At 59.1% G+C, this 138,154-nt stretch overlaps 3 protein-coding genes across 4 annotated transcripts; 2 read left to right on the top strand and 1 right to left on the bottom strand.

Annotated features, from left to right (window-relative positions):
* The first annotated feature begins 8,781 nt into the window (after nucleotides 1–8,781).
* Nucleotides 8,782–43,080, top strand: PTP4A3 (protein tyrosine phosphatase 4A3). Of its 2 annotated transcripts, none has more exons than XM_033419719.2 (6): nucleotides 8,782–8,912; nucleotides 36,020–36,953; nucleotides 38,971–39,063; nucleotides 40,279–40,409; nucleotides 41,031–41,105; nucleotides 42,821–43,080. In XM_033419719.2, exons 2-6 carry the CDS (start codon nucleotides 36,849–36,851, stop codon nucleotides 42,936–42,938), a joined length of 522 nt encoding a protein of 173 aa, XP_033275610.1. In that variant the 5' UTR covers nucleotides 8,782–8,912; nucleotides 36,020–36,848; the 3' UTR covers nucleotides 42,939–43,080. The 2 variants fall into 2 exon arrangements, with proteins under 2 accessions (XP_033275610.1, XP_004265338.1); XM_004265290.4 differs by lacking the exon at nucleotides 8,782–8,912 and adding an exon at nucleotides 33,203–33,389.
* A 2,513-nt stretch (nucleotides 43,081–45,593) lies between these two features.
* LOC101274978 (maestro heat-like repeat family member 5) lies at nucleotides 45,594–85,453 on the bottom strand. The gene is given in 21 exon segments (XM_033419936.2): nucleotides 45,594–46,137; nucleotides 46,290–46,364; nucleotides 46,563–46,674; nucleotides 46,803–46,884; nucleotides 46,886–46,908; nucleotides 47,477–47,632; nucleotides 48,193–48,330; nucleotides 48,332–48,370; nucleotides 51,973–52,116; nucleotides 52,785–52,905; nucleotides 53,375–53,426; nucleotides 53,429–53,511; nucleotides 68,636–68,715; nucleotides 69,489–69,611; nucleotides 70,234–70,337; nucleotides 70,340–70,376; nucleotides 74,664–74,716; nucleotides 76,233–76,500; nucleotides 77,631–77,728; nucleotides 78,844–79,025; nucleotides 85,413–85,453. Coding segments are annotated over 21 exon segments (2,109 nt in total). The 3' UTR covers nucleotides 45,594–46,039.
* Nucleotides 85,454–93,640: 8,187 nt separating this feature from the next.
* C17H8orf90 (chromosome 17 C8orf90 homolog) lies at nucleotides 93,641–98,561 on the top strand. The gene is made up of 2 exons (XM_049700435.1): nucleotides 93,641–93,782; nucleotides 98,010–98,561. Exons 1-2 carry the CDS (start codon nucleotides 93,686–93,688, stop codon nucleotides 98,489–98,491), a joined length of 579 nt encoding a protein of 192 aa, XP_049556392.1. The 5' UTR covers nucleotides 93,641–93,685; the 3' UTR covers nucleotides 98,492–98,561.
* Nucleotides 98,562–138,154: the final 39,593 nt, after the last annotated feature.

A 138,154-nucleotide genomic window follows, 5' to 3' on the forward strand; every position in this document is an offset into this window, starting at 1 on the left:
AGTCCTAGAGGAACGTGTGAGTCTCCCCAGCCCAGCATCCTGTTATGAACCCATTCTGTTCCTCACTGCCTTGGGCCATTGCCCTAGCTCTCTCCCCCATCTCTCACAGGGTGCCCCCCCCCCAGTTTGTCTTCAACACCCAAGTGTGTCTTCAGCAGGTGGGTGGCTGAGAGCATCGGCAGTGGGGGTCTGGGTTGCCTTGCCTCCTCCACTGCTGCACGCACTCCTGCTGTTCTCTGAGGCTTGGTTTTCTCCTCTGTTAAATGGGGAGAAGCAGATGCAGCAGGCAACGTGCTTGGCCAGGGCCTGGCACATGAAGAGTACTCGCTAGATGCCAGCTGCAGCCCTAACCATGCCTAATGAGCCCTGGCCGAGCCCAGGAAGGACGTCCTGCACCGCAGAGCAAAGCCCAGGCATGTCGCGTGGCATCTGAGACCCTCTGCCGTCTGGGCGCACCTGACCGTGTGCCCCAGTCCTGGTGCTGCCAGCTGCCTTCGTGCTGCCAACCTGCCACGTGCTTCTGCACCTCTGCGCCTTTGCGTGTGCCATTCCTCTGCCTGTGCTGCCCCGCCCACCCCGGGGGCCTGCAGCATCCTCCTAAAGTCACCCAGACCGTGAACGTCTGTCTGCTGCCCCTGGAGGGCAGGGCCTATGGCATCACCCGCAGAACCTGCAGATGGTGGGGCGGGGGTACAGACTGGGGCCCCAGCCGAGGGCGGCCACTCCTTCAGCCCAGGGACCCATAGCCAGTACCCTGGTAAGTGATGGTACCGGGTGCAAACTCTTTTTCTTTTTTAAATTAATTAGTTAATTAATTTTTGGCTGCGTTGGGTCTTCATTGCTGCGCGTGGGCTTTCTCAAGTTGCGTCGAGCGGGGGCTACTCTTCATTGCGATGCGTGGGCTTCTCATTGCGGTGGCTTCTCTTGTTGTGGAGCACGGGGTCTAGGTGCGCGGGCTCGGCAGTTGTGGCACACGGGCTTAGCTGCTCCGCAGAATGTGGGGTCTTCCTGGACCAGGGCTCAAACCCGTGTCTCCTGCATTGGCAGGCGGATTCTTAACCACTGTGCCACCAGGGAAAGTCCCTTTTTAAAAATTTTTTTATTGGAGTATCGTTGCTTTACAATGTTGTTAGTTTCAGGTGTACAGCAAAGTACATCAGTTACATATACATAAACCACCCTTTTCTAGATTCTTTTTGCATAGAGTCCATTACAGAGTATTGCGTAGAGTTCCCTGGGCTATACGGTAGGTTCTTATTAGTTATCTATTTTATATATAGTAGTGTGTATATGTCAATCCCAATCTCCTAATTTATCCCTCCCCCTTTCCCTCCTGGTAACTATAAATCTGTTTTCTACATCTGTGACTCTGCTTGTGTTTTGTAAATAAGTTCATTTGTACGCTTTTTTTAAGATTCCACATTTAAGAGATATCGTATGACATTTGTCTTTCTGTGGGGTGCAAACCCCTGAGGCATGGGCAGCTCCAATGTGCTGTGCAGTTTGCACCCTCTAGCTCAGAGCATTGTAGAGGTTCAGCACGTGGTCTATATTCGGACACTCCTGTGATAGGGAGCTCACTACATTGTTAGGTCATATTTTCAGCACTGGCAGCTTCCTGGGAACGAGGGCTCAGTCTCCCCACAAAGTCTCCCGTGCGGCGGTCAGCAGCCCGAGATGGTGTGTGTGATGAGTCGTGGGGTCTCTCTCCCACCACCTCCTGGGGCTCTCCAGCAGGGAGCTCAGGCTACAGAGTTGTGCTGCCCCCTGGTGGCTGCGGTTCACAGGGGCCGAAGCTCTCCGGTCCACAGGGCTCCTGTCCTTGAGTGCCCGCCACTAAGGAGGCAGGGGACAAGGCAGCAAGTGGATCACAGACCCCTGGAGAAGACAGACACATACATAAATGTGGAGGACGTGGCATCTTCAGGCTCGGGGGGGCCTGACGGTAGCCTCGCACGGTCCCTGGATCCATGTGGGCCTTGTCCTGCGGATGGGAGGGTTAGGGACGCTCAGACCCATCAGGTTTGCTTGGCCTGGACCCGCTATCTCCTGGGAAGTGTCACTGTTGGGGGCCCCATGACCTTGGCATGGGGTCACCTGTTCCGAGGCTGCCCTCTGTCCCCTACAGGCTCCCCAAGAGGGGACTCACTATGCAGGGTCAGAACATGCCAGACTTGGGGAGACCTGGCTGGACAGCCCCCACTGCCCTGGGGCCACCACACAGCTCTTACCCATCCAGATGCCTGGATGGCCAGCCAGCTGCCCCTGCCGTCTGCTGGGTCTACTGGGGTCTCCTTGGACCCTCTCTGTACCATCCCACCCTCCCCAGCAGTCAGCCCTGCTGTTCCGCAGACCGTCAGCAGCTCCCACCTTTGAGCCCCGTGCTGAGGGCAGGGGACTGGGGGGGACCTACACTGGGGGTGAGCTTGCTGAGACACGGCTGGTGGTCCTGCTGCAGGACCCTCACCTGTCACTCCCGTCTTGCTGGTGTCCTGCTGTCCCTCCTTCCCCTGGGCCTTTGAATCCCCCATCCCGATCGGGACAAACCCTAACCCCGCTCCCACTGCAGGGCCCAGTGGCGGTGTTTCCTCCCCCAGGAAGCCTCCTGGCCTAGTCCCAGGAGAGACTGCCCTCCGGCCTTCCGCAAGTACCGTACCCCCGTCTCCTGGGTGCAAACTTCGCTGAGGGGTGCAATGACCCTTTCGGTGCCCGCCGAGGCCCCCTGACCGTGGACTGCACCCGGGAGGGCTCCCAGCTTTATCTGCTCTGGGCCTCGGTTGCTGAGGGGGGCAATGCACTGAAACAAGCTCTCCTCGTGGTGTTGGGGTGAAAGGACAGACCCTCTTCTGGGGCTTTGTGGGGCAGGGGTTCTGACACTCAGAGGCCTCGTGCAGGACCACAGTCTCGGTGGGTGGAAGTACCAGGGTGGCTGCGGGTGGTTCCGTGAGAACCTGAGCCTCCTGCTGCCCCTTTTGGGCAACCCCGGCCCTGGAGCAACAAGACCCTGCTCCTGGGGCACAGTTTTGGCCCCTGTCCCCAGTGCCTATACCGAGGAGACCGAGCAGGAGGGACCCCGTCCTCCATGGGCCCAGGAGGTGGGGACAGACTCAGATATACTGGGGACCCCAGAGGGCTGAGATAAGAGACCTACGCCAGGGCTGTGCAGAAGCGCAGCAGGGCTGCCAGCGGGCTCTGGCGGCGGTGGCACGCCCTGCTCTTCCCGTCGCAGTCCCTTCCTTTCTCCCTTCCCCGGGGGGTCCCTGGAGGGGTTACGGGCCATCCCCTGGATGTGTGGCTCGCCCCCCTGCGCCTTATTCTGAACTGAGTGTTGGGGCTCCAACTCCCACACTTCCCTGTTGCCATCTCCCTGGCAACCCAGGTCACTGGGGCTGGGTGGAGGGCCAGGCAGGACCGGCTACGTAATTCCTGGGCCCAGTGTGAAGCCAAACTGTGGGCCGCTTGTTTCATAAGCGCTGCCCGATGGGGACACTAGAGCATCGCGCCCGTGGCTGACTTCAGGCCTGTGACCGCCCAGGTCTCACTCCCGAGCAGCTGGCCCTTCTCACAGTCACCACGAGGGGGCGCTCGCGAAGCGTGCCCGATGCCTGTTCCGGGCTGGTGCCTGGAGGTGTCCACCTCAAGCCTTCTGGTCCTAACCATCCCAGGAGGTGTCGGGAATGCAGGCTGCGTCGGTGTCCAGGCCTCCTCACTGGTGGGTCCTCTGGCTGCTAGTTCTCTGTTGCAGCATTCCGGGTGGACGGCACCGCTTGTGCAAAGGCCAGGAGGTGGGCTTGATCTGACGCCCTGGGGGCTCCAGGGATGGAGCTGGAGCTCGCCAAGAGCAGCACTGGGTGTAGATGGACCCAGGGGTCAGCAGGGCTGGGTGGGAGACACAGCCGGCCATGGCTGTCCTCAGGGAGGCCTTGGCACACACTGGAGCACTCTTCCTGAGCTGCTTGTCTAATGGCTGCCTGGCCTGCAGGCCCGCCGCATGTGCTGTTGCCTGGAACGCACCCTCTCAATTCCCAGGCCCAGCAGCCTCCCCACGTGCTCCTGACCACTGTAACTAGGGAGCTGCCTGGGTGGTCTCTCCCACGCCAGTCTGCAGCATCCCCAGGACAGCCTGGCACAGCACTCAACACGTGGTTGTCAGAGCCAGCAATCGGTGAAAGGGCTGGAACTTCCAGGCTTAGCTGGGGACCCTCGGCTCCACTGGTTCTCCAGCTCCAATGGCCCCCAGGGCTCCCACACCCACCCCATTGGCAGTCTCAGAAGTCTGGGCTTAAGAACTGCCCCTCCGGACTTCCCTGGCGGTGCAGTGGTTAAGAATCTGCCTGCCGATGCAGAGGACACGGGTTCAAGCCCTGGTCCAGAAAGATCCCACATGCCACGGAGCAACTAAGCCCGTGTGCCGCAACTACTGAAGCCTGAGAGAAGCCAATGCAATGAGAAGCCTGCTCACCGCAACGAAGAGTAGCCCCTGCTCGCCACAACTAGAGAAAGCCTGCGCGCAGCAATGAAGACCCAATGCAGCCAAATATATAAATAAAATAAGTAAATAAATAAAAAGAACTGCCCCTCCTCCATGCTGGCACTGGGAGGGAGGACCCCCGCCTCCCCTGCGGGGACCAGAGCTCATTCTGTTGCTGCCTTTGCCTCCTGAACAGATTGCAGGCCCATGAACGGGCCCTGTCCTTCCCACACTGACTGCAGGGCTGGCCTGTGACGGATGGACAACGGTGGGGAGGGGCATGAGCGACTCCTGAGGCTGGGTTACAAATGCATGGCAGCTTCTCTCTGCGGTCGCTGACTTGGGGGACGCCAGTCGCTGTCTGGTGAGGACATCCCCCTGGGACACCTGCTCTCAAGAGGAGGGATGGGCCTCAGCCAACAGCCTGCACAACTGACCAGCTGGGGCGGTGAGCCAGCTTGGAGCGGGTCCTCCCGCCCCAGGTGGGCCTTCAGATGATGCAGCCAGGCCACCACTGCAGCTGCCACGAGAGCCTGAGCCAGAGCTGCCCAGCTAAGCCTCGGAACTCCTGCCCAACAGGTGCCCGGAGAGGACAGATGGTCATTGCTGTTTCAAGGTACTAAGTTTGAGGTGACTGTTTCGCAGCATAGCGAGCGAACATAAAATCATCATTTAAGCAACTTGACTGTGTTATTGGAAATTTGGGAATGAGAGTGATGAACCCCCAAGGCCTTGTTCTCCAAGTCCAGTTTCCTCTTCATATCTGGAACACAGTTGTGTGTTCGGCTCCCCTGATAGCAGAGCCTGAGATCGGGACTTGGGTGCAGGGGGTTTACTCAGGTGATCCCAGGTGAGGGTGGGAAAGCCAACACACGGGGGCATTGTGGAGATCTCTCGATGGTTCCAGGGCCTCTGGAGGTGTTCCAGACACCCTCTGTCTGCAGGAGGGAGGCTGGGTGAGTACACAGGTGAGGGCTGTCCTGGTTCACACATTCGGGGCCCGGTGCACCCTGGGGGTGGGGCACTGTCGGGGAGAGGAGGGTCCCACTGGGCTCAGGACGGGCCTTTGCTTCTGCAGCTGAGATGGGTGTGACGTGGCCGCCAGGAGTCAGTCCCCGAGGTTCCTCTTCTCGTCCTATACCTCGCACCCAGCTTTTGCGTTTACCTGACTTAACGTTCAACCAGAAGCTCTTTGGGAATTCACTGGTGGTCCAGTGGTTGGGACTCTGAACTTCCACTGCAGGGGGCATGGGTTTGACCCCTGGTCAGGGAACTAAGATCCCACATGCCGCGCGACACAGCCAAAAAAACCCCAAAAGACAACCAGAAGTTCTTTTTCCCTTTGCTCATGTATGACGCTGGGACCTGAGGATGATTCTGGAAGGAAAGTCCTAAGAACGTCTACTAGGCACCTGTTCAGCGACAGGTGGAACCAAGCCGGTGTCAAGTCTCATCCCCCAAGGCTGGAGCTGTCACCCTGACCCCGTTATGGATGACGAGACTGAGGCAGGGAGAGGTGAAGGCGTGCAGCTGCCCGCTGGCCGCGGCCGGCTCCGGGCCCCACCTGTGGTCCTGCCGCTGCTGGGCCCAGGCCGCTTTCTGGAAATCCACTTAGCACTGACCTCGCCTTTGTCCTCCTTGGAGCTAATCTGCTAATCCTGTCACCCCGGCGGGCGCTCCCCAGTCCGGCCCTCCTAACCCACCTCCCCCTGCAGGCCCTCTTCCCCAGCTGGGGGCCTCCTCTCAGCCATGCTGGGGGGTGGTGGGCAGGTCCAGTGACTGGGGGTAGATGGGGTGGGGCCCTCAATCCCAGGGAGGATCTGGGCATCTGGAATTCAGGTCTGGATCCTGACTGTCCTTCCCTCACTCAGCCATCAGCTCTGTGGCCCCGTTTCCCGGGTAAAGGAGATAAGTTCTGAGCCAACCCTTCCTGCTATGAGATCACCACTCAGCTCACCCCTTCTTGCCCCGCCCATTCCACTCACAGCAGGGGTGCCAGCTCTGGCCTCCCCAGACCTCGGTTCGAATCCCAGCTCTGCCTTAACTGAGCCTCAGCTTCCTTATCTGCAAAATGGGGGTGGTGGCCCCTCCTCTGCAGGGCACAGTGCAGACTTGGTGGGACAGTGGGTGTAAGTGTCTGGTACGAGGCTGGAGTTCAGTGAATGTTTAGGGAGTGGAACTCTTGGACCCCCCTCCTCGGGTCCCCATACTGATGCCAAGAATGTGGAGGTGAAAGGGACCGCAGCCCATGAGGAAGGCCACATCCATGGGGGAAACCTCTCCAAGATTTGGGGCAGGCGAGGAGGAAGAGTATGAAAAGTTAGGGAGGCAGGTGCTGTTCTTCGAGGTCAAGCTCAACATTGAAAAAATAAAGATCGGTAATTAAAACGGACCCGGGACTTCCCTGGTGGTACGGTGGTTAAGAATCCACCTGCCAATGCAGGGGACACTGGTTCGAGCCCTGGTCCGGGAAGACTGCACATGCTGCAGAGCAACTAAGCCTGTGCGCCACAACTACCGAGCCTGCGCTCTAGAGCCCACGAGTCACAACTACTGAAGCCCGCGCGCCTACAGCCCATGCTGCACAACAAGAGAAGCCACCGCAACGAGAAGCCCGCGCGCCGCAACCAGAGAGAGCCTGCGCGCGGCAACGAAGACCCAGCATGGCGAAAAATAAAAAAAGTTAAAAAAAAAATGGACCTGGAAATGGGCTGCCTCAGTGGGTGCCCAGCTCCCGTTTCAGTGGAGGCGTCCTAGGCCCTCAAAGCTGGAATGCATGCCAGATGTTGCCTCTTCCAACAGCACAGCCTTCCCACTCTTCTCTGCTTGAAGGCACGGAGGACAGGGAAGCCCAGCTTTGTGGTTCAGCGAGGGAAGCCTGGACCAGCTCTACTCCCGACTTGATGTGTGATCTTTGGAAGTTGCTTAACTTCTCTGTGTCTTCATCTACAAGATAGAGAGAACAATTGTCCTTACCTCATGGGGCTGTGCAGGCATTAAATGAGCTGGCGAACTGAGATTTGAACCCAGATCGGCAAGGCTCTGCCCTCTGAGCCCCTGATGCCTCTTAGGGAGGAATCGGGGGTCTCTGGGGACCATCTGACCCCCCCCCCCCCCATCCATGACTGAGTGTACTTTTGGTGTGCCAGATGTAGGTCTGTGCGCTGGAGACACAGATGGGGATACGGGTGAGGTCCTCACCCAGACCACGATCAGTGTTATGTGTAACTGCCTGTGACTTTCTGGCAGAACTTGGTGCACAGCTGTGGGGCTGAGGGGATGGTTAGCGGAGACTGAGTTCTCAGAGGAGACAACAACTGAGAGGGACCACACGTGAAGGACGGCACCACAGGGATAGTCTGGGGCAAGACTTTCTAGGCAGAAGGAACAGTAAGTGCGAAGGCCCTTAGGTGGGATGGACCCTGACTATTGGAGGAACTGCATGCAGGTGCATGAGACAGTGGCAGTGAGGTGGCAGGTGGAGGGCACCTGGAGGAGTGAGCCTGGGCCTGCTCAGGTGGCCTGGGGACAGTGAGGTGGGGCCCTGCAGGATTCCGCACAGAGGAGGATGGGCTCACTCTTGCCTTCCAGGGGTCCAGGTGGGTGGGTGGTCGGAGGGCATCCTCTCTGAGAAACGGAGGCAGGACAGAGTCTGGAAGGAGAGGCTGGGCACTTGGCTGGGCTGGAGGTCCATGGACTGGTGTGGGGGACAGGGTAGGGTGAGTGAGGTGCCCGGGAGACCCTGGCCAGGCTCCATGCGCCCTCTGTCCTGGGTTTCCTCCATATGTCACCACTGGCCGAGCCATGAGCTCCCTAGGATGGGCTGATCCATAAGGGGCCCTCCTCACCAGTCCCCAAGGGGGCACCTTAAGATCTCCCAGGGCCCCAGCACCCGCTCCCCGAAAGCCACCTTCCGCCCCATGTATTATGGGCGGCCTGGGGGCCTCGAGGCCCGGTCTGACCCCAAGCACCGGGACAGGTGTCTGCTTTCCGTAACCCATCCTCACGGCAACGCGCCGTGCGCGTGGGGCTCAGCCCCAGTCGACACAAGAGGAAGTCCAGGACTCCAAAAGTTTCCTGAAATCCCTGGACCCCGGACACCATCCCTCAGCCTCGGCGCACCCTGCCCTCTTCACCCGCATTCGGGGTCAAGCCGCCCCCCAACCGCCCCGGCGTCCCGCAGCAGCCGCCTTGCGAGGGATACTGGACCACAGTCAGAGCCCACGGACACGCCCCTTCCCACCTGGGCGGGGCTCCGGTGCGCGCGCGCGCGCCCGCGTCTCCCCGGTGTGGGGAGCGCTCCCATTGGGCCGCGCCGTCCACGTGATGCGGCGGGCCCTGCCCGCGCGCCCGGAGCGGGGCCGCGCACGCGCCCCGGACCCGCGTGCACGCGCATGCGCCCCGAGCCCTCCGCCTGTGGAGCCGGCGTCCGGACCGCCAGGTCAGTTTCCTCGTGCCCGCTCGGGCGGGGGCGCGCGCGTGGTGCGGGCGCGTGGCGGGGCGCGCGCGGGCCGAGGGCGGGCCGACTACCCAAGTCCAGGGACCCTGCTCCCGGCGGCCGCTGCGGCGCGAGCGCGGGCCTGGAGGCTGCCACGTGCAACTCTCAGCCCGGGGGCCGGCTCGGGACTCCGCCCGCCGCTTCCCCCTGCGGCGACGGGACGCCCGGGCTGGGAGGCGTGACCCCCTCCCCCCGCCCCCGAATACCTCTTCCCCAAGGGCCGGTAGGGTGTCGGGTGCTGCCTCCCATCCCCTGGCTCAGTTTCCTCCTCCGCACAGTTTGGGGGGAGTTGGTCCCTAGCGCTCCTGCCCGCTACAACCCCACCGGATTCCCTGCGTCGTGATGGCGGGGGTGCCGGCGAACGTCAACGAGGTTGAGCTCCAAGTCCCGGTACAGGTCCGCGCCCCGGCTTTCAGACCACACTGGGGCTGGTAGCCCGGCGGTGCCTCATTTGTCCAAGCAGTCCCCCAGCTTAGAGCAGGTCCCAGCCTTGTCCCAGGCGGCTCGTGATGCGCTCCTGTGTTCTCCCGGGCAGCTAGCTGGTGGCCGGTTGAGTTGGGGTGGGTGGCGTGTCAGCTCCAGGCCAGCAGAGCAGCTGTCGCCCTGGTCTGGCCTTCCTGGGTGGAGCATGGTGACCCCACAGGCCGGACCCTGACAGCGGGTCTGAGGATGGGTAGAGTCCAGGCCAGCTGGTCACAGTGTGCCGGGCACTCCGGCCCTGGCAGGTGGGCATGCGCTGTGCCTCCTCTCCTGGCTGGCCGGCTCTGTGGCCAGCCCTGCATGTGATGGTGGGTGCCTGGGCGCTGGGCACCAGAGGTGTGTGGACTCCAGGGGGGCCTGCTCCTAGGCTGGAGCAGTGTGGGGCTGTGGACCAGAGAGGGTCAGCGGACACAGGGTGCCTGTGGGCTTGTCCAAATGGAGACCCCTTTGCAGCTCTGTGCAGGCGCCTTGCTTCACTGACCTCAAATCCTCCCATGAAGTTCCTAACCCCACTTCTCAGATGAGGAGACTGAGGCCCAGAGAGGTGGAGTCATGTCTAGCCCCTCAGCCTGCAGACCTCACCAGAGCCTTGGTTTTCCCACCTGTGAAGTGGGTGCTGGTTGACCTTCCTGGCAGGCTGCTGTGAGGAGTAAATGGGCCCTGAGGCAGGCGTGGGGGGGGGGGTCTCCCCACGGCCACCCAGGCCTCCCTTGCTGCAGGTATTCAGGAGAAGAGGCTGCCCCCCAGATGTCCCCCTGGGGAGCTGGCCACCCCACAACACCCCCATAGTGCTTGCCACGCCCCGTGTGCCAGGCCCGGTGCTGGACTGAGGGGTGGATGATGGCAGGTCCCGCCTCAGGCCGTGGCGCCATGCCTCCTTGAGTCCTTGTTGTCCTGGTGGCGGTCCTCCCTGAGCAGTCTGGCTCTGAGCAGCCCGTCAGGCATTCCTTTCTCACTGAGTCACCAAAACTTGAGCACCTACTGTGTGCCAGGCCCTGATAAGCTGTTATCGAGGCTGACCTGGGCCCTCGCCCCGGGAGATGGCAGTCAGGTGGAGGCGCCCACACACACAGGTGGCTGTGCCGTCTTGGGCGTGTCCCCGCCGAACCTCACAATACCTTTCTCTCACTTGGGACGGTGACGCCGCGTGATGGGTGGGGCTGTGTGTGCCCACTGATGCATGTGGCCAGGGTCCACTCTGCCAGGTGGGGCTCCGGGCACTGAGGACCAGGGAACAGAACAGGTGTGACCCTGCTCTCCTGGACCCTGCCTTCAGTGCTGGGGGTTCTGGCGGGTGGGGAGGTGGGCTGCCGGGCTGGCCGGAGGGCCCAGGGCTTGGCCAATGCACCCTGCCGTTTTCCTGGCCAGGAAGCCGGGCCTGGAGGGACTCTGCAGGCTGGAGGGAACGAGGGCAGGTCCGTTCGTGTGGCGCAGGGCTCTGTCCACGTCCCCAGGGTCACAGCGTCTCCTGCCGCCGGGGCTCTGGGAGAGGGGTGGTGGCTCCCCTTCCAGGTGGGGAAGCCGAGGCTCAGAGAAGGTAGCCACCAGGTGTGCTGGGTGCCTGCTGGGTGCCGGGCCCCTCCCCCATCCTGGTCTGTCCCCCAGCAACTGGGGTCATTGTCTACCTGTCCTGCTGCGAGAGGCCAAAGTTCAGTGAGGCTCCTCACTTCCCGAGGTCACGGGGGCTCTGGGCAGTGACGGCTCAGGGAGGAGGCCCCTCTGTCCCACCCCGCCTCTGGCCCAGTGCCCCGAGTCCCCCGGGCGGGCTGGGAATTGTTCCTGTTGGGACTCTGGAAGGCCGCCCAGGTCAGGGGTGTGTGGAAGCCCCAGCCAGGCCCAGTTCCCGCCACAGTGACCGTTCTGCTGCCTGGGGTCTGTCCCCTCCTCCGCCCAGGCCTCAGTTGGGAGTGTGTGTCCTCTGCGAGCCCTTGCAAGGCAGGTGGTTTTTTGTTTTTTGTTTTTTTTTAATATTTGTTTATTTATTTGGCTGTGCTGGGTCTTAGCTGTGGCATGCAGGATCTTCGTTGCTGCGTCCAGGATCTTTTAGTTGCGGCATGCAGGCTCTTAGTTGCGGCATGCAGGATCTAGTTCCCCCACCAGCGATTGAACCCGGGCCCCCTGCATTGGGAGCGTGGAGTCTTAACTGCTGGACCACCAGTGAAGTCCCTGGTGTGTACATTTGGATGTGAGGACCTAAGCCTCAGTGCCCGAGGGTCTCAGCGGGCAAGGTGGTGGCTTGAGCCTTGTGGAGACCAGTGTTCTCATCTCTAGAAGGTGACGATCCCCCAGGATGGCTGGAGTGGGGTTCCGCTGTCCTCGGCCATCACTGCCAGAAGGGAGTTGAGGAGAAACTGGTCCGGCAATCAGACCTGAGCCCCGCGTGGCTCCTCCCGCTGCCCCAGCTTCTCAGGCCTCTGTGCCACGAATGCCCTTTCTATCCTGGATATTCCCGGCCGCCACCTTTATTGTGCACCTACTGTGTGCCTGGCCAGAGCTTGGCTGGGTCCTGGATGGGTCCAGGGGTGGGTGTCACCACCCTGGGTCTCCACTCTGCACCAGCAAATGAGGGGCTGGATCAGACCCAAGGTTGTCAATGGAGGAGGTGCTCCCAGATGCTTGGTGCTTTCTGAGGTGCGCCCACACGTCCCCCAGGAGATTCTGATGCCCCGGGAAGGAAGCACCCATGGCTGATGTGGGCAGATGGAAGGTTGGGAGCCGCAGACTGTCGTGCCGCGGTTCTGTTTCCTGACTCAGATTCTGAGGGAAGGGGCGGCAGGAGCCATGGAGTGTTCTAGAGCAGGGTGGAGGGGTGGTCTCTGGTGCGTGGCTGGGGGCTGATGTGCTGGAAGAGGACTCAGCCAGGACGTCCATGGGTGCCGCTGTGGGTCTCCCCAGATCCCGGCCTGGCTGCCCAGAGCCCCCTTAGGCAATGAAAGGCCATGAGCCGTCTGCCTTTGGGCCAGCTTTTCTCCTCTGGGGTCTCAGTTTCCCCTTCTGCAGAAGGGGGGCTCTGACCTGCTGTCACCAGCTCCTCCTTCCCCCCCGTCCCTCCTGGGAGCTGCAGGAGCCTGTTCCCATGGCCTCACTCGCCACAAAGACCCCGAAGCAAGGGCTGGCCCAGCTGGAGGAGGCGGGCGGGCAGGCAGCCCTGCCCTGTCCCCTTCCCATGGGAGTGGTGCTCCCGGCCCCTCTCCTGGCCCCGGGGCCCCCCTTGTGACTCAGGCTTCCTGGAAGAGGCGCGGGAGAGCGACGAGGATTCCCCGCCACCCCACCCAGAGTTCCCGCAGCGACCGCCTGTGTGTCCCGTCACCGCCCCACCGCTACCTACGGTGGGCTCCACGTGCTGTCTGCTCTGTGCCTGCCCCCAGCGGGCACCCCTTCCTGCTACTTCCGCTGGCACCCTCCGGGCATCGTCTGTTGGTGATGGGACAGGCCCCTCCTCCTCCCTTGCCTGGACCAGGCCCTGCCAAGCCAAACATTTCCTCCCCTTTCATCTCCCCATGGGCTCAGCGCTGGGCCCTCTCCTGGCCTTCACTCCTCTCTGGCTGGCTGCCCAGCGGCCCATCTGCTGGGAATTGCCATGCGGAGCTCAGGGGGTGCCCGGGGGTGCCCGGGGCTCCCCATGGTGACCTCGCAGTCCCCTCCGCATAGCCCTAGGGAGCCCAGAGCCGTGGCCCCAGGTCTGCCAGGCCTCTCTGGGTGACCCTGGGCTGGACCCTGCTCTTACTGGGCCTCAGTTTTCTTGTCTAGAGAATGGAGAGCTTGGAGCAGACCTTGGGCCCCACAGCAGACTGGGTGGGGGGTCAGGACAAAGCTGGGAGTCTTGGTGGTTAAGCCCAAGCCACCTGGGCCAGGCGACCTGCTGGCAGCCCTGCGTCTGCCCATTGTGACCGGCCTGGCAGACTTGCCGTTTACAGTCTCTGAAGCCTGCAACCTCAGGAAGGGCCGTCCGTGGGTGTCTCAGTTCCCCTGTCTGTCAAGTTGTGCTCTTGGGCCAGACCCTGTGCAGGGAGTGGGCAGAGAGGGCCTGGGGCCCTGCTGTGACGGTACCTCCTGGGCGCAGGAACTCACGTTGGGGCCGGGGACCATCCAAACAGTGCTCCGTGTTGCTCAGTACAGATTCAGTGATGACAGTCAGACAGCCCCGGAAATTCACAGCTGCTCTGGGCTCTGGGCTGCGGGGCACATGCTGGATCTCACGGGGACAGGCTGCCCACGTGCAGCGTGATGTATCTCACTTGAAATTTCCCTCACCACCGACGGTGGGCCTCTCTCCTAATGGCGCTTGGGGGCCCGGGGCCCGGGTCTGGATGGACCCTGTTTATGAATCAGTACCCTCGTGACAGCCGCTCCTAAACAGGGCCCTGCCTCCCTCTCGCCCCCATCACCACCAGCCTGGCCGCTGTGTAGCGGGGCTGGGGAGGCAGCCTACTGGCTTGGCCTGGCTCCTGCCTTCCTGTGCCTCTTGAGGGGCCGCCAGGCCTGCACTGGCCCCTGTGGGGGATGGGGGAGGGCGGAGAAAGGTGGTCCTGACCCCGGGAGGGACCGTGGGTGAACAGGACCTGCAGGAGACGACTGTCACCTTCCTGGAGCGTGTGTCCCCAAGATTTTGCGGTCGTGTTGGAGCAGGAAGTCAAGGTAGCCTTCTGAGAGGAGGTGGTGTCTGGCTGGGGCTTCAAGGATGTGGGCATCACAGGAGCTGGCGGGAGGGGCTCCAGGAAGGGAGAGCTGGGCGGAGGCAGCTCCCGGGAGCTCGGGGCCTGAGTTAAGAGCACCCCTCAGGGGCGCTGTCGTGGTCTCACTCTAGGCCGGAGTGGAGCTGGTCCAGGGCACGGCATTCATCCTCACGGCCAGATGTGCGGCAGTGGCTGTCACTGCCCCGTCTCCCAGGCCACGTACCCTGCCCAGGGTGGCAGGCGTGTCTGGCTGGTGCCCCTTGAGTCGGGGCTGTGCGGTCCTTGTAGAACGGCCTGGAGCCAGACTGTCGTCCCCTCGTTTACAGATGAGGGGCCTTCAGGTGTGTGTGGGACCGGGGTGGAGTGGATCTCACCCCAGTACAGCCACCGGCTCATCTGGCCCGGGAGACCCTCCCCTCTCTGGCCTCAGCTTTCCCTGTTTCTCACACGGGGCTGGGAGGACCTGCCTGCACGGTGGGTGGCAGTCTGATAAGGAGGGGGCACCTGGTGAGCAGGAGGCCCTGCTTCTGGCCTGGCGTTAACGCGCCGGTCCGTGCCTCAGTTTCCCCCTCTGTAAATGGAGGTGTGCACCCCTTTCGTGGGCACGTTGGGAGGTGTAAAAGGGGGCACCGCGCGGTGAGCAGAAGGTGCTCTGCTGAGGGTGCAGCCCTTCCCTGCTCCTGTTCCATCCTCCGTGGCCTCGAGGGCTGGGCCGTTCCCACGGTCGCCGGGCAGCCGCAGGAAGCCATCTGGAGGCCTTGTTTACCCCTCCTCCCAGCTTCCCTGGCAGGAAGTCACCGGAAGGGCCGTCCCGAGGGGCCCCCAGGCCTGTGAGGACAGCCAGAGGCTGGGGGTCCCAGGGTGGAGCGTAGGGGGCAGGGAACGTGGAGGACAGGGCCAGGCAGAGCCCGCTGGGCGTGTGGGCTGGAGTGTAGATTGAACCGTTCATCAAGGGTGTCCGTCTGTCCGTCCACCTCTTCAGCTGCCCCTGCCCCCCAAAGGCCCCCGATGAGGCCCAGCATGGCCACAGCCCATGAAGTCACGGTCTGCAGACAGCAGTGAGGCCACCGCAGCCTCGGCCCTGGGTGGACTGTGTGACATCAGGGGAGGTGTGGGGTCCAGGGAGCCGGGGGAGGAGCCCCAGCCCCCGGGGAGGGGTCAGAGGAAGGGACTTCTGCGCCAGCTGAGGGTCAAGGAGGAGGTGTCTAGGGGAAGGGCTGGGGGGAGAGCACTGCAGGTGGAAGGGGGCAGCCTCTGGGGCGTTGGAGGTGGGCGGGGTCTGGGGGCGTGGATGGTGACGGTAGGGGTGATCATGCCCCGCAGATCTCTTTCTCTCCTCCCCTCCCCCAGCCCTCCCGCCCCTCCCCCAGGACCCCCACGAGACCCCCAGATCAGCCTGCAGGTCTCGACGTGGTTGGAGCAGGGTTGGGGCCTGGGCTTCCGCCCCTCGGGACGTGCCCAGTTGCCCCGGCATTTGCTGCAGCCCCGATGCCCACTGACTGGCCTGAGTGTGGCCGGCCAGGCCTGGGGACCGTTCCCACAGACACTGCCAGCTGGGCCTGCCCGGCGCTAGGAGGGATGCTGACCCCTCAGGGCCTCGTGTCCTGTCTACTTGGCTGCCTGGTGCCTGCCTGGGCCTCCTGTCTTCAGAAGGAGCCTGGTGGGCTCAGGGGTCAGACAGCCCTGCCCAGCCAGCCCTGGGGAGGCCAAGGAGCGCCCCACCTTGGTTTCCTCCCCTCCGTCCCCCTCCCCCTTCTCCCCTCCCCTCCCCTCCTCTTCCCCTCCCTCCTCCTCCTCCCCTCCCTCCTCCTCCTCCCCTCCCTCCTCCTCCTCCCCTCCCTCCTCCTCCTCCCCTCCCTCCTCCTCCTCCCCTCCCTCCCCCTCCCTCCCCTCTCCTCCCCTCTCCTCCCCTCCTCCTCCTCCCTTCCCTCCCCCTCCCTCCCCTCCCCTTCCCCCTCCTCCTCCTCCCCTCCCCTCCCCTCCCCCTCCTCCCCTCCCCTCCCCCTCCTCCCCTCCCCTCCCCTCCCCCTCCCCTCCCCTCCCTCCCCCTCCTCCCTCCCCCTCCCTCCCCCCTCCCCCCTCCTCCCCCCCTCCCTTTGGAAGGCTCTGGCGCAGGTTCTTATGGGCAAAGCCTCCCAGAGAGTGTGCTGGGGTTTCGGGGCCAGGGTGAGTTTACGGTACCCCACCCCGGGGAAGTGAGTGTGAGAACCAGGGCTTCGGGCGGATCCGGGATTCAGGAGCATGCTGCCGGGAGGCGTGTCCACCGGCCAGTCCTGGGTGAGACTGGATGGTCCAGGGGCATCCATGGGCATCTATGGGCCGAGGACAGACACCCGTGAGCCTGTCCCGGGAGGGTCAGTGACCCTTCCCAAGCCTGCTGCTTGTGCTGCTTGCACTGACCCAGCCTCACGGCCGCCGTGGGTTGTGGGTACCCCACTTGTGGAGGATCGGCTACCTCCTGGTGGTAGAGGGCAGCTGACCCCAGGTCTGAGAAGTGTCGGCCTCGCTCTGCTGCCTTGTAATGAAATGCTAAGTCCAGCGAAACGTGGAAGCAGAGGGAAGGGTGCTCTCTTAGGAGACGCTGGCTGTGTGCGTGAGCGGGAGTGGGGGAGGCAGCAGGAGGCTGAGGCTGGGCTCCCTGGCGCTTGCTGGGATGCTGCTGAAATGGGAGAAGCCTTGAGGGGTGTTAGGGGAGCCCTGTGCCGAGAGCCCAGAATCTGGGGAGGCTGGGGAGGAGGCTGGCTGAGGGACGGTGGCTAGCCTCAGCCCCCAGACCATTTCTTCCTGGGCGCCGCGTGCTCCGTTGATGGTATGTGACAAGACAGTGCTCTCCACGCCCCTCCCCTTCTGCCAGGGCGTCTGGGTGGAAAGTCGGTTGAGATGGGAGCTTCTCAGTGCGTCGGGAGTCCAGCTGGGGCAGGGGCTCCTCGGCAGCCCAGGGCCTCTCTTCTTCTCTTGCTGCTGCTGGGGCCGTGGTCTGGGGGCACCTGGCCCTCAGGGTCACCACCTGGCTGCCATGGCCAGGTTGGCCGTCTTGCTAGGACCTGAGCTTTTCTTCCGGAGAGCTCCTTTGGACCCAGAGCATAGCCAGGGCATTCAGGAGGTGCTCAGTAAGTGTTTGTGGGCTGGTGAGCCGGCCTTCAAGGAGGTGGGGTCTGGACAGACACAGGAGAGCCAGGAGGGAGTCCTGGGTAGGTGGCGCCCATAGGCAAAGGCCTGGTGGCTGTGTGGGATGGTGCAGGGCAGAGAGCTGGCGGAGGGCACAGTACGTGCAAAGGGCCGGAGGCAGGATCCCAGAGGCAAGTTTCAGGAACAGCAGGAGGGCAGGTGAGGCTGGAGCCGAGGAGGGGAGTGGGGGGAGGAGGTCAGGGGGGCGGGGCCTTCTTTCAGGCCTAAGGACGAGCACAGGCTTTCCTTCTTCGCCATGTGGGTGCCATGGGAGGGTTTCAGCCGAGGAGGACAGGATGGACTCAGCTGTCACCACGTAGGGAGTGGGGGGCAGGGTTGGGGGGACCTGCTATGCCAGCGGGGGCCTGGTTCTGGGCCGATGCTCCTCAGGTTCCTGGTCACCCCAGGTGGCTCCAGGCTCCTGGGCCCAGGTGTTGCCGTCTCACCACCCATGGCAGCCGTCTTGCCCCCCGCTGGGGCTTGTGGGAAGTTCCCACTTCCCTACCTTGAGCTTGGTTCTGTGACACGCCTGGATTTGGGACTCTGAGGACCGGTGCCCCGCAAGCCCGCCTGCCCTGGGGACCAGCTCCCTGTGGTTCCCCTGAAGGCTGGGTCACCTTTCTGCTCCCTGCCCTTTCCTGCCTTGTGGCCTTTGCTCAGGCCGTGCCCTCCACCCAGACACCTACCCCATTCACCCAGTTGGATCTTTTAAGGCAAAAGGGGGGGGGCGTGTCCTTCTGTGACTACTGGGTGCCGTCCAGCAGGCCGCCTGGGGCAGTGCAGCTCTCGAGGGGATGTCCGTACCTGCTTCTGATTGAGTGGGGCCTGGATTCGGCGGGGTCGCATGAATGTGCGGTTTTGTCTGGTGGAGGAGGTTGCCTCCCTGGGGCCCCATCGAACACCGCTGGTCTCTTCTCCCCTCTCGCATTTTAGTGCTCAGAATCCGCGGGCTGAAAGCACTCAGTGCCGTGAATTCTCTGAGCCAGCGTTGCCCCCCGCCAGCTCCATCACAGGTGATTGACTAGATCTCAGACTCGTGCTCACTTTACGTGTGATAGTTGTGTTTTTAACTTCTAAAAAGGCTTTGACAAACCTTTCCCATCCTTGAAGGCCAGCAGTGTCCCGCCTGGAACCCTGGAGGGCCCCTCCCCCTCCATCCGGCTGCTGGGGCCTCTGTCCCTTCCAGACATGCCCAGTGCCCTCAGCAGCCTGGTGCAGCCCTGACGGGCTGGGAAGGGGCTGACCAGGTGCCCCCAGGTGTGGACCTGGATCCTCTCTGCCCACCCCACCCTGTGTCACCTGGATCCCCCTGTCCAGCATCGCTCCCCTGGTACGTGCTGCAGCTCAGTCCTTGTGGGTGAAATAAAAACAGACCTGGAAACGACCCAAATGTCCGTCCGCTGAAGAGCAGGTAACGCAAGTGCGGTCTCTCCACACAGCGGACTAGTGGTCAGCGTCCTGATCTACCCTACAGCACGGGTGATGCTTGGAAAGATTATCCTGCATGAAGGGCGCCGGACGCGAAGACCACACAGTGGTGACTCCATTTGTGGAAAGTGTCCAGGACAGGCAAATCCACAGAGACAGCAGGTTCCCGGTGGCCAGGGGCTGGGCTGGGGGTTGGGGAGTGACTGCTAACAGTTGTGGGTTTCTTTAGGGGCGATGGAAGTGTTCTGGAATTGGTGGTGGTGATGATTACACGACACTGTGAATGTACTAAAAAAACACCGAAGTGCACACTTGGAAATAGTAAAATGGCGAACGTCACGTTAGGTGAATTTTATCTCCATTAAAAACAAATGTCAACGGCTCCCCTGCCCCACACAGCCTGGCTTGAGCAGGCTCACAGTTAGTCTGCAAAATAGGGTGTAACCCAGCTCTGTCCCAGGGTTCGAGCAGGCAGGGGCTTGGTTTGCTTGCAAGAGAAAGTGAAGCAGCCCCTGTTCGCTGCTTGGGACGTGGGGTGCTCCGCGGGTGTGGGAGAACGGGTGGGCCATCCTTCCTCCCTGGCCTGAGTTTTGCTGAGTGAATGGAGGAGTGAGGCTTAGGGGCAGGTAGACGTCTGTGTGCAAAGTCCCCGCCCTCCCCTGCCCCGTGGCCCTCATCACGCTGATGCGTGGGGCCTGTGTTCTTCTCTGTCTGGGATCTGTCTCCGGTCTCTCCCCTGCTTCAATCCCCTGAGCCTGGGCAGCAGGGTGCACCTGGGGGTGTGGGCACAGAGCAGCCCCTGCCCTGCTCTGCACCCCAGGTCCGTGCCCCGTGCGGAGCTCACAGAATCGCCGAGGGGTCAGATGAAGCCAAGAGGGCGCCCGCTTGGTCGCCTCTGAAGTGTGCCCCGCAACCCGTTCTGTCCCTGCATACGTTTCTTTTTATGTTGGCCTTGCTGGGCCTGGCGAGTAGGGCTGCCGGGCCTGTGCACCCACCTGGCTATGGGCATTTTTTTTTTTTTCAATTGAAGTATAATTGATTTACGGTGTTAATTTCTGCTGTGCAGCAAAGTGATTCATGTATGTGTATGTGCGTGTGTATATACACGCAGACATTGCTTTTCATGTTCTTTTCCATTACGGCTTATCACAGGATGTTGACAGCAGTTCCCTGTGCTCTGCAGCAGGACCTTGTTGTTCGGCTCTGGGCGTTTCTGCCCAGTCTGAAGGTGCAGCCAGGGGCCTCCTGGTCCCCGAGGGGCTGACCCGCGCCTGCCCCCCGGAGTCCTGGCCCAGCTCTGCTGGAGGAGGCCTGCGAGCCGCTGTGTCCTTCTGACCGTGGGAATGGCCCGCGTGATGCTGCCAGGTGGAGCCTTTCCTGTGCCCTGGGGGCCACCCTCAGGCCAGCTCATCCAGCCCTCAGCCCGCAGCCCCTCCCGGGAGGCTGTCGTGCTGTGCTGTGCAGCCCAGGGAAAGGGGCTGAAGTTGGCCCCTGGGCAGGGAGGGGTGGAGGGGCTGGCGCAGGTCTGCCCTCTGGCCCGCAGCAATGCCCAGAGCCTCCCAGGGAGCCAGGGCCAGTGCAGACCCCAGGCTGGAAGGCGCCTCAGCCCCTCACAAAGCTCAGGCCCGGGAGAGGAGGGGTTTCCCTCGGCTCATCCAGTCTGATGGTTCCCTGCTTCCTCCCCTGGGAGCTGGGCAGGTGCTTAAGGCGGGTGGTGTAGGCAGCCCGGGTCCTGATGCCCAGCTCCCCAGGACGCGCTGTGCCCGGCCCTCTGCTGCCTTCTGTCTGGGAAGGCAGCTCTGCTGGCATTGGCGGGGCTGCTGAGGGGGCGGCAGGGGCCGTGGGGAGGGTGGCATGGCTGGGCGCTTGGCGGGCACTGGGCTCCCTGTGGCTGGGCCCTTCCCACTGCCCGCTTGGGCTGGGCATCCAGCCTCGGCCGTTCTCAGGGCAGGGGATGCCTGCATCCAGGAGCTAATCCTGCCACCCTCAGGTCATTGTCGCCACAGCATGGCCAAGGTGGGGACACAGGGGAAGCAGGGAGGGGTGTGTGGTCTGCCCCCACCCCTGCTGTGACGTTCACACAGTGACCACCAGCATGGCCCACCTGCAACACTCCTCACAGCCGGGAGCCTTCATGGTCCCTCTTCACAGATGGCACCCAGGCTCAGAGAGATGGTCCCAGACACACAGGCGAGCAGGAGTCGGGGGGCCAGGCCAGGAGGCTCTCCGACCCTCACAGCTGGGAGGCTGGGGCCCAGGGTGCCCTAGCCTGGCGTTGCCCAAGTCGGGTTCTGTGAGGTGCCTCATTGCTAGGGCCTGGCTTCAAAACATTCTGGAGGGACTTCCCTGGCGGTCCAGTGGTGAGGGCTCCGCGCTTCCACTGCAGAGGGCACGGGTTCGATCCCTGGTCAGGGAACTAAGATCCCACATGCTATGTGGCGCAGCCAAAAAAAGCCCCGCATTCTGGAAACGTGCCGCCGGCTGCCCTTCAGATCTTCAGGTCCCCGTGTCTGTAGGGACAGCCTGCGGGCAAGAGGTCCCCTTGAGTGTCCCAAGGAACCCACTGGGACAACCATGAACCTGAACGTGGACCCTCCTGGGGGTCCCAGAGTCCTGTCAGAGCCCCCGGGGGTGTCCGGCACGGTGGGAACATTCGGGGGACGCAGGCAAGGCTGCTTGGGAGGGGAGCGTCCTTCTAGACCCGGGAGAAGAGCCAACGGCAGCTCCGTGAAGGATGAGCTTCCAGCGAACCTGTTTTACCGATGAGCAAACTGAGGCACAGGGAAGTTGAGGGGTGTGCCCGGCGTCACATGGCTGGCAGGGGGGAGCCAGGATGGGAGCCAGGCCAGGCTCCCAAGCTCGTGCTCTGCTGGGAAGGGCAGACTCTGTGGGCAGGGACAGCTTGAACAAGGCTGTGGGGCAGAAGCCTGGGCCTGGGGTGACAAGAGGGGACTGTCCCCTCCCCCTCGGCCCCCAGAGAACCTGCCTGGCCCGGCGGCTTGAGTGGGGCTGCACCTCAGGGTCTTCTGCCCTCTCTGGGCCTCATTGGCCCAGAGGCCAGAGGTTCCCATGGGCCACGTGGTCATTGGTGCCCACAAAGTTGTGGGGGTGGTGGTGACCCACATGGGGCAGGAGGAGCCCCAGGCTGGAGGCTGTGCGTGGTAGGGTGCAGTGCTGGCATCTCCAGGGGTGTGGCCCGGCAGGGCAGGGGGTGCCCGTGTGGGCACGGGGGGGTCCCTGCCACGGTCAAAGCCTCCTGCGGCCCTGTGCGCTTAGGGTCGGAGCCACTGGAGAGCGGAGAGCAGAGCCCCTGCTTGTTTCAGGGGTCGGATGTGGTTCTCTGTCCGGCCAAGGGCCCAGCACAGAGCTTGGTGGCCGAGAAGGCCCTTAACTGCCAGTGGGACCAACGTGACCCTGACACACTAATGGTGCCGATGGGCTTTTTTTTTTTTTTTGCGGTACGCGGGCCTCTCACTGCTGTGGCCTCTCCCGTCGTGGAGCACAGGCTCTGGACGCGCAGGCTCAGCAGCCATGACTCACGGGCCCAGCCACTCCGCGGCATGTGGGATCTTCCCGGACCGGGGCACGAACCCGCGTCCCCTGCATCGGCAGGCGGACTCTCAACCACTGCACCACTAGGGAAGCCCCCGATGGGCTTTTTGGAAGGGAGCCAGCTCAGAACAGGCAGCAGCGTGGGGTCCCCCAGCAGACCCTCGGCCACAGGTAGAGACCCCGTGTCCTGGGGCTGGGGCCTGCCTCGACCGCCCCTCTTGTGCCGGCTCTTTGGGGGTGCTGGGGGGCTGCGTCTTGCTGCCAGGCTGGCCCAGAAATAGCTGTGACCTTCCGCGCCCAGCTTGGCAGCGTCTGGGGCCGAGAGGCCTACGTGCGCCCGGCTGAGTCCTTGCAGGGCGGTGGGGCTGGTTATTTTGGACGTGGCCTGCCGAGGCCAGGTCAGAGCTCTTTCCCGCGGCTCCTGCAGGCCCCTCTGACGTGCATCCACCAGGGCCTTGGCCAGCGGCCCTGGCCACCTCTGTGATCTCGTGCCCCCTTCCTGCCCGCCTGACCATCAGTGGCCCTGTGCTCCGGGCGCAGCTGGGGAGGGGGGCCCCGGGGACTGGGGCAGGCGCCGGGTGATAGGGCCACCTCCTGGGGCCCTGACATCTGTGGGAGGCTGGGCCTCAGTTTCCCTCCAGGGGCTGTTTGAAGGAGAATGTACACAGAAAGTGCCCGCCCTGGGCTGGCTGGGAATCCTGGCTTGGGGCCTCAGGCAAGTCACTGATTGCGTGGTCTGAGCCTTGGTTTCCTCATCCGTAAAATGGGGCGGTGGGTGTCTTCCAGTGCGGCTTTGGGGATGGATGTGGGGAGCAGCCTGTGACGAGGGCACGGCGCGGAGCCGTTGCAAGGAGGGGTCCTTGGGCCTTCTCCCACTTCATGGGGCTGGACGCTGGGCCCAGGGACGGGACCTACATGGGAGGTAAGAGGAGGGCTGAGCTGGGCGGTGGCTGCGTGTGTCCTGAGGCTGCTGGGTGGCCCGTGGACCTGGCTTCGGCTGGGCTGCAGCCTCCTCTCTTGTGACCTGGGCAGACTGTGCTCTCCTGCTCTGGCCAGGCTCCTGGGTGTGGTGGTGAGCAGAACTGGCCACCGCATCCTGATGCTGCAAGGTCCACTCGCCCTTGGGGCCCACAAGCTCCCCGGGCACCGTGCTAACAGGGTCCAGCCGTGGAGGACAGGCCAGTTCTGCTTCCCACCTCCCTGGTGGGTGCAGAGTGTTTGGGTGGGCACAGGGGACTGGCTGCCCTGTCTGGGGGCAGAACCTCCCCGCCGAGGGTGCTGGGGTGGGAGCCGACCCTGCTCCCCGTTGGGATGGGGGTGCCCAGGAGCGGCGGGCAGGGGCCGCATCACTTGCGGGGTGCTGGCTGCGGCTCACAGCCCTTCTCCTCCTCTGTCCCTCCCCGCCCTCGGGGAGCCGTCCCCGCACCAGCCAGGGGTCCCAAGGAGTTAGCCATAGCCACTCCTCCGCGAAGAGGGCTTTGGGGCCGTGGCCCAGTTTGATCAGGCTTCATTCTGCAAGGTGGGCTTCACTGGAACCTGCGTGTGCACCCCACCTGCTGCCCTGCAGGCCACGTGAAAACTCCGTGGGCCCCTACGGGGTACAGTTCTGTTTTCTTATCTTTCAACGGGCCTGTTACTCCTGCTTTGTGCTGGTGACTCAGAAGGCCCAGAGAGGTGAGGCGATGGGCCCAGGGCACACAGCAGCCGGGGAGGACTTTCTCAGCCGCCGTGGGCATCCCAGTGCTCCTTGCGGGCCTTGTCCCCTTGCCCGCTGAGCATCCTCTGGGGTCTCCAGCTGATCCTGGTGGGTGAGGATTTGGTGGGCAGCCTCCTCCCAGCCAGTGAGAAGGCCTGTTAGGCCACACGGACCCTCTGTGAGGGCCCCGGCACCCACCGCCCCCTGTTCTCTGAGGCCCCAGCCCGGGAGCCCAGTTTAAGCCCGGGGTTCCCTCTGCCTGTTGAGGGTCCCGTGTATGCGCTCATGGAACAAGAGGGGTTGGGGCTCTGCCTGGGGAGCACTTAGCTCTCGGGGAGGCCAGGATCGGGGGCCTCCTCTGGGCCTCCTGGGGGCCTTCACTTGAGCAGGGGGGCCTGGGGGGTGCGAGCGCCTCACAGGGGTCATTAGCTTCAAGTGGATCCGTGAAACTCCATGCCCTGCTGGGACGCCACGCCCGTTCTGGACACCGGCCTTTAGGGGCCCCGGAGACGGGGCGGCATGGGGCCAGGAGTTGGTACCAGCCCCACGGGGCCCAGGAGGAACGCGCCGGGGACTGTGGGCGCCGGTCCAAGTCCGAGGGCGGGGCAGGTCAGAGCTCTGCTCCCCCTGGCTAGAATCCCAACCCAGCGCCCCACACTGCAGAGTGATGGGCTCTGCCTCTCAGACAACCAGACCCCTGGGACTGGGGGCTCTACAAGCAGGGAGCCGGGGGCGCGGCAGGGCCTACAGAACACTGCTCCCAACTGCCCGGGTCAGCCCAGCTGCGCGTGTGAATACAGATGCCGGGGCCCCGAAGCGGGTGGTGAGGCCTGGGCCTCAGAAAGGTGGGCAACCCGTCTCTGTGTTGAGGTCCCTGGTATTGTGAGGCTGGAGGGCTGGGTGGCTGGGGAGGGCTTTGGGGACTGGCCGAGGCACCGGGTAGCCATGACGGGCTGAGCCTGGGTGATGGGCCCTTAGGAGGGGCCTCCGTCTGGGGGTGGCAGCCGGTGGGAACCAGTGGGGACCTGTGGATGTGGCAGGGCGTGGGGAGGTTATGGGGTAGCCGTCTGGGTGGCATGGGGTGGAGGCCCCTCCTACAGCTAGGAAATGCCCCCATTGCTCACCTGGCAGGGAGCAGGCATAGCGTGGACTTCTTGGTGGCCTCCCTCTGCCCCCTAGAAGCACAGCCCTGGGGGCTGGGTGGGCCTGAGATACACCCCCCCCGCCCCGCCCCATGGGCTCCACCCCCCCGATGTCACCGTGACTGGGGCAGCATCCTGGTGGGGGAGGGGCAAGTGACCCTGATCTGGGACGCAGGAACAGCCCCTCCCCCACGGCGGGGTCCCCACCCCCTCAGCGCTCTTGTGGGGCCGGGCCAGGCCTGGGCCGGGTGGGCTAACTCACTTCTTCGCTGGCTTCCGTGGGAGGAAACAGGAGGAATTGAGCGCCGGGCTCCGTGGGGCTCTGGGCAAACCTGGCTGCCCCCCTGAGCAGGCTGGGGAGGGCACCAGGGGGCTGCTTAGGTTGAGGGCGGGCTGCAGAGGGCTGGGCTGTTTCTCTGGGGGTGGATGGGGGTGCGGTGGGCTCCCCATCCCCGCGAGGGAAGGGCCCTGGGACCCCCTTTCCAGCCCACAGCAGGCAGTGCGGAGACGCGCCAGAGACCCGGGAAGCCTCCAGGCTGTCGCTCCGGTCCCCCACCCTCCCAGCTGCAGGGCCTGGGCTCTGGTGCCTCTGACCCCTCCCCGCTATCTCTGAGCTGGCCCCGCCTGCCCCTGCTGCCCCCGTCAGCTCTGGCTGCCAGCAGTTACAGGGCCCTGGGGACTGTCCTGCCCCCTGCGGGCCCCAGAGCCCGGCCCAGCAGGGGAGGGGGGCTCTCCTGCCCTCTTCCCGGGACCAGGGTGCCCGCCATGACCACAGACTTGTGCCCCAGCCCCCCTGCTCAGCTGCCGGGGCTGCCCTGGGAGACGGGATCCTTCCGGGGCTGCCCCTGCCTGAGCCCCCGCCTCCCGGGCAGGCGGGTGGTTCCAGGGCCTTTGACGTGGGGAGGGCGGGAGGCCCGGAGGCTGGGAGGGAGGCCAGGCCGGGGATAAAGCTGGGCTGGGGGCCGGCCTCTGCGGACTCCAGGACTGAGGACGGAGGGTGAGTGTCCATGGGCTCGTGGCAGGCTTGGGTGGGGTGGGGACCGGGAAGTGGGCAGACCCCAAGAGAGGGCGGGGCCCGGGGGTCCCCAGGCCTTCCTGTTCATGCTCGCAGCTCAGCTGGGAGCCTCAGTGGTTTCCTCCGTCAAATGGGGCGAGGGGTCCTTTTCCTTCCAGAGCCCAGACTGGCCCACGTGGGAATGTACACTCTCCTCCCAGGCTCTGTGACGTTGTGCAGCCCGGGCCTCCGGGTTCTGGTGCCCTGTGCCTCGGCGGTACAGGGGGAGGGTGACCAGCGGTCCTGGTCACACGGTCAGAGGTGGGACGGGGTCACAGTGCAGAGAAGGGACTCAGGTCCCGCCAGGGTCCAGCCTGGTTCTTCTGCCCCTTGGGTAGTGACCAAGCCTCCTCTGCACCCGTGTCCTTGTGTTAAATGAGGGTCACGATGCAGTGACCACACGGGTGATCACGTATCATCACGTTGGGGAGTGAAAGGAGGAGGTGCTGTGAATAACCACTCCTCGCCAGCTGGCGTGAAGGGAGCCGGGGCCACCTGGCCAGCAGGTGCCCTTGGAGGTGCTGCGGGGGCTGGAGAGGGCCCAGCCCCCAGGCAGTCTGTGGTTCGTGTGGCCATCAATGCAGATTCGGAGTTTGAGCCTCGCAGCAACCTGTCGTACAAAATGAATCCGTGGAGCTTCCAGGGACGCAGAAGCCCCGGCCGATGAACAGAGGACTCACCATCTCTTTGACCCTAACAGTCTTTAGGCTGTGTCAGAAAGCAGGTTCTCGACAGGTGGTAACTGCCGCCATTAATATTTATTGTTAATAAGTGGTAGCTTAGATTGTCATCCATTGTTGTCTTGGGTTTTAATAACCCCCTGAGGGGGTTGGAAGTATCCCGCTTTCTAGGTCGGTCATAACTGTGGCAAAGCAAGAGGCGCTGGGCTCTGAGCTGAGGGCCGGGAGCCTGGTGGCGGATGCTTGTGGCTGGGCCTCCTGGCATCCGTTCCCGCTGCTCTGAAGGCCTTGTCTGTATTAACACTCCCCCGGGCCCGGGCTCTGAATGGATGACGTTTGCATTGATTCATTGGGGGGAAGAGAAGGAACCCTGGGCTTCGAACCGGAAAACCGGGTTTCGGTGGCTCTGCTCCGCCTCTCTGTCTGGCTTCCGTGTGGAACGGGGCTCCTAAGTCTTTGGCCTCTGATGGGGGTGTGTGTAGCAGTGAGGGTGACGGGGACAGCGGGGGTGGAAGGGGTCCTGCGCTGGCGAGCAGTGCTAGACGGGGCATGCTGTTCTCGCGGAGCTCACGGGGAGTCTGATGTGTCCCCGCTCGGGGGTCCCTGCCGTGGGTGTGGGTCCTGAGTCTCTGCCCAGAAGCCCCCTCCTCAGAGAGGCCTCCATGTCTACCCCCTTACCCCCCAGTCAATGTCCTTTCTGTCGACCTCAATCCACCGCCTGGTTGTGTGTCCCCCCACCGACCCCCACCCTGCCCTGAGGGTAGGGTCGCGAGGGTTCACTTACCCCGACCCCCAGTGCCCACACGGATGCTGGGTAGGTACACATAGGAATGAAAACCCAGGCCTGGAGGGCACCGAGGGCTTCCTGGAGGAGGAGGGCACCTTCACCTGGTCTTGTGGGTGAGGAGTGTCTGGGGGCATTTTGGGTCCCAGAAAGAAAAGGGAGATTGGAGGCATGAATCCTATAGCCCCCTCCTTCCCTCCGCCTACTGAGGGTAGAGGGGCGGGGCTGAAAATTCAGAACTTAGTTTCCTAGGCTATAGGGAGCCGTGGATGCTGTGTGGGCAGCAGCAGGGTGGGCGCCACCATATCATCTCCAGCCCCAGGCCAGGCCTCGCTGTGGCGACCACTCACTGGGGGTGGGGGTGGGGGTGGGGGAATGACATGGGGCCTTGATCCCGGGTCTAGTCTGGGGCTGGAGAACTCATCAAACCTGTGTTGAGCCTCCCTCTGAGATAAGAACACACGTGTCTCTTGCTACCCACCCTGGTGGGGAGGGTGGGCCAGCTGGTTGGATGGAGGTGGAAGAGAGAGAAGGGAGGGGTGGGGGGCTGGAGGTCCTTGCGATTCCCCTCCCCTGATGGGGGGCAGGGTGGGCGGGCCTCTTTTGAGGACAGCTCTGTGTCCCGAGTTTGGGTCTCAGGTGGGGTCCTGAGCTGCCTGGGGGTGCTGGGGTGGAAGGGGCATAGCAGCACGGGGGAGGGACCCGGGGAGGCAAGGCCCTGACATGGGGGACGGGGTCAAGGGCTCTGCGTCCAGCCTTGGAGGAGGCGGAGGCGGGTGGCCATGCTGAGACTGGAGGAGGGGGCGGCGTCTGCGCTCCGGGGTGAGGGTACCACAGGCAGTGCTGACGGCCGGGCTGTGGTGGTGCTCCGTGCCAGCCCTTGTCAGGCAGTTGCGGTCGTTTCCCTCTTTGCAGATGAGGAAACTGAGGCACAGAGAGTAACCGCGGAGGTCACCTGGTCAGTAAAGATTCTTGGAGGAGATGGTGTTTGATCTGGAGCTGGGGGAGGGGTGCTGCAGGGGAACCCGGCGTGGTCCCAGGGAAAAAGGCTTGCGGTCAAGTGCCTGGAATTCCATGGGGGCGATGCTCCCCCTGCAGGAGCCAGGGGAGGGGAGGCTGGGCCGCTGGCAGGTGTGGCCCAGGTGGGACCTGGGTAGCCCAGCGACAGGTGGCGCTGCGAAAATGCTCCGTTCTAACCCTGTGAGTGACAGCGCGGGAAGCTGAGGCACAGGGTGGAGGGAGGTCTCTGTGAGGAACCCAGGGGGCTTGGCTCCAGGGGCGAGGTGACCCCTGGCTCAGTAATGCTGCCTGCATCGGGGGCACCTCCACCCCCTCCTGGGGCAGCCGCAGTGTTGTAATCAGCCAGCCCGCCCATGCCCGTGGGAGGTGGCTTCTCAGGGTGGGGGTGGGTGGAGGGCGGTCAGCAGTCCCGTTTGGGGGTGGGCCGGCTTTATGCCTGTTCCGGTGACTTCTTCCCCTGTGTCCCCCAAGCTTAGCCCAGCACCCGGCACTGGAAGATGCTCAATGAACATTCGTAAGTTGGATGAATGAATGAATGAACGAACGGATGCTGGCTCCTCTGTCCCCCTTGGAGGGAGTCCTGAGCTCTGGGCCGGGAGCAGGGGAGGCCGCAGGGAGGACCCCGGTGGCAGAATGGGCCCAGAGCCAGTGCTGAGGCCTGGGTAGGGGGGAGGTGTGGGCGTGGGGCGTCTTGGGCAGTGATGGGTGCACAGTGGAGCTTCAAGCAGAGGCAGCCCCAGGGGTGCAGTCCCCCATGTACCTGGACACCTGCGTGAGCTGCGGCCAGTGTGTCCCTGTGTGATGTCACAGGCGGCCTGGCCAGCAGTAGCCACACCTTCCAAGCCATCTGTGCCCCCAGCTGTAAGCCCCCGGCAGGAAGCTGGGTCTGGGAGGGAGGGGTGCTGTCTCTGACACCCAGGTGGGGGACCTCCCCCCAGCGGGGTGGAGGAAGGGGCACCTGCAGGGCACCTGGCAGTCCTGCTTTCCCTGTTGCACCTCAGTTTCCTCGTCTGAGCGGCTGCATGGTGGCCACAGAGGCCTCGTTTTCCAGCCGTCAGTGCCTGTCCCTTTGTCCCCTCGACACCCCAGCAAGGCAAGGCTTGTCATACCTTTTGGTGAGGAGCCGGGGCTCCGAGGGGCAGGTGGTCACAGACAGCTTTGGGTTCAACCCCAGACCCACGAGCCCAGAGCTCTGCAGGCAGATCGGCCCTTGTCCTCCTGTCACTCCTCTGCTCAGCCCCCCTCCTCTGGCCCTACTCCTTTCCTCTCGTGCCAGGTCCCTTCAGGGGAGTGTCCAGGCCCAGCAGGGTGTGGCCAGGCCAGCTGAGGCCAAGGCGGGGAGGCCCAAGCCCTCGCCAGGACTGGGGCAAGGGCAGCCTGCAGAGTGGTAGCAGGCAGCCTTCACCACGTGGGTGCCGGCCAGGTGGGTACCATCGAGGCCAGGGATGCTTAGCATGGGCCTGGCGGGCTTGGCATGCCCATGGGGTTCAGGAGACCCAGGGTGCCTGATGGCAGCCAGGGTGGAGCACAGCGGCCTTGGCCACACTCACGACTGACCACGGAGGGGCAGTTCTGGCTCCTGGGTCTGCACTGGAGCTGCGGCCGGCCCGGTCAGTGCTGGCGGCTGATGGCACGTGCGGGCGGGCCACTTGGGTTGGCAAGTGGGTACCACGCCCCACGAGGCACCATCAAAGCCACGGTGTGTTGAGGGCGGCCCATGCAGCGCCCAAGGGCAGTGGTGGAGCTCCAGGGAGTGTGTTCACAGCCCTCTTCCCCATCTCCAGATCCCGGAGGGTAGAGCAGGTGCCTTCCCCGGGTGGAAACTCAAGCCTGCTCCCAACAGCTCTGCTTCCAGGTCACAGCCTGGGCGCCCCATGACCGGCTTGGAGCGGGCCCCATCGGAAGGTGTCTTCCCTTCCTGGCAGTGTCACCATTTATACAGGAGGCCTCAAGCCCCAGAGAGAGCAAGCATTGGCCCCAGGTTACACAGGGAGTCAGGGCAGCTGGTCAAGCCCTGATGATGAGGTTCCAGACACGAGGAGCATGCCTGTTCCCCTCGCCGGCCAGCTCCTCCAGGAAGCCTTCCCTGACCACCTGATCCTCCAGTTCTGCCCTTCACAGTGCCTGCTGTGCTGGCTTGTTCGGCCCCAAAACTTTCCTGCCACTGGTCCCCATCCCAGCAGGGGGCACTGAGGAGGCCCTGGAGGGAGGGATTCATAACTCGGGGAGCTGCCCGAGGGTGGAAGGTGCTGCCCAGGAGCAGTGAGCACCCTGTCACCGGAGGTGTGCAGGCTGGCGACCAGATGGCGTAGTGACCTTTGAGTTTCCTCTGGACTTCAGGGGCTCGGATCCTGTGATGGGTTCTGGATGGCTCCCGGATCTGGACCTCTGCCCAGAACGTTGGGTCACTTGTTCCTTCCACAACAAGTGGGGAGCCCTCCTGGTGCCAGGCCCTGTGCTGGAGGTGGGTGGAGTGGACAGCCTCTGAACCCCTCCTCCTTCAGGACACACCTACCCTGGGGCCAGGACTCTCTGCTCCGAAGGGCGTGTGGCTGCAGGGAGGCGGGGTGGGTGGGAGAGGAGGCGGTGGAGCTTGGTCAGCGATAGGGCTGGACCCTCGGTGCCACGGGTCCAGAGGCAGGAGGGTTCTGGCAAGGTTTCTTGGGGGATCAGCATGGACTCGGCCTGTGGGGTCTCCCCTCCCGGCCCCCGAGCAGCCTGTGGACTTGGGCTCATCTGGGAGGGTTCCAGGAACGGCTCCTGCCTTGATAAAAATAGACTTCTCTGAAGGGCTTGGGACGGTGCCAGCTGCAGCAGGTGCCCCAGGCGAGGGTGGACAGGTTTGCAGCCTCGGCAGCACGGTGGGCTCTGGGTCCTGGGTGCAGTGTCACAGAGCTCGGTGGGACCTCTCACCTTGCACGGACGAGGATGCAGTGTGGGGCGGCAGAAGCAGCTTGCCCGGGGCTCCTCTCTCCCAGAGGGCCAGGGTCAGGATGAGCAGGGTCTCTGGGGCCCAGCAAAACAGTCCAGCTTTTGTTCTTCTGTTTCCTTGGGCAAAGCCCCTCGAACCCTCTGAGCTGCTGTTTTATTAATACAGTGTGGCCGACGTGTCTTGTTAATGGGATGCAGTGTCCAGCATGGTGTCTGAGGGGACAGACTCTCAGAAAGTGGTCCAGGTGGGAGAGTGCTGGGGCCCTGAGCTCCCACAGCTGGTCTTTAGGAAGAGGCTGCTGGAAGTGGGGACCTAAGAGCACTGGACTGGGAGTTCTGGCCCGAGCCCACCTTGGTTCCGGGTGGAGGAGCCCTTGCTGTGAGCCGGTGGGCAGGCCACCTGGCTAGGCTGGGAGGGGCTCCGGCGGGCCTTCCTGCCCCGTACACAGCTGTCCTATCCTCACCTCCTCTGCCTGCTTGCCCGGCTGAGGGTGGGAAGAGTGCGGGTCCCGGCATGGCTGACACTCTCTGGGTATGTGTGTGGGGAGAGCCTGGGAGGGGGCCGTGCTCTGGGCTGGGCCCCTGGCCAGTTCCTCCCACCCCGCCCCTGCGGTGCTGACCGATGATTGCAGGGGCCAGGCTGGCTGTCTGGGAGCTGGGCTCAGAGCCGGGTTCCCAGCGAGGCAAGGCCTCTGGGGACCCTGTGTGCTGGGGGCTCTCCCCACCCTGCTCCACCCCCTTCCGAGGGCCTCCGCCGGGGCCGGGGCAGGTACAGGGTTGACTGCGGCGCCAGGCTGCACTCTCGGGGCTCACAGGCTGGGGAGCATTCGTGTTCCTGACATGGTGCTTCCAGGAGGTGAAGCCAGGACCCTGCTGGGCGGGGCAGGCCCAGACCCAGGGAGGGCTTCCCATCACAGAGGGCCTCCTGGGGAGGGGGCGTCTGCACTGAGCATTGGAGGATGAGCCGGGATGTGGAGACCGCTCCCTGTGTGTCCGGGTGCTTCGGTTTCCTCACCTGCCTACGCGGGGGGGGGGGGGGGGGGGGGGCGGGGGGGCGGGGTGCCAGCGCCCGCCCAGGGGTGTGGTGAGGATTCAGTGAGGGACAGCAGCGTCTGGCAGGAGCTGCCAGGGCCACGAAGGGGGCACACAGTGGAGGGGCCCCCGGGTCTGAGGCTGGAGCAGGAGGGCTTCAGGGCCAGACCAGGTGGTGGGCCACCATCCTGTGGGTGTCACCCTCGGGAACCCACCTGGGCCACAGGCACCCTCCTTCCCATTTGCAACGTAGGGAGCTCGCCCTCTGGGCCTTGGCCTGTGCTGCGGTCCCGCCAGGAGCCTGGCTCCATGCTGAGCTCCTCACGACCTGGCGCCGCCCCCTCTCCGCAGAGCGAATCCTTCCTTGGAGAAGGAAGGCCATGGGGAGCCCCAGAGGGTTCAGGAGGGCGCCGAGCCCGGCGGGAGGAAGGCGGGGTGCGCGAGCAGCGCCCCCGCCCTTGCGTTTCCCTTTCCTCCGCGGCGTTTCCTCTCCCGGCTCGGCCCTCCGCCGCCCCTTTGTTTGCCCCTGCGCGGGGCCGGGTCGCGGTTATATTTAGGCGGCAGGTGTGGGAGCCACTACAAGCCGGGTCGCTCGCCGGTCACCGGCCACGCCGCCCACGTGATGCCTGGGCGCTATAAATAGCCCCCCGGCAGCCTGGCCGCGGAGCATCCGTGGGGAGGCCGGCGCGCCCCGCGCACTGGGTCTCACCCACCGCGTCCTGGCCCTGCCCGGCCTCGTGCGAATGGAGGCGGTGGAGGCGGGACGCCTGCGCGCCGGTGAGCCGGGAGGACCCCAGCCCCGCCCCGGGGAGGGGGCCGTATCCCTCGGAACCAGCCTCCCCCGCCCGTCTTCCCCCCCACCACCGCCCGTCTCCCCCCGCCCCCCCCCCCCGCCCCCTCGCCCTGCTGCTCGAACACCGCGGGACAGGATGCCTGCGCCCACGGCGCCAGCCCACTGGTCCCAGCCCCGCCCACGGTGCTCCCATAACCCCCCCTCTCCTTAGCTCTCCTGGGACCCCACTGAGCCGTGGTCCTCCAGCCTCCCCCCAATATCATACAGGGTCCGGGGTGCAGAGAGGCTGGCGCTCTCTGAAGCCCTCTGCAAACTCCAGCTTCTCAACCAGCTGTGCCACCGGGAATGAGCCTCCTGGACTTGAGATTGAGAACGCCCGCGGGGAGCACTTCCCGGGGCCTGGCTTGGTCAGGGCCCAGAGAAGGCCCTCCAGCTCTCCCTGGCTGGTTTATTCATCTGCAAACAGGGGCCAGGATGGGGCCTCCCCTAACGGGCCTGGAAATAGCAGAGGGCTCAGAGCCGGCCCGGGTGGAGGCCGCTGGGGTCCCAGCCCAGCAGTGACGTGGGGCCGGTGGTAGGAAGGCCAGAGGGAGGGGCCTTGGGCTCCCAGAAAGGCTCCCGCATCATGGGGGGTGGCGGCCAGGAGCAGTGGCTGGTGGACTTGGGTCAGCCCTGCCTGGGGGCCTGCTCAGTGACCTCACCGAGGGGGTGTGGTTAGGAGGGAGGGCCCCTCCCTGGGGGGAGGCCACAGGCCTGGTTGAGCCGCAGGCCTGGCTGCCTGGGGCAGGAAAGGGGGCTTTCACTGCTTTGCTCTCACCTGGGGGTGTGGGCCCTAGACATGGAGGAGACAAGTGGGGTGTGTGGCTAGAGCCCGACCCGGCCTGGGCAGTGATCTTGGTTCAACCTTGGCCCAGACCCTGACCCCATTCTAGCTAGGGCCGGGCCCCCTGACCCCTGCCGACGGGTGACCCTTGAGGCTCACGTGGGCAGCAGTGTGGTGTGGCTCTGGGCCCTCAGCTCTGAGGGCCGTCCAGGGACACTGGCAGAAGAGCCAGGCCATGTGCCCTTGCCCCCGGGGTCTCCCCAGGTGTCCAGCAGCTATGCGCGGTGAGGTGGCGGGTCAGGCCCTTGGAGAGGCCTGTAGTCCTGTGGCTTCCTGGTAAACACGCACGCACACAGGAACAGCCCGCAGCCCAGGAGGGGCAGGTGTTTGTGTGCTGCTCAGGGCGCCCGCGGCTGGCTCCTTCCTTGCCTGTACTGGGAGCGAAGCTCGCTCTGGGGGGGTGCGGGATCCCTTCTCCCTGTCTTTTGCCCCCTCCCCGGGGATGCCCGCATAACCCTCCTAGACAAGGCACGGAGCAGAGTGTGAGCCTGGGAGCGGCGCTGGAGGCCCTCCACCGCGTCTGGGTCCCAGCTGCGGGCCCTGTCTGCACCCAGGTTGAGGTTCCAGGGGCCCAGCCGGCCTGGTGGGCAGCTGGGGAACGGGGTGCTGGGCGGGGCAGAGGTAAGAGTTGTCTGCCGCGGGGGATGGAGGACCTGCCGGGTGAGCAGGTGGGATTGGGCCAAGCCCCGTGGCCAGGGGCGTCTGCTGACCACTGGGTTGTGCCGGAGGGACCTTGACAGCATCTCGTTTGGCCCCTCACTGTACAGATGGGGAAACTGAGGCCAGTGATGTGCCCAAGTCCTCCCAGCCCGTCTGTGCGGGTGGGAGTGAGGCTGGCTGGGTGCTCCTGCTGAGGCCCCTGGCCCTGGCCCTTTGGGGCCTAGAGAGTGAGAGACAGGCATGAGGTGCTTGATGGCCGTCTCTGTGGCCCAGCAGCATCCCTCCTTGAGGCCCTGTCACAGCGGGACCCCACTCCTGGCCACCTGCACTGTTACCATCTTGGCAAGCACGGTGGCCGATCCTGGCCATTTGGCCCCTGTGGTCTGTCCCTGCTTCTCCGAGCTGCTGGAGGGCAGAGCCGCTTGTTTACCTCTGGTGCGTGGCCAGCCCTGTGGGCGAGTGGTGGACGGTGGCCCAGGGCAGAGGCTGATCAGAGCCGGAGGTTTCCCTGGGGAGCCCTTGAGAGATGCGTAAGGTGGTGCATGGCTGTGAGTGAGGCTGCCACACCCTCAGCCCACTGTGCTCTGGCGCCTTGGCCTCTGCACCTGAGCCCCTTTCCCGGAGGACTGGCTGGCCCAGAGCAGTGTGGGCTTGGAAATGCCACAGAGGCCGGCGTTCTGCAGAGGAGGAGGTGACTGTCCTGGGGTGGGGGTGGACATCCTGGGGTGCCCGGGCTCAGGGGATGGGGGCTGGGCCTCTGTTACCACAGACTGCCCTGAAATCCGTGTGTCGGGGTTCAGCACGCTCCCGGGGGAGGGGTGTGTCCCTCCCTCCGTCCCTCTCTGCCCTGTCCTGGTGGCTGTCCTGTCACCTCAGGGCCCTGGGTCAGCCCTAGCAGGAGCCGTCCTTCCTTGTGCTCCCAGATGGGGAAACCAAGGCCCAGGGAGGGTGGCTCGCTCGGCGCGGCCTTGTAGCAGGGCCCGGGAGAAGCACTGGCCGGGACCCCTCCTGGGAGGTGGGGCGCCCGGGGACCCTTTCCCTTTTCATTTCTTCTTCTCCCCTCCTCCCCAGACGCTGCCTGCCGCTGACCAGCCCGGGATTTATGGAGAGAGCCTCAGAGGGCCACTCTGAGCGCCGCTGCGGCCAGCATTGCTGCCGCGCCTGCTGCTGAGACCCCACGCCTCCGGCCCTCACCATTGCCCTCGCCCGCCCATGGCCCCCGCCGCCCGGCCCGGGGCCGGCTCTGCCGCCTGAGCCCCCTGCCCCCTTCCAGGACTCGCCGTACCCCGATGGGGTAACGTGACGGAGGCCCCGTGTCACAGCCGCCTGCTCCCACCCCAAGGCCGCCCCGTTGGTTCAGTTCGAGTTCGTTCTTCCTTTGGTCCTTGGGGGTTTGGGGCCTTTGAGTGAAGGCGGCCGTCGACCTGTCCACGGATGCAGACGGGGCGTCCCCAGCGACAGGACAGCGCTGGCCACGGCCGCAGCGGCCGGACTCACTTTGGGCTTTTTAAAGATTTCTTTGCTGACTGTTTTTGGTTGTCGTTATTTTTGCTTTTGCCCCCTTGTAATTATCCAGCTCCGAGAGACAGGAGCTTGGACTGGTTCGTTTTACTTCCGGGGGGCTCTTTCGTTCCTTTCGTTTTTTAAAGATTTGGGTTTTCTTTTTTAATTATCCACCCGTTAATCCGGGCAGCATCCTCCCCCCTCCCAAGTATTTGCACAATATTTGTGCGCGGTGTTGGGGGGCAGGTTTTTAAAGAAGCATTTTCTCTCTCTTGGACAAGCACAGGGATCTCGTTCTCCTTGGGTTCTGGGGGGCTGCTGGGGCCTTCTCCCACCCGCGTCCCCGACCCTGCCTGCAGCCCCGTCCCGGGCGCTGCCCCGCCTTCGGGGTGCAGCCATGGCGCGGATGAACCGGCCGGCCCCCGTGGAGGTCAGCTACAAGAACATGCGCTTCCTCATCACGCACAACCCCACCAACGCCACCCTCAGCAGCTTCATCGCGGTGAGTGTCCAGCACGCCCGGCCGCGCGGCCGGGGGCCTCCCGAGGGCCGCAGGGTGAGACGCAAAGCTGTCGGCCCAGGGACTGCGCTTGGGAGCGGAGCTGCCAGCCTGGTTACAGGGTCCCCGGGGGGCACCCGAGGGTGTCCTTCCCGCACAGCTGGTGTGAGGACTGCGGGGGTATCCGCTGGGCCCAATGGGGCCTGCAGGGTGGGCAGCGGGAGTGCACGCTGCACGAACAGAGGCAGGTTCCGAGGCAGGAGGAGAAACGGGCCTCGCCTCCTCGGGACGTCACCTGTGGCCGGCGCAGTCCCGAGCCTTTGCTGGCTGTTTGGCCTCTGTGCGGAGGCTGAGCGAAGGAGGAGGGAAGGTCCCCCACGTGAGGACTGGCTGCTTCAACAGCCTGGACACAGGTGGTCGCAGGGCACGAAGGCCAGCTGCACGGCCAGCCCAGGCCACAGGAAGCCCACCTGTGGGGGAGTGGTGGGTGGGGAGTGGCGGTGGGGGAGTCCTTGGGTTGGAACAGGCCGGCTGCGGGCTTCAGGCCACAGATATCTGTGTGAGGAGGGGCTGGGCGGGAGTCTGAGGTGGCCCCGGGAGAGAGTGACCGCCGGACCCTGGGAGCCAGCAGGTTGAGGTGTGCGCTGCTCGTGGCCGCAGCAGATGGGGCCAGGTGTGTCTGCAGAGCCTGCGGCTCTCCACCTGGCCCCTGCGGGAGACTGGCCTCTGTAGTGCCCCTTCCTGTTTGCAGAGCCTGTGGCTGTGTGCAGGGCCTTTGTGGCCTCAGACCTCCAGCCATCCCCTCTGCAACATGAGATAAGCTCCCTTGAGCTCTTGTCATGGTTGAACAGGGGCCTGGGCACGAGGGGACTTCAGCAACTCCGTAGAGAGAGGCAGTGGGCACCCTGCCATTGGGGGACCTGGACCCTGGATGTTGAGGTGGGACCCTGTAGGGGAGAGCTGCCCCCCGTATAGCCTGTGATTAGGGTCAGGGCTGGGTGTGACCAGGATTAGGGCTCAGTGTGTGTTGGAGTGTCAGGACTCAGTGTGGGAGCAGGGTCAGAGCTCAGTCTGTCACTAGAGGCAGGGCTCAGTGTGTGACCGGGGGCAGCGCTCAGTCTGTGATGAGGGTCAGGGCCCAGCCCTGGGCTGGGTGGAAGCACCCTCGGCTGCAGGCACAGAGGGATCTGAGGTACCCCTTTGGCCTCAGAGCCCTGCACCACCGCCCCCTGCTCCCCGCATTCTCAGAATAGCTCTGTGCTGTCCTCACTGGGTCCAGTGTCCCCGTCGCATGATGAGCAAGGTCCAGCAGCTGGTTCCTCACTGCTCCTAAAATAGCTGCTGGGAGCAGGTCGGGGTGGGTGCAGCCCCGGCACGTGGACCCCGTGGAGTGGAGCCCTCCGCCCCAGCGTATAAATATCCCTACGCCTGGCTGTGACCTTCTCCCTGGCAGCCCAGGGCTTCCCCGCTGGTGTGCAGGGCCTGGCTCCCTCCTGGCTGCCATCTGGGCAGGCGCCTGCCCTCCCCGCCCCGAGGCTTGCCCCGCCGAGACTCTGAAAGCCCCGGTTCGGGGTCTGGCTGTGCCCCTTGACTGGACTTGTCCCTGCAACCCTGGCTGGGAGGGCTGCCCAGCGCAGGGACCGTGCAGGGGCTCATGTGTGGGCTGGTGGTGTCCTGTCCCTGCCTGGGGACCCAGGATCTTTGCCTGGAAATTGCTGATGTGATCTGGGGCCCTGAGCACCCGAGAGGAGGGAGGTAGTGCTAGGAAGCTGGCTCCTGGCTGGGTAGCCACGATGGCAAGGAGGGTCGGTGGGGACACCCTCCCTGCTGCTGGGTGGGCCCAGGGACAGTTGCCCCAGGAGCATCAGGAAAGACTGTCCCACCCTCGGCAAGTCACTGAGCCTGAAAGTCAGTGAGCCACTGGTGATTCACGCTGGGTGTCACCTTTCTGCCCAGTCAGGGGGTCCCCAGCCCTGAGCCCCGCAGTCCCGGCTCAGCCCTGCCTTCCTTCCCCTGCCAGGACCTGAAGAAGTACGGGGCCACCACCGTGGTGCGTGTGTGCGAAGTGACCTACGACAAGGCCCCACTGGAGAAGGACGGCATCACCGTCGTGGTGAGGCTGCCGCGCGGGGCGGGGCTGCAGGGGGCTGGGGCGCCGCACCGGGAAGCAGGCACGCGTGGCCTCTCCGCGTGCACCCTGCTGCGCCCCCCTCGCCGTGTTCGTGCCCGGGCCTCACCTCTAAGGGTCTGGGCTGCCTCAGGGGCGCACCTCTGTCTCCCTGCCTGGCGTTCGGGACCCTGTCGCCAGGCAGTGGGTGCCTCCGGGAGGGTGGGCTGGGGGCACCTGGCGGGCCCCTGGGGAGGCTCTACCGAGGCGGTGGGGAGGGACCCTGGGGGCTGTTTCCTTGGTCCCCGGTGCTGGGGACCTGCGTCTAGGCGGCAGGCCCTGTGGGATGGGCCACGGGTTTCCTGGTGCCTCGACCAGAGCCCTGGGGCCAGCCCTCTGGGGAGGACGCCGAGCCAGGCGACCGTGGTGAGAGTGGTGGAAGGGTCGGAGCCTCAGGGTCAGACGGGCCTGCCTGAGTCCCGCCTCTGCCCCTTCCCCGCTGAGTGACCCCAGTTTCCTCACCTGTAGAGCGTGGGTGCTTGAAAGGCACCAGGTGAACGTGGTAAAGCGACCCGTGGCACAGGGAGTCCGCAGCCTTTCGCACCCCTCTCACTGCAGCAGGAAGGATCTGAGTTAGACTTACAGCCGCCAGGCAGACCGGTTTCCTCCAGGGGTTGCTGAATCTGGAGTCCGGCAACAGGATTAGGTGACCCGGGGGCCTAGCCTTGGTGGGCACATGTGGCTGCACTCAACGGCACTAAGCTGCTCCACTGGGACTTAAGTGCTTCCATCCTCACTGGGCCCGGCCTGCTCTGTACAGCTGTGCTGGGGGCTGGGGACACAGACAGGCACATGTCACCATGTTTGTGGGCCAGACCCCTTGGGCCTCCTGACCCAGAACCTCTCAGGCTGGGTGAGGGTCAGGCTTTGACCCCAGAATCGCAGTGTGGGCTGATGGGGAGGGGGGTAGGGCTCCCGGGGCTCCTTGAAGAAAAGAGCAGGGTGTTCCGGGGAGGCTTCCTGGAGGAGAGGGCAGCTGAGGGAGCGGAGAGGATGAAGAGGAGCCTCGCAGTGGGGAGCTCCCTGGCCCTGTGCCCTGGCCCTCACCTCGTGGGCTCCCGACATCCTCTGTGCTTCCCGAGAGCCCGTGGGCAGGCCAGCCTGTGCCTCTCAGCCCACCTTCAGGTGTGGAGGGCCCTCACGGGCTGCTTCCTTCCGCAGGACTGGCCGTTTGACGACGGGGCGCCTCCGCCCGGCAGAGTGGTGGAGGACTGGCTGAGCCTGCTGAAGACCAAGTTCTGTGACGACCCCGGCAGCTGCGTGGCTGTGCACTGCGTGGCCGGCCTGGGACGGTGAGCTGGCGGGGCGGGGCAGCCGGCTTGAACCTGAGGACCCTGTGGCCTGGCTCCCTCTCGGATGTGGGTGCTGACCTCCTTTCTTGGAAGTTCCCAGACCTGGGCGGGGAGGAAGTCCTTCCCAGAGTCTGACCCTGCTCCCTCCTGCTGTGGTTGGCACTGTGCACTTGCGCAGGAAGGAGCTGTCATCCCCGCCCCTCTCCAGGCACAAAGGCCCGGCACCCAGCAGATAGCCTGGGTTTCACTGACGGACCCAGGCGGTGGAATCCCCGTTTGCAGAGGGACTGGCTGAGTGGGGTTGATAGCCAAGAGTCAATCTCTTATCCACAGCCAGACCTAAGCCCAGCGCTTTACTCTCCCTCCTTCAACCTTCCCGCCAACATATTTACACACAAGGAGTCTGAGGCACAGAGAGGTTGCCTGGCTCACCCGAGGTCACACAGCAGGGTCGGGAGGAGCCTGTGCCCTCCACAGGGCAGGGCAGGGCACTGGGGGAGTCTGAGCAGCCCTCAGGCCCCAAGGGGGAAGGCATTGCTCTGTGTCTTCAGTAGGCGGCCTGTCAGGGGAGGGCTTGGGAGTAGAGGCTCGGATGTGATTTCGTTCTGCCGTCCGCTCTAGGGCTCCGGTCCTCGTGGCTCTGGCCCTCATCGAGAGTGGGATGAAGTACGAGGACGCCATCCAGTTCATCCGACAGTGAGTGGCCGGTGGGGGAGGGCGGTGGTGAGCGCTCAGGGGTCCGGGTTGAGGGGGCCCTTATCCTGTGCTCCCCGCCCCGCAGGGCCCAGTGCCCTGCCAGTGGGCACTCCTGACCCCTGGCCCCGGGGTGTCCTCTGAGGTATCCCCCGGTCCAGTGCAGCCTCCTTTTGTGGTACCAACGTACCGCTCAGGCCGCCTGGCCCTGACTGAGGACTGGTGTCTGAGTGTGGCCTTCTCCCCTGGCTGGGAGGTATGAGTGAGGAGAGGCTCCAGTGAGGGCCTGGCTGGTCCCACCTCCGTGGCCTGCGGCTCCCTCAGCCTGGGGCGCGGGGCAGTCCAGACAGGCTGGGCTGCGCTGAGTAACGAGCAGGCCCGCGTAGGGAGTTGCGGCAAACAGCTCTTTAAGCCTCCAGCACTCCTGATGAGGGGTGTCATTCTCCTTACCTGGGAGAGGAAGGACCCCCAGAAGCCATCCAGCCCAGCCCCTCTGTGAAAGGAACCTCCTGTGGCACCTGCCCACCTTCCCCAACACCCCAGGGATGACTGACGCACGGCGGTCTTTCAGAGCTGCCCTTCCGAAGCCCTGGCCCCTGGGGCCTCTGCCCCAGCTTCTCAGCCCCCACGGGGGTCTCCCCCCTCCCCCTCCTCGGGTGGGGGGCTCCTGTCTCTACCACTGCTCCCGGGAAAAGAGCCCTGGTGGTGCAGGGTCTTGGGGTGTCAGCAGGGACAGTGGGGCGGATGGCAGAGGACCTGGGCCTGCACTGGGCCTGCCCCCGCCCCCAGCCCAGCCGCCGTGTGCGTGCGTGTGTGCGTGCGTGTGTGTGTGAGAGACACGCACGCTCTGTGCCTGTGTGTGTTCTTGTGCTGCTCCCCCAGTGGTGGCTCCCAGGGCACAGCCACCTTTCTCCCAGAGGCAGGCTTGTTTACCAGCCAGACAGCCAGGCCTGCGTGCACCCGTGGGAGCTCAGGCCTCCTCGGGAGCCCGGCACTCCTTCACACACGCGCGCACACACAGGCACACGCTGTTTCTCTCCGTGAGCCTGTGTGCAGCTCTGCAGATCCAAGGGGCACCAGGGCGAGGGCCGGGCCTTCCCCGGAGCCCTTCCTGCACCCGCCTCGTTGGTGGTTCCCCAGCTTGAGGCCCGAGGCCCGTGACTGGGGGCTGGGCCCAGCCCGGTGACTCAGAAGCACAGGCTTGCGCCTCCCCCGCTCACGTTTCCTTGGCTAGAGCAAGTCTGTGGCCACGTCTGAGGTCACGGGCGGGTGGGGACAGATGGCCTCCAGAAGCGTCCGGTGGGCAGCCCTAGGTGCCCTCACACCTGGGCACCTGAGGTCCACCTCCCCCCTCCTCTACTCCCCCTCCCAGCCAGCCGGGATGCCCAGGCCTCACCCCTGCGGCCTCTGGGGTCCCAGGGCCTGGGGGTGAGGTGGTACCCAGGTAGACACGGGGACCTCGTGGGTGGGGTCAGGGAGCCAGCCTGGAGGAGGTGATAGCCAGGTGAGTCGAAGGCCTGCAGCGGTGACTGCAGGTGATGGGGGAAGGGTGATTCTGGCCGCAGGAGCAGCCCGGGGAAAGGCCTAGAGGCGGGACGGGCTCTGCTGGCTACGAGGACCCGCTCCAGCCCCACTGGACTCTGGTGCCTCGAGGCCCTGGGGCAGGGCAGGTGGCCGAGCCCGGGTCCCGCCTGATCCCCCCTGTTCCGTCTGCCCAGGAAGCGGCGTGGAGCGATCAACAGCAAACAGCTCACCTACCTGGAAAAATACCGGCCCAAGCAGAGACTGCGGTTCAAGGACCCGCACGCGCACAAGACCAAGTGCTGTGTCATGTAGCTCAGGACCCTGGCGCCCTGGCCTCGGGCTCAGCGGGGCTCCGTCTCCCTCCTCTCCAGATGCCTCGCACACCCGCCACCAACGGTCCGGCCCGCCCCACGCGCCCTTTGCTGTCTCCTGTCACCGTCCGCCTGCGTCTCTGTCCACACACGCGTGCAGGTGTGTGTGTGTGTGCTCGCACCACTGTCTGGCCCATCCTTCCTTTTGTCTACATGCCCGCGTCTGTCTCGTCCTCCGTGCCCCGTGTGTCTCTGTCTGCGCTCTCGGCTCCTTCTGTTCCTCTGAGGCTTAATTCCCCCTAATCTCCCCCTCACCCTGTGTCCCTGGCTCTCCTGCCAGTGCCCTGCCCCTGCCCCTGGGCGGCTCTCCTCTTTGGCCCGTTGGTTTGGGGGCTGGTGTAGTTTTTACCCACTGGGCCCGGCTCCTCCTCTGCAGCCCCTCACCCTGAGGTGAGGCACCTTAAATTATTTGGTCTGGGGCGGTCAGATGTTCTGGACACTCGAAGGCAATAAAACCGGACCCTGTGGCTGTGTGTGTTTGGTGGGGGCCAGGCGGCCTCGAGTGGGCAGGCGGGGCCCCGGGAAGGCCCCTGAACAGGACGGGGCCGGCAGCCCCTCTGGCCGGCTGTGCTGGGGCGCCCCCTGGCGTCCACGCCGGGTCCTTGCGCTCCCTGGCTTAGGGGCAGGGGCCATCCCAGATAGACCAGAGCAAGGGCTGTGGCCTGAGCGGGCTCTGCCCAGTTGCCATGGTGCTGTTTCAAGGCCGGGTCACCGGCATTGCTCCTGTGCAGGACAGGGTGGGTCATTTGGTAATTCCTCAGGGCTTGTGTCCAGTGGGATGGCTGCGCTGCCCCCACCAGGTGTCCTTAGAGGCCCAGAGCAGGGAGCGGGTGATGGTGGCCGACTGGGCCTGCCGTGATAGGTCAGAGTGTGTGTGGGAGGGGCAGGGTCTGCCTGGGGGCATGGGTTGCCCTGCTCCCAGCCTCCCCATGTGCAGCTCTCAGCTCTCGCAGGGCTGGGGGCCGGCCCCTCCCTGGGTCGGGTGGGCTGCACCTTCCCCAGCTGGGAGGGTGGCCCACCCACCAGGTCACAGGCCCTGTCTCCCCGCCCCTGGTCTGCCTTGGCCGGCCTGGCGGTGAACTGTTGCTGCTGGTACGGTTAATGGGGCACCTCCCGTGAGCCCGGGTCTAGAGCCCCCCGCCCTGCTGGCCAGGACTGGGCTCCCACCACTTCAGACTTCTCCTGTCTCAGTTCCCCTGGGGGCTTGCCCGGTCACCATTGGCTCCAGGAACCTGTTGGGTCCAGGCCCACCCAGCTCTAAGCTTTTACTAAACCAGACTTCCCAGAGGGAGGGTGAACTGTGGCCGGGTGGAGGGATGTGCGGGAGGCCTGCCTGCCCACTGCCCGGAGGTGGCCAGGGGGCAAGTGCTGGGTGAAACCAGGGAAGTCCCCCCGTTTCAGGAGAGATGGCACTCCTACCCACCAGCTGGACCGAGGGGACCCTCCCCCTCAGGCCTCTTGGTCCTGAAGGAGTGCACCCCTCCCCCCCAGGCAGGGGGTTGCAGCGGAGGAGAGATGGGGGGGCACCCGCGGAGGTCCGTGGACAAGATGGAGAGTCGTGAAAAGGCAAACCCACCCAGAGCTCCTCCTCAGGTGCCCTGTTCAGAGATGCACAGACGGGGAGACGGGGCTTCCAGGTGGAGAGGGGCCGCCAGCTCTACCAAGAGTTATTTCCTCCTTTCCCCAAACGCACCCAAGAACACAAGTGAATCTGGGGCGTGTCCATGAAGTTGCTGTATTTTTTCAACCCACCATCCAGGTTTTGGGGTCTCCTGGGTGCCAGCCGTGTGCAGCCCCATCCCTGCCCCGAGGGGCTCACAGTCTAAGGGGGGTGGTGAGCCGGCTAGGGGGGTGCCCGGCCTCAGGAGGGGCTGACGAGGGGCAGGGGGCCTTGTTTGGCAGGCCCTTGAGGGATGGGGCTTGTGGAGGTGTCGAGGCTGGGGATGTGGCCAAGGCGCTCCAGGTGGAAGCTCTGTCTGGGCGGAGTGGGGAGGGTCAGGAAGGGCACGGGGGGTGGTGGTGGGGGAAAGCAGGGGGCAGGCTGGGCTGGGCTGGACCTCCTGTTGGAGGGCGGCCGGCTGGGGTCCCGAGAGAGACACCCTGGGGGGAGGCCCTAGGGAGGACTCCGGCGAGGGAGGGTCTCACAGGCAGAGAAAGGGCCCACCTGCCCATTGCACAAGTGGAAAGACCAAGACTGGGAGGGGAAGGACCTCCTGAAGGTCAGGTGGGTCTCCAGGGGCTCCCTGGGAGTCGGGGGACCCTTTCTAGACTCGGCCCTCCAAGGGGTCTTGGAGGAAGGTCTTACTACCCATTTTACAGATGGGACAGCTGAGACTCAGAGAGCTGAGACCCTCGCCTAAGGCCACACAGCTCATCCAGGATGGGCCAGGCCCACCAGGAAGGTCTGCCTCTGGGCCAGGCTGGTTCCGCTGCCAACCCCGGGTGCCAGCCCTGACTGGATTCAGGAGGCTAGAGATGGGGGTGGAGAGAGACCTTGAGTCGCAGGAGCTGAGGGAGACCAGCCACGGGGCCTCTTGCCCACCGTCAGCACTGCCCGTGACTACGGAGCTCTAAACCAGAGACAAGCTGAATGCCGTTGGAGTGCCTCGGTGAATGGCTGCACTCAGCAGTGAGCCCCGAGGGCCAAGGCCGCCCTGGGAGTGCCCTCCCAGCGCCCAGGACACTGGCAGGCCATGGCTTGGGCTCTGGCCAAGGGGAGCCCACCTGATCTCCATGAGGGGAGGGGTTGTCATTTGCAGGGCGCTGCACAGACTTCCCAGTTTGTCTCTGGGGGACACGGTCTCCCCGGCCTCACCCAGGCCTGCCAGTGTCCCCTGGGGCTTGCCTGGTTCCCCTGGGGACCCACGGAATGGTGGGCAGGCAGCGTACAGGTGTGACACATCTTTGTTGAATCTAGATCTTTCTTTCAAATGGAAGAATGTTATGCAGCCAAGCGCTGTGTGGACAGAGCAGGGCTGCCTGACACGGTGGGCCCGGGGCTGGGGGTGGGTGAGCAGGAAGGTGAGGGAGGACGGCTGGACGTCAGCGCGCTCCGGCTGCCACCTGCTGAAGGAAGGAGGACTGCCTGGTGGCAGGTTCTTGGATGCTGGGCTCTGGGTCATTCTTAAGATCCTCAAAAGCTCCAGGAGAGGAGGGAGAAGTCAGAGGTGCCCCCTGCGGTCCGTCTGCCCACAGCCCCGCCCTGACAGGGCAGCGCCCTCGTTCCCACCTGGGGTGCGGGGGGCAGGTTGGCACCCAGACCCCACCTCCTGGGCCTTCCGGGCCTGGGTGCTCCCCTTCCCCACCCCCTCTCAGCCCCGCGTGACCATCTGGGACACGGCCTGGGGGTGGTGGCAGATGGTATAACCTGTGTGACAGCCAGGAGCACGCTGGCCGGTGGAAGGGGCTTGGACCCGCTCCTGACCCTCTGAGGCCTCGCCCCCTCGCCGCCTTTCCTCTTGCCAGTGGCCCTCGAGCTCCAGCTGCAGTGGCGAGGCAGGCGCCGGGCGGGCGGGTGAGCTCAGGGCGCTCAGGCGGGGCAGGCCCGGGGGTCCGCGAGCCCGGCCCCGCTCCCCCACGAAGAGCGCTGCCCAGGTCTCGATGTGCCGACGGCGGCTGTGCAGGCAGCCGAGGGCCTGTGCCAAGGGGGTGCTGAGCCCCTCCTGGCTGCGGCTCATCTGGGGAGCACGCCTGCCACTCGCTGGGGCCAGAGGGCTGGGCCCGCAGAGCATGGACCGGAGCCCCAGCCCCGGGGAGCCCGGCTCCTGGCCCCCCTCCCCTCCCATCCCCCGCTGCGGCCCTGAACCAGGCAGCTCCAGAGGAAGTGGCTGGCGCCGAGGCTCGCCCCCCAGGCCAGCATGCAGGAGAGGGCGTGCCGCAGCCGCACCGCGGTGGAAGGCGAGCTTGGCCTGCTGGGGGGACCGCAGGGGAGGGCCCGGGCTGGGGTAGGGTCTGAGGAAGCCGCAGCGTGGGCGCGGCCCCTCCTGGGCTCCTTCCCGCTGCCTGTGAGGCTGCGCTCAGCCCGCCCACCTCCCTGGCCGTGGCACCAGGCCCCGCTCAGCCCCTATTGGCTGGGACACTGGCCGCTATTGTCCATCTCCCTGGCCTCTGGGAGCTCCAGGAAGGCCAAGCTGCGTCTTAGTGGTCTGGCGTGGGGCACGGGCTGGCACGCAGTAGGGCTCAGCCCATATCTCAGCAAGTTCAACGAACAACCTGAGCCCCGACTGAAGGCCAGGCGCTGGGGACACAGCAGTGAGCAGGACAGACAGCGTCCTGACCACAGACGGCACGGCCACGTGTTTGCGCGTGTGTGTGAGTGCACGTGTGTGCACATGGGGAGGGGCAGGGAAACCAAGGAGGGGGCCAAACCTGTTGCCCCAGGGAGCACCCCCTGCCATCTACAGACCCCCAGTCCCCTGCCCCCTGCTACCCGTGGGTCCCCAGCCCCGCCAAGGCGAAGGCCCATCGGGAGGCACTGACTGTGACGACGGCCCGGCAGCTGTCCTTCAGGTGCAGGAGCAGGGCCACCATGCTCTGGTGCACCTGGGTTCTCAGGCCACTTAGCTTTCTGCCTGTCATTGACGCCACCAGCTCCCTGAACAGTGCCATGGCCGCTGCCTGGACTCCATCCCGCTCCTGCAAGGCAGAGGCTCAGGGCCAGAGCCAGACCTGCCTGGGGCTCCTGACCCTCCGCTCCGTGGTGGGGACGGGGCTCAGTCCCCTCAGCGGGACCCTTTCACCTGGGCTCAGGGCTCTCAGGGACAGGGCTCCTGGGGAGGGTCACAGGCCATCCTCAGGGACCTGAAATCGTTTCTCTCTCATGCTCACAATCACATCCTGACAACCCGAGTGTCATGAATGCAGCTGGGGGGGCGGGGCTTATCCCTCTAATTTCCCAGTGAAGGAAAATCTGCCATTGCAAACGTGCTGACAGGTCAGGAAGGTGAAGACAGGTGGGGTTGGAGAGACTGGATGTCGGTGCTAGTTCAGCCCCATGGAGAGGGGCGAGCGCCACCTGGTGGCCTCCCGGCTGGTCCACCTGCGCCGGTGCACACCCAGGGAGCTGCCCTGGACCTCCACCTCCCTGCCCCAGCTGGACCGTGGCCTGGGGTCCTCCCCGCCTTCGAGGAAGGGAGCGGGGGAGGCACAGGAAGGGCATGAGATGGGGGCACTCGCCCCTCCCTGGGCACACTCACGTCGTTGGAGAAGGAGTGGGCGTTGATGGCGATGCCAAGGCTCTGGGCCTTTGTGCTGTGTGCGCCCAGGCGGTGCAGCACGTCCGTCACGGTGCCCATGACGCGCACCACCACCGGCTCGCTGCTGTGGAAGAAGCCCGTCGAGGAAGGGCGGCAGCAGTCCACGGAGCAGGCGTCCCTCGGGGAGGTGGGGACAGTGGGCAGTGGGACCCCTGCCTCTGCACACACCCCGCACCCCAGCCCTGCCGGGTAGACCCAGAGCCAACACAGACTCTGCCCTTCCCAGACCCCCATCCAGGCCTGGGCACCTGCAGTTCCCTGCACCCTGCTGGATCCCGCCCTGGCTCTGCCCATGAGGGAAATGAGCTCCGAGCCCTGGTCTGTCCTCTGGGAGCTGTGGACAGACTGCGGACAGGCTTCTCCTCTCTGAGCCACTGGGGGTCCTCCTGGGGTTAGGGGAGCATTAGCCCCGGGCTAGTTGGCTCCCAGGTCCTTCCTGTCCGGCCCCGTGCTGGCCAGAGGGCCCCCACCAAGTCCTGGAGACCACCCTTCCCTTCCTCCGTCCCACCCTGCCTTTACCCCCATTCCTGGCCTCCCCATGGGTCAGAGAGGGCCTGGCGGGCTGGAGGAGACAAATTTGGTCAGGTGGGCACACACTGAGGTCGCTGGCGACTCACATCCTGGGGAGCTGGGTGCACCAGTGGTGGCTTCTATGTTGCAATGACCATTTCCCATGTTTACGTTACTTCAAAAGAAAAAGCTAAGTTCATTTTCAGCCAATTCTTTCTGCTCCTCTTGTGTGCAGGGTGCTCATGAATTGTCTGGATGGACATGTCAGAAAGGGACATGTCAGCAAATGGATGTTTCCCGCCATCAAGCCCCTTATCGATGACTTGTGCAAACTAGGCTGATTTTACCACCTTTAAGCAAGTTTTAGGCAACTTCATTGGCTTCCTCAGCTGTGTTTAGTTTTACAGTATTAAATTAATTTCAGTGACAAACACTTTCTGAGCACCAACTGGGTGCAGCCAGGGTGCTGGGACCCAGGTCTGGCAGTGGACTGGACGGGCAGAATGGATTCTAACGGGAAGGACCCAAAGTTAAACACACAACATGGCGTGTGTCAGTCAATGACGAGTGGTATGATACAGTAGGGCAGGGGTGGGACCGACTGGGGTGGAGGTACCAGCAGAGGTGGTGGTTATGAAGATTTTTAAAAAATTATTTAATTAATTATGTATTTGTTTGTTTGTTTATTTATTTTTTGGCTGTGCTGCACAGCATGTGGGATCTTAGATCCCCGACCAGAGATCGTATTGAAAAGCGGATTCTTAACCAATGGACCACCAGGGAAGTCCCTAAAGTTTTAATTTTAAGTAGGATCAGAGCATTTGTTACTGAGAAGGTGACAGCTGAGCAAATTCTTACAAAGAGGTGCTGGAAGAGCTTTCCAGCAGAAGGAGCAGCAAGTGCAAAGGCCCTGAGGCAGGAGCACGCCTGGGTGTTTGTGGGGTTTGTTGATTGGCTGAACGACCTTACTGTTTGGGGCTGGAGCAACTGGACGGGTGGAGCCCCCATCACCTGAGATGGGGGCTGCAGGAGGAGCCTGTTTAGGGTGAGGGGTCCGTTGTGCACAGGTTGAGTTTGAGATGCTGCTAGAATCCAAGCAGTTTGAGGGTCGAGGCTGGAGTTCAGGTCCGCGTTTGGGATTCAGGTTTGGGAGCAATTGGCCTATAGGCGGTACATAAAGATTGGAGGATACCACCAAGGGAGCAAGTGTAGACCAAGGAGAACGGCGGGAAGGGGTCCAAGAACAGGAGGAAGAACCGGTGAAGATGACAAGACACCACCTTCGACGTGGGAGGAAAACCAAGTGAGGGAGGGGTCCTGGGGCCAAGCGGACGGAAGGTCACCCAGTCACGTGTGCTGACGGGTCCACTGTGGGGAGGTCACAGGTGACCTGAACGGGAATGGTTTCAGGTCGGCTGTGGGTGGGAGGCATGCTAACTGGAGCGTGTCTGCCTTCCTTCGATGGCCACATTTGCAGTGTTTTCAGTTGAATTATTTCATTAATATGTAGGCATGACATTGGTAGCATCTTCTAAAAGCAAAATAGAATTTCTAACAAGGACGAACATGGCTGGGTGCTGGTCCTGAAAGCAGCACGCAGATTTTCCATGTGATTGTCCCATGACTGTCGAGTAGTTTTTAACCTAGTTGTCTGGATCCCCTCCCCCGAGGGGAGCAGTGGGATTGGTGGAGGGGGCCCTCCTTCCGCCTGCCGAGCTGGCCCCTTGTTCCCTGGTAAGAGGACCCCTTTGTGGCAGGGGTGGACTTCCCTGGCCTCCTCGCGTGACCACTGGAGCAGGAGTGAGTGATCAACTTGCAGGTCGCGCCTCAAGGGGCAGGGTGTGCCTGCTGGCTGGAGTGGGCATGGTGGTGGCCGCCCAGGCCCTGCAGAGGAGGGCAGCACCCAGAATGGAGCACAGCAAACGAGGAGCCTGCTCCCCTGGGGAGTGCAGAGCAGGACAGCCACAGCGGCGGGAGAGAAATGCACTTCTACCGTGTGTAAGCGGCCGGTTTGTGTCTTTTGCGTGTAGCTACTCTCCGGTCTCCCAGTGCACACACCGGCACCCAGTTAGTGCGATTTGTGTTTGACGGTAGACAGAAGTGGACAGTCCTGCGGGGCCATTTGTTCTCATGGGCCCCAGCGGAGGGGGCCTCTCTGGCGTCTAGGGCAGCGACTGCAGCCCCTCCCTCAGCCCTGGGGCCCACTCCATCCCTGCCCCGTTCAACGTGTCCCCACAGAAGCAGGTCTCCTTGGCCGAGGGGCTCAGGGTGTGTTGTCTCCCCCAGCCCTGCTGTGGCTGCACGCCCCCTCTGGAACCATCCGCCCTCCCTAGCCCTGGCCGTCCTGGTCTGGTAGCCCCCTCTGCTCTGTCTTCTCTGTTCCTGCAGGTCCACACTCAGTGCGGGGTAGAGAGGAAGCACATGGACACTTCCTACTGATTGCCTGTCTGGGAGAACACCTGGGGACAGGTGTCTGGATGGCTGACCACTGACAGAATGAATGAATGAGTGACAAAGCAAACGTGAATAACTGATTGAGTGAAATGAATGAATGAAAGAAATAATAAAAGAATGACTCATAAACGAAGGACCCAAGGAACAAGTGGATGGGTGGATGGATGAGTGGGTGGATGGATGGATGGATGGAGGGATGGAGGGATGAATGGCTGACTTTATGAATGGATGAGTGGGTAGGTAGGTGGATGAGCTGGGGGGCTGTAGATGGAACGGCCAGACCCCCTAAGGCAGCATTGCGGGCCTTTTCTTCTGCTTCTTTGGTGATGTTCCAGCTGTTCATTCATTATGGGATGTGGGTTGCACGGTGATGGGGGCAATCGGGAGGGAGTGAGGCTGAGTCTGCAATGACCGGGGGTACCCGCCCATACGATTCTCAGGGGAGGCTCCTGTCTGCGGGCCAGCCTTGGGGTGCCACCTGGGGGGCTCCTCCTAGGTGCTTGGAGGTCTGCAGGAGCGTCCGCCTATTCCCGGGTGTGGTGGAGGCAGCGTCCTTCGGGAGTAGACGCTGCACCCCTCCCGCGGCCCCGCCAAGAGGCCGTCACCAGCGCCATTCTGCAAGTGAGGAAACCGAGCCCCAGAAAGGTGATTTTGTGTCCCTAGAGCCGGGATTCCAACCCAGGGGACCTTGTCTGCACCCCGCACACCTGGCCGCTCTGGGGGTTGCTCCAGCCACGGCTCCCCTCACCCTCTTACCTTCTCTGGGTGGAAGAGGATGTTTCCCAGGACCTACAGGCTCCGCACGCAGACCTCAGGGCTGGGGTCCCTGAGGCTTTGGGCCAGCATGGTCAGGGCGGCCTGTTTGGGGAGCACCTCCAGCAGGGCAGGGCTGTAGAGGAACTGGGTGGCCCCCGGGGCAGGCGGGTCAGTCCTGGCATCCTCTCCTAGGGGCCTTCATCTGTGTCTGGGAGCAGGGCTGTAGGACCAGGGCCTGGCAGGCGGCTTGGAGAGGGGCGCTGACCTGCTCCTTCCGGGTATCTTGGTTAATGGGTATTTGAAACCCACCTCCAAGCTGGTTCGATTCTTCAATGTATAGCTGGGGAGACTGAGGCCCAGAGGGGGAAAGGTCCTTGTCTGAGGTCACACAGTGAGGCTGGGAGCAGCGTACATCAGCAGCCTGGCTCGTGGGGCCCTTGGGGACAAAGCCCCGTGGAGGGAGGCCCAGACCTTCCTCGAGCGGGGTGGGGTGGGAGAAGCACAGGCTTTGATTGGGGTCTCCTTCTACTCTTTCACTGCCCTTTTGGCTTCACGGTCCCAGGGGTGGGACCTCGAGTCGTCAGGGAGCAGGGTGCGTGGAAAGACAGTCCCCCCAGGCTGCAGGCTGAGGGGGCGCTGGGAGGTGCGGACCCAGCCAGAAGCCCCCGACCGCGGGCCCCAAGGAGCTGGAAGCGGGAAGGAGGGGTGTGAGGGGTTTGTCGGGTAGGTGAGGTCCTGGTGTGGTTCTGGCGGCGGCTGAGGCAGCCGGACGAGGGGCTCAGGCTGTCTCTGAGGGGCTCCCCTCGCCGCACGCAGGTCCCCGTGAGGAGGACGATGGCTGCCTTCCTCCCCCGCTGCTCCTGGCTCTGCAGGCTGGGTAGCAGCTGGGTGATCAGCGCCGCGACTTGCTTGCAGCGGCTCTGCACCATGGCCCTGGGCACAGGCGAAAGGCAGGGGCAGGGCTTGGGCTTGCGGACACAGCCCCGTGTCCCCCTCCCCACACACCCCAACCCAGGGGCCAGGCGGCCAGAGGTGTTGCTGAGCGTGGGTGGGCACATCTCTCTTCGACCGTTTCCTGCTCCCTTTGCACCCACTGGCCGCCCACTGGCTGCCAGGCCCGGGCTGAGCATGGGATGGACAGGGGAGCAGATTTGGCCCTTGTCCCCTAGGAGGCCTCAGGCCGTGGAAGGGGCCGGGGGAAGACGCCTGCATCCTAGGCTTCCAGCGTGTGCGCGTGAGACGGGGGCGGGGCGCCCGTGCTTTCTGTGCCCTGCGTGCGCACGCGTGAGTCCGTGGGGCTGTGCTCGCAGGCAGGCCCTGGAGGTACGGAAGTCCACAGCCTAGCCTTCTGGGCAGGGGTGACCCGGGCAGTCCCCTTCCCCTGGCCCCACCCCGCCCCTACCTGGCGAGGAGGCCCATGCCCTGCGGGTCGGTGTGGGTGGTGGCGAAGAGTCCCAGGCTCCCTGCAGCTCCAGGTGGGCGAAGTCCTGCCAGTGCCCGGTGGCGGGCAGCAGGCTCTTCAGCGCCTCCAGCGACGTGCTGCGGCAGCGCAGAGGGGTCCCCAGCCAGCCTCGCCCTTGGGGAGGGTGCCCAGCCGTCGCAGGTGGAAAGGTGCCTTGTGGTTCCCGTCTGCACTCAGGGCCCGGCAGCACTGGGGCCTCCCGGGGGCAGCTCGTTCCCGGCCTCCTTCAACAGAGATGTCGGGGCGTGGGATGGTGTGCGCCCGGTGGCGGAGCCGGAGACTGGAGGGGGCCTCCTGGGAGGGGCGGGTCCAGGGGGAAGCTCGAGACAGGTTTGGCACATGGTCAGTGTGAGGTGCCCACAGCTGGCTTTCCAGGGCTGGGGCTGAGGGGACAGGGCTGCAGAGAGAGAGCTAGGGGACACCGGGGACAGGTGGTTTCCCCAGTTGCAGGGTGGAGGGGGCCCCAGCAGAGCCTCGATGGACACTGCCGTTTAAAAGTGGAGCTGAGAATGCAGAGGGGTCCCGGCACGGGAGGAGGACAGTGGGGGTGTGTGTCACGGGGGCCCGGAGGAGGGTCCACCTGCAGCTCCCGAGGATGCGGGGAAACCAGGTCCACCGGCCGCATGGTTGCGTGGACTCAAGAAAGAGCTGGACCCGGAGCACGGCGGGATGGGGTGCGGGTCAGGGACCGTGCTGCCCGTGCCCCGTCCGGGTCACACAGCCTGGCCAGGGGCCGCAGAAGCAAAGTGCGGCTAGGCCGCGGGCTCCAGACCTGCACAGTGGTGTCGAGCCATGGGCTCTGGGCTGCCCCGGGCCCTGCAGGCAGTGCACGGGCGGAGGGCCCGGGAATAGCTCGGTGGCCCGTCTCCCTGCCTAGCCACCCCGCGCCTGGTGGTGTCACCTGGACGTGTAAGTGCCCCCAGAGCGAGGCTGTCAGCTTGGACCAGGCACAGCTCTGATCAGATTTGCAAATCCAGATGTGAAGGGATGAAATGCCCTCTGTGAAAGTCCCCAGTGGGGCCGACTCAAATGTCAGCTGGCCTGTCATCTTGCCCCCAAGCCGTGCCGCTAAAAAGAGGCTGCGTTTTCCGGGTCATTGGTCTCATCCAGAGTGATGCCGGTTGCAGGAGAAGGCGACTCCGGGCACACTGGCATTTCGTCTGCTCTGTGATGACTCTCGGAAGCTTCTGGTCCTGGGGCACGTTGGGCATCTCCTCTCACGGTCGCTGTGTCCCTGCACCACAGCAGGGCTTCTGGAAAGATGGCGTTTGGCTGATTTGGGCATTCTTGGGACTCCCTTGCTGACTCTCGGGGTGAATAGCATCACTTGTGGGGCCCTAAAGCCTAAGGCCATCCCCAGCCCAGGACCCCGGGCAATGCACAGGGACTCTTGTTGCCTGAAATCCATGCAGCTCCTTGACCGACAGAAGACGGAGGCGCTCGGGTCCGAGCCCGGCCATGCAGGACGCCCCTCCCTTCCTCCTGGGGTGAAGTCGTGCTCTCCTTCAGCCTCGCCCCAGGGATGCCTGGCGCAGAGCGACTCTGAAGGTGAGGGAGGGCGGGCTGCAGGGGTGCAGGGAGCCTGCGGGGTTCACACAGGGCTAGGACTTCCTGTGCACCAGTGCCACGGGACACGGACCGCTGTTGTCCCGGGGGGATGAGGAGATGGAGCGTGGCCCTTTCCTTCCCTCCTGGTGTCCCCCATCTGACGTGAGCTGCAGGAGGCGGCTCTGTCTTCTCATCTTTGTACGTCGCCCCAGTGCCGACCGGATACTGTCATTTCCGCGGCACGGAGCCCCCTGTGGCTCCCCGCTGCTCTGGGGCTGAGCCGTGGGGTCACCTCCTTCCTGTCCCTTCCTCTTTGGGGTACCCCTGCCTGGAAGGCTCTCTGCCCTCCTTTCCCCACCCAGCGAGCTCTAACCATCATTCAGGTCTGTCCTCAGAGGCCGGGTCCTCAGGGAGCCACATGCAGGGGGCGCCCCCCAAGGTCATCCTTTGCAGAGGCTGTGCCTCTCCTTCAGGGCACTCTCCAGGGTGTGTCATGCATCACCGGGCTGTCACTTGACCCCACCTGCATTTCCATGGGGCTGAGCTCCTGAGTGCAAGGATGGCTCTCTGGTGACTGAGCACGGTCTGTGACACAGCAAACGCCATCCGTATTCATTAAATAACGAGAGCGGGACACACAGGACGCTTAGCAAGTGTGGGCCAAAGAGTACATAAGCCGTTAGTCCTTTCCCTCCTCTTTTCGACCAAGAGCTGTGGGGAGCACAGAGTGGGAGGGGGACCGAGGCTGAGGCCAGGGGCCAGGGAAGGAGGCAGGTCCGAGCAGGGCCGTGGGGACTCCAGACCGGGGCAGAGCACCAACCTTCCCATCTGTCCCTTCCTGCTCAGGAGTCCCTGCTCAACCCCTGGGAAGTCACAACCCCCATGGGTCCGAGGAATCAGGAGGTCCTTGGGCCTGAGACCACGGCACCCCAACTGGGCAAATCGAACAGAAGACGTTTGGGCTGGGGTCATGATCTAACCCTTAACTGAGGCCCCAAGTGTTGGTCACTTGCATAGGGTCACCCTAGCATAGCGGCTACCCAGTCCTCTGCGGCGCCTGACCCGCACAACACCTGGGGAGGGACCAACCCCATCGCACAGAAGAAGAAACCAAGACCATGAGATGGAGAGACCAGCTCAGAGTGCTCACAGTGGGGTTAGGAGGAGATCTTAGATCTCAGATCCAGGCCCCAAACAGCATATCATTATTAACTGCTTATTTGTTCCTTGTCGACTGCCAAAACCCAGGACTACGAACAGTGTTTTAAATAAAAGAGCTTTAAATTAAACTTAAAGCTTTAAGTCGAAAAGAGGACTAATCAGGAAGTGAGAAACAAAAGGAAGTACCCCCGTGCCACAGCGAGAGATGACTGAACATTAATTTTATGTGAGCTTCCTGGCAGCCAGGGCAAGAAGGAAAATATGTTGGATTATACTTATAAGTGGATGAAGGGAGTGTCTTTGAAATGAAGAGAAATGAGATACCCCATTAGAGTTAAAGAGATTCAGCCCATAATGGATGAAACAATAGGAATGGGAAGTCCTTTGTGGGGCAGGGTGGACATTGCCTGGAGGAGGACCTTGCTGAGAACCAACCAAAGCGGGAAACGTCTCTAAAAGAAGGGGTTTTGTTCATCAGAGATGCAAAGGAAAGGGAGAGTCCCAAGGCAGGGCCGTCCATGCTTGCTCCTTCCCTGGCAGGAAGGCCTGCCAGACCCTCACCTGTTGCTTCCAGGGCCCGGCACAGCTCAGCAGGACGTCATGAACCTCAGAGGCCCAGGACTGATCTGACTCTGCCTTGAGACTTATGTGGCTGCCACAGGTGTCCCGTGCCACCCTCACGCTGCCGGGGGCACCCACAAGACAGTGGGCCTCTCTGTAGTGAGTGCCCAGATCCCTCTTTGGCCCCCATCCCCCTTGTTGGTACCACCACATCCACCTAGTGTCAGACCTGGGGCCACAGTGATGCCCCTGGGTGGTGCTGCCCTCTGAGGCCCGGGAGCGGCTGCTGACCTCGTCGCTGTCCTTGATGGCTGGCGGACATCACTGCCGATTGGCCTGCTGTGCTCTCGGGCCCCTTGGGGTGGTATCCGCATTGCCGTTGTCCTCTGGGCAAGGGGCCCAGGTCCCATCCCAGCTCCAGGGAAGGTGGGGGAGACAGACCTGGTCAGTCAGAGCCCCACATGCCCCTGGCCAAGGCAGTTGTTTCAGGGGTGGGCCTGTGAACTAAGCTGGGCCAATTAGAGCCAATAGACATGCCCAGGATGGGAGTCTGTCCTGTGGTTGCTGGGGCCTCGCCCTTCTCTTCCGGGAGGACCCGCCCAGAGAAAAGCCAGGACCTGCGAGGTGGGAGTGGGGAGGGCTGAGGCTGCTGGCGCATCTTGACACAGCTGAGCCTGAGCAGAAGGCCCCCTGGTGCTCCCCGTGAGGTGACAGCCATCCTGTTCTCTGGGGGAGCCCTGTGTGAGACAGACATATGTCCCTGCTCCCCGGAGCCCCCATTATATGGGGCACAGATGACAGCTGTAGCTGGGATGGGCTGGGGGAGAACACAGCAGGGAGGGAGGAGGGCTGCTGTTTTAGAGAAGATGGTTGAGAGACCACAGGAGGTGAGGCTACTGGGGGAAGAGCACCCCAGGAAGAGGGCGCAGCAGCTGCAAAGGTCCTGAGGCAGGAGTGTGCTGGGTTTGAGGAACGGCAGGAAGATGCTGAGGCTGGAGCAGAGGGTGTGCATGGATGGTGGGGGCTTGTGGCAGGAACTGAGGTCCCGGAGGAGACAGGCAACCAGATGAGGAAGGACCAGTGGGCCACTGGAAGGGTTGGGCCCTTCTCAGAGTTAAAGGGGGAGGAAGCAGGGAGGGTTCTGAGCACAGGCGAGGTCTGACCTGACTTAGGGGTGGAGGGCAGTGGGGGGGTGGTAAGGGGGAGAAGGGGAGGCTGGACCTCATGGGGCGGGGGAGGGAAGCTGATGGACCAGGCAGTTCATCATAGCTTTCTCCTAACCCTCCTGTTTCTGGAAGGAGAACTTTTTAACAGCTTATTAGGGAAGATTCATGCATTTTGCATGGTTGATTTGAATAAAAAAGGAACTTGGTGCACATTCGAATTCAGAGGCAATATGAGAGAAGTGACAGTTTTTTTCAGTGAGTGTCTTGGGGAGAGCTGTTAAAACTGACATCTCGTGTGAAGCTCATCATGATACCAACAAATGAAAAGAGGTCGCCCCGTGGCCTTTAAAGGCTCGCTTAATGGATTTCTCCAGATACGCCGCAGTGCAGAGGAAGGCAAGCCCGCCAGCCCGGGCCACGACCCTCCCACAAGGGGCCAGTCCACACTGGTCAGGAGGGGGGTGGGGGGAGGCTGACAACGGTCCAGCGCATCAGAGCGAAAACGTGCCAGGGTCCGGCGCCCTGTGCAAGGGAACCCAGAGGGCGTCTGCCTGCGGGGCCGAGTGGTGGCTGGGCAGGCATCCCTGCCGTTCTGTGGGCTCTAGCTCAGCAACGCACAGACATTCTGTGTGGCTCAGAGGAAGCCTCCTCTCCTGCCTCTGGCCTCCTCACCTGGCCTATTCCCGCTCAGCCTTTAGGGCTCGCCCTACAGTCACTTCCTCCTGGAAGCCTGCCGTGGCTGCTTCCTCCTAAGCCTGGGTTTCCTGGGGTCCAGCTCCCCTGGCACCAACCTGGGTCAACTTAGGGGCCATCACTGGTGTGTGCAGAGCTTTTCAGTGTCCTTGTGCCCATTTTGCACATGAGGAAACTGAGGACTGGAGACAGGATGTGCTCTGATCAGGGCCCTGCCTCGTAACGGGGAGATGGTGCAGGTCAGGCCTGCCTAGTCCCATGGCCTTTCTGCCTGGTCGGGGGGAAGCATGGCCCTGCAAGACTGGGGGAGGCAGGGGGCACCGGGGCTCTCCAGTGTCAGTGACCATGACGGCCCTCTTGTTTTCTTTGCTAGGTATCTTTGGGCCTGAGTGCTGGGTGGAAGGGGCTGGAGGGGCAGGAGGGACCCTGGAATGATGGGGTGTGGGCGGGGAGGGCATAGTTGGGGGGTTTGATGAGCTGCAACCCCCAGCTTTCAGAGACACCCCAGGGGGGCTGCCCTTGAGCACTGGGGAGGCCACACCAGTCCCGTCTGACCCTGGCTGAATGGGCTCAGAGGACTCTGGGAGATTCCAGAGTGAGGTCACCACCCACCTAGAAGTGGCATCTTTGCAGTGAGAAGGGCCTGGACTCAAATCCCTGCTCTGCCCCGTGCTGGCTGGGTGACCTTGGCCAAGTCACTTCACCTCTCGAGGGCAAAGCTGCCTCGAGGGGCTTAGGTGAGACGGCTCCCCAGGAGCGAGGGTGCACAGAGGGCCAAGGCTTCTATTCTACTCCCTGTGGGTGTCTGTCACTCAGCTGGCACCTCTGTACTGGACACCGTCACGGTCAGGCAACGTCCCAGGGTACTGGGCAGAGACAGAACCAGTAAGAATCCTGGGCGTGACCCCCCTAGGGTTTGACTTGGGCAGCAAACAATGGTGCGTCAGACACTACCCCACGTGCGTAAAGCACGGCGGGAGGGGGCACGGCAGGAGGGGGCACGGCAGGAGGGGGCACGGCAGGAGGGGGCACGGCAGGAGGATGCGTCCTCGACTGTAAGCAGGGCAGTCGGGAGGCCTCCGCTAAGAAGGGGGGTGCCTGCGGAGACCTGAGAGCAATGGGAGAGGCTGCAGCTCTGAGATGGTGGCCTGCGTGGTGTGTTCAGGGCCAGTGTGGGCGGCGTGGCCTGAGCAGCGGAGGGCACGAGGACAGTGAGGTCGTGGGGCAGCGTCACGACTTGTTGGGTGCCGTAAAGGTTTTGACATGGGGGCCACTGGAATGTTTGGAGCGGAGAAGAGACGTGATCCGACCTAGTTTTAAAGGGCCACTCTGGCTGCTGGGACGGAGGGGCTGGAAACGGGCCAGGATGCGCAGTGAGAGCTCGTTATGTCCTAACTAGGGTGGTGGTGTCGGCGGCTGGGGGAGATGGAGGCAGGTGGACCGCAGGACTTCCCAGGGGATGGGCTGAGGGGTGGAGAAGAGAGCCAAGGCGACACCGAGAGCTTTGGCCTGAAGCTGGAGGATGAATCGCCACGTCTGACACAGGAGCTGGCAAGACGAACAGGTGCAGGGCAGGGTCAGGGGGTGGCCTGGACGTGGCAAGTGGACGCCCATTAGACATCCCCGTGCATCCGGCCAGGGCGAACATTCGGGAGGTGCCTGGGCTTAGGTGATATTTAAACCAGGGGGCTGGAAGTGGCCACCAGGGCAGGGAGTGTAAGTGAAGATGGGGCCTGAGGCTCAGCCCTGTGGCCCCTGCGTTAAGAAGCCAGGGGCACAGGAGGAAGCAGCCAGGAGGCTGTGCAGGAGCGGCTGGGCTTGTGGGGGAGGAGCCAGGTGAGGGTGGGCTCCGGGAGCCAAGTCAGGAAAGTGTTCCCAGCCCAGGAATAAGCCCACGCAGACCTGGTCAATTGATTTACAACAAAGGAGCCAAGAACATGCAATGGGGAAAGGACAGTCTCTTCAACAAATGGTGCTGGGAAAACTGGGCAGCCACGTACGAAAGAATGCAACTGGACCTCTATCTTACAGCACACACAAAAATTAACTCGAAATGGATTAAAGACTTGAATATAAGACCTGAAACCATAAAACTCCTAGAAGAAAACCTAGGCGGTAGCTCCTTGACGTCAGTCTTGGCAATCATTCTTTTGGATCTGACGCCGAAAGCAAAGGCAGCAAAAGCAAAAATCAACAAAGCGAGACAACATCAAACTAAAACGCTTCTGCACAGCAAAGGAAACCATCTACAAAATGAAAAGGCGACCGAGTGAATGGGAGAGAAGATTTGCACATCATATTTATGAAAAGGGGTTAATATTCAAAATACTTGAAGCACACACAACTCAATAGCAAAAACAAACAAACAAAAACTCCCCACACAATCCGATTAAGAAATGGGCAGAGGATCTGAATAGACATTTTTCTAAGGAAGACACACAGGTGGCCAACAGGTACGTGAAAAGATGCTCAACATCACTCACCATGAGGAAAATGCAAGTCAAAACCACAATGAGGCATCATCTCACACCTATTGTCAAAATGACAAGAACTAACAAGTGTTGAGAAGGATGTGGAGAAAAGGGAACCCTTGTACACTGTTGGCGGGAATGTAAATTGGTGCAGCCAGTATGGAGAACGGTATGAAGATTCATCAAAATACTAAAAAGTGAACCACCACGTGATCCAGCAATCCCTCTTCTGGAAATTTATCTGAAAAATGCGAAAACACTAACTTGAAGAGATACATGCACCCCCACATTCATAGCAGCATTATTTACAATTGCCAAGATATGGAAACAACCTCATTGCCCATCAGCACATGAATGGATAAAGAAGATGTAGCATATATATATAATGAAATATTATCCAGCCATAAGAAAGAAGGAAATCGTGCCATTTGAGACAACATCGATGGACCTTGAGGGCATTAGGTTTAGTGGAATAGGTCAGACAGAGGAAGATAAATACCACATGATCTTGCTTACATGTGGAATCCAAAATGAAAACAAAACCCAAAGCAAACAAACAAAGACTCAGCTCATATCTACGGAGAACATGCTGGTGGTTGCTAGAGGTGAGCAGGCAGAGGTAAGCAAAATGGTGAAGAGGGTCAAAAGGTACAGACTTCCAGGTATAAAATAAGTTAAGTCCCGGGGACGTAATGTACGCACCGCGACCGTAGCTGTTAACGCTGTATGGTATATTTGCAACTTGCTAAGAGAATAGCTCACCACAAGGACAAAATATCTGTAACTATGAATGATGATGACTGTTAACTAAACTTACTGTGGTGATCATTTCACCCCACCACCCCTCCCCCAAAAAAAGAAATAAGACAGAGAAAGAGTTCCTAGGAGTGAGAGTGGTTGCCATGAAGACACAGAGGAACCTGAAAGCATGTCAGAAAGTGACAGAAGCCAACCTGAAAAGGCTACGTATGGTATGATTCCAGCTCTGTGACATTCTGAAAAAGGGAAAACCATGTAGACAGTCAAAAGATCAGTGGTTGCCAGGGGTTTAGTGGGAGGGAGGGATGAATAGGCAGCACACAGGGGGTTGGGGGGCAGTGAAACTAACCTGTATGATGCTGTAATAGTGAATGCTTGTCACTCACTGTACATTTGTCCAAATCCCTAGCATGTACACCCCCAAGAGCAAACTGTAATGTAAACTATAGACTTTAGTTAATAATAATATATCAATATTGGCTCATCAATTGTAGCAAACATACCACACTAAGGCAAGATGTTACCAAGAAAGGAGCCTGGCAGAGGAGGGAAGTACATGGAACTTTGCACTTTCTGCTTAATTTTTCTGCAAACCTAAAACAGCTCCAAAAAAAGAAAAGTCTATTTAAAAAAATGGAAAGAGACATACAATGCAATACTAAAGGAAGGAAAACGGGTGTTACTAGATTTAGATTAGAATAGACAATCAAGATGGAAAAATCTACATTAATATCAGGGTGGTGGAAAAAGGTCTCCAAAGACTACAGGCAGCATGATACTCTTTATATAAAATTATTGAAACTACAAATAAAATGTTTTTAAGAATATGTTTAGATGCAATCTCACTATATAAAAAGAAAGCAAAAAAATGAGAGTGGATGAGCCGGGGGGATGGAAGCAGTGACGGTGGGCAGCCCTGTCCTTAGATGTAGTTCATAACTAGGGCCCTGGCTTTTGTACGGGTGACAGCTTCACAAGTGTGCATTCAATTACTGAGGAGAATCCTTGCTCTAAGTAAAGAACTAAATTAAAGCAGGCCATGCATAGAGCCGTGATGGACGAGTGTGACAAAGCCAGGATTATTCCTAGTCCAGCTTTGAGGGCCAGGGCAGTAAAAGCAGTTGCCCAAGGGTGAAAGAGGAAAAAGAGAAAACAAGGAAGCTGGGCAATGATTCTAAAAGTTATGTAGAAATGCAAAGGGCCAAGAATGGCCAAGACAGTCTTGCGGAAGGAGGAGGGGGAGGCCTTTCTGGATCAGGGGAGGTGAATTAATATAAAGTTGTAGGAATGAGAACCTTGGGTGTTGGCCTAGGCACAGACAAGCAGAGCAGTGCCGAGCAGGGAGAGCCCAAAGGCAGCTCCCTAGCACACAGCTCTTTTTTTAAAAAAAATGTATTTATCATTTTATATTTATCTCTGGTTGCATTGGGTCTTTGTTGCTGCGTGCGGGCTTTCTCTAGTTGTGGCTCGTGGGCTCAGTAGTTGTGGCATGTGGGCTTAGTTGCTCTGCAGCATGTGGGATCTTCCCGGACCAGGGCTCGAACCCATGTCTCCTGCATTGGCAGGCGACTTCTTAACCACTGCACCACCAGGGAAGTCCCTCAGCACACAACACTTGACTGCAGGGAGCAAGCACCCAGAGCTGCAGGAACAGGGTGGGGAACTCGAGAAAGGATGCTGGACGTTTAGAAGAAACTGGAGCCCGATTAGCACCTCCATGATGTGGGTGGTTGGAGGGCTGAATGAGATAGGCAAACTCTAGGATTTTCATAAGGTAATGTCTGAGAATGAATGATGGAACTTGGAACTCCTTTTCATCAAAGGACCTAGTAAGGGAGCGAAAGGAAAGCTGCAAAGTGGAAGAAGATATTTAACATAGAATCAGCTGAGACCTTGTATCCAGATTACTGTACATAAAGAATTCCTAGAAATCGATAAGAAAAAGAGGGACGACCCAACAGAAAAATGTGCAGGATACCTGAACAGGCATCACCAAAGACGCCGTTCCAATGGCCAAAAAGGGCATGAAAAGATGTACAACCTCCTTATTTAATCAGCAAAGTGAAAATTAACATGGAAATATGATTAATACTACCCACAAGATTGGCTAAAATTTTGATGGTTGACTAGAAAGTTGATGTTAAGTGTTCGTGAAGAGGTAGAGCAACAGGAACTCTTCAGGTGGTTTAAGTACTTTAGAAACATTTTGCATCATATGTTAGTGTTGGTGCCACGCCTACACTATGGAAATTGAATGCAGATGTGCCTCAGAGCACATGTATGACCAAACTCACAGCAGCGTTAGCCACAGACCTAAACCCAAATGTCCATCCATAGTAAGAAGGGTACCTGGTGTTCATAGGATGGGATCCTACACAGCCACCAAAATGAATGAACTCCAGCTATATGGAACATATCGGGAGGAGGCTTAAGCACAAGATGTTGAGGGAAAAAGCCAGATAACGAAAGAATACTGGAAGGGCTCATATCACACCATTCTGTTTATATTTTAGGACACGCCACCATTATCTCACGCACTACTAAGAAAGAAAAGGTATCCAAGATGGGAGTCTAATAGGGGCCCCACCAAAAAGGTTGGACCCCAAGGGCTGTGTGTACAGTGTCAATGTGATAAAGCAAAACAAAAGGAAATAAAACCCCTGGCTTGCAGAAAGAACAGCGAGAAAACCGGTGCTCACTGAGCACACTGTGGGGAAGGAGGATGGCGCTCCCGAGAATCCAAACCACAAAACCCACTTTGGGGTCTGAATCGCACCACCCTTGTGCCCCCCACCAAACACCCTCCAGCAGAGACTTTTAAACTTGAAGCGGTCTCAGGATGAGAGTGCCCCCGGGGGACTGAGAACCCTACATCATTCCAGGTGTAAGGCACCATCAATGTAAAATGTGCTCCCACTTGATGTGTGAAAAATGTGCTTCTTAGAACTGAGGAAATAAGGTATAAATTCCAATACAGATAAAACTGAACTATAGACCTGGGCAGCTGAGGACAACGGTGGCTGCCTGGGTACCCACCCCCCCCCCACCTCTCAAAATTTCCTTGAAAAACAACACAGCAGGAAGAAGAGAAAATTAAACCACACAATGTGACCTCAGAGAACACCCAGACTTCAACACAGTATAAGCAGAAGAGAGCTCTGCCAGCCCCGGCCTGCAGTCTCTCACACTCCCACCCCACCCCTGTTCCACCATGAGGCTCTGTGGCAGATAAAAGGAGGATGAGAGAAACTATGGAGAGGGGAGGAGACAGGACCTGGCAACAGGGCTCAGAATTGATCTAAATCACCTTCAGGAAGACAAAGTCCATCTTAAGTCTGAAAATATGAAACAATAAAGAAGAAAGACACAAACGAAACCAGAGCACTGACCACAAGAAAGGGACTGAAAAGAATATTCATTTGAAGGGCGGCATTCAACACACACAGCTTTGGGGAGAAAAAAAGGGCAAAAAAGAAAGAAGTACCCTTTGAAATTGGTTGGTGAAAGGTAATGGCACAAAAAGGAAAAATTTAAGGTCCTACAAGAGAAAAAGGACACCCCATACTGGAGGATACATAATCCTTTCACCTACCACCAAAACTAAAAATCTGCTAAGTTACCTGGACTTTGGTATACTGACAGAAGAGGGTGCCATTGAACTTGAAATTCTACAAAACAGTCTAAGTGTTGCATATAAACAGGAGAAAAATTAATAGACCCATAGAGTTACTGCAAAAACCCCTGGAAAACAAAAGCACACATCCAGGGCTTCCCTGGTGGCTCAGTGGTTGAGAGTCCGCCTGCCGATGCAGTGGACACGGGTTCGTGCCCCAGTCTGGGAAGATCCCACATGCCGTGGAGCTGCTGGGCCCGTGAGCCATGGCCGCTGAGCCTGCGCGTCTGGAGCCTGTGCTCCACAACGGGAGAGGCCACAACAGTGAGAGGGCCACGTACCACAAAAAAAAGCACACATCCAATGAGAAAATTCCTCCCCTGAAAAACAACCATGATTCAGATAAAAGTGTAAGACAACACCCCACATGCAGACCAATATACTCAAGCAAGCCTTTAAAGATATGAAAAACCACCTTGAATTATGAATTCAAAAAGGACCAAAAAAAAAAAAGCCTCTAATAAGAAAGGAAAAGAGAGTTGACTGAATTCAGAAGTGAAAAAAAGAATTCAAGGTGCTCAAGAGAGAGAAGGCTCAAATGAAAATTAGAAAGGGGCATTGAGGAAAAGTAGAAAGACCACCAAGAGAATAAAGATGAATTTAAGAGAAGTAAAAAGGGTCACAGAGAAAGTAGGAGAAATGGAAGACAGGCAAGGAAAGACTAGCATTTGAATTACTGGAGTCTCTGAAGAAGAAAAACAACAATGGAACAGAACTACTATTTAAAATTATAACCAAGAGAGAAATAGGTGAGGGAGATAAAGAGGTACAAACATCCAGTTACAAAATAAATAAATCACAGGGATGAAACCTACAGCGTTGGGAATATAGTCAATAATAATGTAATATTTTTGTGTGGTGACAGATGGTAACTAGACTTATCATGGTGATCATTTTGAAATGTATAGAAATATAGAATCACTATGTTGTGTACCAGGAACTAACACAGTGTTGCAGGTCAATTATACTTCAAAACAAACAAACTCATAGAAAGAGAGACCAGATTTGTGGCTACCAGAGGTAGGGGTTGGGGGAGGGGGAATTAGATGGAGGTGGTCAAAAGGTATAAACTTTCAGTCATAAGATAAAGAAGTACTAGGGATGTAATGTACACCATGATTAATAGAATGAACACTGCTGCGTGTTATATATGAAACTTGTTAAGAGAGTGAATCCTGAGTTCTCATCACAAGGAAAAGAATTTCTTTTTCTTTTCTTTTGTATCTCTATGCCATGGTGAATGCTCACTGAACTTACTGTGGTCATCATTTCATGATCTATGTAAGTCAAATCATTATGCTGTACACCTTAGACTTATCCAGGGCTGTATGTCCAATTATGTCTCAATAAAACTGGAAGAAAAAAATTACAACCTAGAGAACTTTCCAGAAACAATAACAACAAAAGACTTAAATCTACATATTCAAAAGACTCATTGGGTACCTGGGAAAATTAACACAGAATGATCAAGTCTGAGACATTTCTTAGTAAAATTGTTATATTTCAAAGATAAAGAAAAAAGTTCCAAGGTCTCCAGAGAAAAAGATCAAATAACTTACAAAGGCAAAAAAAAAAAATTTTTTTTTATCAGACTTTTCAAAAACAAAGCAAGGCAACAATTGAGCAGCATTAAAAAAATACTTAGAGACTTCCCTGGCAGTCCAGTGGTTAACACTCTGTGCTCCCAATGCAGGGGACACGGGTTTAATCCCTGGTCTGGGAAGTAGGATCCCACACGGAGCATGGCATGGCCAAAAACAAAACAAAAGACAAACAATAAAAAAACTTAATAAAAGCAAGTGTGAACCAAGGACTTTATATCCAGCCTAGCTGCCCTTCATAAAAGAACCTAGGGTGTTCTGAATCCATGAACCTTCTTGAGGAATCTCAGAGGACGAGATTTGTCAAGCTAAGAGATGACTAGAAATCTTTGGCAAAGGGACCTAGGGTGAGTGTGTGTACTCACTAAAAACAAATGTAAGGAGGAAGGTGGATGACTACACTGCAAATTTTGAAGTGTGCAAATGGAAACAGAAGGAGAAGGGACGAATAATCTCACTGGTTGTTATATGGGTAGTGGATGGGAGTTTAAGGATGTCAATAAAAATGGGTAAACCAGATATTAAAAGGTTAAATACGAAAACAAGGGACTAAGGGCATTAAAATAGGTTAGGAGTACAAACATAGCAACTAGAACAAAAATACAACCCTTCCTAAATTAAAAAGACTACTAAAGCTCAAAGAATACACATCTCATAGAAAAAAAAAACAGCAAATAAAACACGTGCAATTACAAAATATGATGACAGAGTTGAGATTCAGCATAGCCGTCATATCAATAAATGTGAATGGACTTAACTCACCTATTAAAATAAAAAGAGTTTCAATTTGGATTACAGATCAAGACCAAACTTTATGCTATATATAGGATGATACCTAAAGCAAATGGATTCTGAAAGGTTAAAATAAAAGCATGGGCAAACCCATACTGGGCAAATGGGAAAAAATAGGAGAGCAGAGGCAGTGATGCTGCTAGGAAAATTCAAGCCCTCAAAGCATTAACTGTGACAAGGCAGGGCACTTTTTAACGCTGAAAGTCACAATTCATAAAGAAGATATAACACTTATGAATATGGGCACCAAATAACATTATGAACCTTATGAAGTAAAAACCTTATGAAGTAAAAACTACAGGAGATGGAAGGATACATAGATAGAAACACATTAACAATAGGAGACTTTAACACACCATTCTCAGGACAAGGCAGATCAAATGGACACAAATTAAGCGAGGAGGTAGAAGACCTAAACAACACAATCAGTAAAGTAAACCTTACAGGTACATAGCAAGTCCTACACCTGATAACAGAAAAAAACACCTTTTCAAGTGCCCATAGAATCTGGGGTCTTACCATGAATGACTGCTCTGACCTTGAGTGTCTGGGTGGGTCAGCTCACTCTGGGGAGTGGCTGTGCCCCAGTGGCTCTGGCCTCCATAAGCTGCCCACCTCCCACCTACTGTGGCCTGCACTGGCTCAGGTCCCTAGCCCTGCCCAGTAGGGCGTTGCTGTCTGATGTCTCCCCGCTCACTGTCCTGCTGGTACCAAGCCTGAGCTGTGAGGTGCTGTTTGACGCTGAGCAAGGTCCTGTGTGGGGTTGGGGAGCCTACCAGAGGCTGGAGATGATGTGGATGGCCTGCTGGCGAGTCGACGCGCACAGCGTGTCCTGGGGCTCCTTCTCCATCAGAAGCTGGAAATCCCAGGTGAAGGCTGAGTCACTCACACCTGGGCCTATGTCACTTCCGCCACCAAGTCTCAACCCTGCCTAAAGACCTTGGTGCCCCGCACCCCTGTAACCCCCAGGATTATGCTCTAGACCCTCACCTACCCAGGTGGGTCTCTGTGGCCTAGCCCCCACTTAGACAACTAGAGCATAGACTTTAGAATAGACAAGTCATGTCTGAATCCTGGCTACCCCCATACGAGTTGCATGACCTTGGGCAAGTCTCCAAACTGCTCTGAGCTTCTTTTATTCACAGAAAACATGATGTTGTTGCCCTTGTGTTACACATGAGGCAAGGAATGAGAAGCAGAGTGTCTGAGTCCCAGCAGGGGCTCAGTAAATGAGAACCGTTATAATTTTTATTATCACTATATAATCGTCCATCACTTGTGTGTTTCCTCCACTACTCCAGGGGTTCTGTGAGGCCAGAATCTCTAGTAACTAGTGGTGTGAGCTAGGTCAGTATTAGCAGAATGGACGGCGCTGGCCTTTCTGGGTCTCAGCCACATCAGCTGTGCAGTGGATGTAACTGGCCAGCTCAGGGTCCCTGTAGGAACCAAGTCATGTGGGGGCCATGGATGTGCTTCCAGGTGTGAAAGCCTGAGGGGCTTGTACACGCTCTAGAAATCCAATCAGCCCAACCTTTTCCAGTGGGTGCCTCTCATGAATGTTGCTGCTCTGAGGGAGGTGCCCCCTCTGTCCCGGGAAGCCCTTCCTCTGCCCCAGGACCTTGCACTCACCATCAGACACTCGAAGAGCTCAGAGACCTGGGAGAGCGCGTAGCTTTGGGCGCCCTCGTTGTGGCTGACAGCCCCCACCAGCATGAGGATGGCCATGAGGAAGCTCTGCTTCAGGGTTTCGTCCTGGCAAGGGGTCAGGTGGTGGGGCAAGGGGGCGGGGTCAGGGAGTGGGAACACCAGAGGCGCAGGAGAGCCGCAGTCACATGTGGCAGCGGGGCCTCCGCTCAAGGGGGCTCAGCAGAGGCCTCCAGCTCTGGGGCCACGTAGCTGGGTGTTTTTTTGACGCGGGAACCGGTGATTCTGTTTAGCAATGCGAATACGTCGATGATGGTTAAGCATCAGGAGGTGCCTGTAGGAAGCTCAGTGTTCAGCTTCTCGTGAGGTGTGGCCACCCCAGGCCCAAAGGCCTCAAGTATGCGGTGGTCTCACAGGCTGCATAGCCCCTCAGAGTTACCAGGGTGGAAGCCCCTGGTGCGGGGTGTAGAGTCAGGGGACCGTCATCACAGGCTGTGATGGGCAGTCACCCAGACTTCCAATTCCCCCCGGAGTGAGAGCCCAGGGTTTTCTTTAAGGGGGGCGGTGGAGGGAGGGGGTCCTTACGGAAGCCCATGAAGCCTTAGGTGGGAACGATGGAGTAGGAGCCCAGGGTGGTGGGGGAGTGGGGAGGTGGGCTTCAAGGTCCTGGAAGTTCTGGAATTCTCAGACCCCGTTTCTGGCGGGCTCCGGGGGCCGCGGGGGGTCACACTCAGGAGTTGTAGTGGAAGAAGAAAACCATCCGTGACAAGACGTTGTCCACCCACGGGAGGATGCGGGTCTTGGCCTTGTCCACCCTCTGGCCACAGGCCAGGAGGTGATGCTCGCCCACCTCCACCGCATGTCCTCCGAGTTCTGGGCACAGAACAGCAGGCGGATTCTTAACCACTGTGCCGCCAGGGAAGTCCTCGTCCACATTTTTGCATGCATTCTCAAGTTCACTTCTCTATTTCTGCTCTGAATTTTATTATTTCATTTCTGCTGCTTGGTTTCAGTTTTTTTAAAAATTTAATTTAATTAATTATTTTTTTATACAGCAGGTGCTTATTAGTTAGCTATTTCATACATATGTGTATATATGTCAATCCCAACCTCCCAATTCAGTTTCACTCACTCTTGGTTTCAGTTTAACTCGCTCTTCTTTCTCTAGTTTCCTCAGGTGGATCTTTGGGAGGGAATGAGTCTGCCTAGTACAGGTTGTTTCCAGTTTGAGGCTCTTATGAGTAAGGCTGCCGGGAACATGCCTGTATGTGTAATTTTGTGTACGAATGTTTCATGCCCCTGGGGTTAACACCTAAAAGTGGAACTGGTGAGTCATAACTGTATAAGACAATGTCGATTTTCCAAGGAGGTTTCACCATCCCACCAGCAGTGTGAGTTTCCCCGCCAGCATTTGGTCGAGTCTTTCTCTTTCCTTTGAGCTCTGTCCTGGGTGGGTAGTGGCAGCTCCCCGGGTTTTAATTGACATTTCACTGAGGATTCAAGATGTTGACTGTTGTTTCTTTGGCTTTTGGTCTTTCATATGCCTTCCTTTGTGACATACCTATTTAAATCTTTGATTCACTTTTGCAATTGGTCTGTTTGTCTTTTTCTCCCTGATTTTGTAAGAGTTCTTCATTTGTTCTGAATACAGTCCCTTGTCAGATATACGTCTTGTGAATATTTTCTCCATGTCTGTGGTTTCCCTTTTTTCACTTTCCTCACAGTATTGTCTGATGAGCAGAAGCTTTAATTTAGATGAAATCTAATTAATCTATTTCTTTTTTTCTTTTTGTGATAAGTGCTTTCTGGGTCCTAAGAAATATTTACCTACCCCAAGGTTGGCGAGATTGTCTCCTGTGTTTTCTTCTAGAAGTGTTTTCGTTTTTTTATATTTAGGTCTTGGGTCCATCTCAAAATTAATATTCGTGAAAGGTTAAAGACAGGCATTAAAGTTCTTTTTTCCCCCTAGATACGCAATTGTTGTAGAACCATTTGTTCAAAAGACTCCCCATTGAATTGCTTTGGTACCACTGTAAAAGAAATTAATCAACCATATGAGTGTGGTTTTATGTTGGAGTTTCTATTCTGTTCCATCGATTTATTTGTTTAATCTCTGTCAGTTCTCACTGTCTTGTGGACTATAACTATATAGGAAATCTTGAAATCAGGTAGTGTAATTCTTCTAACTTTGTTCTTTTTCAAGATTGTTTTGGCTATTCTAGGTCCTTTGAAATATCCATATAAACTTTTAACTTATAGATTATGTTTAATTCTATAATAAAGTTAGTTGGGATTTTGATTGGCATTGCCCTGAATCTATAAATCAACTTTGGGAGAATTGACATCTTAACATTATTGACTCCTGTTATCCATGATCATATAGCTCCATTTATTTAGGTTTTCTTTAATTTCTCTTTGCAGTGTTGGTAAAGATCTTGAACATATTTTGTTAAATTTATCTGAGTCTCTTATGTTTTTCATGTGGCTGTGTCATTGTGTTTTTAAACCTTACTTTCCAATTGTTTGTTGTTAGTATATAGAAATTCAATTGACATTTGCATGTAGATTTTGTATCCTGGGATCTAGCTAAATTCAATTATTAGTAATTAATAGTTCTAGCTTTAAAAAAAAAACTTTTGTGAGATTTTCTGTGTATGCAATTATGTTGTCTGCAAAGAAAGATGGCTTTACATTTTCCATTGCAATCTGTGTCAGAGTTCCCGTTCTTCTTACCTTACTGCGCTGGTTAGGACTTCAGTGCAACGTTGACCAGAAGTGGAGAGGGTGGACATCTTTGCCTTATTCTGATCTTAGCGGGAAGGTGTTCATTTATTTGTGACTAGGTATGTTAGTTGTAGGGTTTTCATAGATGTCAGTTTCCTCCTCTTCCTACTTTGTTGAGAGCCTTTCTCTTTGTGATATTGTGATTTATAATAAAAATATATATTTGGTCTTCATCTCTATTTTCATCTGGCACAGAACTTCTAAAACCCTGTCCTAAGTGATTGGAGCAGTAAAGGTGTCTTTTGTTGTTCATAACAAGCCCGGTTCCACTTTTGGAAAGCCCTTAGGTAACCACAGGATGGGGGCAAGTTGTCAGGGAAACAAGTCATGGTTGGAGGGTTGGAACTTTCATTCACTCCTCAACTTTCAGAGAGGGGAGAGGGGCTAGAGATTGACTTTAATCACCAGTGGCCAGTGATTTCATTAATCGTGTCTATTAACAAAGCCTCCATTAAAAGCCCCAAAGGACTGGGATGTGAGAAATTCCATGCTGCTGAACATGTGTGGACTTTTTTGTAAATTGCTGGATTTATTTTGCTAATATTTTGTTAAAGACTTTTGAGTCCATCTTCATGAAGGATATTGGTCTGTAGTTTTGTTGTAATGTCTTTGTCTGGCTTTGGTGTCAGAGTTGTGCTGGCCTTATGAAAACGTTTTGGAAGTGTTTCTTCTTCCTCTATTTTCTGAGAGAATTTGGATAGAATTGGTATTACTTCTGCCTTAACTTGTGATAGAAAATTAACCAGCAAAGTATCTGGGCTTGGAGTTTTCTTTGTGGGAAGGTTTATAAAATATGACTCCAGTTTCTTTAATACAGGACTTCTCAGACTTTCTGTTTCTTCTCGCGTCAGTTTGGTAGTTTGTGTTTTCTAAGGAGCTAGTCTATTCAATCGAAATTGCCTAATTTATTGGAATCATATTTTATTACCATTCCATATTAAAGGATGTGCAGTGATATTGTTTCTTTGCTGTTACTGAATATTTTTTATTTTCTTGATCAGCCTATCAAGGAGCTTATCATTGTATCAATCTTTTTGAATAACCTGCTTTTGGTTTTATTCACTCTCTACTGCTTGTCCATTTAAAAAATTGCTTTGATTTTTACTCTACTTTTTATTATTTTCTTCCCTCTACTTACTTTGGGCTTAATTTGCACTTTCGGGGATAGTTTCTTAAAATGGAGGTTTAGGAATTAGATCTTATACACTTTTTTCTTTTCTAATATAGGCATTAAAAATATAAATTTCTTCTAAGCATTGTTTTTTGTTGAACCCCACAGATTTTCAAAATTTCATATTGTGTTTTACTTATCATTCAGTTCAAAGTATTTTCTAATTTCCTTTGTGATTTCTTCTTTGACCTATGGAGTATTTAAAAGAGTGTTGTCTAACTTCCAAATATTTGGAATTTTTCCAGATGTATGTTTGCTATCGTTCTGTAATTGATGTTCTGGGCAGAGAATGTACTCTGTTTGATTTCAGTCCTTTTAAATTTATTGAAACTTGATATATGGCCCAGCAAATGATCTATCTTGGTGAATGTTCTATTTACATTTGAAAGGAACGTCAATTAGATCAATTTGGTTAATTACGTTGTTCAAGTCTTCTGTGTCCTTGTGATTTTCTGTCTCATTTTTCTATTAATTACTTGTATTGCTGCTGCTGCTGGTGTTATTTCCACTAAATGCCATTTAATTACTACTATTCTGCTGCTACTATATGATAATAATAACTAATGTAGGGAGTGAGGGCTTCCTGTCTGTCAGGCACAGTGCCAAACACTACGTGGATTATTTCCTGTCATCTCACAACGAACATTTGAGGTGGGTACTTTTACCCCCATTTGACAGACGAGGAAACTAAGGTACGGAGAGGCAAAGTAGGTCATCCGACACGCAGCTGTGATTGGTGAATCTGGACTTAGACCCAGGTCTGCCAGGGCCCCACGTCCCTTTTCCCGGCCACACAAAACCTTCACGTGGTGTGTGGCCGGAGATGGACCAGCATGACACCATCCTCGGCTGTGGCAACTTCAGTCCATGCCGACCTCTTCTTTCCTCCCTTGGTCTCAGATCTGGCCTCTGCATCCTCTCTGGGCCCCTCAGTCACAGATCCAGCCCCCAGGGTGGGTGGGAAGGACACTTACTCTGTGCCAGGTGCCTAGAGACCAAGGTTCAAATCCCAGCTCCACAGAGACCAGTCCCATGACTGTGGTCAAGTCCCCTCCCCTCCAAACCTGTTGCTCATCTGTAACAGCCTCGCCCTACCTCCCCCTCTGTCCCCTCCCTCCCCTCCCTCCCTCCTCCCAGGGCTGAGCGGGTGCCTCCCATCCCCCATCATCCCGGCAGAAGGGCTTGTGGCAGAGCTCCCTCCCTACTTGGGCCAGCTGCTCTTCCCAGCAAGCCTTCTCTCTCTCCTTGAAGATCTCCTCTGTGGGACGGAGGACGGGTCCCTGGAGGCCAGACCTGATGTCCATGGCCAGGACCGGGTCTTGGGCTCCATCTCCCCCATCCCTTGGAGACGACTGATGTCCTGCCTCTGCCTATTCTGGCTCCACTGGGGAGGTGAGCTCAGAGGATGGCGAGCCAGACTTGGGCTCAGGGTCCAGAAAGCTGGTCTGGAGTTGTGGCCCTGCCACACTTGCTGTGTGACCTCAGGTAGGTCACGTTCCCTCTCTGGACCTCAGGCTCACCAATGGTAAATGGAGGGTTCCCTCTGGGCATGGCTGCTTGGGATGTACTTGGGTCCCCTCAAGGGTGGGAAAACGAGGCTCAGAGAGGGGCACAATGGGAGGCTGCAAGCTTTTACGGAACTTTGGAAACCCAACCTCAGGGGGAGCGGCTGCTTCAGGGATGGCCCTGGGAGTTTCGGAGGTCACCCAAGGCAAAGAGGGACCTCCACCCAGCCTGCCAGCCCCAGGCACGGGGTGCAAAGCTGAGCTAAGAGTCCACACTCCCAAGCACGGCCTCTGAGGCCTCCCCGCCAGGCTTCCTTGTAGAGAGCAGGGCCTGCCACCCACCTTTCCTCCCCCTGACCTCAGCCCCTCGCCGAGGCTGCTGACCAGCTCCTCCCCAAGGCCCTGAGGTGTACTCGCACCATTCCCTCCTCAAACTCCTACTCATCCCTCAAGGCATGGCTCAGACTTGGCTGCCTGCTCTGGGAAGCCCTCCCTTATGGCCACCGGGGCTGCCCGGTACCTCCCCCGCTGGGCAGAAGGGAGCTCAGCTCATGCTTGTGAACGGATGAATGAGTGAGGGATGAGAGTTGGCGCGTGCCTGCCTGGGGGGCTGTGAGCTCCTGAGGGCAGAGCCGGGCACGTGACAGGCGCTCAGTGTTTGCTGTCTTGCATTAGCTGAGCCTCATGCTGGCAAGACCCTTCCCTGTAAGTCCTCTCTGGGGCTTCTCAGAGACCCCCACTATCCAGGCGGTCCTTCCAGTGGCTCAGAGGCAGCGGCTGCTGAGGAAACACAGAGACCTGGACCCCACAGGCCCAGGACGTGAGGCTGGGTGACCCAGGCCCATCGCACAGCCTCTGTGAGCTTGGCCTCCCCGTTTGCCGGTGATCCGGGGAGAAGACCACGTGGCAGGGCAGGCCTGCCTCCTGGGCTTCCTCGCTCCGTCCCGATTCTGTCCAGGCCTGTTGTCGAAATGCTGACAGCGGGAGCACGGGCCAGTGGGGATGGGCAGCTCGGCTAGCCGCTGGTGCCCTACCCTGGGAGTCCCGAAGTGGCCCAGGCTGGCCGCGGGGAGATGGGCTGCGGGAGTGCTCGGGCCATAGCCCATGGCCCTCTGGCACGGGGATGCTTCACTGTTGCACAGCCTGTGTGTGTCCCGCGGATCAGCAGCCCTGCACGCCCCCTCCTGCTCTCTCCTCATGACCTCCCCCTCCCCCTGCTGGCCTGGGGACAGAGGGTGGCCAAGCCCAGGCCCTGAGCACGGGACATACCGTTAGAGGTCAGGACGCCCATCACATAGAGGAGGCTGCGGTGCGGGAGGACGCCCGACAGGTCCTCGGTCTCCAGGTGCTGGGCCACCAGCCACCAGCAGTGCCTGCAGGTGGCCACCAGCACGTTGCTGGCCGCGTCCCTGTAGCCCTCCTCCAGCTCCCGGGTGCGGGCAGAAAGGAAGAGTGGTCTGGTTTGGTGGGCAGGACGGCTACCATCCACCCGGTTTTTCGATAGAAGACTGAGACCGAGGAAGGCCGTCATGCATAGCTGGCAGGTGAAGATCGGGTCCAATCTCAGGCTCAGAGCTGCACGTGCCTGTCAGCATCCCCGGTCCTCTGACTGGTCCAAGACCCGTCATCATTCTTCTTGCTTCTGAGCCTTTGCTCGTGCTGTACCTCCTGCCTGCCTTACGGTTCCCACTTGCCCTGTCTATGCAAACCCTAGCCCTGCATTTGGTGGCATCTGAAAGTGAGGGGGTCTCTGGTCTCTCCCCACGTGATGCTGGTCCCTGTGATGCTGTTTGATCATCCCATGAAATGTTATATCATTTATAAATTTTTTAAAATTTATTTATTTGTTTTATTTATTTATTTTTGTGCGCGTTGGGTGTTTGTTGCTGCGCGTGGGCTTTCTCTGGTTGAGGTGAGCAGGGGCTACTCTTCGTTGTGGTGCGCGGGCTTCTCATTGCGGTGACTTCTCTTGTTGTGGAGCACGGGCTCTAGGGCACGCGGGCTTCAGTAGTTGTGCCACGTGGGTGCAGTAGTTGTGGCTCACGGGCTCTAGAGCGCAGGCTCAGTACTTGTGGAGCAAGGGCTTAGTTGCTCCACGGCAATATCTTCCCGGACCAGGGCTCAACCCTGTGTCCCCTGCATTGGCAGGTGGATTCTTTTTTTTTGCGGTACGCGGGCCTCTCACTGCTGTGGCCTCTCCCGTTGCGGAGCACAGGCTCTGGACGCGCAGGCTCAGCGGCCATGGCTCACGGGCTTAGTTGCTCCGCGGCATGTGGGATCTTCCCGGACCAGGGCTTGAACCTGTGTCTCCTGCACTGGCAGGCGGACTCTCAACCACTGAGCCACCAGGGAAGCCCCTCCATTCATTCTTTTATTCACTCATTCATTAAAAAGCCAGACAGAGCTTTCCCCCAATCATCTACCCAACCATCCATCCCCTGTGACTTTAGGCAAATCATTTCCCTTCCCTAAGCCTCAGTTTCCTCATCTCTGGGGATCATAATAATCTCATCGAGAGACTGTTCAGAGGATGGTGCACACGTGTCCGTCCACTCTCCTCCCTTCCCCCTTGGCTCATTGGATACATGAGATTGACTCGCCCCAAATCAAGGCGCTGCTGTCTGGAGGAACCAAGGTTTGATCCCGCTTTGGGGTCCAGCGCCAGACCGGGGCCCCCGTGAGCCACGTCCTCGACTTTTCGATGGCGTGCTCCAGGTGGAGGGGGTTTGAACTGTTCGGGTCCCGGGGCGTCTTGAAGCAGACGGTTAAGGCAGATGGCAGGAAAGTGTGAGGGTCGGTGTGCTGTAGGAACGTCACATTGTGCTAACAGGGCTGGGTGGGCAGCGAAGGGGCAGGGCTGGGAACGGGAAACAGTGATCTGAAAGGGAGGACTGGGAACTGAACACACTGGGAAATCCTGGGCCTCCTGACTGTTCTGTCAGTGCTTCCGGGGTTCCAGGTAAGATGAGAAGCAAGAAAGCAAGCAGGGAATGCATCCTTGTTCACCCATGCGTATTTCCATCCATTCACTGATTCATCCTCCTTTTCATGCAGCCATTTACCCATTCATCTATCACCCACCTATCCATCAATCCATCCGTTAATAAACGTATCCATCTATCTACCCATCCACGCATAAATTCGTCTATTCATCCATCTACCCACTCTTCATCCATTTAAAAATTCATCTACCCATCCATCCATTTATCCATCCATCCACCCATCCCTCTGTCCCTCCATCTATTCATTCCTTCATCCTTTCATCCTCCATCCAGTCACCCAACATTCAATGATGTTCATTCACTGTGTGGTCATAGGGCTGTGTGTGCGGCTTAAAGGGGAGTCAAGGCCCAGCTCTGTTCTGAAGGGGCCTCCAGCCCAAGGGAGCCCTACCCAGTATTGGTGGACTTTAGGGAGTTATTACTGGGGAGTTGTATAAAAGGCCCTGGGCACACAGAGGGGGAGGGGTGATAAATCCTGACTAAGGTGGAGAGTCGGGACTGTCTTCTCAGAGGAGGAGGCACTTTAACTTGGCCTAGAAGGATGAGGGCAAGTCATCCTTTGAATGAGGGGAAAAGCATTCCAGTGAGAGGGCCAGGGGTAAGCTGAGGTTCTAAGGTGTGAAAGGTGCTGAAGGAGAGTGGAGGGTGGTGGGTGAGAGAAGGCATTTTGGATGGTGCCTCAGGAGACATGAAAAGGCCAAGGAGGATGGGCAGGAGGCTCTGCTGAAAGCTGCACTATGTCCACACCTCTTGACACCCCAAGGTCCCAGAGAGTGGACTTCCTCTGGCCCTCGTCCCCAGGACTTCTTTGGGTGGAGGGACTGAGGGGGTCTGCTGGAACCTGACTGCCCTGCCTGAGTCCCAGGGCCAGTGGTCACCTGCGCTGTAGGCTTCCTCCATGAATGTCTTGTGTTCCTTGGGCACCAGGGCGGCCTGGCTGCTCTGTGACTTGCAGAGCAGGATGGTGGTGGGCTGCATCCATCTGTCCCTGGGGGCAGAATCCTGAGGCACATTTATGTAAGACTGGTTCTTCGTGGATTCAGAGATGCAGGAGGAGATTCTGAAATGGAAAAGGGGCTCCTGGGTGTGTGCGCCTGGGTGCCCTTGTGTGCGTTCATGGATGCAGATGCAGTAGATGCTGAGAGCCACCTTGGTCTGGATCAGGCTTGGCAACAGTTTTCCATGCACCCACCCTTCTGTTTAATAGACTGACTGAATCCTGGGAGGAGGGCAGGGGTCTGGAAGCCCAAGGGACACGGTTGAGTGGGCAGCATCACCTGTGGGTCTGGGGGGGCCTTGTTTCCCAGCAAGTGTTGGTGGGACAGACATGGCTGGCAGGAATTAGAGGGCTCAGGGTATGGCAACCCCTCTTAATACTAATATTAAGAGGACCAAGCCCTCTTAATATTGGACTATGAAATGTGTGTCAGATAAAGTCACTCAGAATCCTCCCATGGTTTCCCACTGCACTCAGAGAAAAACCCAAAGTCCTAAAAATGATGAAGATGACACTGGTGCTTCCATCCAAATGGAGTCACAAGGACAAGATTCACCCTCCTGCCTTACATAACTGGAAAACTGGAAAAAATATACAGAACCATGAATAACAGATATTAGGGAGAAAGCAGGGCAGGACAATGATTCCTGATGGATGGAAAACCAGCAGGCTGGCTCCAAACTGCTGAGCTTGCTGCCTGAAAAACTTCTAATTTGCAGTGCAGGGGGCGGAGCCCAGGACAACCTAGTGGTCTACTTGAGTTGAGGAAATAGAAGTGGAAGTTTGGGGAGCCCAAAGTGGCCAGAGTTTGCAGGGAAGAATAATAGCAGAGAGCTGCCTAGGGAGGGACTGTGAGCTCTGGACATTTTCAGAGCACCCCCTGCCCCCCAAGTCTTTCTCTGCATGCTGATCAGTACACGTGTGAAAAGAAAGCACCCGAAGGAGCAGAGGAAACAATTCTTGGAGTTTACACAGTCTGAGAGTAGTTCCTGTTTTCATCAGCCAGAGTGGAAAACCTTGTAATTCATAGGGCATTGGTCAGAGTACTATGAATGGTATTATCTCAATAGTGGGGAAAAATTTCAGCCCTAGACAAGAATGCTTTGGCCTGCCCTTATAAAGCTTAAAGGAATGCCTCGAAAGGACCAAATTGTTTTTCAATAATTTAGTTATATGCCAGAACAAAGCTCAAGAATATTTATAAAGTACAGGAATATCCAGTACCCGAAAAGGTAAAATTCACAATGCCTAGCATTGAATAGAACATTACCAGGCATGCAGAAGCAGCAAGAAAATATGACCCATTATGAGGAGAAAAATCAGCAGATCAAAACCAACACATAAATGACACAAATGAGAGAATTAGTAGGCAAGGACTTGAAATATTATTATAATTATATTCCATATTTTCAACATGGTAGATTAAAACATAAGCACACTAAGGAAAGATGTGGAAAATATAAAAAAGCTGAAAAACACAATGCTTAAGATTAAGAATACACAGAATGAGTTTAACAGCAGATTAGACACCATAGATGCAAAAATTAGTGAACTTGAAGACACAACAGAAACTATCCAAAAATGTAACACTAATAGAAAAAAGATTGAAAAAAAAAAAAAGAAGGAACAGAGCATCAGTGAGTTGTGGGACAACTACAAAGGGCCTATTTGAGTCCTCACAGGAGAAGAAAAGAGGACAGAGAAATATTTGAAGAAATAATATCTGAAGTTTTCAAGTTAATGAAAACCATAAACCCACAGATCCAGGAAACTCAGTGAACCACAAGGAAAAGAAACATGAAGAAAACTACACTAAGTTACATTGAAATAAAGAGGAAATCTTAAAAACAGCCAGAGGAAAAAAAGATACATTTTATACAAAGGTATAAAGAATGAGAGCCATAAGATTAAGAATTAGTTCTTGTAAGAAACAGTGCAAACCAAGTGACAGTGGAGCAACATTTTAAAATAGAAAAGAAAAATAGAACAAAAAAGAGATGGGACAAAGAGAAAACAAATTGCAAGTTGGTAAAATAGAAACCAATAATAGAAAGAGAGATGGGAAATCCCCAAGCATTTGGAAACTAAATAACATATTGTAAAATAAGGCACAGGCCAAGAAGAAATCAAAAGAGAAAGTAAAAAGGATTTTGAACTGAAGGAAAATAAAAACACAACATATCAAAATGCGTGGGGTGCAGCTAAAGCAGTGCTTAGAGGGAAATTTATAACATTAAAATTTATAGTACTAGAAAGGAATAAAGGTTTGAAATCAATGACCTAAGCTTCCATCTTAAAAACTAGGAATAGAAGGGCATATTAAAGCTAACACAAGAAAATAAAAAGTAGAACAGAAATTAATGAAATAGAAAACAGGAAAACAATAGAGAAAATCAACGAAACCAAAAGCTGATTCTTTGAAATGATGAAAACATTTTTTTTTTCTGGTATGCAGGCCACACGTATTTTGATAAAGGCACAAAAGCAATTCTATTAAGAAAGGATAGTCTATTCAACAAATGGTGTTGCAATAATTGGATATACACATGTAAAAAAAAAATCCCAATTTATACTTCACTACATACATAAATTAACTCAAAATGGATCATAGACCTTAAAGTAAAACCTACAATTCTAAAACTTCTAGAAGAAAATATAGGAGGAAAACTTTGTGACCTTGAGTTGGACAAAGATATGTTGTATATGACACCAAAAGCACTATCCATGAAATAAAAAATTGGTAAATAAATTCATCAAAATTAAGAATGTCTGCTTTTCAAAAGGCAGCTATAAAAAAATGAAATGATAAGCTTCAGACTTGGAGGAAGTATTTGCAAATCACATATCTGATAAAAGACTATATCTGATACATACAAATAACTCACAAAACAAAACAAAACAAAACACAAACAACCTAAGAAAATACAGGCAAAAAATTCAAATAGACATTCCACTAAAGGAAAAAAGCAAATGGCAAATAAGCCCATAAAAACAGCTCAACATCATTCCCCATGAGGGAAACCAATTAAAACCACAGTGGGATATCAATACACGTCTACTAGAATGGATAAAATAAGAAAAATCAGAAAATACCAAGTGCTGGTGAGGATGCAGAGTAACTGGGGTCTCCATCATTGCCAGTGAAAATGCCAAATGGTACGGCCAGTGTGGAAAGTAGTTTGGTACTTTCTTAGAAAGTGATACCTACATTTACCATCCAAATCAGCTATTCCACTCCTAGGCATTTACTCAAGTGAAATGACGACTTCACACAAAAATCTGTACACGAATGTTTAGAGTGGCTTTATAATAACCCCAAACAGAAAAAATCCAAGTGTCCTTCGACTGGTGAATGCATAAACAAACTGTGTTACATTCACAGAAATACTACTTAGCAATAACAAGAAATGAATGTATGTAAATAAAAAAGAAATACTGTAAGTAAAAAAAAAAAAACAAGAACCAAAGAAATAAGAACAAAAAGGATCCCCTCCACCTCACTTCCTTCTGCTCTTTCTTGCTAACCCCGTCCACCCCAGGTACAGTGAGCTCCTGAGGCTCCGCAACCCACCAGGCACACTTCTGTCTCAGGACCTTTGCACTGGCTGTTCCTTTGGTCTGGGGAACGTCCTTCCTTCAGAGAGCTGCTCGGCTCAGTCTAACACCTCCTTCAAGACTTTGCTCGATCGTTTCTTTCTTGATGAACTTCTTTAAAATCTGACCCTCACCCTGCACTCTCTACCCCCTAAACTTGTCAACTTCTTTCCATATCCCTTTTCACCTTGTAACATCATATAACTCACTGTACTGTGTCTGGTTTATTGGCTGTCTCCCCCACTGGAATGTAAACCAGGAGGCAGGGCTCTTCATGTCTTGTTTCCAGCTGTGTCCCCAATGCCTGGAATAGTGCCTGGTATGCTTAGCAGGGGCTCAGCAAATGTTTGTGGAACGAATGGTAGAGCGATGTGTCCAAAGCAGCCATCAGCCCTGCCTGGATCTTCTGGGGACAGCCCTGGGACAGCCCTCCCAGCTCGCTAGTTTCCTGGTGGTCTGTCCCCTGCAGCCTCCACACCAGGATTAGCTGCCCGAGCCCTCTCCAGCTGACCATGGGACTTTGCTCTCCCCTCTGCCCAGAGCATGTGTCCTTCCTCCTTGTCCCTTTGTGAGGCTGATGTGAAGTCAGCCTTCAGCCTTCCTGACTCAGTAAGAGCATCCTAAGGTGTGTCTCCTGGCTCCCTGGCTGACTGATGGCCCTCCTTGGCTCTCCCTGAGCTCCTTGGAAACCTGGTGGCACCACTGACTAACCCCTGGTCCTTTGCCTTCCCAAGTTTCCCTGGGGATGTGCTGGCTGTCTCTGGGTCCCCAACGTGTCCCAGGGCAGGCCCTGAGTAAAGGCCGACTGAGCGAGTGAATGAGTGGATACTGCTGAGAGCGTGGTCCTGGGAGGACCTTCCTTGAACAGCGGGACTGTCCTCCTCCCGTCCACCTGGAGCTGCTATCAGCAGCCCTGCCTCCTTCAGCTCCCTTCCCACATGGTGTCCCTGCTTGGAGTGGGGGCCCCTTCCCCATCCCTTGGCCATGCCCAGCCTGAGGACCCTCCCCCCCCCGCCATCTGCCTCTTTGGGGACCAGTGACCGTGTGGCCAGGCAGGGGACACTCCCGGGGTTGCCCGAGATGTTGCTTTCCTGCATGTCTGAGCTGGTGACACAGAGGACTCAGCCCTGACCAGGGGACTTGCTGGGATGAAAGTGTTTATAACGTGCAGGGAACAGAGACTGGGTCGGCGGGGCACTTGGCTTGGGGGTGGCTGATGGGCTCTGTAGTCCCCGAGCCTGCACAATGCCCTGAGTGGCATCCTTCCTGCCGCCTCCACTCACTCAGCGAGTATTTAGCAAATGCTTACAGTGTGCCGGGCACCACTCCAGGACCTGGGGGTTCATCAGGGGACAAAAACACCCAGAAACTCCTTCCCTCGTGGCACTTATGTCCCAGGGACAGTGAGAAGGACGAAGGTCAAGCCGGCCAGGGAGTGGGTAAGCTGTGGAGGTTATTTTAAGCAGGTCAGGGAGGCTTGGCTGGTAAAGTAGGCACCCACAGTGGGTGCTGGATGACTGAATAATTCAGTGGTGAATGAATGAAGGCATTCTGGGAACAGGGCAGCTCGCCCCTGCCCGGGAAGGATGGGCGCGTCCCTTCCCGTCACCTCTGCCCCGCCACCCACCTCACCAGCGCCTCCACCGCCACCAACGAGGATGGCCATGTGTTGGGGACTTGATCATGTCCACACTGTCCTCACACCAACTCTGCGAGGTGCTGAGACACAGAGAGGTTCAGTGACCCGTCCCAGGACACACAGCCTCTGCAGGACAGTGCACGTTCAGATCTGCCCAGCTCTAAAGCCTGCATCCCGGGGACGTGGCCACCAGGGCGCAGTACACGAGCCCTGCTGGAAGGCCCTTCTTCCTACGGCCTCTCAGAAAACCACTCACTCCCCTGCCGCTCCTGGTGGGCTCAGCCATTCACGCAGAGCCTGGCCTCCCTCTGCGCCCAGGAGGGGCCTCGGGCGGGTCAGTGATGGCCACACCCACAAGCGAGACCCCTGTCTCACCACAAACACGCATCCCAGCCCCACGGCGACCAGGACTGAACGTATTTTTAAAGACAGAAAAACAGTAGGAACGCAGTTAGCAAACAGCTGCAGGAGGAGCGTTTTCTCGCCATAGATGTGATGCAGGATGCGTCGGGGTGAGGGGGGAGACAGGCCTGACAACGCAGGCAGAAGCAACAGTGCAGAACAGAGGAGCTGCGTTCAGAGGCGGGTACGGGCTGCTGCCCTGGGGACAGCCACAGGGATGGGAACACAGGCGGGAATCCTGCCCTGGAATCCCCCACCCCCACCCCGAGGGACGGCCTGGAGAGCCATGCCTGAGTCCCCACAGAGCGCACCCTGGGCTGGGGGCCGAGGAGGCCGGGGAGGGAGCCTTCAGGCCAGACTCTGACCTGAGACTGGACACGGGAGGTGGAACTGCCCTCGTGCCTGCCTGGGGCGCTGGGGACACGAGACCAAAGTCCCCAGAGGAGCCTTCCTTGGTGTACGTTCCTTGAGTCTGTTAGGTCATGGGCTGCTGTATCCTCTCGATGAAGTCGAGGTTCAGGGAAGCAGTGGACAGTCTGTCTGTCGTCTATCCATCCGTCCACTCGTTCTCATACCTCTGGTTCCCACAAGCAGTCAGCAGCCACAGGTGGCGCGATGGCAACGGCTGTGTTGGGATTCGAGTACCCCTTTGCACATCAACCCCCAGCCTCCTCTCCACCAAGTCAAGGGGACCTCAGCTGCTGGGCCCCTCTCTCGGCTCAGGGCCTGCTGCCCTGCAGGCGGTGCTCTCCTGGAAGACCACATGGGGGTCCCCTCCTGGGCTCCCACGTGCCCCTGCCTGGCGCTGAGCTGACCTGGGGCTCTGGAACCTGGCTAAAGAGGTCCTGTTGGCCATGGTGTGGCTGTGTGGCTTTTCTGAACGCGGCCCGTCCCTGTTGGGGTGCGGTTGGAGGTGCTGCCAGCTCTGTCCTCGTGCCCGGCGGAGCAGTCCTATCTCTGGGCACGCCCTCCGCCACCCCAGCCAGCCCTGACCTCACCCCTGAGGTCACAAATGTTCCAGCACCCAGCACACCTTTGCAGGAACAGTGCTGTGGAATCGAACACCGTGTTCTGGGCACAGCATGTGCGCGTGTGTGTGTGCATGTGTGTGTACACCTATGTCCCTAGTGTGGCCTCGGGCCCGGCCTCTCCACCTCTGGTTCTCAGTTATCTCCTTCTGGACACCCATGAATCTGGCCCCAGCTGACACCTTGATGCACTTTGAGACGCCCCAAGGCAGAAGCCCGGCTGATCCCTGCCTGGATTCCCAGCCCAAGCAATTGTGAGGCAGTAGATGTGTGTGGTCTGAAGTCCCTAAGTTTGGGGTCATTTGTTCCATAGCGATACATAGGTAATGCGTGCCCCGTGCCAGGGAAGAAGCGGCAGAGCTGGGACTCTGTGTGGCCTCCCAGCAGAAGCTGTCTCTGGGCGGTTCTGGAGTGGAGTTCCCGCTTGTGGCCCCTGGTCCAGTTCCATGGCTGCAGGGGAAGCTGGGTCCAGGAGGCAGACCGGGACTCCCAGCATGGACCCCTGTCGCCACACTTGGCTATTGGAGGCCCTACCATTGAGGAGGCCCCAGGGCCCGTGGGCTGCTGGTGCCTGGACCTGCTGCTGGGCCAGCTTGCTCCGGGGCCATGGGCATCTCCCTCTGCCCAGCCAACCCCGATCTCGAGGAGTCCTTGTAGCCACGCTGTGCCCGCAGCCCCTGCATCCTGGAGATAGTCATGAGGGGACCTGGGCCACCATGGGGGAAACCACAGAGAAAACGGGTGGCCACCGCCCACCGCCGAGGCCTTGGGGGCTCCGGAGCTGGCCCAGGGTTCAGACCCCAGTTGTGGTTCTGCTGGCCAGATGACCTTTCGGATGCCATGACCCCTTTAGAAACAGGGGTTGGGGCTTCCCTGGTGGCTCAGTGGTTGAGAATCCGCCTGCCACTGCAGGGGACACAGGTTTGAGCCCTGGTCTGGGAAGATCCCACATGCCGCGGAGCAGCTAGGCCCGTGAGCCACAACTGCTGAGCCTGCGTGTCTGGAGCCTGTGCTCCGCAAAAGAAAGGCCGTGACAGTGAGAGGCCCGCGCACCACGATGAAGAGTGGGGCCCGCTCGCCGCAACTAGAGACAGCCCTTGCGCAGCAAGGAAGACCGAACGCGGCCAAAAATAAATAAATAAATTTATTAAGAAAAAAAAAAAAAAGAAAGAAACAGGGCTGGCAATGCTCCCTCCGCAGCTTGTTCTGAGACTTAAATCACTTTTCCCTGAGAGGTGCTTGGCACGAGACAGACGGCCGGTGCAGCAGAGCTGCCGGAGTGGGCGGCCTCACCAGGTCTAAATGCGACTGAACTTCACGACCTTCCGTGAGATGCGCATCGTGGATTTGCACCCGTGGTGGGGAGGAGACCGAGGCTGGGAGGGGCGAGGGCAAAGTAAGCAGGAGGGCAGGTTTCTGGAGACCTCGCCAAGGCCGCTGGAGTCTTCACCTCACCGCGCACCCAGGAGCTGGGAGCTGGGACTTTCTCCAAGCTGTTTGCTCAGGTCACTCTAACTGGGGGTGGGGTGGTCCCTGCACGTAGCCCAGTTTGCACTCTCCCATCCATCCGGCACCATGCAGGGGACTGTGGAAAACTGGGTCCACAAATCCATCTGTGAAGGAGGGTCCCTGGGAGGCCCGATCCCTTGCAGGGCCCAGAACAGGCATTTGGTGGTGCCCCTTCTCTGAGAGCTGTGCCGTCACGCCTCCAGGGTGTGCCGCCCGCAGCCTCTCTGCCTGGTGGCCAACAGGCTTGCGTGACTGGGGCTTAAACTCTCAGCGATTTTGAGAGCTGGTTGTTAAATACTGCCGTAGAAGCTTACAATTCAATGGACTCTGTTAGAAACAGAAGTAGTAAGTACCCCGAACTCATCACTTCCTGCTTATTGGACTATATTTCACTGTCACCTATGTCCTAGAGATAGCCTCTAGCTGTGTCTGTGCCTATATATGGTGAGGTACCGTGCATCTCTGCCAGACTCCACGTGCTGTGCCATCACATTGGCAGAGGGAGATCAGCCGTGGTGGGAGCATTTACAGCAGGGCCATGGGCAGCACTGCCAGTCAGGGCCTTTGATTTCTTTCTTTCTTTTTTCTTTTTGGCGAGTCATTGTTGGACATCGACAAGGCTGACTGGGCAAGGTGGGCCAACCAGTTCCCCCCCTTAGGAATTTGGAATTGGGGCCAAGAGTGAGGCGTTGAGGTTGGGGTCCTCTACGGCTGCCCCCCCCCTCAGGGTTCCAGGCAGAAGGGAGGAGAAAGTGGGGTACAGAGAGAGGCTGGGCCCCGAGGGGGATGAGCTCGAGGGACGAGCTCAGGGGATTTCATGGGTCCTGGCCCCAGACCTTCCCCTTGGGCCTTCTGGGCTCTCGGAATGCACCTGGATTACGGTCAGGCATGTTTTCTGCAATCTCGTTTCCACAGGAGAACTTTCCAGCAAGCCCTGGATGGGTAATGAATGAGCTGCCTTAGAGGGAGTGCACTCGTATCCCTGCAGGGCTCCAGGGACGCCGGATGTTGGGAGGTGGGGGGATTTGAGCATCACATCGGGGGTGCGGGTGGGAGTGGGAGTGGATGAGTCTCCTCTGTGGACAGACATCAGCCCCAGGGGACACGGGGAGGGACACCTGTTGAGACCTGGGCTCTGACCCGTGTCCATCTCCCACTATCACTTACCACGTTTGAAAATGGTAGTTGTCAGGGTTGCAGGTCCCTGGCTGGGTCATGCCGCATGCCTGCTTCCCCCACGAACCTCTCAGGAATTGGGGAGCACCTTCAGCACTGGGGGAACCACCTCTGCTGGATGTGGGCTCCCAGCCTGGTGGCCACTTTTCACAGCAACCTGGGAGCCAGATTGCTCACCACCCTGGGATTGGGATGATGCTAAGAGAGGGTCGGGAACTGACTGGAGGTCACACAGCGGTCGGTGGTAGAGCCAGGTTCAAATTCAGGCCCTCAAACCTCAGTTCAGGGTGAGCATGGTGCCCACAGACCATGTCACACCCGCCTCCCCAGGGTACCAGGCCCTCCCCAGAGCAGAGCTCACAGGGGCCTCGAGGCTGCTCTCGCCCGCGCCTCCCTGTTCCGCCGGCAGATGGCGCTGCGGGCCCAGGCAGGACCCGAGGCGGAGGGACACGAGGGGAGGGCGGAAGAGACGTTCCTGCAGTGATGGGCTCTCCCCCTCCCCGCAGCCCTCCCGAGCCCAGACAGCAGGTCGTGGGGAGGAGGCCCTGGCATCCCACCGCCCAGGCACCTGGCACACCTGGGGGTGTGACCGCGCTACCCCCTGGGAGACGGCAGCTATGGGTAGAGTGTCGGCTCACTCCCACCTCCGAGCCTTTGCACAGGCCCCTCCCCCTCCTGGGCTCCCTCCAGCTCCGGCTCCTGCCGGGAACCTGACAGGAGGCTGCAGTTACTAACCCCAGAGAGGAGGGTGCCTGACCCAGGGCCTAGCAGACCAGACCCTGCCCGGCTACCCAGCCCCTGTCTCTCTGCCCCCCTCCCCTCCACCGCAACTCAGTTCCCAGCTGCAGCCAGGTCGGCCCTCTGAGGCTTGTGCAGTGCCTTCCTCCTGGAATGCCCTTGACAAAGATTCTTGGGTTCCAGAACCTTCTCCCGGGCCCATCTGTGCACTTCCTCATAAAATACTGTTCCAGCAAGAACCCCCCGCCCCCCGTCCCCTGCCCTCCCCCCTGCATCTGATCAGGTTCCTCATCCTCCACTCTCCCCCAGGTGAGGTGTGAGCACCTGGCCTGCCTTCAGTGAGAATCCTGGTGCATCGATTTAGCTAGAATCCCCCTTCTCCTGATATTTCCTCTTAGTAATTTTCCATCTATTGACCGCCCCACCCCCGCCCCGCCCACACCCCATCCTGCTCCTTGGCCGTAAATCCCCACTGCCCCTGCCGTATTCAGAGCTGAGCCCGGTCTCTCCCCCGTACACCCCCATCACTGTGGTCCCTGCACCTGTAGTGATAACCACCCTTGAATAAGTCTGCCATACCATCTTCAACCAGTGTCAGCCCCGCCCGCCCCCGCTTTCCTAAAGAAACTCCTCGCCCTTTCCTATTCACCCTTGGAGAACCCCAGCTCAGGTCACCTCCTCTGTGATGCCACCCCTGATTTCTCTGGGCTCCCATAGCGTTTACTGTCGCTGCGGAGGTTGGTTCAACGTGAACTCTGAGCTCTGGGACACAGGGTGGTGGAGGCTGGGGCACCTACAGGAGGGGCCAGGCAGACAGACTCTCCCTCCTGGATGGTTCCCGGGAGCACAAAGTCTCCATCAGACCACTTGGCATCCTCCCGCGATGTTTAAGGCCACGGAGCGCGCTCAGCCCAGCCTCAAGGAGCACAGCTGGGATTCCAATCCTGGGCTCTAGGACTTCCTGGCTCAGGGAGGCCCTGCCCTGCTGTGTCTCCTGTGGGGTGGTGGTCAGGGCCCCCGCCTCACAGACCCACGTGGTCCCTGGGGCGCGGGGGCAGTCCGTGTCCTGCCAGTCCACCCAGGCCCACTTGGTTCTGCCCATGCATGCCGTCCTTACCCGCCAGAACCCTCCCTGACCCTGCCTGGCCCTGCTCTAGGCAGCCTTTGCCCCTCCCAGCCTTGGGGATCCCCCATTGTCCCTTTCTCCCCACTAGACCGTGTGCCCCATGAAGGTGGAGACCCGGAGGCCCCTCCCTGCCGCGTTCTAGCATGTAGTAGGCACGCACAGAATGCCTGCTGGGTGAAAGCAGCAGACGTGCCCCTTTGAAGAGGCTGCCCAGGGAGGGGTCCTGCCTCATGTCTCTGGGGCCCGTGGAATGGGGGGACAGAGTCAGCAGGGCCCCTGGGCCCCCATGCAGGCGCACTGCCGGGGGGCGCCTGCTCAGCTTCCAGGCTCCCTCCTCCCTCCACGCCAAAGTAAGAGGGGGAAAAAGGCCAAAGTAAGAGGTTTTCTCCTCCACTTTCTGAAAATGAGATTTTAAAAATAACCAGGAGGCGGTGGCATTGCCAGGAGGGGATTATGTGGGGAGCGGGGATGGAGCGGGCCTGCCTGCCCCTCCTCCTGGGTGTGCCTCAGCCTGGACCTCCCACTCTGCCCCTCCCTCTCCTGATGGGGGAGCTGGGAGGGAAGACCGCAGCGGGGGAGCTGCTGAGAAGGGAGGTGACTGAGGTGGAGGAGGAAGGAATGCTTGGTCTGGGACCCCAGGTCCCCACTGGCCCCCCCACTCTCCCTTGGTGCACTGCTCAGCAGCCACCTGGCCTCCTGGGCTGTTTCTTGTTCCTTGGGGCACTGTGCTTCTTGCTGCCACAGGGCCATTGCACGTGCACGTCCTCACACTCTCTTTCCCTCCCTTCATGCGACATCCCATCTTTACCCTCAGCTTCGATGTCATTTTCCCGAGAGGCTGACCTTGACTACAGGATGGTCTATGCGTGTTCCCCCTGTCACTGCCGACCTCACGGTTCCCTGACAGTCTCCTCCCACATCCTCATCATCATTGGGGTTTATTTATTGACTTGACTCTTACTTCTCTCTCCTGCTGTGAGCCCCTTGGGGTGGGGGCTGAGGAGCAAATGATATAGGTCTCTCCCACCCCCATCCCCTGGGCTCTTCCTATTTCTGTAGTTCAGGGCCAGCCCCTGTGTTTCTTTGTCTGAAGTGCTCTCTGGCTGCTGGGGGAAGATGCCAGGCAATCAACTCTCCTGGGAGCAGCACTTAACTCATGACTGATGGGGTGGGTGGGTGACAAGCCCCTCACCCCTCAGACAGGACGGCCCAATGAGACTGAGCCCCAGTGGCTCCCAGAGGTAACCACTTAGTTGATAACACCCTTGATCACTGGCCTCCTTCTGTCCCTACCACGTGCGCTGGGTTCACTTCCCACATGACCTCCTGTCCTCAAATCATTCCTTAGGGCCTGGAGCTAGGCTGAATAATGACCTCCCAAAGAGATCTATGTTCCGATCCCTGAAACCTGTAATTGTTACCTTATATGGCAAAAAAGGGCTTTGTGGCTGTGATTAAGTTAAGAATCTTCAGATGGGGAGATTATCTGGATTATCCGGGTGGCCCCTTAAAGCAATCACATGCATCCTTATGGAGGGAGGAAGGGGGAGTTTTGACACAGACGGAAGAGGAGGGGGCCGTGTGACCACAGAGGCGGGGATGCCGAGGGATGCTGGCAGCCACCAGGAGCCAGGAGAGGGAAGAGCAGATTCTCCTGGGAGCCTTGGGGGGAGCACGGCCCTTGCCTGCATCCCAGCGATACTGTTCTGAACCACCAGGGGCACGGTGATTGTCACAGCAGCCCTGGGAAACAATACCATGGGCTTCAGGGGGAGCCCAGACTAACGTGCACTGGGTCTGTCTTAATTACGGTGACAGGCTGGCAGTTGTCCCTCCGTATGCTGAGCACCTGGCCGCCTAGGTGTGGACTACATCCCCCAGCCTCCCTACAGCCAAGAGCGACCACGTGACTTAATTCTCACCCTGGCATTTGATTTGAGAAGTGAAGGGCACAGTTTTTTTTTTTTTTTTTGCGGTACCCGGCCTCTCACTGCTGTGGCCTCTCCCCTTGTGGAGCACAGGCGCTGGACGCGCAGGCTCAGCGGCCATGGCTCACGGGCCCAGCCGCTCCGCGGCATGTGGGATCCTCCCGGACCGGGGCACGAACCCGCGTCCCCTGCATCGGCAGGCGGACTCTCAACCACTGCGCCACCAGGGAAGCCCCCCCTCACATTCTTAAAGGAAACTGCTGGCCTGTGACTGCCCCCCACCGCCCCCCAACCCCACCCCGGTGAGAATGCGATGGGGGCATCAGTGGATAAGACCACACCCTTGAGGGGCGGAGCCACAGCTGGAAGGGGCCTGGGCCCTGGATGCCCTGGGGAGCAGGGCTGCCTCGGACTGGACGTCTGGACACCTGGGCGGCTGGACAGGGGCAGGAGGGAGACCAAGGCGCCACCTCATTGAAGCTGCTGTACTGGGGGCTGTTTGTTGGCACAGCTGAGCGATCACCCTGCTACACTGGGGTTGAGCGGCACTAACAGGCCTGCCCTGTCTACGGTGCTCAGTGACCACGTGTAGGATGAGAATGTCAGTATCGGGTTTTTCTCCTGCATCGGCCCCACCGAATGGATAGCGAGCCACCACCCGGGGCTCACCAGGCTGAGCTGAGCTGGTACGATGCTTGCCCCCAGGGCCGGTGCTTGGTGGCCCACGTCACTGGAGCACGGAACCGTGGATAGCACGGCCGGTGCTGTGAAACACAGGCATCACTGGCCCACGGCTGCCTTTGAGGCCCGAGGGCTGGCTGTGCTCCCGCCCACCAGCGCCTTGAGGGCCGGGTCCTCAGCCTCCTGGGCCTGCTCTGAGTCCCAGCCTAGGGCCTGGCTGGGCAGGGGCTCCGGAGGTGCTGGTGGGTGGGCGGCAGCGAGTGCCGGGCAGGGTATCAGCCCTGTATGGGGGTTGATGGGGCTCCGGGTCGTTGCTTCTCAGGACCCCCAATGGCACTCAGGACCCGGGCCTCCCTGGTGGACGTGGGACCCAGAACCGGTCCTCGGGGCTCGTGCTCATGCTGGGGAGCACCCTGGCCATCGTGCCGCGGGCCCACACAGGAGGGTGAACAGGTGGGCACTGTGCCATCCTCTCTTGCCAGCTTGGGGCATACAGGGGCATTCTCTTCATTCCCTGTGCTGCCTCTGTCGGTTTGTTAGTGAACGTAGAACGTACTCACAAGGACTTTCGGAGGAGAGCTGGAGATCGTCCGGTCCCTCTGGGGCTCTGAGGTTCAGAACAAGCAGGGAGGGATTCCTGGGGCCGATTAACCTTGGCGGGTCGGTGGGGTGGGGCCGGAGGTCTCTGACTGCCGGGGTGGGGTCCCGACTCCTGAGCAGGGTCGGCTAAGCTGTGGGAGTGTGGGGGAGGGGGCCCTGTGCCTGCTGACCCTCCCCCTCCCAGACCCAGCCCACTTCCAGGTGGGGCTCCTTTAAATGCGGGGTTCTCTGCCTCCCCAGACGGCCCGCCCCCAGTCTCCCGGGCAGCCACGGGTAAACAAGCCCGACCCCAGGCTGCCGACATGGCTTCCCCCGGTGCCCAGGCTGCTGACATGGCTTCCCCCGGTTCCGGGGACCCCAGCCTGGCAGGTCTGCCCCCTCGTCCTGTAGCCACTCCAGGTGAGACGCGTGGTGGGGGGAGGGATGGAGGAGAAGGGGGTGCCAACGGCAGCCGGGGCTCTGAGAAGGTGGGAGAGGCGGCAGTGGCTCCGCCCCCTCTTCCTGGGGGGCGGCTCCTCCAGGGTCGCTGACCAGGGCAGGGCCAGGGTGGGGGCAGAGACCTCATCCCCTGATGGTTCTTCCTGCTGTCCTGCAGCCCTTGGACCCCGAGCCTGGAGGTGGGCCAGGGTCCTCCTCACTCCTCAGGGTCCCTTCCTGTTCATTCTCTGGCCCCCCTCCTCCACCCCCTCCCTAAAATCCCCGTGATGGTCCCAGGTGCTCAGAGGCGCACACCCACTACGCGCTGGGGAGGGCAGCCATCCACGCCCACCGAGGGTCATCCTCCTCCCCCCCCTGAAGCTTGGACTCTGGCCACTGACCCTCTCTCCATCTCTGCTGTCATCACATTGGTGGTCTCCTCCTTCTCCTGGCCCTTCAGTCCCCCCACCCAGCCACCTACACCCCAGTCATGTCCTTGGCCTTGTCAGCATCCAGACTGCAGCCGGGTCCTGACCCCGATCTCAGGACCAGGACCTCAGCGCTCTGTGGGCGGAACCGCAGTCCACTGTTTCTAGCCTGTTTCCCGCCTCCTCCCGCCTGTCCTGCTCCCCCCCCTGCTCCCCCAGCTCTGCCGTGATCATCACACCCTCACACACACCCTCCTCCCCTGGGCCCTCTCTCGTTTGATGGTCCCAGCCCCACCCCCCGCCCCCCAGCTCTCCGCCTACTCCTCGCCTGCACCCGTACAGCTGAGCCGCCGAGCTGCGGATGAACTCAGCCACGCTAACGCTTGCTTTAAATTCCTGACTGCAAGCTGCAGGGGGACCTCCGTGAAGAGCTGCGGGTCCCACTGCTTCCCTCCTCCCGTCCATCCCTCCTCTCTCCTAGCAACCACCTTGCACCTCCCTCCACAGCCCCCATCCCTCTCTCCCTCCTCACGTTCAGTTGCTGGCCTTGCTCTCACTCTTTCACAGAGAAAGAAGATTCCCACAGGTTCCCGGCACCTCGGGCGCACCCAACCGCACCTGTGCCCTCGGCTGCTTCCTGCACCACCCACCCCTCTCCCAGCCAAGGCCAGCTTTCCGCCCGTCCCAGCCTTGCCTCCTGTCCACGGCCATGACCCCGGCAACTCTCCACCCTCCTCTTCTGCATCCTGACATTTTCTCTCTTCATGAGGTCTTTCCCATCGACATAAAATCATGCGGTTATATATCCTGTCTCCTGACCCCACTTCCCTTTTAGCTACCGCCCTATTTCCCTGCTCCCCATTTTTAGCAAAACTCCTGGAAAAGATTATTTATACTCGCTGTCTCCCAGTCTTTCCCTCCCATTTGCTCTGGAACCCACTGGACCCAGTCCCTCAGCTCCAGCACTTTGCTACAGCAGCTCTGGTTGGGGTCAGGGATGACCTCCACACTGCTGAACCCGAGGTCAGTTCTCTGGTTCCGCTGGACGTGACGCATGGGCGGCGCATGGCTTAGGACCTTCCCTCCTCCTCGCTTGGCTCCCAGAACCCCTCGCGCTCCCAGCATCACTGCCGGCTCTACCTCTTCTCCCTGACCTGGTGAGGGTAGGGCCCAGGCTGACTTCTCAGGCCTCTTCTCTTTCTTCTCACGATCTCATCCAATTCTGTGGCTTTTTTTTTTTTTTTTTTTTTTGCGCGGCTTGTGGGATCTTAGTTCCCTGACCAGGGACTGAACCCGGGCCCTTGGCAGTGAGAGCGCAGAGTCCTAACCACTGGACCGCCAGGGAATTCCCTGTGCCTTTCAATACCATCTCCCCGGGGTCTGTCTATCTCCAGCCTGGAGCCCCACCCTGCCTCAGCTCCAGACTCTAGCTAACTGTCCTCTGCACCTCTTCCCCAGCCTGTCTGCAGGTATCACCTGTTGACCCCATCCCCAGGCTGCTCCCCTCTCAGTAAATGGGGCTTCCCTCCTCCAGTTGCTCAGGCCAGAAACCTCGGTGTCTTCCCTTTCCTCCACTCCCCGCCCAGCACCAGCCCCTCCATCAGCAGATCCTGTGGGTTCCACCTTCAAGACATGGTCAGAATCTGATCACTTCTCTCCGCCACCCTGGCTGGGCCCCCAGCCCCTCTGCCCTGGATCACTGTCCTGGCTGCCTCACGGTCTCTGTGCTGCTGCCCTTACCCCTCACCTGTCTGCACCACAGCCACCAGACTCACCTGGCTAAGTGCAAGTCAGAGGGTGTCACTCCTCTCCTGTGCCCCGGGGCCCACTCCTCTCCTCTCCTGCAGGCCCATCCACAGTTCCCGTCTTCTCCACAGCTTTTCTCACCTCCAGCCCACAGCAACACCCCACAGCCCCTCCCGACAGTCCACCCACCTGCTGGTACTGAGTGTGCGGCCAGGCCAGCGCTTTGGGCACCAGGGCAGTGCTGTGCCTCCAGTTGCTCACCCTGGAGGTCTTCAGGGAGGAGGTGTCCTGGTGGACAGGGCAGGCTGCCTGGGATGGGGGCAGCGCCATTCTGCCCATCAGAATCTGAGGCTCCTGCAAGGCTGCCCTGGATATGTCCAAGGTGCTGAGTGCTACGGGCCCCAAGCCGGCCCCTCTGGCCTCACACCCTGCTCAGAGCCAGTCCACCGCCTCTCCCACCTGTGTCTGCGGCTCTGGGAGCAGCTGCTTTGGTGTTGCCTGTGGGACTGAGCCACGAAAGCACTTTCCAGTGACAAGGAGGTTCGTCATGGCCTCACCTGCGAGGGCGGCAGATCAGGCTTGTTGTTTCCATTTTTCAGAAGGGGAAACTGAGGCTCAAGGAAGTAAAAACCTAGTCCAGGCTCTCCCAGGTGGAAGGTAGGACCTCTGACCCAGGTCTGCCGGCTCCTGGCCCTGGCGCGGGAGAAGCTGAGTGTGTGTTGTTCGCAGCTGTGGTGGCGCCTGGCACACAGTAGGTGTCCCAGGGTACTTGTGTGAATGGAGGCTGTCCAGAGGCTGCTGAGCCAGGTGGGTGGTCACGTCACGCTCCGGGGCTGCGAGTCCGTTCAGTGTGTGTCTTCTCTGGGTCTGCATCCTCACCAGTAAAACGGCCTGAGTACTGTCACCCCCTTGCTGGGGTGCTGGGAGGAGGACCTGAGAATTCATGGCCAGAGGTTCTTTCATCGCCTCCTCCAAGGCCCCCCAGTCCTGCCTGTCCCTGGGGAGCTGCTCGGTCTGTCCTGTGTCCCCTGAGGCTTGTCTATACCCAGAGAGGGCCCATGGCTGCTTCGTTCAGTTCAGTACACCCAGAGCTAAGGCTTTGCTGACGGGAGGAAGGAAGGAAGGAAAGGTCTCCTGGACGAGGGGCCCAGAGCTGGCTCAGCAGCCCAGACAAGGTGTGGGTGTTGGACAGCAGCCTGGGCTGCTGCCTGGGGCCACGGATGGGCTTCAGGGGTGCAGGGACCCCAAACCAGGGCACAGTGCTGTGTCTATACACACGTGATTCTCTGAGAGCGGACCCCGAGATTTCACCAGACCCCCGCAGCCTGGGAATCTTTGTGTGAGTCACAGAGATCAGAGATGTCCCCATTTCTCTTGGGACGTGCTCCTGGGGTGGGGGTGGGTGCTGTCCAGCAGGCACAGACCAGCCCAGCTTCCAACCTGACCCCTCTCCCGGGTGAAGGTGCTCTGCCCGCTGCGTCCCAGGGTCGCTGCACCCAGGCAGGGCTCCTCCCCACCTCCATGCACAAGGCCCTGCATTGGCCCCGCAGTGTCCGCCCTGCTGAGTGCTCATCCTGTCCTTGTCCTAGTTCATCCTGGATCTGCCCCGACCTCCAGCTGGGCCGCCACGGTCCATCCTCTGCAGGGGCCCAGGATCGACTTTCAACCAAGAGCCACCAGGTCACCCCTGCCCCAGTCCACTGTCTGGGGATGAACCCATGTCCACAGCAGGCCCTGTGTGGTCCCGCCAAACTATCCGGACTCCTCTCCTTCTGGAACTTTCCACCCAAATAGTATTTAGTAGCCATACTCTACACCCTTACGGCCTTTCTGCCCCTCCTAGCTCCTTGGTGCTGTCCCTGGGGATGCGCCTCCCCTGCCCCTCTCAGCCTCCACGTGGCCTCTCTTGGTCTTCACGGTTCAGCCAGGTGGCGGGTTCAGCCAGGTGGCGGGTTCTCCCTTCTTCTCTTTCCTCGCCACCCTGACAGTTTCAGGTGGTCGCGTATCCCAGCCGCTCCGTGACCCCTTCCCGCAGGTCCCGCCGCGACCCCGGAGCCCCCGTTCCCGGACATCTACTGCGGAGATGCACAGCTCTGGGAGGCACACTTCCGCGGCATCGGGCGCGCCTACTGTGCGCTGGGCAAGGAGGACGACTTCGCCATCCGCGTGCTCACGGAGGACTTCACGCTGCCTTTTCCTTTCGCCTGGCCACCGGGGCCCGACCCGGCCCGCGGGCCGCTCTTCTACGACCCGCACGACCGCACGGGCTTTGACTTCCTGCTGGGGGGCCCCGACGCGCCGCCCCCGGCGCTGCTGCGGCCCCTGCACAACACGGCGCAGGCGGCGGTGCGCAAGCGGCGCCTGGAGCAGCTGGCGCTGAGCTATGCGCGCGCGGGTGGCGGCCCCCGGCCGGGCTTCGCGCCGCTCCTGCCCGCGCCCACCGCCGGCAGCGCCTTGCCGGGGCCCGTGGGGCCTAAGGCCGCCTCCCCCGGCGGGGGCGCCCCCAGGCTGGGTTAGCACGGTCCCCGAGAAAATGAATAAAGAGTGCCTCTGCTTCTCCCGCCCCGAGGCTCTTTGCCGGCCACACCTGGACGGGCATCTGGTGCCAGCTAGACCCCCGGGGCCGCCCGGGGGGGCCAGACGCGTCAGCGGTGGTGCGGGAGGTCCACTTTGTCCCAAGGGAATAATGAGTGAAGGGGGGTAAGTGGGAAAGGCCGCGGGGGCGGCCACCCGGATGTGGGAGGGAAAGGCGGCCACCTGGATGTGGGAGGGAAAGGACCCGGGATGGCGGGGGTGGTGGCCCTCTGGGGCCCGGCCACTACCCTGTGGTGGGCATTAGCGCTCCCATCCTGCAGGTCAGGACCACAGGTCCCGGCTCCTCCGGGATGCAGCTGGGATTTCGTTCCCGTGTGTCTGATTCCAAGTTCAGCAGGCTTCCTGTTTTCCATGACAGAGGGGCATCGGGATCTGGGGTGGGGGATAGGTGGAGAGGCAGAGGGAAGGGCAACGGGTAGCAGAGCAGAGGGGAAGGGGCACCAGGAGTTGGCGCACAGGGTGGGTGGGGGAGGGGATGTGACAGGGAAAGGGATGCCGGGGTGGGAACACCACAGGCACAGTCCCCAGACTGCTGCTTTCCTGCTGGCCATCCATGCCGGCTCTGTGGAGAAGGGCGTGCCTCCTGCCCCGCCTCCCCTTGTGGGGCTGAGAGAATTGGCTGGGCCAGAACGGCCTTCAGTGACCTGGCTTCCCTCCTGGGTGCATCTCCCTCTGTAGGTGACAAGCCCTGGCAGGGTCCTGTCTGCTGCGGGAGGCCAGCGGCCAGGCAGAGCCGCCGCATGGGGGACCCCAGTGGCTTCCTCCTCTGACCTGTAGACCAAAGGCCCGGACTTCCTCTTGTTGGGGGTTTGGATTCCAGGTGTGCAGGTGAGGTGGGGCGGGCTGGGAGGACGCATTCTCACTGGAGTGCGGATGGAATCAGAGCTTTTCTTCCTTTCTTCTAATCCAGGAGTTATTTATAGCTTTCTGGTGGTGGGCAGAGATGGTTTCTCCAAAGTCTTGCTTGGTTTGCAGGAGAACCAGTGACAGGAAATGCGTAGCTCTGGAGGAGAGGGGCTCAGGCTCTCCAAGAGGGGTCCTCAGCTTCCCTCTCCTCTGCCGGTGGCCCCATAAGAACCCCAGCCCTGCTGCAGATTCCTTTCCTCCTGTGGACTCGTCTCTCCAATTTTATAGAGACGCGCGATGGTTACGCTGTAATCCTTACGCGTGCGAATCCTGATGGGGTAGCGGCAATAGCAACAGTAGGGATCATGTATCCTACGGTGTGTATTAATTGTTTGGGTTGCCCCAGAAGCAGTCCCGAAACGTAGATTTGAGTGCAGTGGTTTATCTGGGAGGTGACACCTGGAAACACAGGTAGGGGACGGAGGAAGTGAGACAGAGAAAGGAAAGAAGCCAATAAAGGGCGTGACGTACAGCTGGTTAGGCCTGTGGGCGACTGGAGGTCCCTCTGGAGACCCTGGGAGACGGCATGGGGCATGCCTCACTGCCATCCCACCCCGGGGACAGGGAAGCTAGTGTTTTTTTTGTTTGTTTGTTTTTTTAATTTATTTTTGGCTGCGTTGGGTCTTCGTTGCTGTGCGTGGGCTTTTTCTAATTGTGACGAGTGGGGGCTACTCTTTGTTGTGGTGCGTGGGCTTCTCATTGCGGTGGCTTCTCGTTGCAGAGCATAGGCTCTAGGCGTGGGCTTCAGTAATTATGGTGCCCAGGCTCAGTAGTTGTGGCGCACGGGCTTAGTTGCTCTGCGGCATGTGGGATCTTCCTGGACCAGGGCTCGAACCCGTGTCCCCTGCATTGGCAGGCGGATTCGTAACCACGGTGCCACCAGGGAAGCCCCGGGAAGCCAGTGTTTAATCACTACCTCCCTTGTCCTGTGGGGACCAAGCACATACCTCGCCTGAAAGCAGCAGAAATGGGGAGTAACCATTTAGAAACTTTTACAACAAGTTGTCAGAGTAGTTTTATGACTGTAAAGTGTAATAATAAGAATTTGGGGTTTATATTTAGTATATTCTTTTATTTTTTGTTGCGGTACGCGGGCCTCTCACTGCTGTGGCCTCTCCCGTTGCGGAGCACAGGCTCCGGACGCGCAGGCTCAGCGGCCATGGCTCACGGGCCCAGCCGCTCCGCGGCATGTGGGATCTTCCCGGACCGGGGCACGAACCCGTGTCCCCTGCATCGGCAGGCGGACTCTCAACCACTGTGCCACCAGGGAAGCCCTAGTATATTCTTTAAGTAGAAATTTTTCTAGAAATGTAGTTTATGAAAGTATTGGTCTGTGACAGATTGGACGGTCCTTTATCACCACTAGTTTGAGAAGCACTGACCTAGGGGAGAAAGACCCCACGTAAGTAACCTAGTAAAGGAACAAATGTGATTTTAAAACAAAAGCAAAACAGCCGTAAGTACTATGAAGAAAATGAATAAGGACACAACCCCATTTCAAACAGGCTGGTCATGAGGGCCTCTCGGAGGAGGTGGCGCTTGAGGTTGGAAGAGTGAGGAGCCAGTCATGTGAACTTTGGGGGAGGGCACTCCAGGCAGAGGGGACAGCCTGGGCAAAGGCTGGGCAATAAAATAAGCTTCAGGGCTTCCCTGGTGGCGCAGTGGTTGAGAGTCCGCCTGCCGATGCAGGGGACACGGGCTCGTGCCCCGGTCCGGGAAGATCCCACATGCCACGGAGCGGCTGGGCCCGTGAACCATGGCCACTGAGCCTGCGCATCCGGAACCTGTGCTCCGCAATGGGAGAGGCCACAACAGTGAGAGGCCCGCGTACTGCAAAAAAAAAAATAAATAAAAAAAAATTAAAAAAAGCTTCAAGGGTCACAGGACTGGACAGGGCTGTGAGGCCAGAGCTCGCTGAGCAAGAGGGAGACTCACTATTCGGTGAACGGCCTCCCCCTTACGGGGGCACAAGGCTCTCGAATCCCAAAGCCCTTTCACATTCACTGCATCATTTCATCCTCCCTGTAGTTCCGTGAGGTCAGTGGATGGAAGAGGACCCTGGGGCCTAGAGAGGGGAAGGGACGTGCCCAAGACTGTAAGCCAGCTGTTATTAGAACTCCACGTGATAGCCACAGAAGGTCTGGCTTCAACAGGCTTAGACCACGAAAAATTCAAAAATGGTTCATGTAACTGGAAGGTCCAGAAATAAATTGAGCTTCAGGTAAGGTTTGATCCAGGGTCTCAAGTTTTGATCTAGCCCTCAGAGTAGCTGCCTCAATGGTGGCAGCATGGCTGATGCACCTCCTGCCCTTTCAGTCTCCCTGGCCGCTGAGGAGAGAGGCCACCGGTTTCCCAGAGCTCTCATGGAAGAATGAACCTGCCTCAAGCCCCAAGAAGCCTCCCGGAATGGCCTGTTGGTCCAGTAAGGTCACGTGCCCACTTCTGAACCAGAGAGTACCCTGTATCGATTGGCCTAGGCATGTGCTTCCTGAACCAATCCCTGTGACCAGAGGGTGGGATTACCTTGAATGGATTCTAAGAACAAGGCCAGGAATACTACGGTGGACCAGCTTGAGGTGGACGGAAGGGATGGTGGGGAGATGACCGCCGTGTCCATCATAGCCAGGAGATGTGAGCACTGGGATCTGGCCCCAGGCCTGACTTTTTCTGCCAAATCACACATTTCCTCTTCCAATTAAATATGCTGTTCCCAGGGAGAAGCTTGGTCACAAATGGCCACAGCAGGTCCTCTGCTGTTTCATGTGAACCAGGGTTGATCATATAATTTGTCTGCTGACCACCCACTCAGTGCTGGGTCCAGTGCTAGGGCAGAGCATTTGGAGAGGGAAGACTTCCTGCATCAAGAAGCCCCTGGGCTGGGGGTTGGGAGACATCAGGACATCTGCTCGTTGCCCCTTAGATGCGTGTCTGGGCAGTGCCTTCTGGGACACAGGGTCTCTTGCTGCCCTCCACCACAGGGAGAGCCATGGAGCCCTCACCTTGCCCTTTTTGCTCTGGCTGCTGGGATGCTCAAAGCACATCTGTGCCCCGCAGCTCTAACCTTCCTCAGGCATGATCTCCCAGGCAGTGTGCCTCTCCCTCTGGCTTCACTGTCTTATCCTGGGCTGGCTTTCAAGTCTTAGGCTGAGGAGTTAGAATGATGCTTCCAATTATTTTTGGAAATTGGAGGGAAACACTTTCTTTTGAAAGTTGCAGACCCCGGATCTGGGTGGCAACCTTTCATCCACACCGTCCTCCCATTGACTTGCCAGAAGGTTCTGCTGTCTTCTCGGAACCACGCCTGGTGGTCTGCACTGAGTATTGTGGCTGCTGTGTCAGGGGCCGACGGCTGTGATGTTGGGCCCTGCTACTCCCTGGGGTTGGCAGCGGCTGCAGTCCAGGCTCGGGGGTACGACGGACCTCTGCTAGGATACTGGGTCCTCCACCCACCAGCCTGGGGCTTCAGCAGTAGGTAGGAGCATACGGTGGCTCCGGGCGGGTTGCTGGGGGTGGAGGCGGGCGATCCCGTTGGTCTGGCCCCTGGGTCGGCCTGGCACACGGTGAGAGCCCACAGAGAGGCAGATGATTCCACCGGGATCGTCCACTCTGCCAGCGGCTAGCACTTGTTCCCTTGTCTTCACCCAGGGTGGCCGCCCCTCCTGTGTCCAGGGTCCTGTTTCTCCACCCTGGAGCCCAGAACACACCTCCTCTCCACCCCGCCTGCTCAGGGCACTGGCAGCCTCGCCAGGTCATTCGCATCACCGCTGGTGCAGCATCACGTGGGGCAGGGATGTGACCTGTAAGCATTCACTTGGGGCCTCTGCTCCTAGAACCTGCTTGGCAGCAGTGGGAGCTCTGAGTGTGCGAATGTGACCCGGGGCTATAACCTTGCTGAGCAGAGGGGCTGGGCATCTTGGGGGTCCCCAGGAGGAGGGCAGGAGTCAGGGTAGAGGGTAGGTTCCCTCTACCTCCCAGCCACCGTGGTGTTCCCAGGGAGGCAGGAGGCTTCACGGCCTTCCTATCCAAAGGAGGCGGCTCCCTTTGATCCCTGGGCTGCTGGGAACAGGGGTCAGGCACCGCCGCCCCCCCACCCCCCGCCTCGCCTCTGCTCCAGTTTCCTGGGAACAGACTCTGAGAAGCAGTGAGGATGTTTAATTAATTGCAATTACAATCTTCAAAGGAAGCCGGGAGTTGAAAGTTGTTCCTAATTTTACTGTGTTATGATGTCGGCCGGCTCCCCAAATTGATAGTGTTAGAATTTCCGATGGAGGATTAATTGAGTTGCTGCGAGGACCACTCTGTGTCCCTCCCCCTCGGCTCTGGCTCAGGAGTAGGGCTGTGGGGCCAGGGCCAGAGCGGCTCCCTGCGGCCACTAGTGCACTTCACCAAATGCCTCCTGTCCTGCCTCTGGCACTTCCCCGGGTGGCGGCTGCTCTGCCAGGCCCCTGCGGTTGGGTGGGGTCGCTGACCAGTGCTGGCCAGCGAGTCGCGGTAACCGTGCCATCTGTCCCTTCTGGGCCAGAGCGCTTCCTGCCAGGGCGAGACCCCCTGGAGTCCTTTTTCCCTCTGCCACGTGACCGGTGGCGCTGGGGACAGTGCCTCCTCCACCACCCTGAGTCCCGGAAGCACCTGCAGCGTGGGTGAGAAATAACCCATTGTTGCCCCAGCCCCTGAGATCTGGCGGGCTGTTTCCTCCAGCAGCGTAAGCTAGCCTCTCCCACTGACCCAGGCAGGAGCAGCTGCAGAGTGTGCAGGCTCAGTGCAAAATGAGACGGGGTGTGTGGGGGGGTGCCCTTGTTCAAAATTGGTTAAATTGCAGGAGGGCGACAGCAGAGCGTTAAACCAGGCTCACCCTGCCCCGAGGCACCTTCTACCTCTTTCCATGGCGTCACCGAGCACTTGACGGGCTCTCTGCTCTGGGACCTGGCAGGGAGTGAGGCCAGGAGCCCCTGCCCTGCAGGGTGGGTGGCGCAGGCCCACGGGAATGCTGCCGTCCAGGGGTGCTGAGAGGCTCGAGGGGCATCAACGGGCAGGCGGGGGTGGAGGCCATCAGAGAAGGGAGATTTGATCAGAGCCCCCAGGGAAGGCGAGGGGGGAGGCAGACTGGGGGAGGGGAGCCCAGGTGGGCGGACGTGGAGGGTGCCGGCTTCTCCTGTGGGGTCAGGAGCTGATTAACGGGACTTTGGCTTGTCCCATGGGTGGGTTTGGAGCAGAGAAATGACACCATCTCATTAATACTTTAAAACATGCGCTCATAAGGGGGGTTGGTGATTTTGCCCCCAAGGGGAAAACCTGGTTCTTGATGGGGTGGAGGGGGGAGTGAAGAAATTTTACTCTTTATGCTTGAAGCACACATATGCATACAGTACCTGCAGAGGTGCACAGCTCATCTGTGGCATGAAAATTTCATGGGGGGCAAATCAGGAAAACGTCTAAAAAGACTCCTTAGGTGTTGGAGGGAGATAACAAAAGAAAGGCTGAGAAACACCAGTCTAGAAGGATCGCTTTGCTGCCAGGGGTTGAAATAGGTTCGGGGGCAGGCTCCCTGGAGGAGGGGAGAGCTAGGGTCTGTTGCAATACTCCAGCTGAGCCAGGCATCTCCCGAGCGGAATGGGGGTAGCGCCAGTGGGGTTTCCTGAAGGTTAATGTGAACAGAGAGAGGGAGAGAAGTCAGGTAGGCCCAAGGTTTGGGCTGGAGCAGGAGGAAGGTTGGAGTTTCCGTCCCCTGGGATGGGGAGGCTGCGGAGGAGGCCATCTGGGGAGCCTGGGGGACCCCGAGGAGGCGACAGGCTCAGCACGGTGGAGGCCTGCAGGCAGATAGGCGCGTGGGACACAGGCTCAGCACGGAAGGAGGACCTGTCCGGTGCTGGCAGAGATGCTCGAACAGCCTGGGAACGGTGCGCTTGGAGCCCCTCGTCTTGGCAGGCCCTCAGGCTTCTCATCTGTGAAATGGGAGCGCTGACACTCGCCCCCGAGGCTGGTTGTTTTCTGTGGGGTGGGGACTGTCACCAGCAGGAGCTGCTGAGGCCCATTTGAGGCCCCAGTTCTGGGCTGTTGCCGGGGCGATGAGTGTTCCCATGGCCTTTAATTACTGAATGCTAACGAGCCCTGAAATTAAATTAAGAAGAGGAGCTGACGCCCCGGCATCCCTTCTCTCCCACCACCACAGGGTTATTGGGAATCCTGGGGACGGGGGTGGGGGGGGTCTGGGGGGCAGAGAGGGGGTGTGGTACGGCAGGATTCACCCAGGAGGGTGCGGGCTGGAGGTTTACAGGGTATCCTGACATTCAAGGATCTGCTGGGCTCCTGTGGGCCCCAGAGCATCCCAGCCCCAGACCAGGCTGGTCCCATCGTTCCCTACTTTCCCAGTGGGGGAGATTAAGGTATGCAACCATGGCCGGGCAGGGTGACCAGCAGGTTTCTGGTTCCAAAGTCCATGCTTGCTGTGATGGCCCTGAGCCCTGGCCAAGCTCCCTGACCTCTCCGATCCCTGACCTCCTCATCTGCCGGACAGAGCGAGGGGTGCACGTTGCGGGGTTAACTGTCGTGCTAATTGGAGGAGAGGAGGGAGGTGTCCGCGCTCAGCCTGGCCCCAGCTGCAGGACTGCCGGCATCTCCCCTAGCCATCGAGGTCTTGGGCCTGGAGCCTCAGGCACCTGTGTCTGTGACGGGCGAGTGTCCCTGGGGTGGGCCTTAGTCCTCTGACCCCCACCTTGCCATCAGTCACCGGCCACACTGGCCTCAGCCGGTTCCCAGACCGAGAGTGCTGGAAAAATTCCCCAGGAGCTCCCTCCCTCTTGTTCAATTCGTGTTTGTTCCAAATGCGTGAATATGCCATCTTCGCCCACCCCTTCCAGGCAAACTTCTTGCCCTTCTGCAGCCCGGTTCTACATTAATCACAGCTAATTGCTAGCGGGAGTCGTTTATGTCAAGAGCCATTATTCCTGGGAGTAAAGAGAAAAGAGGCTGCCTTTCAGGAAGCCTGGCGTTGCCTGTTGCCAGGGGAGGAACCATGCCAGACCCTGAAGGGGTCCCCAGCCTGGCCTGCCCGGCCCACTCCCCATGGCTCCAAACTGCGTGTGACAAACGTGGGGCCTCTGGCCTCTGCTGAATATTCAGGGAAATGAACACCTCCATCATGCTCACGCGGTTCTCTGAAGTTGTTGTGGGTTTCCTTGAAACCGAGGAAAGTTTTTTCTCTTTTTCCTTTTTTGGCAACAACAGCTGGGAATAAGTTGACACTTTCTAAAAACTGCCGCTTCTTGCTTGGGAAGGGAGCAAGGGGGGCCCCCGCTCGCCGAGCCCCCAGGCCAGCCCCAACCTTGCACACCAGGACGGGTCTGTCCCAGGTTCGCTGCTGGGAGGTCAAGCTGGGCGGGGTGTCGGAGGGAAGGGGTGGGCTCACCTCCCAGGACCCAGAGGCCGCTCAGAGGGCTTTCTGCACGTTTCAAGTGTTGAACGTTGTTTCTGTGTTTTCCTTTTTATCGGGTCTGAAATCAGTTTATTAACTGGAATATGTCTGATGTGTTCATCCTGCCTGAGGCCACACCTGTGAAGACTGGGGCGTGAGAACAGGTGTGCAGAGCCCCGAGCGCGAGTGTGCATGAGGGTCTGTGCACGTGGGTGGGTGTGCAGATGTGAGCCCGTGTGCGTGCTCGTGTGTATGCATGTGCACATGCATCTGTGTATGTGTGCAGGCGTGTGCATGTGTGTGTGTGTCTGTGCTCACAAATAACACAGAGGCCTTCACAGTTCCTGAAGCCCCGCCCCCCTCGCCCTGCTCTGTCCCCCCAACTCTCTGAGCTCTGTGATTTTAGGCCCATTTTACTGATGAGGACACTGAGTCTGAGAGGGCTTAGGGACTCTCCTGAGGCCCCCAAGCTGAGAACCAGCCCAGCTGGGACATGTGTCCACAAGGCCCCCTCAAAGGCGCAGAAGTCGCTGCTCGGAGGGGCTGGAGGGTGGGGGGGCAGGACAGCGTTCTGCAGCCCCTCCTGCCTCCTTCCGCCTCTCCCTTCCCTCCTGGCTGGTCTCTGCCCTCTCACCAGCCCCACCCTGCCCAGTGGGGCCCGGCCTTGTCCTCCCTTTAAGCCTTCTCGTGGCTACTGCACCACTCCCGCACCTCCGTCCCCTGTGCCAGCACCGCGTCGGTCTTCCCACCTCCGGGTCTGTGCTCCCGGGCGAGCACCTCTAAGCCCACAAAAGCTCAAAGGTGAGGTGCAGGTGCTGTCCCCCTGGGCCCCGTGTGCCCATGGCCCCGGGGAGTCAGTGACTCTTCCCTCACCCCCATGCCACCACCGGGCGCCCGGGTACCTCCCTGCTCTCCGCTGTCCACCTCTCTGGCACAGGTAGTCTCCTGGTCGTGCCCACCTACTTTGCACACCTCCTCCAGGAAGCCTTCATGGATGCTTCCACACCCCGGGTTGGGATCCCCCGGGGTTCTCCCCCGGGACTGTTGTCACTCTGAGTGGTCCTCTCTGCTGTGTGCCATCTTCTCCTGGCAGGGCTGAGTCTCGCATGTCTGCGTGCATGGGGCCAAAGCAAACGCTCTCTGGTCTCCTACGTTGGTAGGTGACCCGTGGACTAGAGCCTTGGCTAGAGTTGGAGCCCCACCTCCAGCCCTCAGTGCTGATTCCTGCCCCGTGTCACTGGGGGGATGGCAGGCAGGTCCTGCGCTGTGGCTGATGCTGCACCGTGGGTCCGGGCTTCCTCTGCTTCGGTGTTGAGAAGATCCCGATGCGAGTTCTCAGCCCAGCCAGACATGCGCCCTGATTGATTGGTGATGTCTGCCGCGGGTGTGGGCGGGGAGGTGGCCGCCTGCTTCCTGCTGAGGCCAGCCAGCTCTTGACCTTCCCTCCTACTGCAATCCACCTGAGGGCAGGGTCCTGAGGCCAGGTCTCTTGTGTCTGTAAGTCTGTCCTGGCACAGGGATCTTGCCCAGTGGCTGAAGGAGGCCAGAGGAGTGGGGTGGGAGAGGACAGAGGAGGAACAGCTGAGGCTGAGCCCCAAGGGTGAGGAGGGCGGGAGAACCGCACGCGATCCCGCCCGGGGCTGGGTTTAGCCTGGGTCCCCGCTCCTCACGCTGAGGCACTGGGGCAGGGGCAGCACTGCGTGGGCCCTGCACTCTCAGCTTTCCTGGCAACGGTGCCCCAGCCCCAGCCATTCTGGAGCCGAGAGTCAGCAGATAGGGCGGCGGCACAAAACCTCCTGTCCCACGCGCGCAGCAGAGCCCCGCCAGGCTTGGCCCAGACCCCAGAGCCCAGACCCTGAGGGCCATTTGGGAGGTCCGACAGCCTCTCCCCATCCTGGGGCTCCTGGTGTGGGACAGCCCATGAGGGAGTGGACTCAGGGCCCAGGCAGTGGTGCCCTTTTCTGAATGCCCAGCAGCCCGACAACGACAGCCCAGCTCCTCCCACCTCCGTCCTCCCCACGCCCCCTTGTCCATGGACTGGTGAGGCGGCCCAGCTCCTTCCTCACCGCCTGCCTCCTGGAGACAGCCTGGGCCTCCGAGTCAGAAAGACTCAGGCTCACACTCAGGCGTGTCCCTTATTAGCTGTGCCATCTGGGTGACGGTCTCCCGGCCTCTGAGTCCCTGTAAGATGGAGGTGCTCTGGGACCAAGTGAGGCGAGGAGTGTGAGATTGCAGACTGGGACCCCAGAGAAGTCGGGGAGCTGGGTGGGAAAACCGATCCTGCCGCCCTGCTGGGAGTCTCCAGGTCTCCAGGCATGCGGGGCCACCTTCTTAGCACTTCAGAGTCTCAGTGAAGGACCAGATGGTGTTTTGAGCATTTTAATAAGAGCTATTTGCAGTGTTGTCGCCATAAAAAAAATTCCTGCTTAATGAGCAAATGCATGTCAGTAGCGAGTTAAAGGCGCTTGGATGTTTTAAATATTATGTACGTTGTGTTCATGTTAACAAACCTGATTTTTAATTACACCGTCCCCTGCTGCCTGGGTGGGCTGAGTGAAGGGGAAGGGAGAAAAAAATCAGGCAAAACAAGCATGGTTTGCCGTCAGAAGCGACAGCCAGGCTCCCTGGCTCTCCCCTTTGCAGACGCGGCACTGACGGTACAGACGCCGGAGCCTGCCAGGAGCTCCGGGACGGCTCTGCCCTTGCTGACCTTCACTTCTCGGGCTCAGGCTGAGCCCTGGTCCTGGTCAGAGAGTGAATGCTGATCCCTGGCTAAACACTGAAGCTGAATCCTGGCCATATACCGAGCCCTGATCCCTGACCATAGGCTGAGCCCTGATCGCAGTCAGACATTGAACTCTGACCATGACCTGAGCCCCGATCCTGGGCACTAATTGAGCCTCGATCCAGCCATGGACGGAACACTGAGCCTGTTCACAGACTGAGCCCTTAGACATGTACCAACGACCTCACTCCCTTTGCTGGTGGAAACAGGAAGTCCCTTAAGGCTTCAGGAAGTCCTCTCCTTCTCCTTCTCCCTCCCCCACTGTGTCCTCAGTGCTGCAAAACGGGGGTCCTTCGTCCCTTTTCAAAGATCTCGCCTCCTGGGGTCCATGAATCCCAACCTGAGCCCATCACCTCCTCACCTACGCCTGCCCCAAACCTCTCTCCTCCTGGGCCACCCCTCTGGCCGGGGTGGGAATCCAGGCCCCGGCTACGTGCTGCCTTCTGTCCTCACAGGTCCCTGAGCCCCTGAAGGAGGGACAGCAGCTTACGTCTAGTTGTGTCCCTGACGCTGGCACTGAGCCTGGGAGGCAGGAGACTTTTATCACAGGTTTGCTGAATGCACGAGCGAGCTGGCCTGGGATCTCAAGGGGCTGCAAAGGAGCATGGCTGGGTCCACGTCCAGGTCAGCCAGGCCCGTGAAGAGCTGTGCCTGAGAGCACTGGGGAGGCTGGCCCAGGGTCAGGCTGAGGTTCACGTCCAGGTGTGCCAGAGTCTAATCTAGTGCACGGTGGTGGACTCAGGCCTTCTGTGGGCGTTCACGGAGCACCTGCTGTGAGCCGGCCCATTCTAGATCCTGGCGACGTGCCGTGGATGAGATGCCGTCCCTGCCCTCCGGGAGCTTGGGTCCCAGTGTGGGGAGACACATGGGCAGGTGGTTCTGGATAGTGAGAAGTGGTGGTTGGGAGATGGGATGGAGGCTGTTAGGGTCGGTGGGGCAGCTCACACTCTTTGAAGACCCAGTGATGTGACATTACAGCTGAGCCTGAATGGGGAAGAGAGGTGCTGGGGACGTGGCATTTGGGCACAGGGACAAGCAGGGTGAGTGCCCAAGGGAGCCAGGAGACCTGCGTCCAGGCCAGTGTGTAGTGTTAGGCCCAGCACATTGGTCTCCAGGCTTCATTTCCACATGCGTACGGTGGGATGATTATTCACTCAGCAAACCCCATCTGCGTGCCGGGCACTGTTCCAGGAGGAGACCCAGCAAACGAGGATCCTGCCCTCCTGGAGCTTACACCTTAGTTCATCAGTTCTCAAAGGGGGGGGGGTCCCACGATGCTCTCAGGGGACCCACAAGGTCAAAGCCACTTTCACAATAGCACTCAGATGTTTGCCTCTTTTGCATTGGCATCTGCACAGATGGCGCAAAAGCAGTGACAGGTGAAGGGGCTGATGCTTGGGCACAGATCAGAGTGGCGGCACCCGGCCCTGTTCCCAGTCACGGGAGTCTTCAAGGCGGCACACGCGCAAAACGGGCCCCACAAAGTCAGCCGAAGTCAGCTTCACTTAAGACTCTGCAGGGCGGGCTTCCCTGGTGACGCAGTGGTTGAGAGTCCGCCTGCCAATGCAGGGGACACGGGTTCGCTCCCCGGTCCGGGAGGATCCCACATGCCGCGGAGTGGCTGGGCCCGTGAGCCATGGCCGCTGAGCCTGCGTGTCCGGAGCCTGTGCTCTGCAATGGGAGAGGCTGCAACAGTGAGAGGCCTGCGTACTGCAAAAAAAAAAAAAAAAAAAAAGACTGCAAGGCAATCCTTTCACAGTTGTAAGTACCTGCCTGTGCAAACGCTCTGAGGGGTGGGAGGTGCCCGCCGAGCACCTCTGCTGTGTCCACCACCACTGTGTTGGAGAAGAGCCCCGGGGCCTCTGTTCCGAGTTACAAGCTCAACTAGCCACATTTTCCTGGGAGAATGTGGTCCTGGTGCTCGTCCCCAAGTGCAGCCTCAGTACCAGGGTGTCAGCGCTGGCTCTGCGACCCTGCAAGGGCCCTCCTGGGCCTGGGTCCTGGGGGCCACAGAGGACAGGCCAGCGGAGAATGAGAGAGAGCCGCCCACACAGCCCAGTGTCCCTGGGGCGGTCGTCACCTCCTGGGACCTGTGCTCTCATTGGGAACACGGGGTAGTTACACCCTCCTTGAGGTCTTCTCTGAAATCCAGACTGTTTGTAAAGTGCTGGCATTTGTAGAGGTTCTAAAAGTGGCCCAATCATCGCTGGGAATAAGAACCTTCTCACAAACCTTATGAAATGGGCCCCAATAGTCTGTTTTCAAGAGGAGGGAACGGAGGCTCAGAGCGGGGAGCTAACCTGTCTGGGGATCCAGAGCGAGCGGGCGGGGATCGCTGCCCAGGCTCGCCACCCCCCTCCTTGGGGCCACACGGTGCCCCTTCCCTGCCTGCTCTCTCAGACCCCATGGGGTCCTCCCAGGCTGGTACCCCAGCCTGGTTTGTAGCTCAGGCCTTGCAGACCCATTTCTCAGGGTGGCTCTCCCATCCAGGGCTGGCTCCGCGGCCATTGTCGTGGGACCTGCCCTCTCATTACCACGTGCTGCTGACTGCGGAGGCCAGGTCAGGTGGGCAGAGGAAAGGCTGGCACTGAATGAGCAGGGGCGAGGGGCCGATGGGGTGATGGCTTCCGGGTGGGCCTGGATGGCTGAGCACCTCCGTCCCATAGGCGGCTGTGCGTCTTTCCTGTGCCAGGCTAGAGTGGGGGAGCACGATGAGGCGCTGCAAGGCTGGCCTCGGGGGACTGGCAGGCACGAGGAATCAGCGTGGGGCTTAGGGGTTCTCGTGGCGCTCTTTGATTTCAGCCAGGGGCCCAGGAATGCCCAACGCTCCTGGCAATTACCGGTCCCCTCCCTAACCCCCGCACCTGGCATGGCATCAGGTAAGCTGGACACGAGGAGGAAAGCAGGGTGAGGAATGAAGGGCCACTTGTTGACAGCTGCCGGAGTACCCTGTGGCCTGGGCAGGGTTCTAGTCAAGGCCAAGTGGGGGCAGGAGGCTGGGACGTGAGCCCACGTTGTAAAGAGGCTGACCTGCGCGGGTCAGGGAGCCTGGGAGAATTGGGATGGAAGCTGTGGGATGGAGGGAGTGTGTGGGGCAGTGTTCCATCAGGGAACAGCCTGTGCAAAGGTCCTGGGGTGGGAATGAGTTGACATGTTCGGGGGAGAGCAAGGAGTCTTGGGGCTGGAGCTGAGACGCTGAGGACCTGGGGGACGTTCACCAGGGGTCTTGGCCACGGCTGGGGATTTGCGTTTTCCCGTGAGTGAGATGGGACCGTGGAGGCTTTGGATAGATATTCTTAGAGGGTCTGGCTTCTCGTGGGTCACAGACCAGGGTGAGGGTAGGAGTGGGGACAAGGCGGCCCAAGCCTTGGACAGGACTCCACTGAGGGGGGGAGGCGGCTGGGCCTCCGTGGAAGGGCACGGGGGTTGCAGGGACAGACAGCAGCGGTTGGGGGCTCTTGAGGAAGGCATGGCACAGTGCCATGCAAGGAGTTCTAGCCTCAAGCTGGGGCTCTCCAGGCATCTTTTCTCACGGAGGCCTCACCCTCTCCCAGTAGCCCTGATGGTGGCCTGGGCCTAGGTGGGGGTCATTGGGATGGACGCACAAGAGGCAGGATGGATTCAGGACAGGGATGCAAGGTGTCAGGATCTGTGGACAGGCAGACAGTTGAATGGGGGGCCGTGCTGGGAGAAGAGGGGTAGGCCTCAGGGTGGACACCGCAGCTGGCTCGGTGGGGCAGCAGGTGGGAAACACACCCGCACGCCTAGGGGAAGTCTTGGATCCCACATGCTGTCCCGTGGGCGGTCCTTCCCAACCCCTCAGGAGCCACCTGAGTCCCAGGCACCTTTCGCCAAACCAGGGGGCTTGGGGAGCCCACCTAACTCTAGGCTCATTGGAAGGTGGGCTCCTCTTCCTGTCCCCCTGGGCCCAGCGCGCCTGGGGTTCTGCATGCCTGTGGAGTTGAGGCCACTGGCCAGGACATGGACTCGAAGGCAGCCTGCATGTCGTGAGGTCACTGGGTTCCCAGCCCGGCCCTGTCCTTGACCTTTGAGTGAACTTGGACCCTCACTGCCCTCTCCGAGTGGCCACCTGCTAGTGAAGGGCCAGAGGACCCTCCAGGCCCTCCAGCCACTGTCTCCTGGGATTCTAAGACTTTCATGGGGCCTGAAATGCAACTGCCCCTCCTTCCGGTGGTGACGGGACAGGGCTGGCTCATCAGAGCTGCTGGAATGTTCACTCTCAGAAGGAACGTGCTGCACAGAAATAGCAGCCCGGTGCCGATGAACACATGCTGCCTCCTGGGGGGCGGTGGGGAAGCGGGGAGGCCCCTGACGGGCTCAGGTCTGGAGGCCTCGCCGCTCCCGGGGGAGGGTGTCTGTGTCGCCGGCACCGATGTGGAGATGGCAGACGGGAGCTGCTGCTTACGAAGCACCTACTGTGTGCCAGACGCTTCTGCGTGTCGTCTGCTGCTTCTCAAGGACCTGCCAGGTGGGTGCTACTATCCCTTCCCCCAGGTAAGGAAACCGAAGGGAGAGGGGCCAAGTGATGGCCGGGTCACACAGAGGAAGGGGCAGAGCCAAGCTGGTTGGCCTGTGACCATAAGGGAGGTGGTGCTGCTGTTGGCGTGGGTGGGACAGACTCACTCATCTATCCATCCATCCACCCATCCATTAATTCATCTCCCTCCCTCCCTTCCTTCCTTCCTTCCTTCCCTCCCTCCCTCCCTCTCTCCCTCCCTCCCCCCTCCCTCTTTCCTTCCTTCCTTCCTTCCTTCCTCTCTCCCACCCTCCCCCCTCCCTCCCTCCTTCCTTCCTTCCTTCCTCTCTCCCTCCCTCCCCCCTCCCTCCTTTCTTTCTTTCTTTCTCTCTCTTTCTTTCTTTAATTGAAGTCTAGTTGATTTACAATGTTGTGTTAGTTTCTGGTATATAGCAAAGTGATTCAGTTACATACATATTCTTTTTCATATACTTTTCCATTATGGTTTATTGGATATTGAATATAGTTCCCTGTGCTATATAGTAGGACCTTGTTGTTTATCTATTTTATTTTATTTATTTTTGTGAGATCATAGTTCCCTGACCAGGGATTGAACCTGGGGCCACGGCAGTGAAAGCACCAAGTCCTAACCACTGGATGGCCTGGGAATTCCCTATCTATTTTATATATAGTAGTTTGTATCTGCTAATCCCAAACTCCTAATTTATGCCTCCCCCACCTCCATTCCCCTTCGGTAAACATAAGTTTGTTTTCTATGTCTGTTAGTCTGTTTCTGGTTTGTAAATAAGTTCATTTGTGTCATATTTTAGATTCCACATATACGTGATATTTGTCTTTCTGACTTGCTTCACTTAGTGTGATAATCTTTAGGTCCATCCGTGTTGCTCCAAATGTCATTATTTCATTCTTTTTCATGGCTGAATAGTATTCCATCGTGTATATATACTCCATGTTCTTTATCCATTCATCTGTCCTTCCATCCATCTTCCCATCCCTCAGTTACTGGCCTCAAATTGGCCTGGCTCATTTTTACCCTAGGCCACACCAGGGAACTCTCTGGGCCTCAGTTTCCCCTTCTGTGAAACAGAAGGGCCCCATCTGGGGCCCACAATGTGCAGGCTGAGAGTGAAAGTCACCTCCTGATCTCTGCCCCCCGTTAGGAGACACCCAACTCCTTCATGTAAATCCGGACCCCACAGCCCAGCCAGCCTGCTTCTCCCCTCCTGTCTTGCCTGCATCTCCCTCCATCACCGCCCATTCAGACTCCTCCTCTGCGCTCCCAGTCCTGGGGGCTGCCTGGAGGACTGACTGATGAGGTCTGTCTTCCTCCATCCCTCTCCCTGCTTCCCTAGCACAGGGGTGGATGGCGTGGACTCCATGCCAGGCTCTTGACCTCCTCTGGCTCACTGATCACCCTGTGCCTCAGTTTCCCCATCTGTGAAATGGGGAGTCCCTACCTTAGCAGGTGGTTGGGAGGATTCAGTGAGACCATGAACCCAGAGCCCTAGAACAGGGCCTGGACCTATTGACTGTTACTATCATCCAACATCTCCTGGGTGCCTACCGAGGGCTGGGCCCAGTTCTGGGGTACAGGGGCCCAGAGGTGAGTGATCCGCATCAGGCCCCACTTTCAGGGTCTCAGGTCCAGCTGACGGTCTGACAAGCTGGGGGACGCCAGCCATGCAGTGTCATCAATGACTGTACTTGAGGTGGGCAGCTCCCGGTGGGATGTCCAGCTCGGGCGGCCCTACTCCCGCCTGTGCCAGGCCCTGGCGTTGGGCTGCTCCTGCCAGGGGTGGCTCTGAGGGAAGGGTACCACAGCTGGAGTAGAAGCAGGGACCATCCGTCCTCCCTTCCTAGCCCCTCATGTGTGATGTGGGCCCTGATGGGGTAGGACCCTGTGTAGGGCTGGGTCCCCTGTCCATCTGGCCGGGCCTGGGCCACAGTGCTCAGTGGTCAGAGATGCGAATTTACATTGGTGAGGTCTGAGCAGGGCTGGAGACTCCTCTGGGCTAGGGGCTCCCCTGGAATCATCCTCCTGGGGTTCGGGAGTCCTTCCTCCCCTATGTCCCAGCTTCCACCTGCTGCAGCTCCAGTCAGCCTAATGACAGCACTCAGGAGGGTCAGGGAAGTGCAGGGAAGGCTCCGAGCCCAGCTCAGGGGGGTCCTGCAAAGCTGCTTGCAGGTGCTGCTGGTGGCGAGCTGTTGATGGAGAAGCTGGAAGCGGCCTGGCAGGGAGCGGAGATGAGAGCAGCTCCTGATGAGAGAACGGAGCTGTTATCTGAGCACTGCGGGCAGGCTCTGCTGCTCCCTCATCCAGAGTGGGATTAAGTGGGAGGAAGGGGGCAGAATTTCCTCTTTACTTTCCATCACAGAAGGCTCTCGGTCAGACAGGGAGCTCAGAAAGGGCCACCTGAGCCACTGCCTTCCCCCAGAACCTCCTGGCTTCACCCGGGTGAGACGGGCGGTCCACGGTCCCGATTTGTGGGGTGAGGTAACTTCAGAAGCCCCAGAACGTCTCCCTCACTCAAGCATCCCCCAGACTGGCCTTCTAGGGCCTCGGAAGCTGCCTGAAAACACCACACCCCCCTGGGAGATCAAGCAGCGTGTCAGGGCAGGAGCGGTTTCGGAATCGCTGGGAATAAGCCCCGACACCTGGGTCCCACCCCTTGTGCACCAGGGACTCTCACAGTGCAGAGAACTGGAGGGTCCCTGGGGCCCACTCGCTACGTCCAGGTGGGGCTGGCAAGGTGCCTCTAAGTGAGCAGAGGTCTGAGGTTGTCCCCACTCCCATGAAGGTGCTGTTGGGCCGGCCCACCCTGCATGCTTTCTTCCCCACCAAGTTCATCACGGACAAATGCCCGGAGGGGCAGCGGCACTGTGGGTGGGGGCAGCACCACGTGACTCCCCACCTTGGGCTCTTCCCTCATTGCTTCACCTTTGCCCTCCCATCCCACCCGGCAGCTCCGGGGACCTGTCTGCAGGAGGTGGGAGGCGGGGGTGCCGCCCCACGAGGAGCCAGCCCCTCACAGGACATTTCTCATCTGTCCCTTCGTTTTTTTGTTTTTTTTTTTAATAATAAATTTATTTATTTTATTTATTTATATTTGGCTGCGTTGGGTCTTCGTTGCTGTGTGCGAGCGGGGGCCACTCCTCGTTGCCGTGAACAGGTTTCTCATTGTGGTGGCTTCTCTTGTTGCAGAGCACAGCCTCCAGGCACGCAGGCTTCAGTAGTTGTGGATCGCGGGCTCAGGAGTTGTGGCTCACGGGCTTAGTTGCTCCGCGGCATGTGGGATTTTCCCAGACCGGGGATGGAACCTGTGTCCCCTGCATTGGCAGGTGGATTCCCAACCACTGTGCCACCAGGGAAGTCTCCTGTCCCTTTGTTTTGATCAGCCGGCTCCACGCCGGCTGGGGGGCTGAAGGGGGAGCCTGTTTGGAGGGCGGATATGCCCCATGCCCTTTTGGAAGCCAACACTTTTGAAGGAACCTGGAATCTGACACTGGCACCAACGTTGTTCACTGCTGGAGGCCAAGCTGCCACAAATGTAAATTTCTAATTAAAACTGAAATTAATCCTCTCCCCCAACTACCTGTTATCTCCAGCTGGATGAGCAAAAGTTTTATGCTGCTAATTAATGTTATCACCCGTTAGCTTTATTTACATAAGCAGATATAATTCACACGGCTTTGCAGGAGCTGATGGGGAAACTTAAAAAATTTTTTTTTGAGTTAAAAAAATTAATTACCTTGATCCTCCCTCTTGTATTCTAATCACACACTTGCAGGGTCCCTCTCTGGCGCTCCCTGAAACCCTGGGTTTGCTTCTCCTTTGATGAGTGGGAGCTTGTTCCAAATGGAAGGACAAAAAGTTGAAAATTGACGTGGAGCCGCTTGGAGGGAAAGATAGTACCGGTCTTCACATAAAAGGCCCAATGGATGTGATAATTATTTATGGTTTCTGGCATTGGGTGTTTTTGCTACCCAGTTAAATAAACTCTAAATACCACATTAAAATCTTGCAAAGATCCTCGCAGATTAATAAATCACACCAACTGCTCTGGCATTTGGCATGGTTTTTGCGGAGGTCTGAGTCTGTTTGGTGACTGCACTTTCAGTTGCCTCCCTGGAGGGTCCACACCTGGGGGTCCCCTCAGGGGAGAAGCAGATGAAATGATTGGGGCAGGAAGCCCTGCCCCCTGGGCCAGAGGTCCCGTCCCTCCAGCGTTGTGGCAAGGACCCCACTCAGCTGTCCCTTTAAATGGACACACAGATGTTCTAACAGGCTGCCCGTTGCCTGGAGACTTGCATAAAACCTTACGAGTTGTCCTGGGTGGGAGCAGTGAAGTTGGTCTAACAGTTAATCATCAGACACTTGGTGGACTCTGCTCTCCATGGCCGGCCCCATGGGTGTGAATGTGACCTTTTTTGGAAATAGGGTCTTTGCAGATGGAATCAAGTTAAGATGAGGTCGTAGTGGAGTGGGATGGGCCACCCATTGATGTGACTGTGTCCTCATAAGAAGAGGGAAGTTTGGACGCAGACGCAGAGGGAGGACGGTGCCACGTGAAGACACAGAGGCATGGGAGAAGCCACGACGATGGAGGTAGAGCCTCAAAGTCAAGGGGGGGCTGGAAAATCCAGACATCGGAAGAGGCAAGGAATGGACTCTCCCTCAGAGCCTCCAGCAGGACCCATCTTTCGACACCTTGATTCCAGACGTGTGCCTCCAACCTGGGAGAGGATGAATTTCTGTTGCATAAACGCACCCAGTCTGTGGCACTTTTCCCCGCAGCCCTAGGCAAGCAGTACAGCCCCATGGAGCTTCCTGTCTGGAGGGGGAGACAGATAGATAGTCAATACTCACGGAAGCATAACGAGCCTCCTGGGCGGAGCTCGGGGTGTCCCGGGCGTGTGGAGGAGTGCAGGCCACCTGCTCCAGCCCGGGGGTCAGGGAAGGCTTCCTGGAAGAGGGGAGGCGGGGCTGAGGCTGGATGCTGGTAGTCGGGTGCTCGGGCCCCGTGCAGGTGCCGTGCCCAGGGCTCCGGCTCACGAGGCCTGAGGCCCCGTGTCTTCCCTTAGCCTCACCCTGGACCTCCCCACCTCCACACCTCTGCCACTGCCATCCCGTCCACCTGGTCGCCCTTCCACAGACTCCTGCCTTTGAGGTCCTAGCCCACTGGTGGCCGCACCCAAATGCTGCCTCATCCAAGAAGCATCCTCAAGTGTGGTCCCGGAGGGGCCTCTCCTTCCGCACCCCCAGCTCTCCCTCCGTCCTTCAGTGACCGCCCACTCCAGCCACATGGCTCTTACTCCTGTTTTCTTCCGCTCCCAGACTTTAAGCTCCTCGGGGCCTCATTCCACACTGTGTCCCCAGCCTGTTCCCCTCGGGGCACACCCAGGTGGTGGCACAGGTTGGCCAAACTCACTGGTGTGGCCCCCTCCCCCTCCAGTGAGTGCAGGAGCACAGGGCACACTTGGGTGCCAGGCCGCCTCTGCCCAGCACTGAACATCAGACTTCGGGGCCGCCGCTTAACCCTCAGGGGCCTCAGTTTCCACACCTGTGACACGAAGGCGGTACCATCGTCCTGTGTGCCTCAGGGCTGGCGTGGCGGCACTCACCGTGGCAAGGTGTTGACCATGCATCCCTCCTTCGCCCCAGACTCTTCATCTCCTGCCTGGGGAGGAGACCTGACCGCGACCGTCCCCTCCCACCGGCTGGCCTGCGAGCCTGGGATCAGACATGACCCTGCGATCTGAGGCCGGGGCTTCTGAAGAGCCCCGGGTGGGTGAGAAAGGATGGGGTTTCTTTCAGGGGACGAAAGTCAGGGTACCTTTGAAGACCCGTCCTCCCCCCACCCGTGCAGAGAGCAGCTGTGCAGAGTCTGAAAGAATTTCCTACGCCTGGAGAGGTTCTGGTGTGTTTCTTCCCCTCCTTGAATGAAGGCAAGAAATGATGCTGAGGAGAGAGTAATTACCCAAATTGAGGCGGAAATCAGTCCTGAAAGGCAGAGGAACGAAGGGGATCCGCCAGGAAGCAGCGCCCGCCCTCCTGCCCACCTGCTGCTCTGCTTCCTCGTCCTCCGTCCCGGCCACGGGACGCTGTCGTCAGAGTGCTTCTGGCTCTAGTGGCCTGGCCCCTCCCCGCCCCCCGCGAGGGTCCCGGGGTTCTGGACCCCCCACCCAGGGTCCGTCGAAAACAAAACTCTAAAATTTTGCATCCTAGCATCACAAAGTGGTAAAGAATCGTACAGGGATGGAGCCATGTAATTCTTTTCCTTTCCTCTTTTTAAAATTGTACTAGTTTTTTTTACCTATCTAACTGGGAAAGATTACGTGACACCTGGGAGCAAAAGAAAGCAAAATGCAGATCGTGCACGTCGGGGCTGTCTGGAAAGTCTCCCTTTTCAGCAGAAGCTGCTGGCCGTGATGTGGGGTTCACACGGCGGCCGTACAGCCCCACAGGCTCCGTGCTGCCTCCCCGCGGGGGCTGTTCTCAGGGGCAGATCCACCTGAGCTGTTCAAGGGGCCAAGAGCCCATTTCAGAGCCCGATTCTGAGCTTTGGGAAGAAGTTCTGTAGATGCCTGGGGGTGAGAAGGGGCAGGTCAAATGTGAGGGGCCCCTCGGCAGCCCCGCAGGATCACAGCAGGTCATGTAGGCTCCCCTACGTGAGGGGAGGGACCCCTGCTAGGAAACCAGTTAACTCTGAAGAAAACGAGTAACTCTGTTTGAAGAGCGCTGTTTAACACAAAAACCACGTGACTGAGGTATCATTCACATACCATACATAGTCCGTTGACCTACAACGTGCCATTCATAGCTCTTCGTATATTCACGGCTGTGCTGTCGATTTTAGAGCATTTTCGTCACCTGACGAAGAAACCCCAACACCCTCCACCCCAGGTCCCCGCCCCATCCCCTTTGCAACCGCGAATCTGCCCTCTGTCTCCAGGCACCTGCCTGCTTTGAACGTTTCCTACAAATGGAATCACACGCGTGTGGTCTCCCGTGTCCGTCTGCTCTCACCGAGCCTCTTGTTGCCAAGGTCCGTGCACGTGGTAGCCTGTGTCAGGGCTTCGTTCCTTTTCTAGGGCCGAATCGCATCCTGCTGTGCGGATGGACTGCAAGCTTTACCTACATCAGGTGATGGGCATGCTGGCTGTTTCCACCTTTGTCTGTTACGGATACGGCTGCTATGATCGTCCGCGTACACATGTTTGCGTGGACGTACGTCTTCGTTTCTCTTGGGCGCGTACCTAGGAGCGGCGTCTCTGGGTCATGAGGTAACTGCATGTTTATGTTTTGAGGAGCCGCCAGGCTTTCCCAGAGCAGCTGCATCATTTCACACCCCACCGGCCGTGTGTGAGTGTCCACGTTTCACCTCCTGGCCAACACTTACCACCTATCTGCTTGATTCTGGCCACCGTAGTGGGTGTCACGTGACATCTCACTGCACATTTAACAATTAAGCCAAATTTTACAAACTTGCTTGACCCCCCGAGACCCCTCTGAGGAGCCAGGATGCAGGACAGGGTGTGGCCCCCACCCCCAGCTCCCCGGGACACGCTGGCCTGGCACAGTGCTGCCGGGGATGCCTGTGGCTCTGCGGTGGCTACGTGCTGTGACTGGGTGCCCAGGGCCCGCACGGGGCGGCGCTCAGTGTCAAGTAAACGCGGAGTGAACGAGCGAGGGGGGAAGCAGTGGAGGGCTGGATTTCCCCACGCCTACGGAGGCCGGACAGAAGGAAGGGTGCTGGAGAGGGACCGGGAGACCACGGACAGCGGCCGAGAGCAGTGGCGCCCTCGTGGGTTCCTGGCTGAGCGGTCCTGACAGCTCTGCCTCGGGTTCCTCATCAGTGAAACAGACGCCGCAGAGGGTTGTTCTCTTAGGTTGGCTTCCCCTAGCAGCAGGCTCTGTAAGTTGGCGATGAGGGTGCTCTGCTCCTCATTCTTTCGGGGACCCGAGGAGGGAGGTGAGTGTTGGTGTAGCTGCAATGGGAGTGTCCAGTCCTAGCGAGGTGGCAATAGTGGAATTTTAGGTGCCAAAGTGGACCATCAGAGATGTGTTTTAGCTTCAGGATAGGCCTCCATGTTCCTTTTTGTGCGGTGCCTCTGAAGCAGGGAGGGCAGAAGCTGCTGTTGCACCCATTTGCTGGATGTGGAGACTGAGGTCAAATGAGCCCAAGGGGAGCCGCCTTGGGGCCTTCCTTTGGACCACCTGGAAGAGGCGCAGGCTTTCAAGCCAGTTCTCACCTCCTGGATTGATGATTTGCCAACAGAGGCTGGGTTTGCTGCTGTACAAACAGTCCAGCCTCAGTGAGGTAACAATGAAAGGGTCTGTTTCTCTTTGTGCAAAGTCAGCTGCAGGTTGGGGGGGTGGTGAAGCTGGGGTGGCGGGGGTGGGGGGTGGGGGGTGGTGGGGAGGATGAAGCTGGGGTGGGGGGGCTCCACGGAGTCATCCAGAGCCTCTGGATGACAGAGCCCCCTTCTGGGGCGCTGAGGACAGTGCAGGAGGGGAAGACAACTCCCGGCTGGTCTGTGCTCGGGCCTCGCAGCCCGCTGGGAGATGGCGGGCAGACAGAATGTCTGGGGACTCCACTGTCCTCTCACAACCCCCACAAGGGACTGTGGGGGAGCCTGTTTCCTTAGCTGAACAGTCGGGGGGGGACCCCATCTCCCGCTGAGGTTTGTGGGCCTGAAACACGATCGTGGTATAATCGGGTGGTGCTTGATAAATGCTTAGAGCCCAGCCCGGGGGCTGGATTTGGGGGTGGGGGACCCCCATGCCTTGGAGCCCTGCATTGCCCGAGTGAGTGGTGGAACTCGGGGCTGGGAAGGGGAGCTTGGGGGTGCGTTCCGGGGCAGCCTGCATCACTGGGGGGGGAGGGGGAGCAGCGGTGGCTCATTGGAAGGAGGCGGGCCTGGGGCCACTTAACGGTTGACTGTCACTGCTGAGTGCTCCCCGGGGCCAGCCAGGCGCGCTGGCAGCGACATTAGCCAGGCTGCAGGAGTTGGCACAGACTTGCAGGCAGGATTTAGGGGCTCCAGAGGGCTGCTTAACGCGCCGGCTTCTGTGTCCTCCTGCCCCAGCGGGGAGGGCGGGAGGGAGGCCAGGAGAATGCTCTCGGGATGTGGCTGTCTGTCCCACCAGCAGCCCCGGCCCTCAGTCCACGGACCACGTGCTGGATCAGGGCTGATCCCACCCCTCACCCCACCAGCTGTCACCCAGACTCCCATGTGACACCCCAACCTGGCCTCTCCCGTGGGCCTCCTCTCCCTCCTCCAGCCTTTGGGTATCTGCCCCCCTTCCCCCCCAGGCCTAAGCTCTGGGGGCCCCAGGGATGGTTTGCACTACAGTGCTACAGGCTTCAAGGAAGAGGGTGGGGTTGGGGAGTCGGGCCGGGTTTCCCCTCACGCCCTGATTCTGAGGGGCACGGCGGTCCCTCCCCAGAGTCCTCCCTGGTCAGCCTGGAGTCCAGCGCCGGGGACCCCCAGCTGTGCAGTGTGCCAGCAGACACCTCATTGAGCAGCACCTCGTAGGTGCTGGCGGAGACGCAGGGCCCCGATGCAGAGGCTGGTGGGCAGAGCCCCCCACCCCGGGCCAGGTGCAGATGCTGGGCTGGGCTCTGGCCCCTGGAGGTGGTCTCGGCAGCCCCTGCCTTACAGCCTGGGGCTCGGTGGTCTGAGCGGAAAGGGCTTGGCTCTGGGCTCTCGGGCAGGAAGGGGCCTCAGGGAAGTGGGGCTGAGATGACGGCCCAGCCCTCACCTGCCTCCCGGCTGCTTCCTGGTCAGCCACACCTGCTGCTCGGGCTGCGGGTAAGGCAGCGGATCTCTGCATCCTCTGCTGGGGCATGTGGCCCTCTTCACTGGCCCTGGAGGCTGGGGACAGGTCCTGCCTCCTCGGTGAGTGCCCAGCCTGTGGGGATGCCTCCCAGGGGTCTGCTGGGTGTGCCTTGCCCTGGAAAGCCTCCCCCTCTGTGTGGCCCTGGCCGAGCGCTGGTCGCTGCTGGTCGCTGCGGCCTCAGCTGCATCTCCGGGACCAGGACCTCTAGGGAGAAGGCCATGTCCCCTCTGGAGGCCCGGTCCTCTCCTCTGCAGCCCAGGAGATGCTCCAGGCTGCCCAGGCCCCCAGGCCTTCACCCACGCTGATCCCTCTGCCCCAGCACTGCCTCTCATCCCTGGCCGACACTGGCCGGCCTGTGAGACCCGGCGCCGGGGTCACTTCCTCGGGGTGCTCTGTGCTGGTTCCTCGCGGGTGAACAGCCCCGCCTCCACGTCCTGCACCTTCACGGCACCCAGCCAGTCGCTCCCAGCAGGGAGCCTGGAGCAGCGAGGGGCCCCTCCCACTGATGGCCTGGCCTCTCCCGCCAGCTGCCTGAGGGCCCAGAGCCGTCTTTATCCATCAAGTCCCGTGCGTTGGGCACTGACCTGGGAACTGGGGAGGGCACCATGTGGCGAGCAGGATAAACAGGTGAGTGGGATGGAGGACGGACACAGCAAACAAAGAACAAGGACTTCTCAGACAGCGGTGAGTGCAGAGAGCGAGGAGGGAGGAGGGCCCGGGGCCCTTCACACGGGGCGGGCGTCAGGAGCCGGGTGAACCCAGCTGTGTTTTATCACACCTGCCCCCAGCTCTGTCCTCCAGGTGTAGAGGGGCCTGGCTTAACCTTCCAGAACCATCATCTGTATTGTCCTCACCATCACTGTACCACTCCCGGGGAGCCGCCCTTTCCGCTTCACAGAGGGCTTTTGCATCGGTCTCCTCATTCACGGGGTTCTCGCATCAACCAATGGGGCCAGCAGGGGCGGTGTTGTACCCGTTTTACAGATAAGGACGCTGATACCAGAGAGGGGAGATGGGCCTGCCTGCAGGCTGAGGGTGGACAGCTCCACAGATGGGCGCTGAGAATGGATGGACAGATCAGGGAGGGCTGCCTGGAGCAGGCATGCTGAGGAAGTGGCTGAGAATTGGCCAGCTTAAAGCAGAGGCTCTGGAGCCCCAGCTCTGCCCCGCTCCTCTGAGGCTTTGAGAAATCCCCTCGGCTCTCTGGCCTCAGTTTTGTCATCTGCAACATGGGCACAACCTGGACTTTGCCCAAGGCCTTTTCTTCTCTGAGGTTTTGTGACCTTGACTTGAGGGCCAGCTTCTTCCCTGACCCTGACTCTTTTCAGATGAGATGGCAGGGCCAACTGAGGGGCTGTGTTCCAGCTGTGGGCAGTGGGGCTGTGGCACCATGGGAAGGGCCAGTGGAGGTGTTGGTCTAGGAAACTGTCGTCCTTAGCAAGCTGGACTGGAGTGAGGGGAGGAGCCGGGAACCTGCTGGTCGCTCAGCCCAGTGCCTGCAGCTGCCGTGATGATGGGAGGGGAGAGGGATGCCCTCGAGAGACGCCAGGGGGAAAATCTGCCTGCCCTTTGCAGTCCGCAGCCAGTTGCCTGGGGACACCGGTGGCCAGGTGGCTGACCCATCCAGCACCCCAAGGGGATCTCTCTAAAGCCATAGATAAGATTAAGTGCTGGAGCTGGGCCACCTGTGTGGATCTTAATGGCTAACTCCAATTTGTGGAGTGTGAGCAAAGCTGGCGGGAAACGTGGACCATCCATCGGAGGGGAAAACGGCTGACAGCCACATGGTCAGAAAGGCTTCTGTTTGGTTTCGGGGCTGGGTTAAGTGGGGGAGACACCCTGTTTCTCTTTCAGAACTAGATGCCGGATCAGCACACTGGCAGACGTTTGTGCCATCAGCAGAGTCTTGCTGACCTTGTGCAGTGCTGCCACGTACAGTCGCTCAGGTCGTGCACCTCACAATTCTATTGTGGATAGCGACCCATGCCACGTGACTTTCTTTTGTGTGAGGTTTGAAACCAGGGCTGGCCAGGGTTCCTCCCCTCCCCCGCTCTGCCAGCAAATGCTAATGCTACTCTTCCTTTAGGTCTGTCCAGTTCAAATGTCCCCACCTTTGGGAAACCTTCCCAGAGCCTCCTGGGTAAAGCTAATTGCTGCCTTCTCGATTGTGACAGGCCACAAATGGCCACAGAGTTCCTCCCCTCCTGTCCCTGCCCCTTTGCAAAGTGACCTTGCAACTCTTCCTATCAAGAGGCAGAGCCAGCTTCCCACCCCTTGATGGTTTTGGCTCTTTGGCCTGCTTTAGCCGATGGTACAGTAGCACATGTGAAAAGAAGACGCTTGAAAAGTGTTTAAGCTTTGGGACGTGCCCTACCTTGCAGCTCTTGGGCACCCAGGGACGACCACATGAATGAGCTGGGCTAGCCTACTGGCTGATTAAGAACACATGGACCAGTTACCTCTAATAGCCCTTTGGACAGCCAGCCAGATGCCGGACATGGGAGTGAGGCCATCTGATGGTAAACGCACACCTGAAGCCAGACAGCATCAGTGGTGCAGAGATGAACCATCTGGCTGAGTCCTGTTCAGATGACCAACTCACAGGATTGTGAAAAAATAAATGATTATTGTTTTAAACTACTAAATTTTGGGATCATTGTTACACAGCAGTAGCTAACTGATACACCTGTGTTCCCACAGCACTTTATTCTCACATCACTATTACTGCTTGGATAATCCTTGTGGTAGTGACATTACTGTGGTTAAAAGAACAAACTTCAGAGTCAGAAAGACTTGGATTCAAACCCAGTTCTGTTGAATCCTGGTCTGTGGCCTGGACATGTCACTTAATGTCTCTGAGGCTCAGATTCCTCATCTGAAAATGAGGACTAAAAATCCGAGATTCCAAGCTCACTGGTTATTGTAATGATTAGACATACACGAAGCATTTAGTCGTAGTACACAGGCGGCACTCAGTACACGATAGCTGGTATCTTTCCCTGCTGGTCCACACACAACTCCTCATGGCTCTTCCCAGGATCCCCGTGACCTGGATGGGGGAGGGGCTTGTCTTGACCTAGGGGTGCTTGGGCTGAGAACTCCCACGGCCAAAATACCCCTGCTCCTCCGAGGCCCTTTCCTCCACGCCCCAGGAGACTCACCCTTCCAGGGAGAGCTGCTCTCCCGTTATTTCTGGGAAGATTTTTATTCATCGTTCATCTTGGCATTTATTGTTGACATTCCAAGAACAGTCAAACAAGATTAATGGCCCGTCTCCAGGACCAAGAGGCGGCTAGCCTCCCTCACTGTAATTCAATTCTACCTATTGACAGCATCAGAGGTGCCTGTGTGGGGGGAGGGGGGGCCGGGGGGTGCTGGGAGGAGGAGCCGCAGGCTCTGGCCCTGCGCGGGACCGGCCGCTGGAGGGAGTTAATGCCCTTAGAACACCTGGCCTGGGGAGGCTGGGGCACTCCTCGGGCACGAGTTAGTCTGTGCAGCCTGGCTGGAGGTTGAATGCCCTGCCCTGTCGCTGTTATCATTGCTCTTGTGTCGTCATCTCTGACCGCGGTTTCCCTCCCCGTCGGACGGGGTGATACTCTGCTGCTTGCACTTAGCCGGTGCTCCTTAAATGTGGCCTCTCGTCCCCTTCTCTGCTTTGCCCCGACACGGTACCTTGGACTGGACGATGCACGCGCCCTCTTCCTTGCTCACCTGTGGTGGGCGATGCCTGCTCAGTGATGTCACGGTCGCCCCTGGTCCCTGCACTGGGACCAGGGGTGGGCCTGGGCCACAGATGGGGAGATCCTGCCTCCCACTTCAAGTGGCCACAGTCTGCTTTGGGGCCAGAGAGAGGCAACGCGGCTGACATTGGCCCAGCTTTAGGTCTTCAAAGGGCGCTGTGTCCATCATCTCACCTGACCCTCCGCACAGCAAAGGATTAGACAGTGGCTGTGGGTCAAGCAGACTTGAGTCGTGGAGCCCTGGCTCCTCTGCTGATGGGCTGTGTGGCTTTAAGTGGTTGCCCGACCTCTCTGGGCTTTAGTTTCCCACCTGTCAAACGTGGTGATAACAGTGTTGGTGTGAGGCTGGAAAGAAGAGGCACAGGCCCCAGGCTTGCATGGCACCTGCTGTGCTCAGTAATTTTAAGTTCTCCATATCTCTGTCCCCACCTGCAAAGGGGTGAGTCCCCTGTCCCTGCAGGATCCCAGATCGGCTCTGAGCAGGTACCAATGTCTGAGGATAATGAAGTAGCTGGGGTTGTAGCTGGGACTTTGAAGGGTGGGAAAGACATGTGCATGCGTGTGTGTGTTCCTGTGTGTGTGTGTGTGTGTGTGTGTGTGCCTGGGCTCCCACCCCTCTGTGCTCCTCTCCTCACACAGCTTCCTCTGTCGCTCTGGTCCATCCTGCCAGGGAGGAACCCTTCTGTGGCATAAGTGAAAGGCTCCCCAAGAGGATCCTAAAGGTGTAAGAAGGCAAGTTGCTTGCATACCCCCAGTGCCGGTAGGCTCACCACCTCACAGACAATCCACTGTCTTTGCTGGATTGTGCGCAGGTCCTCCTTGGACTAAGCCAGGCCACACTCTCCTCCCTGCCCCTGGCTCTTCCCACAGGAGCCCCCTAGACAGCGCCCCTGCCCCAGGCCCCCTTCCAGGTGAGCTCTCCAGTCTCCTAGTCTGGCCCTGGTCGCCTTCCTCCAGGCACAATCAGCTGAAGGCCCAGCCTGCCCTGAAGGAAGCCCCAGGTTTCACAAGCATCTTCCTTCTCCTTCTCCCACACCACACATTTGGGTCTGGACTAGTGTTGCAGAAAATGCACTTGTACACACATATGCACTCATAGGACACACACATGCACACATAGATCCAGACACGCACAGGCACGATTGCACACACAGGCACAAATGCTTTGTGGACACAACTGGTGGCCGTGGAGAGCCAAGAGAGCCAGGAGGCAGCCCTGAGTGGCCGAAGGGTAGGTCACGTGTGCACAGCCCGGTGTACCCTCCTCCTAGCCTCGGGGGGCAGCCTTTCCAATGAGTTTTGTGGGGTGAGGGGCCCTGAAGTTGCCTCTGGCATCTCCCCTGTACCCCTGGTTAAACATTTCCTGGGCCAAGATGCCACCTCCTGTACCAGCTGACTGTCCCACCTGTCGCTGACGGCTCATGGGGACAGGAAAGGCCTCCTGCATCCTTAGAGCTGGCTCTCCCAGCCCCCTCCCACCTGGGCTGCCGGCCCCCGGGGCCTCGCCAAGCCCAGGCTGGCACAGGCTGGCGGCTGATGTGTTTATTTGCCTGGCGGCGGGGATGGGCGAGAAGGCTTGGCGGTAGCTGGTACATTTTGTAAGCAGTCATCTCCTGGCACCTTCTGCCGCAGCGTGTGGGCCGGCGGATCCTGTTCATCGTGGCCCGCGGCCTGCGGCCCCCTCGCCTGGCAGCCTCACTTCCCTCCCCTGGAAGGATGGAGCTGTTCTGACCCCTAGGAGCGTTATCTGTTATTCCTGGGCACATGGCTCTCTCCTGGCACGTGGATGGAGCCAGGGCCTAAGCACAGGACCCGGCAGGTGGGCTTGTGGGGGGGGCAAGGGTGGCAGGCAGGGGATGGCTCTGCATCGGGGCCTGCAGCCGGCCAGGCCCAGGTAGGATGTCAGAGACACCGTCTCTGTTGATTCTCTGCACAGCACTGCATCTATTTCATCAGCAAGGAGACAGGCGGGAGAGGCTGAGGCCCCACGCGAAGTCACACAGCCGGGGCAGGTGGCGCTGAGCCCAGGTCCCCCTGGTTATAGCCAGCCGTGGTCAGACCTGGAGTCTGGGCCCACCACAGAGTGAAAATCGGAACCCATTGTTCAACAATTATTACTAATTATTAATAAATTCAAGATGGTGAAGCTTTCCCTGCCTTCAGTTTCCTCACCTCTAAGAGGGACGCAGGACGCAGCCCAACGCCAGGCCTGGCGTCCAGCGGGGGCAGTGAGTGGGGCAGTATTAAGCAGGGCTCCCGCGGTGGAGTATGTCTGGCACCGTTATTAGTGCTGTTCTTTGTGGAGAAATGATGGCATGCGTGGGAAAGACAGCGACAAATTAACCCTACACTATTAACAGGCAGCCCAAAGTGTGCCCGTGTGATTAATTCCTGCCCTCACGCACACGCACACCCAGCATTGCTGGTGCTGGGTCTTTGCAGGGCGTAGACCTTGCCCGCCCTGGGCTCACTCGGACTTCTGCGCTCTCTTCCTGGGCCACACAGGCTGCGGGGGTGGGGGGTTAATAGGAACAGCGGGAAGGAAATGGGATTTGTGTTTCTGGGTAGAAGGTTCGCTCTTATCTCTCCGTGGGGAGGCCAGACCCAGCCTGCTGTGTGGGTGGCGGCTGGACCCCTCAGCTGACCCCCTTGGGAGTTGGGTGGCCAGGTTGCTGGCCCCCAGGAGCCATGGCCGAGGGGCTGGCAGGCGCAGAGTTGGGGCTCCCCTGGCTTTGCTGGGCAGGCAGCCCTGGCTTCTCCCGATGGCCTGCCTAGTGTACCCCCCACCCCAGGCCATGCCTCCCGGGGTCCACGCAGCCAGCCTCACGTGGCAGCTTTGCTCCACTGGGCCTATGGGTGCTCTGATGTGTGCAGTCCCTCCCCTCCACCTCCATGGCTCTGCCTCAGTTTCCTTTGGGAGGACAGTCCCTGTGGCCTCCTCACTGGGGCCCAGCCTCCAGCCTCATCTGCCCCCTCCACTGACAGCCACGGTCACCGCTCCGCTGTGCTGTCATCTCTTTCCGCTCTAAAACCATCAGCGGCTCCCCGCCCCCTACCTGGCAGCGTCCCAAGTTGTGGATTTCTGGAGCTGCTCTCCTCTTCCAGCCGATTTCCTCCCTCTTGGCCGTCCCTAGTGCCCTGTTCTGATGCCCGCGAGCCCAGCTCCCTCATCCATCCCTTCAAGTCCTTTCTCTGCCGTTTGCAAAGCAGGTCAGAGTCATCTATGGTTCCTCAGTGCCTTGGTCCTCAGCCTGGGCTTGGGGGGCTTGGGTGACAGGCCCCCAGTGCCTCAGCCTCATGCTCCATCGGCCTCCCGCCGCCAAATCTTCAAACTGTGCTCTGGGTGGGGTGGGGGAGGGGAGGAGGGCAGATATGCTGGGAATCACAGCCCACCCCTCGGGACTCCTGACGATTCAAGTGCTATCAGCCTGGTGCAGGCTCTGCCAGCCCTTCATTAAGAATCCCACCGGACCCGGTACAGCCCAGACCTCAGAACCCTGAGCTTGGGGCTGCTCTCTCCCTGCACATGGGGTGACTTGTGTTCCCCAGGCCCCTACACGTTTCCACGTCTATGTTTCTGGGCTCCCCCTCCCCACAACTGGCTGCCGGGGGACCCCCTGTGGTCACCTCTTGGAGGTCCCCAGAGATCTTGTCTGAAGCTGAATCAGCTCAGGAATCGAGTCCTGGGACTCCCCTGCTGGTCCAGTGGTTAAGAATCCGCCTTCCAATGCTGGAGATGCGTGTTCGAGCCCTGGTCAGGGAACTAAGATTCCCACATGTCGCGGGGCAACTAAGCCTGCACACCACAACTACTGAGCCTGTGTGCCTCAACTAGAGAGCCCGCGTGCTGCAAACTACAGGGCCCACGCGCTCTGGAGCCGGTGCGCCACAACTATAGAGAAGCCTGTGCGCCGCAACGAAGATCCCGTGTGCCGCAACTAAGACCCTACGCAGCCAAAAATAAATAAATATTAAAAAAAAAAAGAAGCGAGTCCTGCACATTCCTGCTGGAGACATGAGGGTCCCACTCGCCACAGGGACCGATGCCCTGGCCCTCGAAGGCGGGTGAGGGTGCCTCTTAGTTTGGGGATGGCCCTCTGTGCACTAAGACACCTCACACCCTGAGGTAGGATGCCCATCTTTGAGGGAGACAAGGATCCTTTCAGCTCTGACTCTGCCAGGGGAGTCCTGAGGTGCTGCTGGGTGACCAGATCCCAGGTCTGGTCTGTCACTGATGTGACACGGACACAGATCCAGGAGCCTGGCTTCCTTGGTTCAAGCTCCAGTCACCACTGTGACTTCAGGTAAGTTACTTAACCTCTCTGAACCTCAGTTTCCTCACCTGTAAATTTGGGAATCTCTACATTTGTTGTGACTTTATAATAAGATCAAGGTGCTTAATGTATAAAAGTCTCCTGGATTTAACTGGTTCTGTTGGTGGGGTTTCTGGGGCCCTCTCCCCAAGCCTGCTGTGGTCCCGGCCACCAAGGCCAGGCCTGGTGTTTGCACTAACCCTTCTCCTAAGAGCTGAGGTCATGGCCTCCCTTTGGGGTTTTGAAAAGCAATGGGACCTCTCCATCCTTTTGCAGAAGAGCAAGGCTTTCTAAGATCAAACCACGAGGCTCTGATACAATCTGAAAGGGACATCGATCTGTCACAGATGTGCAGGTCTGCAGCGCGAGCCCCTGGAGAGGGAGATGAGAGCTCTGCCTAGTCAGGTGTCTTGTGTTCTGAGTCGTCTCTTTGACCCCGTAAAGAGGGTCGGGTTCCAGTGACTTCGAGGATGCTGCCGAACTCTCTTCTAGAACACCTGGGAGCAACTGTGGAGGCCGCCACCTCTCACTCCTGGGGCCTGGGGGGCGGACACGCGTCACCTGACGGCCTACAGGAAAGGAGGGGTTAGACCAGTCAGCACCACGGACAGCACCACCAGAGGCGTTAACTTGCTGTTGGCCATGAGCCGGCAGCCTCAGAGGGGGACAAGGTTTCCAAGGCAGCAAGGGGCAGGGCTGGGTGTGCAGGCATCTTGTGGGGCTGTCGCAGGAGTAGAGATGCTGGCAGCCAGCTTCCTGTCAGATGACCACTGGGGAGGGGACCGAGCATCCTGCACCCCGCTGAGGACTCCCTGAGCACAGTTACTCTGGGGCTGGAAGGCCAAGGTGCAGGGCTGATGGGGGAAGCTGGGAGGATGCCCTGGCTCAGTGGCCTGCATGGGCAGTGTCTGTATGCGGACAAGTACCCACTTGGCCAGGACATGTGCTGTCGGTCAGGGAGCAGCCTCAGTGAGACCCCTTGGAGGGGACTTTCTTGACACTGCACTGTACCCCTTTGGCCATGCACGTCCATGGCTCCTCCGCCTGGCCATCCTGGAAGCCCCAGGACACTCAGTCTGCACAGTGGCAGCTGGGAGGATGGGGGTGTCCATGCCCCTGAGCAGGGCCCCACCGGTGGGCCAGGAGAGGGCAGACAAATGCCCAGCCTCCTGTCTCCAGGGGACACTTCTGATGGGTCCTCAGCTCCCAAGTTATGGCCTCTGAGACCCCGAGTCTTGTGCATCTGAGGTGACCCCTCTCCTGAACTCGGCCAGCTCCTTACTCATGGCAGGGGCGTGAGTCAGACCACTGACAGTCTAGGTGTGAATGCACCCGCTGGGCAATCCGGGCCTGCCCTTGGCCTGTGTGAGTCTCACTTGCCACGTCAGTAAAGTGGGGGCAGTGGTACCTCACTCCCCGGGCTTTGCTGAAGAATGAACAACATAAAAGTGGATAACAACGAGATTTTGCCTAAGTGCTGCATGTGGGGCTGGGCGGGGGGCTGACCACACCGTGCTTACGCAGCCCTGGCCTTTGCTCCACTCGGGGGGCCTGAGGCCCTTATGCTCAGGCTCTCCTCAGTGCCTCCCAGAAACGCCACCATGTAGGTTACAGCCCCCACCCCGCCGTTTCCTCCTCCTCCCGGCCGCTGCCAGCTGCCCTTGTGGCCGGGTCAGTCCAGGAGGTGGGCCCTGCTCCAGGCAGAGCTGCTCCGGAGGCACCGTCCGGGAGGGCGGGCCTGCTTGGATGGACGACTTGGCCGTGCTAAGCGGGGAGTGGGGCCCGCGGGAAGATGGAGAGAAATAACGGCCTTCCCTCCTGACGCCTGCGTGGCTGCAGCAGGGGGCGCTAACACGCAGTCTGTTGACATGCCCTCATAGAACAGGGGCTGGGATTCTCTCCCGTCTCTGCCCAGCACAGCCTTGGGGATCGAGTGTGCTCTCAGTCACCTCTGGGAGGGACGATTCCTCCTTGGAGATCCTTGGAACGCGTGGCCTGAAGGACTGGGGATTCCAGCTGAGGCAGGGGAGGGTTAACATCCCAGGGGGCGGCAGGGTCAGCGAGGGGACAGGAGGCCACGAGGGGGACGGTTTGGTGAGGCCACAGGAGTTGTCCAGAATGCTGAGTTGAGGAGGCGCCGGTGGGGATGGACGAGGGGGTTGCCGAGGACCTGGGAGACCGTGGCCGGCTTGGTCAGCGGGGTCTGGGACAAGCCGCAGGGGGGACAGCAAACTCCGCTGCAGCTGCCTGGCCTCTGGCCAGTCCCCTCCCAGATGAAGCTGCTCCCTGCCCAAGTTGAGCTCTCGGGGTATTGGCTTTCCACGGCTCTCACCTGAGTGGTCCATGGATGGTTCAGAGGTCCAGGACCGCCTGCCAGTTCCTGTGTACATCTCTCTCTGGGGAGAGATTCCCAGCTTTCCTCAGGAACTGAAAAGGGCCCATGGCCGACAGCGGACCAAGCATCCTTGTTCCGTCAGCTGCCCCAGGTGGGCACATCCACACCTGTGTCTTCATTGGCCACTGTCCTGCCCAAGCCCCTGACGCCACGGCGGCGCCCCAGCCCCACTGGACATACTGAGTGCCGGAGCTCCAGAGAGCTCCCCGCCCGGTACTCCACCTGGAAGCCCCCCGGCTTCTCACACCCCGTCTCTCATCTCCCTGCCTTCTCCGCTCCCACTTTGCTGGTGGCATCACCACCACTCCCGTCTCCTGCCCTGGAGTCCTCAGGGGAGTCTACTGCTTCCTCTGCTCAGCACCTCTCAGCCTGCTCCGGCCCTCCTCACACCACACACGGAGGCTCCCATCCAGTCTCCCGGCCTCTCCTTCACCCCCTGCCTGCCTCCCATCAGCTGACATGGTGGCCTTGGAAGACATACTGGACCTTCTTTCCCTCCCCGCTGTTGGAAGCACATCCTCGCCCAGTCCCACTTCCCCATGGGCTGCAGAGTGAAGTGGGGCTCCTGAGTCCTGTACACGGTCCCTACCGTGGGCCCCACCCTGGTCCAGCCCTGTCCTCCCACGTCTCTTGCCCCCTCTCAGCCCAGCCATCCTGGCGTCAGAAGCTCCCAGGACCCTCCAGAAGGTCCCAGCCCACCTCCACAGCAGCCTCAGGGCACCTGGCTGGGCTTCCCCACACCCTTCCAGGCAGACAGATACAGACATGGTCTCATGGCCGGATCCAGGTCTGAGTCCACAGCTGGGGTCTATTTGTCAGAGATGCTTCAGAGAAGGGCTCCAGGGCGGCTCAGCCTCTGCCCCCTGGAAGCGTCCAGCCTGTCCTCAAACGTATTCTAGACAGAGCTTCACGCCTTTTCCAGGGGACGGGTCAGTGGAATATATTGACCCCACTGGGAGGCACTGCCCTGCTCCGTTTGTGGTGCACCGGCCTCTTGGCCTTCTTTAGGGCCATTTTGGTGATGGGTGAAGTGCTGAGGCCTGAGAAAGATGCAGGAGTGTGTAGGGTGTGGGCAGGGCAGGGGGCAGAGAGGGAAGCAGTGGAGTGATTATTATGGAGCTGGCACTGGTCATAAAGCTCAATCAATTTAAAGCCTGTTTTCTGGATATTAAACTTCACTACCTGTTTCATACCCCTGGTCCTGAGCATGTGCGAGCGGATGTCTGAGCCCGAGCCATCCCCTCAGATGTGCCTGGCCTGAGACTGGTCAGGGCGTCTGAGGATGCCAGGGTCTCCCACGGGGATGCTGGGACAGGGTGGGTTGAGCTCTGGCCTCAAACCGTGGATGGGGGAGCTGGTTCTGGGGCCCCCACTGGCCTGAACCGCCTCGAGCAGGGCTGGTGAGATGACTCAGTCCTCAGTGCCTGGAGAGGCCCGTCAGGAGGCGAGAGGGCAGAGCCAGTGGCCCCCAGGTGGTGGTGGCTGTGCCTGCCCGAGCTCGCTGCACCCCAGCGGCGCCTCCCAGCCTGCACAGGAGCCGGAGTGGGTCTCCTCCCATCTACAGGTGGGAAAACCCAGGTTCCGAGAGGATGTGAAATGGACACAGGCCACACAGTTGTGCTAGCAGATTTGGGGTGCCCAGTGGGCCCACAGATCACACACACAGTGGGTCATCCACACCGGGGTCCTTTCCTGCCCCACAGCCCACAGAGTGAGGCAGCCCCGTGTGGGGGAAGAGCTGAGCGCTCCTTTCACAACCACAGGAAATGGCACAGCTGTTTGCGAGTTCTGTTCCGCCCTACGAACACCGGGGGGCCCCTCTGAGCCAGGGGGCCCCTGGAGAGAACTCCTGACACTCAGCGTGTGTTTCATAAATGGGGGAGGGGTAGCTGTGGGGCCCTGGGGTCCATCCACCTCCTCCTACCAGCCACCAGCTCTGTTTATGGCGACCTTGACCTTGCTAGTTCATGGAGCCTGGGCTTCTCACACTGTAAACTGCCTGGAGTGGGCCCGACTCAGCCTGGGGCTGGGCTAACGCTGCTTTCTGAGGTGTGGACGGGCCCTTACCCGCCTCTGGGAGGTCTGGGCACCGACTGGGCTCAGGGAGGCAGCGGCAAGGTGCCCATGAGCCCCGGCCTTCATCCCTTCACGTAGCAAGTGTTCATCAGGCACTGCCTGTGTGCTAGGGGTACACAGTAGGGGACCCGCCTGCTCTGGAGGGAGAGAGGAGCCTCAGTGGGCAGTTCCAGCCCAGAGTGGGATGTCCCATGAGGCGGGAAGCCCAGGGGCCCATGGAAACCCAGAGAGGACCTCGAAATGGGTGATGAGGGACGAGTAGGAGTCTGTCAGGAAGAGAAAGGGAGGGGCATTCAGTGCGCATTGATAAGTCTGTGCGACGGCGCAGATGCACAGACCGGCTACGTGAAGCTTCAAATAACCCCAGAGGAGGAACTGGAAGAGGGGCAGGTACACTGAGGGAGTCCAGAGGGGGAAGAGATGTCATCCACTGGAAGAGGATGTGTATCTGGGAAGGCTTCCTGGGGGAGGTGGCTCTGATTCAAGGCCCTGAAGTGTTGGGAGGGTCAGACGTGGTGGGTATTCCAGCTGAGGGGCTGCATGGCCTTTCCCAGGTCCCTCCAGCCTTTGTCTTCCTGAGGGATCACCATAGAGTCTCATCTCCTTTGTCTTTGCAACACAGTATAAACCTACCCTGGTGGGTCACAGAGGCACCTGGGACCTTCTGGACTCATAGATGTCCTGCCCTGGGCACAGGAGGGTTTTCCCTCCCCAGCTTGGCTGCTAACACCCTCTGGCTCAGCCTGTGGGGGTCCAGGCCTGGGGACAGACCATGGGAAGCCATTGTCCCTTAGAGGGGTACAGGGCCTAGCAACCACACCTGGCTCTGTCTACAGATATTTGATTGGATAACAGTCGTCACCAATGAAGCTACGTGTCTCTAAGGCATGCGCTGTGCCCTGGGCCCGGGCTATCTGCTTTCCCGTTACCTCTGGTTCTGGCTAGTTTGGGGCGTCCTCAGACGCATTTCACAAATGAGGAGGAGGCTGGACAAGATGGAATGAGCAGCTGAGGTGCCAGTCGCACTGAGTGGGGATGTCAGGACTTGAACCCAGGTCTCTGGGGGCAAATGCCACGTTGCTTCTGGAGCAGGTGCTGAAGCCCCTCGCTCCCGGGTGGAGCCAGGTCACGCACTACGAGCTCTCACCCCTGGGCCTCAGTTTCCTCATCTGTCAAGGGGGTGCTGACCTGGCTGCTCTCTGGGCTCCCTGCCAGCGCCCAACTGCCTCTCACGCCCCAGGCGGGCCCTGCCCTGCTGGCTGTGTCCCTTTGCTTCCAGCACCTATGCTGGCTGCCTGCCCAGGGCCGTGTGTCCCCTGGAGGAGAACGATCATTCCGGGCTCCCTCCAGGAACCCACGCTGGGGCGTGGAGAAGGCTCCACTCTTGCTTCCAAAAACCCCGGCACACTTGCCAGGAGCTGTGGGTGGCAGAGGGAAGCTGACAAGTGGAATAAACTGGGGCCCCATAACTTTTTAGCAGACGTCCCCTTAAACAGCCAGCGGCCCCGTGAGGAAAGCATGCCAGGCTGCACGTCGGGAGGAGGGGGTCTCTGCAGGGCCCAGGGATGGTTCTAGGAGGCCAGGCCTGTCCCAACCTTTCCTGAGGCTGCTTGGGTG

Source organism: Orcinus orca, chromosome 17 (genome assembly GCF_937001465.1).
Source record: "Orcinus orca chromosome 17, mOrcOrc1.1, whole genome shotgun sequence".
Taxonomy (NCBI): domain Eukaryota; kingdom Metazoa; phylum Chordata; class Mammalia; order Artiodactyla; family Delphinidae; genus Orcinus; species Orcinus orca.

Excerpts from the sequence above, each read along its gene's own strand:
- C17H8orf90 (XM_049700435.1), top strand. The coding sequence starts at position 93,686 with ATGGCTTCCCCCGGTGCCCAGGCTGCTGACATGGCTTCCCCCGGTTCC. Across the intron at positions 93,783-98,009 it reads TCGTCCTGTAGCCACTCCAG|GTCCCGCCGCGACCCCGGAG; the intron begins GTGAGACGCGTG and ends CCCTTCCCGCAG.
- PTP4A3 (XM_033419719.2), top strand. The coding sequence starts at position 36,849 with ATGGCGCGGATGAACCGGCCGGCCCCCGTGGAGGTCAGCTACAAGAAC. Across the intron at positions 36,954-38,970 it reads CCCTCAGCAGCTTCATCGCG|GACCTGAAGAAGTACGGGGC; the intron begins GTGAGTGTCCAG and ends TTCCCCTGCCAG. Across the intron at positions 39,064-40,278 it reads AGGACGGCATCACCGTCGTG|GACTGGCCGTTTGACGACGG; the intron begins GTGAGGCTGCCG and ends TTCCTTCCGCAG.